The sequence below is a fragment of the Camarhynchus parvulus genome, chromosome 6, assembly GCF_901933205.1.
Source record: "Camarhynchus parvulus chromosome 6, STF_HiC, whole genome shotgun sequence".
Classification (NCBI taxonomy): domain Eukaryota; kingdom Metazoa; phylum Chordata; class Aves; order Passeriformes; family Thraupidae; genus Camarhynchus; species Camarhynchus parvulus.
The window spans coordinates 30,080,834-30,225,012 of record NC_044576.1 but is presented as its reverse complement, the minus strand read 5'-3'; the positions used below and the strand labels follow the sequence as shown (position 1 = coordinate 30,225,012).

General features: G+C 41.0%; 3 protein-coding genes across 5 annotated transcripts; 1 reads left to right on the top strand and 2 right to left on the bottom strand.

Annotated features, from left to right (window-relative positions):
• Positions 1 to 66,005: 66,005 nt before the first annotated feature.
• On the bottom strand, positions 66,006 to 87,671 carry SEC23IP (SEC23 interacting protein). Its single transcript, XM_030951099.1, has 19 exons — positions 87,483 to 87,671; positions 83,408 to 83,931; positions 81,809 to 82,004; positions 80,812 to 81,005; positions 80,418 to 80,507; positions 79,131 to 79,251; positions 78,722 to 78,811; positions 77,937 to 78,078; positions 76,457 to 76,665; positions 75,771 to 75,889; positions 75,032 to 75,202; positions 74,576 to 74,671; positions 74,191 to 74,397; positions 73,881 to 74,036; positions 73,224 to 73,326; positions 72,045 to 72,230; positions 71,436 to 71,598; positions 69,365 to 69,465; positions 66,006 to 67,173 (listed from the first exon to the last, which is right to left on the bottom strand). Exons 1-18 carry the CDS (start codon positions 87,628 to 87,630, stop codon positions 69,384 to 69,386), a joined length of 2,997 nt encoding a protein of 998 aa, XP_030806959.1. The 5' UTR covers positions 87,631 to 87,671; the 3' UTR covers positions 66,006 to 67,173; positions 69,365 to 69,383.
• MCMBP (minichromosome maintenance complex binding protein) lies at positions 87,262 to 102,432 on the top strand. 3 transcript variants are annotated; one of them, XM_030951102.1, is made up of 16 exons: positions 87,262 to 87,585; positions 88,531 to 88,616; positions 90,188 to 90,328; positions 90,635 to 90,676; positions 91,134 to 91,235; positions 91,701 to 91,830; positions 92,456 to 92,607; positions 93,365 to 93,465; positions 95,247 to 95,416; positions 96,238 to 96,361; positions 97,454 to 97,571; positions 98,548 to 98,713; positions 100,493 to 100,626; positions 101,130 to 101,294; positions 101,680 to 101,768; positions 102,055 to 102,432. In XM_030951102.1, exons 3-16 carry the CDS (start codon positions 90,254 to 90,256, stop codon positions 102,179 to 102,181), a joined length of 1,695 nt encoding a protein of 564 aa, XP_030806962.1. In that variant the 5' UTR covers positions 87,262 to 87,585; positions 88,531 to 88,616; positions 90,188 to 90,253; the 3' UTR covers positions 102,182 to 102,432. The 3 variants fall into 3 exon arrangements, with proteins under 3 accessions (XP_030806962.1, XP_030806961.1, XP_030806960.1); XM_030951101.1 differs by lacking the exon at positions 87,262 to 87,585 and adding an exon at positions 87,757 to 87,928 and having other exon boundaries at positions 91,707 to 91,830; XM_030951100.1 differs by lacking the exon at positions 87,262 to 87,585 and adding an exon at positions 87,757 to 87,928.
• Positions 102,433 to 103,680: 1,248 nt separating this feature from the next.
• On the bottom strand, positions 103,681 to 142,038 carry INPP5F (inositol polyphosphate-5-phosphatase F). The gene is made up of 20 exons (XM_030951564.1): positions 141,845 to 142,038; positions 129,330 to 129,410; positions 122,754 to 122,890; positions 121,940 to 122,068; positions 121,191 to 121,358; positions 120,821 to 120,877; positions 119,370 to 119,568; positions 118,606 to 118,785; positions 118,167 to 118,234; positions 117,598 to 117,722; positions 116,207 to 116,284; positions 115,353 to 115,473; positions 112,935 to 113,063; positions 110,617 to 110,734; positions 109,909 to 110,107; positions 108,961 to 109,032; positions 108,795 to 108,868; positions 107,467 to 107,595; positions 106,674 to 106,761; positions 103,681 to 106,213 (listed from the first exon to the last, which is right to left on the bottom strand). The coding sequence occupies exons 1-20, from the start codon at positions 141,939 to 141,941 to the stop codon at positions 105,106 to 105,108; spliced, it is 3,357 nt and encodes a 1,118-aa protein (XP_030807424.1). The 5' UTR covers positions 141,942 to 142,038; the 3' UTR covers positions 103,681 to 105,105.
• Positions 142,039 to 144,179: the final 2,141 nt, after the last annotated feature.

Below are 144,179 nucleotides of genomic sequence, written 5' to 3'. Positions count from 1 at the left end.
GGTTTGAAGAGACCTGTAAAGTCTTCTGGTCCAACCCCTGACGTGGGCAGGAACATCTTCAACCACACCAGGTTTCTCCAAGCCCCATCCAACCATGGACATTCCCAGGAATCTCACAAGGTGGATTATTTCCTGCATTTTTAGGGTTTTCCCCACTCAGCTGGGTCTGCTGTACTGACCCTATACTGCTCCCAAGAAAATGGAAATAGAAAAGAATTAGCTTGTGAGTTCCCACTAAATGCTTCATGTGTTTTGAAAATCTCTTCTATCTCTTTTTTCCAAAACAAGAAAGACAAAAAAAAAACAAAGCCACAAGCAACCAAACAAACAAAGGAAAATAAATAAAAATACAAAAGAAAAACATTAATCCTTAAACAAAATGAAGTAACTGCACTGAAAGTGTCCTGCTGACTTCACCTTGTGCCCTGCCCATGCTCTGCAGGTGCACAAACCAGACATATGGCACAGGTAGAAATCTTTGCTTATTAATTACCCTGCAGTAATTAATTAAAATTTTCATCTCAAGCTGCTGACTTGCATTTCTCTGCTTAAGGGAGGTCAAAAGAGACTGGGGAAGTGCTTCTGTCCCAGACCAGCTGCTCTGCTGGACATACACAGTCCCACAGCCTTTAGGTCGCAGCTGCTCCTCTCCAAAGCTTGGAAAGAGAAACCTCTGAAAATCTGCTGCTGGACAGCTCAATATTTTTTATGTCTGCTGCTAAGTGCAAAAATTCAATGTGAATTTTATGGAATATAAATTCTATCAACCTTCCTGTCAGTACTCTGCTTTCTCAAATAAAATCCCATCCAAAGCTTGGGTCCTCCATGCTGCATTGAAACCACCTCAGCTTTTCTTCCAGCTTCAAAACAAAATTCTTATGTGCTGCATCACAAAATAATTCAGGCAAAGTAGACAACTAAATCTTTTGGAAAAGGGGATGTTTGGGATCCTCCTTAGTACAAACACTAAATTAATTGTAGGAGTTGCTAGAAAACATGGAACAGTGAATACAGAAATTGATAGCAACCTGAAAACTTTAAAGGGCAGAGGAGTAAAGGGAAAAAAAAGCAGTAATATTTTTGATATTTTTGCCTGGGAGAAAGCAACAAGCAATCACATTTCATACTGGGGGGTCTGGGGACCAGACAGTGCCAGGTGCTCCTGCATAAAATGGAAAACAGAGGATGGAGAAAAGCACACAAAAATGGCTTTTGCTGGGGAAAATGTGAAAACTCAGACATGTTTGGGCTAAGCATTGCCATAGAATTGAACAGAGGAGCTGAAACAGAGCTTTTTGTGGATAAAACGTATTTCACATTGGGGTCTGTGTTCGTTTGTTGTGCCCGTTGTCCCCATTGCAGCTGGGAAGGAATTGATGCCCTGTGAAAGTTGACCTACAACAGAGACTGGACAGAGCTAAAGAATAAAGCAGGGATTTATTAAAAGGCCTCAATGAATCCACCTTGGGCAGCACAAGAGCCCAGCCAGGGCTGCACCCAAGATGAACCAAAATGGCCCCAAAATGCACGGCCGGGCACGGGGTCTGTCACTGGGATCAGTTCTGCTCCATTTGCACCTTGCAGTTCATTGTCCCATTCCAGCTTTAGCCCCTGCAGTCCCACCCTGCTTGTTTTTCTCTCTCCAGCCCACGGGGTTTGTGCTCCTGGGCTGAGATTTGGGTCATTTGTCCTTGGTGCCCAGCTGGAGCAGGAATTGTTTTGTCTCCCTGCTCTGTGCACAGAGCTCACCATGCCCTGATGTGAGCCCAGCCCCACACACTAAAGCAGCACAGAGTGTGAAACATAGAAAAGCCAAACCTGAAGCATCAGAATCACAACCCAGGCTGGGACAGTCTGGCTGGAAGTGGCTCTGCAGGGAAGGGCCTGGGCAGTCCTGATGGAGGCACCACTTAAAAAACCTATTGATCCAGCATGTAATAATAATAAAAAGTAGTTCATTTAACACCTGATGCTCTAGGAGCCTAAAACCAAGCCTAGAAAATTGAATTATTTATTTTGGTTTTGTAAGGAATAAATACTGAATAACTCTGCTAGAGCAATGAGCCTGTGCACACCTTGCATGTTAAACTTGATGTCTGTCACTATCAATGAGCACCCTCATTTCTCCCCAACATGCCATCAAATTTCAGCTGATCAAACAAAGCCCTGAAGATAAATGGCTCAATAACTCCTTAATCATAATTAAGAAAGCCTTAAAATCTCTAGAAGCAAGTCTCAGGGGATTTAAGAGAATGGCAGAGTGATGATGAACATCACAAGCTGCACCATAGCAGCTTACAGACACATTCATGTCTTCCAAGATTGTACTGCATATCTAGATTGAGTGATAAACTGATATTAAATGATCAAAAACTTTAACTCCCAAAACTTCAAGAATGCTTCACAGGGAATAAGCTTGAAAGATCTGGTCCCCATTTACAATCCTCATTTAAGAGAATTAATTAGAGATACTAAAACTGGTGGAAACAAAGAAGATTCAGGAGGTTTAATTCTGCTCCAGCACTGTACCACAGTCCCTTCAGGGGACAAAGTACCCCTGAGGGCAGAAGGACACAAATAATACAATTTACAGCATGTATTTATATAGGAATCTCAGTGGCTATGGGATCGAAACCTCTTTTTGGGGTTGTAGTGCTGAAATGAAGAGCAGAGCTAAAAGTCTCCCCTGGTGAATTTGTTCCACAGTCTGTGAGAATTAACCACGTTCTCTGGATTCCAGCAAATCTCAAGGGCATCCTGCTGCCTGTGAGTTCAGAGTGGGCAGCACTCAGCCCTGACAGTGCCTCGGGCTTGGACAGGACTCAGAGGCACATCAGGACCAGGTGGATTTAGGGACATCTTGGGACTGCTCTGGCTGCTTTCCAGGTCAGAGCATCTGTGGAGGTGTGAAAAAGTCATCTTTGGAACAACCACACGAACAGGAAACTGACCCCCTGGTGCATAAAAATGGGCAGTAGTAAGGGTTTCATGTTGAAATAAAGGAAAAGAACTTTATTTCTCCCTATAACCAATTTCAGAGGAAAAAAAATTTGTATCTAAACTTCTTCACTCACTCATTTAATTTTATTTTTTTTAGAAGGAACAGTGATCCTGTCTCTAAAGTCCTCCAGGAATTAAAAACAAACACAAAACTTCAGCTATACATCCTCTTTTCCCTGGGTTGCTGCTTGTGGCATTCTGAAGAAATCTTTAGAAAAATTCCAAACTTTTTATGATATTTCTTGCTGGCTTTAACAGCAACAGTAATGGTTTTTTTCCTTCAGCACTACATATATGTTGTGTATGAAGAAGTAAAAGAGATGTTCATTTATTTCCAGTTAATTATAAGGTATTAAAATGTCATTTTTACTTTATTGTTACTTTACTTCTTTTCAGAATTTTTCAGATAATAATGTATAAGGAAGTAGGCAAAAGTTTCTGGACTGTGAGGAAACTAAAGCTGCTGCAGAAAATAAGATATTCACTAAGAAATATTTGGGCTTTTTTATTACTGTTATTATTAGTGTTCTTGTTCTTATTGCTACCATTACAAAACTCAACCATAGTTACAACAAAATACAATTTTTTTCACATGGCTTTTTGTAGTAGAAGTAACATTTAGTAATACTAACCCATCAGGCAATACAACCAGCCATAGTCAATGTCAGATTATTAAAGTTTAACTTGTGGCACCTTCTAATTTTTGTTCATTCTGCATCACAGCAGCAAGTCAGAACTTGTCAAATCAACATTATGGGTATTTAGAGTGCAAAATCAAAGAAAGAAAAACAAACCTCTTGCACAGCACATCTCAGGTGAAAGGAAACAACCACTACAATAAATAAAACAGGAAAAGTTGTGATATGGAGATCCTGTCTGTACAATATTCAATGATGCTGAGAAAAGCCAGTCCCAGTGGAAGTAAAATTAATGAATTTACAAAAATTTTCTTTGGTCTAAAGTCTGAGCTCAAGCAGGCGGCTCAGATCCACAGAAATCATTAATCTGACAGTCTGTGCTTGAATTCTCTGCCTTGGTGACCTTCCACAGAATTCACTTGGGCTGACAAAGGAATGACCCATGTCACACAGAATGGTTTTCCTGCTGGAACGTGGGCTCTGGATGGGCAGCTCTTCCCAATTTCCATATAAAGCCTTGGCTCTGACAGGCTCCCACTTCCTCATTCACAGTAATAAATCCTCTTACATTTCTCTCCCACACTTCAAAAAAAAAGCTTAGCAATGAAAGTGCAATTATGTAATTCCACATAACTACATCCTGTTCTTCCGAGTGCATTTAGGAGCTTGCCTTTCTACCCTAAGTACCCAATCAGTCTAATTCAAGGCCTCCATTACTCTAATCCCAGCTCTAAGAAGATTTCCATGAACAATTTGCTTGTTCCCAGCCATTATTACAAGCCTGCCAATACTCTAATTATGAATTTCATTTCTTTTGGTCATGTTACCCAAGCTGTTCTGTGCTATTTAATAGGTACTTTCATTGATTTAGGTTTTTGGGCTTAGAATGAGGTTTTTTTCCAAACAGATTTTCTATAAAAGCCACAATTCATAACTGCTCCCTGAGCCAGATGTATAATTTGTTTGAATTTTGAGAGAAATGAGAAACTTTATTTCTGTTCCTGAATTCTTGTCTTTCCAGATCATAAGAGCCAGAGAATCTGCTTTCCCACCCTAATTGATTCCCCATAAAATTCCTATTAGTTATGCTGAGTAGTAGACACTTATAAGCTAATGGAATTGGGCAACTTAATTACAAAAACATTTTAAATAATCGTCTACATCTGTCTATTGCAGCATTCCACACTGCTGTGGCTTGCAGCCCCATAATGCTGAACATAAAGTCATCCACGTGCAATGCTGCACTGGGCTCTAAAGTTTCCACTTTTGGAAACAGGAAAATTGAAATCTCTCAAGTTTTCCCAGAGTTTTGAAGGACACAGCCCAACCTCCTTCACCCCACACCCACCCTGCCCAGGCAAGTGCGCTCAGAGGGGGAAAACCTCGAGTCCCACTCTTTAAAATGTCATGGTTTGTGCCAAGGGTTTGAGGATCCTGCTGGTTTCAGCTGGCAGAAATCTCTCACAGAGCTTGGGTGGTTTTGTTGGAAGCTACCGAAGCTGCACATCAGCAGATAATGTTTGGCAGAAGCCAAAAATCAGCACTGCACATCACAGGATCCTCCCAGGTGAGGACCAGGAGAAGGAGCCCATCCCAAACCATGGCATCAAGTGAACAAATTAATCTATTACATATTTCAAAATCTAAATTTGAAAAACTTTATCCCAGGAAGTCCTTCAGGAAAACAATCTGATGAGTAAACTTGTACCCCAAAGGCTAAGTCTGCACAAACTGGCCAAAATTTCAGATGATCCAACCAGTCACAGAAGAACATGGAATGACATCAACAAATACCAGATAAGGATGCAAGTCTTCCTATGCAAAAAATGCCAATGCTGATGAAAAAATTCAATATTTATGACTAACTTGGTGTTGCCAGCACTGCCATTAGAGTTATATTTTCTATATGTTATTTTCAGATTCAATTGCTCTGTGTGTACCAAATTAATTTACAGATGAATATAAGATTTCACCTACTAACTGTATGGCACCTGATATTCCTCTTGACAAGTGATAGTCTAATTCTATTTTCTGTATTAACAGCTTTTATATGCACACACACTGGAACCATACTTCACCATGCTCCAGATATATCTGCAAAGAACAGTTGCAGCCTAAATTAGAGAACAAATTGAGGGCAACTTGAGCACTCCTCCTCCCTGTTCTTTTTCTAACAAAGAAATACAGATTAATTGTAAGCATGGAATTTCTCACATTTCAACTGTCTCCTTGAAAATCTAATTGTAATCTATTAAACACTATTTCTCAGAGATTATAATAACCTAATCACATCCTTCTATGTACAGCCTTATACACCAAATGTAACACTTTTGAATAGGAGAGATTTCTCAAATTTAGACTATTTACTTATGTCTAACTCTATACTTAAAATGGATTCAAGCCCCACTCACTTTTTTTTCTGTGGAAAGAATTCTAAAGGTGCTGCATGAAACAGATACAAATTAATTTGTGTTTAAGTTCACATTCTCAACTTGATTAATGTGAGTATTTTGCTCATTTACAGATTCATTCCCCATAATTACACTTTTTCCATCAATAAGGTGAAACTGTTTCTTAGTCCAATTCTTTAGCATTCCAAATATTTTTACAATCTTAGCTGTGTAAAACCTGCTGACCTTTAAGAAGTCAAGTATTTAATTTTATTTAATCAAAGATGTTCCTTGAGAATACATAAATCCTAAATCCATTGAAACTGGAATTTCAGGAGAAAAAAATTGGGCAGTGTGTTGTGTTGTCAGACCCATTTATCAATGGTTATATTTTAAGATAACCTTTTCCTATAAAAAGCAAATTTGGTGAAAATTACCTTTCAAGAAATATCCAACACAAAAATAATTGCTTTGAATGCTATAAAATTTAAAATACCATGTCAGCGCCATAACCAGCAAAGGAATTTGAATCCATGGCATGTTAAGTAAATTTCCATCAATAATTAAAATTCCAATCCTTTCAAATCTTTGCACTGATTTGGCATTAGGGAAGTATTGCACCAATCTTCATATCCACATATCAGGAGTGCAGCTTTTTATGGTGCTTCCCTGTCATCTGTGAGGATCAATAGTTCAGTTTCTACTTCAAAACAGTCCTTAATAGCAACAGAAATCCCCAATGTCAAATTTTTAACTTTTTTGGTTTTAAATGATGGCCATGAGAGTAAAGGAGGTGGTGGAAATGAAAAAAAAACTAATCCCCCACTCTGTAGTGGGGTTTAAAACTATATTTCCCTCAAACCTTTTGGTAATAGAAATGATTAAGATAAATAATACACCAAAGTCAGATATCCTGGGTCAAAACAGCTTTGTCCATGAGGTCAGCTGGGATGAGAAACTGAGAAGTCCATGACCTGAGTACTGAAGAGCTTGAGCTGAACTGTGCTTGCTCCACCTGCATCTCCTACTTGATCAGAAAATAAATATGCAAAGGGCTCTGAATCACCCAAAAATCATCACAAATCGTTCACTTTCACCTACAACTATATAGTTTGTTAACTTATTTCAATTTCTCTTCCGGTAACAGACAAAGCTACTGCGATTTCTACATCACCTTTGGAGCAAGAATCAGGATTGCCAGAACCAGGATTGTTGGCAAGGAATTGAGGCAAGTATTTCTCTGAGCCCTCAGGAAGAGTCAGGAGAAAAGCTTCAGTTTGAATTCCTATGGGTGTTCACCTCCTAGAGCAGTGCCTTTCACATCTGCCACGAGGTTTGTAGAAAAAGACAGAAAATGTCACTCGTTCAAGAATTCCATTTTGACCTTCCTGAGGCAGGAGAGCAGCTTGGCTCAGGGGCACAGCCAAAGGCTTCTCCCAGGTCTCCAGTGCCTAAAACTTGAGCTGCAAGTTGAACCTTCACATCCCCACCGTGCAGGCTCCCAAAGGAGATGAAAATTCAGAACATTTGCCAACAATTCACCTGCAGGAAACCAGACACTGTGGGAGAGGGGTGGGGAAAGTGAGGTTAAATCTACATGGATATAAGTAAACAAGTGCATCTTTGGTGCCATGTGGCTTCCAGATCAGAGCCAGATATTCTACCCAAGCTGCAGAGGCAAAACCAGAGCAGGGAAATCTGCTTCAGCCATATTAACATCCCACCCATACACCACACACACACTGAATTTAAGGGTGCCCATCAGAGCTGCTCCCTCACGCCCCAGTGCAGTGATAACTGCAAATTGCAAAGCTCCAGCAGCCAGAGCTGCCTGCAACACAACCTGGTTGCCCCTGCAACAAGCTGATTTTAGACATCTGCAATGCACTAAACATAATTATCTGGTAATTTTCCTAAATGAAAAAATGAATTTAAATTACTGAAGCACAAAATGCCTTCTGCACACCCGTTTGCAAAGGCCAAGCCTGCCACATCTAGAAAACAGCAGTGCTTTATTCTAATTATGCCTAAAGTAGATGATACAATTTCAGGAATAAGGTTTTATACTGGTAAGACAGAAGAAATGGCTTCATAATGTTTGTGGAACTTATTTTCTCCAATTTCAATCTCAGCAAAGACAGAATTTAAACAAATAAGAATTCCCTTTGAGAATGTGAAGGGCAGACATCAATTCCACACATGTTATACTCTGGTTTTTTATTCATATGGATAATTCTATCAAAGGCCATGAAAGTGCTCCCATGAGCACACCACAGATAAATCCTAATCTGAGTTGACAAGGTGGGGATCAGTTGAAGGTTGGACTCAGTGTTCTTAGAGGTCTTTTCCAACCTAAATAATTTTGTGATTTTTACTCATTAATAACATATAAAGATATATAAATAACAATTAAATGGAAGCCATATCCTGACTACAAGCAGCAAATGCAGTTAATGCTTAAAAGGACTAAAATGCCTCACATTTGCTGCAAATGTTCCATATATTCTGATCCCACACAGGACAGAGAGGGAAGTGAAGAGGCTGATTTTCTGCCAGTGTCATCACCCTGTCCTGAGGACACCTCAAGTAGCAGCAGAACCATGAGAGAAATATTCAGAGTTAATCAGGATCGATTCACTATTGACCCATTCAACACACAGCTCAGCTCCTACACAGCAGAGAGCAATGTCACAGATAAATCAGGTGTAATAAGGCTGCCACTGACAGATTGAGAACAGCAAATGCAGCATGAACAAAGAATTGAGTCCACTAATCTATATAAAAAGCCACTTTCGGTTTGTAGAAATAGTAATTTAATTTACTTTATGTAAACTCTGCAAAGAAACAAGGATGATGGGTTTAACATACGTATTTTCTTTTATGATTTGTATGATTTAACAGAACATTTATGCATTTGTAAGGTTAGTTTTAAAAACTGGAAATTTAACATACTCATGCCTTGTAGCTATTTTTCAATCCTTTTGGTTTTTCAGTGGCTTCTTTGAAGCATGCAGACTTTACATGAGTATGTAATTGCTTTACAAATTAATGAACAGAATTAAAATCTACTCTGAAAATGGGATGAGTTACTCAGCATTCAGACTTTGAGAGTGTGTCAGGGGAATTTACTTCTTGGGGGCTCTGCCGACATCACAGCTATAAATGGATGGGTTATCCTTTCCTCTTTTGGAATGGTTATCCTTTCCTCTTTTGGAATGTGAATCTTTAGGAGAGGTTCCCAGGAACCAGGGGGTCTCTGGGGCAGAATGTCTGGGTCAAACCAGACATCTGAAGGAAGGGAAGCAAAATGATCCTGCTGTGTGGCTGAACTTTGGAATCAGCAGATCCAGCACTGCAATATTGACCCTCCGGCCCTTTGCCCCTCAAGCCAGCACACAGATGAGCCCAAAGGATGAGGAGAATCAAATTTAGACTATCCCATTGAAATTTCAGGTGGAAAATGGTGCTAAATGCCACCTTAGGAGTGAATCTTGAGGAGATCATCCACACAATCCTGCTCTAATACAGTGTGGAAAGCAAGAGGTTTTCATCTTTAACACAACAGATATAGGAAGTCTTGTGTACACCCTAGAAAACTAAACTGGGGACCTAAAATAGAATTAACTGTTAAAATAAACAAAAAAAAAATACATAATGTAAAGATTAGGAGAATTTTACCGCCTTCATAACAGTATAAAACACTAACCTGCTTTAGGACAGCACAAAGTCAGCAGATCTGTCTCTACACCTGATTATATTTGTAAGCTTCTCTTTCCTCCTTAGAAAACTGGAAATACAATTTTTCTTTCAGAAGCTCGGCCTGGCTGTCATGTCCATGCACAGGAGTGCACGGGCAGTGTCACCACAGTGTCACCACCCTGCCCTGCACATTGTCCCAGCCAGCTGCTGGGGAGGGCTGCAAAGCCTGGCTTCCCCCACAGCAGATGTGACTTCTCTTTTCCTAAAGATAAACACGAGACAAAACAAGGCTGAAAGGCTTCGCATGAAAAGATTCAGCTTCAAAGACGACTCCAAGCAAAGGAAACCTTGATGGAAACGCTCCTGAGGGCAGAGGGGCTGCAGGAAGTTCATGTTTTGATTTTGCTCTGGGTTAAATACCTGTATGTTTAATGACTTCCACTGATTTCTGAGGGGCACAAACACAGCAGAGACAGCTGGGGGGGCTGTTGTGGGTTTAGGTTTCCTCCTTTGCCTCTTCTCAGCATCATACACGAGCAATTCCAGATTTATGGGTCTCTGCATCAGCCTCAAGATAGGACTTTGCTCCATTTCTTTCCATTTTAAAGCCTTTATGTTTCTGCTCCGGTTTCAGGTTTATTTTGCTTTGGTTTTGCTAATAATTCACATTCTTCATTCCTCAAACATTCAATGAAACTCTTTCAGCACTTTTCACTGTGATTAATCTCACCCTCTAGGTCTTCCTTTTTAACATAATCCATTAGGCTTGCATAATTTTTTGTTCTGGACCTGGATTTATTCAGAAAGTTGCATTTTTAAGTGAATTCTCAATTACCATTTTGTTTTCTGGTTAACAAAGTGATTGCTGCTGGCAGCCTCAAGAGATGCAGCAAAAAAAAGCAGTTAGACAGAAATGTGAGGTTTCTTGATTAGCTAATGACACTGGCTTTCCCAAAACAGCATCTTTTATGCTGATCTACATCTGTTTGAATCTGAATTATCTACTACTTCTAGTTCCAAAATTTAAAGCCAAAACAGCCTGCCTGCTGCTTCCGCTGATGTGTCCAATGAAAATGTCACATAAAAAAAAATTAAAAATAAAAAGAAATGTCATTTTGCCTTTTTTCTTTTTGTATTTTACTACGGAGGCTTCTTATAAGGGAATCTACTGCTTCTTGACTAATAACCAACAAATCTGTGGTGCTGGCACAGAAAGGGCAAGGAAGAAAATTAAGAAATCATAAGAAAAAGTAAATTAGGAAATCTCTAAATTCACACAAGCTGCCTAAGAGACAATGAGAACTGTATGATTGGGTGGACTGTGCCAAACTCACTTTTCCCTGGACACAGAGAGCCTTGGAGGGATCAAGATGGGCTGAGCACCCACCAGACTGAGCCAACTGGTGGCAGTTTGGTCTTCAAAATTCTGATTTTTATTACTTTAGCTACAAAAGCTTTATAATGATTGGTTAAATTGGTAATCCCAAGCTCAGGAAAACTAAGAAAAAGTAGTAGAGAACTTCCACAAAAGAATAAAACTGCTCACACAACTTTCAACAGGGAAACATGTGAAAGGAAGTGTGTTTGTCAAGCAATTATTTTTAAAGATCTGTCTCAAAGCATGAGTATTCTGAATGAGGTCCTAATGAGCACTGTTCTTATTCTGATTAAGCAACCCTAATGACAGTCCAGCCCTTTTTTATTTGCACAGTTGGACCACAAGCCTGATGTAGAATTTTTCATAAGCTTGGAGTTTGCCAATGTATCATTTCTTAGAGCCAACCTTTTACTTTCTTCAGGCCAACTTTTTATCTTCTTCAGAACAGTAGAAAATTAGAGTGATCCCAATATTCTAAAGGGCCAGGCCCACTTCTTGAGCAAGGGGCTAACCCTGCTGTGAATACTAGAAGCAAAAATAAACCTTGAGAAATTGTCAGCTGTTGTCTCAAACTCCTCAGGGAGCTGCAAATTACCATTACACACAGTTGATAGATGCCTCTGCAGGAGTTACCTATCATGAAGTCCACATTAAAGACTTATTTATGTCCTTAACAGGAGATGTCTTGCTGATCTGAATGTCTTTAAATGAAGGATTAATTGCCTCTCCCTTGAACATCTGATTTTGTTCCATCAATCTGATTACATCACATTCCCTTGTCTACAGCACAAAACTTCATTACAGCCCAACCCCTGCAAGCAGCTCCATTACCCTAAGAGCAAAGCCAGCTGTGATTGCAGTGGAGCACCATTATTCAAGGTGATTTTAGCTCTCTCACTTCATCCCTCATGCTTGCTCTCCTTTGGTATTTACAGCCCTGCAAACAGAGTTTAAATATCCCAGGACAGGGAGTGTGAGCAGCAGACAACCCACATAACATCAGGCAGTGTGTCTCAAGAAAGGGGGATCAGTCCTTTGCTTGTGCCTGGTACCTGGTCACTCATTTATTAAATGGGGGAACTGGGCTCTTACCCAGATCCCAACAGAAAAAGCAGAGTTTTGTGTGAAGGAAGTGCTCCAAAAGCCCAGCACCTGCCTGCTCACTGCACAATCCACTAAATTATTCAGCAGAAAAGGGGTTAAATGCATCCTGAGCTGGAAACAGCCTGGCAGCAAGCCTGTTCCATGAAATTCTGTTTCTTCCTCCAATCTCTGATGAATATTTTGTGGAAATATGTTTAAAATATGTTCTGTCCCATCCCTGGAAGCATTCAAGGCCAGGTTGGACAGGCCTTGGAGGAGCCTGGGATAGCAGAAAGTGTCCCTGACCATGGCAGGGGGCTGGAAGGAGATGATCCAACCCAAACCAGTCCATGATTCTATTATATTATCAAGTTTCTGCTTCTCATAGCTCCAACTCCCTTCAAAATTAACCTATTCGAGTTCAGCAGAAGATACAAGAAACTGAGGAGATCCTCCCTTTGCTTTACTAGTAAATAAAAATACATTTATTGCTGTGGACATGCCCAAAATCTGATCATTCTAGACCAGGGATACCTTTATCCAAAGTTTAGCTAAAAGTAACACATTTCCATAAAAACTTTTCGGAGTGAAGAATCAGTGGTCCTAATTAGTTAATTTTGAATTGAACACCTCAAAATGAGTAGCTTCAGTGCCAGAATCTTACTTTTAAAAGAGTGGTCAGGTTAAGGCAAGTCCTAAAGGACATAAAGATGAAAAGGAGACAAAAAAAGCACATTTACGCACTTCAGAAGCACAAATTGTACAATTCGACCTGCAGTGCCCTGCCTGGCATTTCAAAGTCGGGGACAGTGAAAGGGGCTGATTGTTGGCAGAGCCAGTGGCTAAAATCCAGAATCTGCCCCACAGCAGGTCCCCAGGACACCCCACTGCTCCAGCATCCCCTGGGCTCCCTGTGAGCATGATCAGGAATAAAGCAGGAACAATTGCTGGGAGCCACATGAAAAGAGTGCCAGAAATCACACTGCAGCTCCTTGGAGGGCTGGAATCAGACACAGCTCCAGTGTTCCCTCTCAGGCACGCCCTGAGCCTCCCAAAAATCACAGTGCCTGGTCAGCCTGGACATTCAAAGGATGACTGCAATAATTTTAAGTTCTGCATTAAAGGCAAACACAAGCTCATTGGAACACCTCACTGAAAAGCAGGCTGCTTTTAACAAAATCACAATAAATTCTTCAATTAAAAAAAAAAGGTTAAAAAAATTATGTGATATCAAATTTCCCCTGCTCCCTTCTCATTTTTTTTTCCCAGTAGCAAAACAGAAAAGGGTAGAATGTGACCAAAAAGAAAAAAATACACTTAAAGCAAAATCAACATATCTGTTCCAGAAATTTACAAGTAAACACCTCATTCATAAATTCCATGAAAAAATACTTTCAATTTTTCTCTTTTGTTAATGAAAATACAATTTAAAGGATTACTGTGATCCATAACCAGTAGTTTTCAGGAGCTGAGAAGACTACACCCTACACATGCACCTCCTACCCACACCTGAAATGTGATAAACACTTTGCTAAAGTACTAAAAACACTTCGCATTTTTTAAATGGCATTCTGCTTTTCCAAAGATTTTCACACACACCCTCAAGTCCTAACAATGTTTCAAATGGTTCAGTTTTATTTTTGGTAAGACAGCACTACAAAGTGCCCTACAGTGATATCTCTATCCAGATCCTAATGAAGAGTCATCCATAAAACAGAAGTGGCAACAAAGCCATTGAAATCAGACAAGAAGACTGTGGCAGTTAATATGTAGATAAGTTATTATTCAGTAATTAGCAGGGAGGTGCAAACATGAGCCTGACAAGCATCTGACAGCATAAAATGTAGCAGGAGCCTCTAAGAATGAGCAGAAGGAGAAAGATCCTCCTAGAAAAAGATGCCTATTTGTTAATTTCAGGGGAAAATCTGCATTTTCCTATTAATAAGAGAAATTTAAAAGGTCAAAGAGGAGAGAAATAAGAAGGATCAGCTGAGGTCTAGAATGGCTTGGAATTGTCACCCTGGGGTAGAGATGCTCGGGGCAGATATAGCAAAAAAGGATGCAAGAAAAGGAGGCAAAACCAGGAATTCCAAAGAAAATGGGGCTGTTTGTGCACAGTCTCTTCAGGATGAAAACTGAGGACATCAAATTAAGGTTCACAACAAGAGGCAGTTTGTCATTAAACCCTGTGTTCATATTAAAAATTGCACATCAAGAAATAGATGGACAGAACCGGCTGAGGGCTGCTAAACACACAGACAAATATCTGCTGGAAGGGTTTGAGTGCTGCCAACTCCTTTTTAAGCATTCAGATATATCTGGATATTCAGCTTTTATCCTAATTTGCACCGAAATAGAGCAGAACAAGGAGGCTGACTACTTTTGAAAACTTCATCCCAAGTTCTGACAGGAACAACAATCCTAATGACTGTTGTCATGCCTTTATCACAGCATTTGATGTACAGAGCTCCTTAGAGTATAAACACCTGCAATTTTTTACTTAGAGCTCCCACTGGAAACTATGATCTAGATAATGGTAAGAAAAGGATATTTTTCTCTTGAAGTATTTACCTCTCCCCAAAGAAATTGCTCTTCTTCTTCTGGGGAACCTAAAGCAGCTTGAGATGGTTCTTTATGTTTATAAATACAGAGAACAAGATGTTATGCAAGAGCAGACCTATCATTTATCTTGGCTGGCTAACCAGGGTGTTTATTTATCCTCTTTTTCCACTTACACAAGAGTTCTCTGAAGCCCAGAAAATCGCTGCCCTAAGGCAGGCTAGATCTGCACAGCCATGAAAAGTGATACAGAGAGCCACAGCTCCAACAAAATAAAACCATCCCAAGTTTAAAGCAACAAAATAATATACAGCCACCTATGCTGTCATCTCCTTCCCTGCTGCAGGAGCACAGGACCTCTGAGATTACAGCTCTTTCCCCAGTTTGGGCAGAAAATATTCTTCTCCTAGAGATCCCTGAAAATGCTTAGTGCTAATTAATACATTGAGCTAAAAATATTCAATGCTAACATCTATACAATGATTCTACAGAATCTTTAAAGGATTGACAAAAAAGGCAATTTGGTGTAGTCAAGCCTGAACTTCTTCTGCAGCTAACAAATTATTAAATAAAAAAATAAAGAAATAATAGAAAAAATAATATTTGGGAGATTTTATATCTTTCTACAGGGTGATTTTGTTCTTTGGTTGATTCATTGATCTCCCTGCCCACTGCATGGGATTTATTGTACGTGCTGTACACCTTGTTCCACAATGACAAAATTAATGACTGCATTGAAAAATTCTTTATGTAAACAGAAAAATAAGTATGAAACCTCAACAGAAATAATTCTGGGTTATATTTATTGCTTGACTTCTGTCTTTAGAGAGAAAATGAATGACATCTCACATTTAAGCTCCTCACTATCACATCTACCCTGCGTTACAGCATTTGAGGACCTGCCTCACTGAAAAAGTAGCTCCACTAAGAACCATCAACATTTAGATTAAAATAAAATAGTTAACATCAAGATCAATTTGAGAAGGACAAAAAAATCTAAAGAGATGTGAAAATAAAACCCAAATCAATTGGTTTATGTTTTTAACATTAAAAATCAATTATAATTGTGTTTTTAACAGATACATTCTGAATCTAGTCACGTCTCTAATCAAAGTTGTGACTGGGAGAGAAACTTTAGAATTTTTACAAGCAAAAGTAGGGCAAGTCCTAGGAAAGCAGTCAACAGCTGTGTCATTTGGTCCCATTTCTATTTCACTGCCTATCAGCCTCAAAGCTAAATTCTATGAGTTTGTCCAAAAAAAATGAGACAACACAACAAAGAAGAGATTTAGAGAGAGGTTTTAAAAAGCACAATAAAGTAAGTAAAGACATTTACAAGGTCACTGAAAAATTATGAAACCATGGGGAAAATGCATAAAGATATTTGTCTGAGCTTGTAAAATGTAGATTGAGACTGAAACTACAGCCTGAGCAGAGAACCTAATGTCAAACTGAAGGAAAAGCAATTTTAAAAGGTTTTACCCAGACATGCATGGTACAAGCCAGTGGCTGTCTTTAGCCACTTTAACTGGTTAAAAAAAATGATTTTGTTATATTTCGTGCCCTTCTTTCCACAGGGGAATTCCCATCCTGTTTAGTACTACCTTGGGTGTAGTAATGTAATGAAAATTTATTTTGTTGTCTCATCACCTGTCTCTTTAGGGATTGCCTGGATTTTCTGCAGTGACTTCAAAAACTGATCAATGTCATAGCACAAAACTCCACCTCCTGTTTTTTGGGCTGTCCCTAAGATGGGGGACTTCTCACACCAGCATTGTCCCTGTGGAAAAACAATGATAGCAGGAGGAGGAGGCACATCCTGCAGGGCTTTTCCAAACTGGAGTCCCTGACTCCATGACATAGTGGAAGAGCCAAGCCAGGGGTGCTGTACTTGCCAGGAGGTGAAAATGGAGCAAACAAGAGCCATTTCATGTGGAAGGGGAGCAGAGAAGGGAGAAATTCCTTCAGGCAGAGCAAGAGGCTCACTGGTGGTACCCAGCTCTGAACACGTGCTGAGAATCCCACCAGGGGCAATAATCTTCCTCTGATTTGACACAAGAATATTTCACTTCCATTTTTTTATACAAAATATTTAGATACCCAACTAAGATACAGGTGAAGAAGCAGATGCAAATATCTCATGGTGGCTGAAGAGCGCAGGAGTGGCAAATATATTGTGTCATCCCTCTTCCACTCCTCCCTCTCTACTCAAATGTTGGGTTTTCTTTAGATTTGAGCATTGGAGATTTGGTAAAAATCTGTTTGATAAATCAGGGGAGAATAAAACCCCATCTCTTTTCAGCCCAAGGGCAGCAGGAGATGAGCAGTTGAGATGATCAATGGCTCTGTAACAGGTACTCTGTGTTTTATTATACAAAATAATTTGAAAGTTGTATTCTCTGTTCCAGAGTGATAACAACTTTCAAACTTCTTTTCCCTTAGATGTGTAATGTGATCCCTGTGGATATATAATTCCTGGAGTCCCAAAATTTTGGGTTCAAGTGAGATCCAGCACAGAGCTGGCCAATACTAAAGGAAGGGGTCATGTCTGGTTTTCATCTCTCCTGTTGGTGATTAACAGTTGAGCTGCTTCTGCTGGAAACTCTCCAGCGCTCTGCAAAGAAACTCCCACCACTCTGCATATGCTGGGTTATTATGAACTGCAGAGAGTAATTACTGAAGATATATTGTATTTCCATGGTTTGAGGCATCAGTGGCTGCAAGAAAAAAATGCCTTTTTGAACTCAATGGCTTTTGTTTCCAGAATGAGCCATATGTGGCTGGCAACATGCAAAGCTTTGTCCCCAAGATATATGATTTTAACTATGGGCAGCCTCTGGAAAACAACACCAATAAATGTGTCACAATGAAGTACTCTGTAGAAATGACCATTTATAATATTGTGGCTCACTCTGTTCTTCCTGCATCAACCATCTTGTCCTTGCATTTTCACATTTATTGAGTGCAAAAAGAAGTTGGAAGAGGTTTCTTCCTAGGAGCTGCACTACCCTGGTCTTGTGAGGAAAGCTGTTCACATGGAGCTGGTGCTGGGAACAACTGAGGAACTTCTGCACAGTCCATGGCAAGCCTTGGGGCGATTGTTGTTGCTTGATTTAATCCATGGAATGCTTTTCCTGCCACTGATTTCAGCAAAGCTCCCTTTGGAGTCTGTCCTTGCTTTGCTGAATTTTGCTGTTCTAGTATGGCCCTGCCACAGCTACAAGAGAAGCCATAAATAAATCAATTTATGCACCCATCCTGATCACCATCTCTGCATGTTCTGGGCAGAGGTGCCCTCCCCCAGGTGCTGCTGGTTTACATGAACAACCCCAGAGCTGTAAAAAACCTGATCCAACCAAGTTAACATCCTTATAAAACAGACATATCTGAGATATTAACAAATGCAGGTCTGGCACTGCAATAACAGACATCAATATTTTGGTTATGTGTAACAACAACTGAGAACATGGCACAAGGCACCTTCCCTTGGACTACATGACAGGGAGTATTTATTTCCTTAAAATATTATTATATATCTAATGGGATCAGACTCTTCATTGGCCTTTAAACCCTGGAATGCTAAGCAGAACTGATAATAAATAAAAACAGCAATATTTTTTCATGCGCATGGGCTTACAGTTGTGGAACATTTTTCTTCTTATTAATAATTAAATCTTGGTCAGACAAGGTGAGATTATTAAAATGCTTGACATTCAAGCTCCATAAACACTCTTCCATGGCTATTGCCTGGAACAAGGACCCTGAGTGCTACCACTCTCACCTTCTTCTCTTTTGCATAGTTTGAGAATATCAAGTGAAAAACCCACAAGAGGCAAAAAAAAAAAGGGAAATTTGTTAATAGCAGTGAGTCAGGGATGCTCTATCTGAGCACATCAAAGTCACAAGGAGAGCAAACAGAGCAAAGCAGCTCCTGGTCATGGCTAGAGAATCAACATTATTGCTGAGCTTCCACCACAACACTGACTCTGGAAAGAGTTGGGTTTTCACCAGGGTCTGGGAAACACCAAGTTCAAATTTCACATCTCCCTGAGCCTGCAGAGTGCTCAGACCCAGGCACGACCCCTTTGGGATCAGCAGGGACAACTGGAGACACAAGAGAGGGAAAAAAGAAGGCAAGACTGAACCCTGGGACAGAAAGAAGGTAAGTGACAGATGACCCTGGGAAATGCTTTATTTCTGTGTGAAACAGAGACAGAAATAAATTTAGGCACACTGTTAGTCACTGTCAAACCAACATACCCTACTAGAAAACCTGGAATTTTGTTGAGACCTGAAATAAATAAATAAATAACAAGCATGGCTTTAAAAAACCCTGTAAGCTATTCCCCAAATGCTTAAAATATATTTCCCAATGCAGAAATGCATAGCTGTCACTGTAATTTGAATTGAGTGATGTGTGTTGAAGTGTGGTGGTCTGAGAATTTCTCTGATTCCTCAGAATCTGAAAACTACTGTATTTGCTGTAAGGTTCCAGTAAATTAAAACACAAAGAATCCTGGTGGAATAGAAAGGAATTTCTGTATCTACTTCACATAATGATGGGATATTTAGTAGGATTGCTAAATAGCAATAACATGCTTCAATTGGTTTTGCATCGACTTTTGGAGCAAATCAAAGAGTCCAGTTAAATGAACATGAGGAAATATTGTTATGATTTCATTAGCACAGCATCAACTACTCACTGAAGTTTCTGAGTCCTAGTAAAGTAGATCAAAGAGGGGAGATGCAGATAGTTGAACTATGCTGTCTAAAGTCACAGAGATGTTTCACAAACAAACAAAAAACACCAACGTAGCCAAAACCCAAACATCAACTGGTTTCATGCTGCCCACAGCATTTGTGGAAGTCAAAAGGGCCCCTGTGGGGTTTTACAGCTTATTCAAAAGAACAGTTCAAAACTCTGTGTTGCCTTTGAGGGGAAGTAAACTCTAAAATGAAGCAAAGTGCCTTTTGTGATAACCCCATCCTTTTCTCCCCTAGGAAGGCAGCCAGAGATGCACAACTTGCTCACACATTTGTGTGCTCCAGGTGCTGCCCTCAAGCTCTGCTCCCCTGCCAGGGACACCAACACCCAGCTCATGGAATTGCCTTGTCATCTCTAACAACATTTAACATTTTCTTCTCACCCTGCTCCTTTCATTTTAATTCATTTTTTTGCATTGGAGAGTGATTTTTGGCATCCTGCTTTATCCTTCTTGATTTACAGATGTTGGAGAGATGGCAGCATTTCAAACTAGGATGTGTCTAAGGTCCAGCAAAAGCAATTAAATGGTAATTGGTAATTTTAAATACATATAGAGAGATTTGGCATTGCCCCAGGTAAGCTGTATAAAAAGCTGAAAAGTTGAAGTTTTCTGCCATTAAATTCCCATCTCATTGCATTCAAAAGGATTTGTGTTTTGACAAAATCCACAGTGTTTAGACCCAATTTTGTGTAAACTGGTAACACACAGGTTTTGGGAGAAACATTATCCTCGGAGGCCATTACACAGACTTTATCCAGTGGGAGCTGAGGAAATAATAGTTACTGCTGTGGATGTTGTAATTCCAGTTATGAGCTACAGCAGCAACACCAAAGGGTAAAGCCTGACAGAGCAATAAAGCAAAACGAGTCCATTATCCCAAGAAAAAAACTCCCTAATTCCACCCAGATTCTAAAGCAGCATTGTCACCACCAACAACCTCAGGATTTATGCAGACATTTCCATCTCCAAAGCCCCTGATGCACATTAAAGCAGTCAATGCTTGCAGAGCTCCTGTGAGCAAACTTCATTATGGCCAGCACTCCATCTCAAAGAAACAAAGACATTTTTTTCCACAGGCTCACCTGCTGGCTGACCCAATTCTGGCTCTATTTACACCAGAGTAAATGGTGTCACTACACTGGCTTGACCACACTGTCATAATACCCTTCTTCATGGCACAGCCCCTTCCCAGCCCCCAGCACACACCACAGGCTGCCCCAGAGGAAAGATTCCCTCCTCAGGTTATTCTACAGGTTCTTGTGTACTATTGCCAGGAGAAATGCCTGACACACCCCATAAATCTGCACCAACAGGAACAGCCATGCTGTGTAAGCAAGACAAGGGGAGAATTACACCTCCCTTTCTGAGAGAGCCCCTGAGGCAGAGTTTTATTGTCACTGCTCCTGGCTCGGGCTGGCAGTGAGGGAGGAGATGGAATATTTGTCTCTGAACCAAGTGCACCAAGCAGAGCTGTGAGCCACAGGCACACAGAGCCTGTCCCAAGGTGCAGCTGGGCTGCACTTCCTACCAGAGCCATCAGAATCCATGGGCATTGCCCTGCAGGTGCGTCAAATGTGCTCCGTATGCACTTGGAAAATATAAATAGCTCTGGGGTGTTTTTTATTACTTTTTCTTCAGTACCAGCATAAATACAGTCTCTAGTTTGGGATCAGAGTTCATACCACATCAACCTCCCCAGTTCATACCCCTGGCAGGCTGTAGGGTCCTGCCTCTGCTCCTTTTAAAGCAGCACATCTGCGACCGTGTTCACAGGGGTCCAGGGATGAAGGGAAGAGACGAGGACTGACTCCATGTTTCTGAAGGCTTGATTTATTATTTTATGACATATATTATATTAAAACTATACTAAAAGAATAGAAGAAAGGATTTCATCAGAAGGCTAGCTAAGAATAGAAAAAGAAAGAATGATAACAAAGGCTTGTGGCTTGGACAGAGAGTCTGAGCCAGCTGGGCTGTGATTGGCCATTAATTAGAAACAACCACATGAGACCAATCACAGATGCACCTGTTGCATTCCACAGCAGCAGATAATCATTGTTTACATTTTGTTCCTGAGGCCTGTCAGCTTCTCAGGAAGAAAAATCCTAAGGAAAGGATTTTTCATAAAAGATGTCTGTGACGCACATCCTTGATCCCTGCTCCTATTTGTAGCAGGATCATTTGTGTGTGTCCTTGGGCAAAGGTTTGGCAGTTGCTCAGTTAAACTGTGGCTCCAGAGCTGAGTGCCCATGCCCTGGCAGCTGGGGCAGCACAGCCTCCTCTGCTCTGTGGTCTCATGGCATTGGTACTCGGAGAGCAGAGCACTGATGATGTAGGCTTTAAGGTGACAAGGTCAGGCAGGAGGAGCAGGCTCGCCTCTAATTTGAGGTCTCAAGGGGGTTAAAGCCTCATTACAACAAGTTAAAATGGTCATTTTCCCACCCCCCCCCCTTTCTTTTCAGCTCTTCTGTGTGGTGGGTTCACCTTGCCTGGCTGCTGGTGCCCATCAAGCTGCTCTATCATTTCCCTCCTCAGCAAGACAGAGAAAATAAGATGGGAAAAAAAGATAAAACCCTCATGAGTCAAGACAAAGGCAGCTTAATAAAGCAAAACCAGTGCAGAGGAGCAAAGGAAAACAAAAGATTTATTCTCCACTCCCCAGCAGCAGGCAATGTCTAGCCAGTTCCCAGGAAGGAGGGCTGCAGTGCCCATAGCAATCACTCCAGAAGACAAATGATGCAATAATGAACACACACACACTCCCTTTCTCCCAGTGCCATTGCTGAGCAGATATCCTGTGAGAAGGCAGATCCTTTGGTCACTTTGGGTCAGCTGTCCTGTCTGTGTCCCCTCCCAGGGTTTTGTCCACCCCTAAGTGAGGAATGCTGACTCTGTGCTCCCAAACCCTGGTGTGTTCTCAGCACCTCCCCAGCTCCCAGCACAGCACTCTGAGGGCTGCAGAGGGGAAAATTAACTCCTCTCGGGCAGATCCAATGGGTTCTGTTCAGCCAAAACCCCATCCAGATCCCCAGGACGAGATAATGAGAGGAGCACCAAGCCTCTCCCAAAGTTTGTCAAGACTTTTGTCTGGGAAGCAGAGTCCTGCCCTGGGTTTGAAGCTTTATTTGAGATGACAGTGCCTCAAAACAAAAACACTTCAAATTCAAACAGGCATTTGGGGCTGAAATTTGGCTTTGTCAGAAGAATTCTGAGCAGGTTCCCTCAGGACACAGTCAGTGCTCCCTCATTTCTCCTTTCCTCCTGATTCACTTTCATTCCTTCACAGCCTTTAATTCTTCAATTTTTTCCGCTCTGGGGACAGCAGGGAAAGAGCATCTCAGGGCTGATTCTTTCCCTCCCTTCTTTTACACTGTGCAACCACACCAACAGCAGCTTCAGGACCTTTTAAGACTGAAAAATAATTAACAAGACTGAAACCATAATTAACAGAAAGAACTAAACACCAAAGTAAGAGGCAGCAAGGATGAATGTTTAACACTACCTGTTTTCTAGCCCAAAGACAAACAGATTGATTTTTAGGATTCATCCTCATAGTATTTCAAACAGAAGCTTCATTAGTATGAGACATTGATCTAGCAGCCCAAGATGTCTCTATTGTTTGAGTTCTGCTGGCTGAGCCACCTGGGTGCAAAAGCTTATTTCAAAGCTCTGTACTCAGAGGAAAGTCAATATATTGCTTTGCTTCTATAATTTCATATGAGCTTGTGCACCGAAGACAGGGGAAAAAAAAATTAAGCCTAAAATATTCACAGTGGGCTGCAAAGGATTAACCCCTTCCAAATTCAGGGCAGGAGGGTTAAAACTTTAAGGATTTTTAAGGTTCCTTCAAACTCAAACCATTCTCTGGTCTATGATTGATCTCAGGTGTTCCCATGGAGAACATTGATGTTTTCTGTCTAACTATAGTTAAAAAAAATCTATGTATTAATTAGCTGCAAACTCAGCTGACTTCCTACACAAACCCCAATATTTGCAATTCTAGTAGGCATCCTATAGCTGTTTTTTATAAGGATTATCTGACTAAGAAGTTACATTCCAGAAAGAAAACTGCTAAGTCTGGTTTGAGTTGTAACACCTGCCATGATTGATGTCCTGCTGTGATTATTCAGAAAGTCCTCTGCCATAAAACAGATAAAACAATACATAATTACAATTCCTGTCCTGTCTGAAATAAAGCTCCCCTCCAATCCCTCTCATGTAATCCAATTTGTTTCCCTTGCAGCTTTTGTTTTCTGCCCAAATATCCAAATCAATCATCTTCCTTCAAACTTAAAAAAACATTATGAAAATCACCAAAAAGCAGAACCTGAGAAATTTTCCTGCTGACATTTCATTCTCAAGATAAATTTAGCAAGTCACAAAGTGAAAACCAAATCCATTCTGCTAAGCTTTGTGAAATGGGCTGCACAAATATGCAGCAACAAACCAGAATCACTGCAAATATTTATATATGTATTCTTCAGGAAAATGCTGTGTAGCTCTCAACTTCACCCACATTCCTTAAACTTTTTCAACTAATGACAACTGGAGAACAAATTAAACTAAACTATGGCTTAAGCTGAAATCAGCCAGCACCCTGACCCTGTACAGACCACAAAAAACTCTCTAGTTAAGAATATTGTGGTTTGGAAAGTTTTTACTAACCCAAGAGGAAATTTCACTCCTAAATTGATACAGACTTTTGTTTTCCCACTGCACCAGGCTACAACAGCATAAGTTTATGAAATTAATCTCTTTACTTACAAACAGCAATATGAAACAAGAAAAGCTATCAGCAACTCCAAGTTTTATGCATGTTGTTTTCAACCACTCAGCATTGAAAGGGAAATTAATTATGGGGCTTTTCCCTTCTGGATGTGTTTTTGTTTGGGGATTTTTTTTTTTTTTTTTAGCAGTGTAACCATTGCTGTGTCTTTTCTGGATGTTTGTCTCAAAGGATGGCTGAAGATGAGCAGCATCTAAACCTCCATGCTGAGCAGCAGCACACCAGGAAGAAATGGAGTATTCAGGACATTAATATTCACCCATCAATTATGGATGGAAGGGGTATCAAAATCAGCCTCTTACCTGCGGGTCAGGTTTGAGGCATTTGGCAGCACAACTTGGGAAACAAACTCTGCTGCTGCTTGGTGGAGACACAGAGACCTTCTGTCTCTCCCAGAGCCCATCTGGCATCTCCCACAAGCCCTGAATTCACTCACCCAACACAAACAAGTGAATAAGCCCTGTGTGTTTAATACTCCACAGAATTTCATCCTAAAGGGAGCTGGGGAAAAAAAAATAGGAAGGAAGGAATCAGTCTATTTGTACAACAGACTACACACTGTTTCCTCTTGGTCAGGGCTAATTCCATGCACTGATATTATTTGCATGCTTTGCTGATTGGCATTGGAAGAGAGACATGATCTCATAGAAATTGAAAACAAGCAAATGAATATGGGTATTTTATCACCATAAAATAGAATAAATTCCAGTGGTTTATTCAGATGAATACTATTATTCTGTCAGTCCCACCTCAGTGACTAAATACTGTTATTTGGGAAGAAGTGCACACACAACTTGGTCAACAAGCCAGGATTCCTTTAAAAGAAAAAAAAACAACTAGATTTTATTTTTTTTCTTCCCTTTTCTCTGAGTGGTAAAACAAATGAGCTGTGAATTCAGCTGCAGAAATAAACCTTGCTAATGTATGAGGTCACCTAAACTTGAGGATGCATTTACTCGGAGGTGTCTGACAGTCAGATCAGTGCATCGATGCCCTCCTCACTCAATATTTAGGAGTGTTGAGACACAATGTGTCATTAAAGGCCCATTTCTAAATGCCATGATAGCTGCAGCACAAACCAAGGAATAAATTTTATTTATTAAAATCCTCAGCTGCTCAAACCAGATTGCTCTGTAAGAATCTTTTAAGGAATTAAAGTGTCAGCCTTGGGACTCTCAAGAACAGCTTTTTTGAGAAGTTGTGCTCCTTTGCAAGACTAAATCATCTCCAGAATCACAAATAAACACTCCACTAACCCTCCTGTGAGTCCTCTGGCACCTCTCAGCATCACCCAGAGGCATGGGATTTACAGACATAATACTCACTTATTTGGTTTTAAAGTTTGGTTTTAAAATTTTTTTTTACTCTATTGGCGTGAGACTGTTCCATGCAGTTTTGTACAAGATGATCTTAAAACATGAGTGCAGCAATCCTATGCCAGCTGATGGTCAACCATCATAAAGAACTGGATAAAGTCACATTGTTATGCTCATAAAAGTGTAAAGAGAAATTAAAGTAGAAGATCTGGTTAGGTAGGAAAAAAAATGGGGTTTTTTATCACAACAAAAAAAATCAATAAAAAATAATAAACAAATACAAGAAATATATACTGAATAGCATAAATAAGTAGTTTGGCTCAGGTTAGCAAAATTTTTATCACACACCATGCAAAAGGCAGCTTAGGTGAGGTACTTGGCAGGTCTGAGGCAGTTTCATAGGTAAAATAACTCGTTCCTCCAGTATTAAAACTGATCTGTGCTTGTAGCTTATTTCTTTGTACCATTATAAAACATTATAAAATTTCCCCTTGACTTATTCCCATATCACCATCATTAAGTGATTACACTTAAAACATCAGAGAAAGAACACCTAACATTATATCCAAAGCTCCTCTATGATATTTATTTATTATTTGCTATGCAACATCAACTATAATTTGAGCCATCATCATTCTTCTTCAACAAGGAGGCAATTTACTGACAGCAAATGAGCTGGGACTAACGTGTTTGTTGTGCATATTTCCAAGTCATCAATACTGTTTCCTATGGTATAGAAAGAAAAAACCAAAACAGAAATACCCCCAAAAAAGCCAACCCTTTCAAAACAAAAACAAACCAAAAATAACACCAAAAAAACAGAAAAAAAAACCCAAAAAGCCAAAAAAAACCACCCCAAAACAACCAAAAAAAGAAATAAAAAAAACCAACAAAAAAAACAAAAATAAAATAAAAAAATAACCAAAAAAATAACAAACAAAAAAAAACCACAAAAAAAATTTACAACAACAAGCACCAAAAATTAGTTATTGGACTGTTATAATTCTTAGCTCAGAACTGGGTACATGAGAGAAGTCAGAATCCAAAGTGCTGGGCACAGCCTGGCACTGACAGCACCCCTGGCTCTGCTTTGGGGTCGGTGTTTATCACAGACCAGTGTGAATTTAATGAGCCCCAGCCCTCCCACACCCCCCAGAAGAGGCCAGAGATCCTCAACAGGCTCAGATTTTTCCCATTCTGCATTGAGCCACACAACTCTTTTCACTTGGTTTCTAAAGTTTTTTTGTTCTTTTCTCTTCACTTACAACTTTCAAAGGAAAAAAAAAAACAGCTTCAAGGAGCTGAAGCTCTAAATCTCACATTTCACAGAAAGCTGGCCAAGTTTATACTTCAAATCTCCTTAGAAATCCTAGGCTATATGTTATTTTTGACTTCCTTTCCAGAACTCTGCTCTATTTTTTGTTGCTTGAGTCCATCCTCTCCTGGAATTTCTGATGCAGGTGCAGGGAACTTGAGGAAAAGCTCCTGGAGAATGGGCCAAGCTGCTGAGCCCCAGGGGCTGGGGGCTCCTGCACCAAGGGGGGCAGGCGGGACAAACAAATATGAGATCATGGTCTGTCAGACTAAGCCCCTTTCCAACCCAGAGAGGTGTTTTAAAAACTTCTATTCCATTTTCAGTCTCATGAGAAGGGTGAGATAACAGAGATGTTATAATTCACGCCATCACAATCAGAAGCTAATTATTTCTTAATTACAATACATTATAAGTGTTTCTTGGCCTATCAGCTTTCGCCACACCATGCTGTAAATGCCTTAAAGCCAATCATCTAAAATTACCCCTCATGGGTCCCACTACAATGCATCTTTCGTGGTTCTATTTCTCCAAAGTATCCAGTCTTATTTGCAAGGGCATCCTTTGAAACTTGTTTCTAGCTCCATTTCTCTCTCAGCAATGTCTGCCCTATTCCATGGCATTTCTAAGCCAGCATTGCTCATCTCAAGGTTTGCACCCAGATGCACACACTGTGTGAGCCTCCTGTCAGGCTTTGAGAACTTTCTATAAATCCATTTCCCACATTGGTCGTGTCTGATGACAGCTCAGCTCATCAGCTCCCTGTGAGCTCAGCTGGGTGGATCCTCAGCACACAGGGATGTCCCAGAGCTGCTCCAGGATCCCCATTTCCCACAAGAAAAGCCCCTGAGCTGGGAGAGGCAGAGGCTTTGGGACCCCACATGTGCTGCCTGCCTGGACCTGGGGCCACCACAAGTCACACAAAGGTTCAAGTGCCACCATTTTCTGGCTCTGTCACATCCCCTCAGACTTTTTCCTAATGCACAGCTTGCCTGGGTTGTTTATAAATCTGAAGCCCTTTGGGGCAGATATTTTTCTAATTGCCTGTTTGTACTGGCAGAGGCCTTAGCTGGATTCTCCAGAGCCTAAAATCATAATATTCCAGGGCTGCCTTTTTCTGCCTCAAGCACTGTATTTTTCTTTTAAGTCAGTGAGCATTTTAGAACATGAATATGGAAATCTACATATTGCTTTATTACAAAAGTGTTTATGTTTTTAATTCTTCCTTCTCTCTGTATAATGAAATTACAAAGCAGGAATCTTTCATAATAAAATTTGATGTAGATATGCCTGGAAAATGAAATCAGAAGGCAGCAGTGATGGGAAAAGCTGCCATCAATCACTGCAGGCAGACTGTTCCCCCTGACAGCAGTCAGACAGAGGTAGAAAATTCAGTAATTTGATAAAAGCTGCAGTAGAAAACCAGGAAAAACATTATGATGCCAGTAACTGCATATTTAGCATCAGATCTGCCCTGCACATCAGGCTCCTGAGCGATGGCTACAGCAGAAACTGCACTGAAGTTGAGCTGCAGCTGCTTATTTAGGGCTGAATTGGTCTTGCTCTTAGTCCCATTGCCTGCAGACAGTGCCCCAGAGCTTTTCTGTCACCCCCTTCCTTCCACAGCCCCCAAAAATAACCCAGAGGGAGAGGCACAACCAGATGAAGCTTCCCCACCTCATTCCTGATGAGCCGACTTCTCAAGGGTCAGGTTTGCTCCCCTGACCACAGAGATCTCTCTCATTAGAAACCAGATTTTAGAACTGGTGTTCCAGACAGAGAAGTTTCATCCAAACATTAACTTCATTGACGTCTTAAATGGATAAAATTGATGGAATTCACACTAAATAAACGTAAATAAACACCAGCATTCACCTCCTCAGCATTCATGGAGCAGGAGAGTTGGGGTGCCCTCCTCTCCCCTGTTCCATGAGGAGCATCTGAAGCAGCTCTTGCTCCAGCAGAAGTCCTGGGTCAGAACAGAAACCCTGGCTTTTTATAAATTTGCATTCACCAACTCCTGCATAACACTGCCTGCACGCTTTTGTATTTTTAGAGAGAGGGAGATGTGCAAAGCAGCAAATTGCTCTAAATGCCCAAATTTCTCTAGCTGGCTTCAAACACCAAACCAAAACCTGCCTGAAAGCTTCACAGCCTTCCCTCATTAATGGAAGAGAAACAAAAGATTATTAATTTCAGCCCCAAGATTGGGACTTACAAAAAACAAAGAAACAGTTTAAATCATGATTTAGACAGGAAAATTCTTGTTGGAGTTTCCAGTTCTGTTTGCAGGTTGCGGGGGTTCTTTCAAAAACAAAGGATAACAACTAATTTATATTTTTATAACAAGCCAAAGAAAACTCTAGAAGAAAATACAGAGAAATTAAATTATTCTAAGGCAAACTCAAGCTCTAATGTTTTTAATTCTAATTTACCCTAGTGAATAATGGCAAAGCCTACCAGAAGGCAGCCTCAGAAAAACTTCCAAGGGCCTTCATGAATAATCCTGTCAACCAGAAGTATTCAAAAATCTAAGCATCCAACCAAAAAATATTTTGCTGCCGTTTCTTGTGAATTCAGGCAGCTGAAAATCCTTTTATTGAAAGATAAAATACTCATAAAACATCTCACACATCTTCAGACAAAAAAAAGTCAGTCATAAGTTATGATTACACTTTTTTTTCCTCTCTCCAAGGATCTCTGCAACTCTTATTTTCAGACTTCTTTCTTTCAGTGAAAGGGAGAAAGATATGTTGGGAAAGCACTTGGTTCTTGGAAGAGAAAAATTGCTTTTATTGTCAGTAAAAAAAACAACTAAGGTTATAGGTAATCTCCTAGGAGAGCCCTCCTGGAGTTTTAAGTCAGCAAATGTGAAAGAAAAAATATTTTTGTGGAAAAAAAGTTATCCTGCACTGGGTCCTTGCAGTCCATGAAAGGCCATCAGTCACAACTTGCTAATTTGGGCAGCACCAACACATTGGAGCATCTTCTCTTTGCCACAGGCAGAGCTGAACCTCTAATCTAGGAATGAAAATAACCCCTCATGTAATGCTGCTGCAAGAATTGAATATTTAGCCACCCCTCGTGACAAAGGAGATTTCAAATAAAAAGAACAAATTTTTTTAATAAAAGATTATTCCTCACTAAAGGGAAAAAAATCCCACTATCTGATGTAAATAAATATGGAACTGGGAAGTTCAGTGGTGTAAACTGAGCTCTTTAAAATAAACAGAACAATAAAAAAGCCAACTTAGCCACTCCATAAATAAATCTTTCAGGCCTGATTTCAGCAGGAGCCAAGCAAAAGAAACCAACTAGAAATATATTACAGGAGATTTTGCTTCACAGAGGAAGTGAATTTGCATTTTACAGCTGTTTATGTGTATTTGTGATACATTTAATATGCTGTGACCTTCAGAAGTAATAAAATCTGGGTTTTCATGCCATCAGAAGCTATTTGGCATGCTGCAGGTTGCTGAGGCAGGCCATCACTCCAAAGTGGGAAGCAATAAACTTGTTGGACTCATTTCCCTGAAGCACCCTGACTCCTGGCTGACACTTGGAGCAGTCCTAACTAATTATAATTGCTCCATAAAAGCGAGACTTGGGCAAGAGTGACTTTTTAACAAAGTATTCTCCAAATGGCTTGGCAGAAATACATCATTTCTCCCTTAACTGCTTGGAGATATCTTTAGGTGAAATCAGGCGAGTTAGCTCTAGTTTCTCTACTATAAAGTTTGCAACAACAAGGAACAATATCTCTGCTCACCTCTGCAAATCAAAACACAGGGCAAAAGCACCATTGCTTAAATCCAGGAGCAATAATAAGACTGGGCTGACAAGTGAAAAAATAGCATTGCAAGTAGTGTTGCATGATAAATAATTTTTTTTTTAATTGTATTTGTACCTTCTTGGCCTAGAGTGGTATTGTTAAATTTCATGTGATTTAAATTACAGCCCTCTGGAATTTGTTGGATATTTATAGGTTATGAAGGTTTTCCACAGTGGGTGTAAAATGCAGTGCCTTTTACAGAAAAGTTGATCACATTTATCAGAACAAGGCAGAAGTGGTGGTTGAACACAGCAGACTTTTTGAAGGAACAAATTATTTCCTAAATTTGCTTTATTTACAAGGATTCCCTAGATAAGAAAGCTGCTTCTACTCTTTCTCCATAAGATGCCAGGTGCAGCCCATACAAAGAAACAATTGCTGAGTCTGGAACAATGTGGCTGGACCAACAGTGTAAAAAGACATTGATAAACTAGTCAGGGATAGAGCCACCAACTGTTTTGCTGGAAATTTCCCAATAAAACACGGAACTAACTCGGTCTGCTCATCCCATCAGTGGGAGCTGAAATCTCTCCCTGATAACTCAGCACCGTGCTCCAAAGTGTGGCAATTATGCTTCCCACACAGCTATTTTGTTATTTACATCTATTTGTACAAAACCACAGCAAAAACTGAGTTGTGGTTCTTGTTGTTTCAGCAGAGACTGAGTCTTTATTTTGTACCACTTTTACCGCAGCTAGATTACTTTTAAGTTCAAAATCCTTTCAATATCTTCTCTTTAAAAGAATGGGCAGTGCTCCTTACAGGAATTGTTTTTCTCCCTTGTCACACCCTTGCCAGCTCTAATTTAATCAAGGAGATAGCAGGGAACTTAACCTCTCCTTAAAGGCAGAAATATCTTTGTCTCTTTTACCCTGGTGGAATTTATCTCCAGTTTCTAACAACACACTCCCATTTTTTAAGCTGCAACCAGACACACTATAACCTGCCAGCTTCACTCAACAAACAGCAATTGATGCTTCATGCAGCAATCCTGAACAAGACAATTCACCAACAGATAAATTTCACACACACATTGCAGTAAGGTGGAAAAATTTATAAAAGAAAGGCCTCACAAAACCAGGCCTGCTCTGTGAGATCAGTGCTAGCCTTGTCAAAGCAGCACTTTGCAAGCTGCCATGTGAAAGCAACTCTGGTGCGAACAGTTTGTTAGCACAGCAATCTATTCCTGGGTGAAAAACAACTTGCACCTGCACAAACATTAAATCTATCCCATAAAACCAGTGAAGAAAATATGTAAACAATTTAAGAATACCGGGATTTGATGGACAAGTAAAATATCTTTTACTAACCAATAAAGTAATTAGCAAAAGAGCTGCTAGCCAGTTAGAGTCACGCACTAGGCCTGTAAAATGAGTTATGAGAATAAAAATTATATGTAAAAAAATTTTATGTATAAAAATGAGTCATGTGAATAAAGAATGGGCTTTTCCTGCATGAAGTGGAGTTTCACATGGTTTATTCCAATAGACACATTATGTTAAAGTAACTTCAAGGCCATAGGGCAAGGAATAAATTGCAAGATGCTCAGAAAAGAACCAGAAGGGCTCAGCAAGCCCAACTGTGGCTGCTGGTGCTGTGCTTGTTCTTCCATAGCTTCCCTGAGCAGTCCTGAGGAGCACATCTTTCTCCCCCACTTCCCAAAGATGACATTCTTTAAAGTGTATGAAAAGAGAAGGCAAGAACACCAAGCAAGAGGTCACTCTGTGGCCTCAGGGGTTCCCTCTCAGCAGCACTAAACCCTGTCCAGCTCAGTGTTTGCTCATTCAGTCCCTCAAAGGAGCCAGTTTTCCCCCTCAGGCCATCACCAGAGGCAGAAGCGAGGTAATAACTGAGATTAGGAACCTTCAGACCATCAGCATTTTGTTTCCTTCTGTAACCAGTATGTTCTTCTACAGAAAAAAAAGTTGCTTTGGGAAGGCAACTTTGATTATCATTGCAAAAGAATTTTCCTATGACTGGACCGCATCCCTAGATTTTGAAAACTTGTAAATGTAGGAGCACAGTCAATGTACATAAATATATGTGTATATATATAGCTTGCACTGATTTCTATTATAAAATTAGCTTATTTGAAAATCTTGTGTCAGATTCTATGCAATACATTGTGAAATCTTCACAAGGCTCATGTGCAATCTCTCTGGAAATCCTGTGTCATTTAATAGGGACTAAACACCCTCAGCTGAGCTGTTCCTCATAAGATGTGTTTTCTAGACCCTTCCCCAGCTTCATCACCCTTCTCTGGACAGCTCCAGCTTTCTTGAAAGTCTTTGAGAAAACATCCCCCTAAAAATAAGCATCCTCCTTTTTAAAAATAGTAAATACCTCTATCTTAAAAAATAAAAACACTCCTGAGTCACCAGCTGTACCTTTCTGGTTAGTCAGAGAGCACAGCCTGAATTTCATGCTGCTTTCCATCAAATTTATGCCCACTGACAAAGCTCCAGGCATGGCACAAAACCTTCCCATTCCAAAGTTAATCCATAAACATTCCTTTAAACAAAACTCCAACCCTCCAAGCAAGTTCCCTCTGCTCTGAGCTTTGTGCCAGGCAGGCACAGCATTTCTGATCCTCCATCCCCGATTGCAAAGCCAGCTTTATCATATCATCAAGGCACAGCTCAGCTGCTGCTAAGCCTTCCCTCCACGCAGCTGTCTGAAGTCTGGCTGCTGATGAAAACATGGTTTGAGTTCCAATTTTTACCTCTTTGATCCCCGTTTTGTCCAGAAATCAATTTTCAGCGCTAAAACGCTCCCATCTCAGACGTGAGCTGCCTGAATAAGGCAGCAGATAGATCTGTAACCATTTTCAGATCTTTTGTTTTTTCCCCCCTCGTGACCAGGCACATGAAATTTTAAAATAGGAAAGCAATAGTGATTGTTTTGTTCCAGGAGTTGCTTATACATTTGAATTTCCCAGAGGTCTGGTGGATTATAGCAGATGCCAAGAGGAGGTTGAATAGTTTTATTCCTATAATCCACACTCATTCTTTTGTCAAATTTTGTGTTGGCAGCACTCCCCTGGTACATTATCCAGCCTCTACATTAATATTGCAAAGAAATCATTTCTACAATGTCTAAACTTCTTGTTATTGCAATTTTTGCTTTATTTTACTTAGAGGAGAAGGCATAAACTGTGACTCTGTCAGGATTACTTCATGACAGGTTGCCCAGAGAGGGGGTGGATGCCCTGGGAGTGTCTGAGGTCAGGTCCTGGTCTGGTTGAAGATGCCCCTTCTCATTGCAGGGGCTTGGATGAGGTGCCTTTAAAGGTCCCTTTAAGCCAAACTATTTTGTGATTCTAACTCACTGAGCTGGAGACTCTGATATCCCTGGACACCTCATAGGCGTTGTCTACCAGCTTTGAATGCTCTCACCCTTTCACAACCCTGTTGGGCCAAAATTTATTCTCCTCTGAGCCCAGGAGTGGCTGCAGATCCCAGGAAGCTCCATTTCAAAAAATCTCCCAATTTTCTGGATTTTTTGAGGTTTTTTTTTCAATTGCATTTCATTTGATCCTATCTCCTTTCCAGAGTGTTTCTAAGCCTTTCTTTTCAGGAAATTTCATTTCCTTTCGGGAAGGGAAACGGAATCTTGCGATTTCAATGGGGACCACTAGAGGAATCTTTGCTGCATGTGCCTGCACTTGATGGCATATGGCCTGCCTTTTGATGGCTTTGATTTTGGGCAAGATTTTTTTCATGAGGTTTTTTTTTAAGTATTCATGCCATGTCCCTCATATCTTCCCCTCCAAGTTGTGTCTGCCTCCTTGACTTTTTTCCCTGCTTTTGCAAAATCTGGGAGCTTAGTTTTGGCCTCCTTTGGTCCTTTGCACTTCAGCTCATTTCCTCACAGACCATTTTTTGAAGACACTAAATACCCCAATTTTCTGGATTTTTTGGGGTTTTTTTTCAATCGCATTTCATTTGATCCTATCTCCTTTCCAGAGTGTTTCTAAGCCTTTCTTTTCAGGTTCGCAAGATTCCGTTTCCCTTCTATGTAGTAGACAGATTCTGGAAAATAAACAGCTCATGTCGCATTCCAAAGCAATCCCCGTCCTGTTCGTGTCTGTATGTACGTTGCCGGCGCAAATCCGTGCACAACCACTTCGATTTCAGACATAAAGTGTGTATTCAGTCTTTTTCCACACTGACAAGGGGATCTCAGTGTCAACCACGGCCTCCTTGGGTGCCCAAGCGAAGGCAATCAAATCAGAGGAGCACATTTCATCAGCAAAACCCAGCAGCAGGCAAAGCTAATTAATCACTGCAAACACTTTTTCTCTTTGTGACCATCTATGTGACTTTAAAAGCTCCATTTCCTCTTTGTCTGGCTGCTGAATTCTCTCACACAACCTCAATGCCCATGCACAACCCTTCCAAGACTGAAGACCTTCCAGTTTCTGTGACACATGAGGTGCCCTTCCTTCAGCAGGAACTGTCCACTGCTCCGAGACTGGCAGTGAAAAACTGATAAATGGCTTTTCACTGGGCAGGGCATAAATAACGAGGGTTCACAGGGGAAGAAATTAAAGCACAACCCCAAAAGGACCTCACAGAAGTTACAGATCCCCCTTGCTTGCTGGAGAGGCCACTGAACTGCACTACAGACTTTTCTACACCTCTAAGTGACTAACCAAGAATACATTGCTAATATTGAGTTATCAGTGAGTAATTAATCAGCACATCTCTGCTTGGGGGTGCCTTAATTAATTCTGGAAACTCTTGTATGGCATAAACCCTCATTTGTTGGAATCCAAAATGCAGGGAACTCTCAGAGCTTTGGGCCTGTAAGCCAAAGCTTAGAATTAAACACAAGATTTGATCTGAGACCTTGGAAAAGGCTTCCAAACTTAGGTGCTAAAAGTGAAAATGTGGATTTGTAGTTTAAAGCAGAGACAGATTAAGCTAAGTAAAGTTTAGAGTTTTAGAGTTTAAGATACATAAAAAATAAAGTAGTTACAGAGGTAAACAAGGAGTTTAGAATGCAGCACTGTGGGTTTGTGTGTCATAACATAATTAACTAAAAAAATTTACACTGTAGCATGAGTCCATAAGAAGAAATATTTAAGGATATGGTCAAAAACAAATATCCTTGTTGGCAGTGTTTTATTGGTCAAGAAATCCTTAAAAGGTCTTGTAACTAAGGGTCTTGTGACCTTCTAAACCATGTGGCACAGATGTGAGCCAAATTCATCCTTCCTGTCTACAAAGAAAATAAACCACATCAAAAACAACTCAGAGGTCCCATCTCTAACTCATTCAAAATTCCTTCCAAAATTCCCCAGAAGTGAATTATCACACTCCTCGTTTCAAAAATACAGGTGAGCCCTATGCAGCCAGTCGAACAACACACTCCCATTTTTAAGTCAGCTAGCAGTGGGTATTTGAAGTCTTGAAGGTCATATTGACACTCACTGCCTGCTGGATTATCCTCAACCAGAGAGGGACAAAAGGAGAAAAAATGTGAACAAATAAAAAATACTGTGAACAAATGCTACAGTGGCCACTGGAGATCAGAAACAGATGTTTGGGGGATTCCCGTCTCTCCTGCAGGTGTTTCTGGGTCAGAGTCCTGAATTACAGCTCTTTCTTTGCTCTCAGATGAGAGCAGCATCCCAGAGCATCCCCAAGGAGAAACTGGACCACTGTGTTCTCTTTCTGCCTCCTGAAAGCAGAGAAGGATGTGCTGAAGGACATCATTTCAAGCCTCTCACACGAGTTTGTTATTCAGGACCTGAGCTGCGCCATGCAGGGTCTCTCTGCAGAGCTGCATTGAAAGGGAACCTTTGGAAAAACCCCACTGCCAGCTCAACACCTGTACAGACAAAGGGAGCTTGGAGTCATTGGAGGGGAATTGTACATAAATGCCATGGAGATTGGAGCAATATGTTTCCATTTGCATGTGTGTGCTTTATTTTTTGAAACAAGAATCCACAGGGCAGAACAAATGCATCGTGCACCGAAGCCAGCTCAAAAACTGTCAGCAATTAGTTTTCTTCAATAGACACGATGTTTTTTTCTGTGACAATGAAGCCCTGGGACTATTCTGCCTCCCAGCAGATTGCAGTGCAGCTCATCTGTAAATTCCCCAAAGCACCAGGACGTCTGGCTGTGCATGGTACTGCAATCAGGATGGGGAATGCTCTGAATGCCTGAGTCTACCTTCAGCCATCTGGAGTCCCTCCTTTTATTAAATTATTTCTAGTGTTTATGCAGTCTCCTGCTAATTAATTTAAGCAATAGATTAGATTTCTCCCACGTTCAGAAAACTGGCATTCTTCAATTTAGCAGCAACTTGAAGGACTACAGACAAAATAATAATTATATTGAGTATATTGATATAAAAATGCAAGGCTGTTAACTAAAACACCAAACACACACCACCCACTGAGCAAGAGCTGCAATTTCTGATCATGGCTTTGCTGTGGAGAAAGGAGAGGATCCAGTTTTCTCCACATTAGGAAGGGGTTCTAATGCAGAGCTGGGCACAACACAAGATCCAGAGAAGAGTAAAACTGCCACCTCAACATCCCTTATCACACATGGCCTGCAGATACAGAGGATACAGAACCCTGATGGGGGCATGAACCAGCTGCTCCCATTTCCAGGAACACAATGAGATCACAAGGCTGCCTTTGAGACCACAAAGAGGCCTTGAAAACCATTTATACCTGTGGGTTTAAAGCTGCAGCCACCAGTACCCCAAATAAAACCTAGAGATATTGCATATTTGGGGCTGCTCTTTGCCCCAAAGGTCTGTAGGGCTGTAGGTGGAGCAGTTGATAAACCAGGAACAGGTGTAGGGGTTTTAGGGAGGTTTGCAATTGTCTATGATGTTTTTTTTTCTTTATTTCTTTTTAACAGAAGCTTGAATTGCATTTAATCAGAGAAAGGGTGATGCACATAATTACTCCACAGCATGGATGTGCCATTATGGGCTATTTTTTTTCCCCCTTTTAATTTCAGTCAGTGATTTGAAGCATTAATAACCTTCCTAATTTTTTCTAACTAATGTAAGCACAGATGCTAATCTTACTTACATAAGCAGCTCCTCACATCACTGTTTTCCAGGGACTAAATAAAGTTCAGCAAATTCATTACACTCTGCAAGGGAATTGATGAATCTGCCTGGGAACATTTGATCATTTCCAAGTGCACCCCACCTTCCACCACTAAGCCCTGTCTGAACCAGCATCCAAACTGCTCTGTTTGTTTCTTACTTGGATTCCTCTCAGGGAGGATGATATTCCTCTGAGGAATTCTGTTCCAAACCTCCAGGAATATATTTACAAATAACTATCCAATCCTAAAGTTCAACTAATTATGGACAATTAATTATCAAAAAGTTGCCATAAAACCTAGGATTAGACCCAGTCGAGCTCCCTGCACAGAACTGTATCACTACAAACTCCCTAAAGAATTTAGGTCATGTATTCTGCCATAAATTTCAATTTCTTCTTAATGAAACTAAACTTGCTCATTACAGCAAACATCCCAAGACCAATCCCTTATTAAATTATTTTTATATGGATACAGCTTGAGAAAAAACCAATTTTATTGGGAATTGCCTCATACTCTCCACTGGTAAGCTACAAGAATTAAGATAACATTACTAAAAGGATTTCAAAAGATTTAATAAGAAGTCATTTAAGAGTGGATAGGTGTGAGAATTAAAACAATCTCCTAATTGCACAATTTATCTTGCACTGCCTCCCATGGGGAGGAAGAACATCTGTAAGTAAAAATAATTAGATCTGGTTTTCAATAGAAGAGAGCACAGTGAAATGTTGGATACTCTCCTGGCAGAACTCCAGGCTTAATTCCCCCTAAAACCACCAGAACATCACCTTGCAAAGGCAGAAAAGCCATTTGGGTAGGAAAAAGGATGCTTGCAGGCTACTGTTTGTTTTTCCAGATTGAATTAAATGAAGAAAACTCTCGCAACCCTTTATGAGGCTGCCTGAAAAAAAAACCACCCAAACTTCTAATCTAACTTGTTTCTGCCCTCAAATCTAATTTATAGTTTGGACTGACTCATGGGTTTTTATGGGCCTTTTTGAGGAAATACACTGAGACTAAATACTAGCAAGGCTAGTTTTATTTCAAATTAACACTATGAAATATGCCTAAATACACACAGGTGATTGGAAAAATAAATAAATACATGGCTCACTACTCAGACTCCTGTACAAAACCAGAACAGCCTAAAGAGCACCCCTGAAAGCCACAATCTTGTGGCAGACTGGATCAGAGGCAATATTTCCAAGAACTCCAGAAGAACAAGATTAAACCTGTGGCAATTCTGATAAGTTACTTTCATCTTTTACTTCCTACAGATATAATCACACAACATTATAGTCACAGACTCTTAAAGACAGCAATTACAGAGCATTCATCTTCACCACCCTTTTATAAGTAGTTTAGGCTCCAGAAATCACAGCTGTACTTTTGTTTTGGGGTATTTTTTTAGGCAAAGCTAAAGAAAGGTAAGCAGAATGGAAGCAATTCTTCAGAAATAGAAAAAAATACTAGTTCAGAAGTGCTGTAAGTGTTGTTCCAGGTGTCCCAGACCAGGCAGATTTGCCTTGCAGTGCCCCATGGTGCAGAGGAGCTGCCAGTTCATGTTAAATCTGCCACTGCAGAGCACAGAACCCTTCCCTGTTCCCTCAGAGCCAACCCATTCCCACCACAAACACGGAATTAAATACTGAGCCACAGCCAAAGCACATCCCAACAATACTGCTTGCATTCTATTAGACTGATTTCACCAGCAATCCTTTTCCTCTTCAACCATTTTTTCATTCTCAATCATATTTACTCATTGTGGTAAATGCCAGACCTCATTCACTCATTGCCAGGAGTTGGAAGGTCCTCTTATGTCTGATACCTTATCCCTTATAATTACAGGTTCTGTATGTTTGAATCAAGTTTATTAAATTTACAATACCATTTCCTCTCAGAAATACTGGCTTTTACAGTGGAAATGAAACTCCTAAACTCTGATGCCACAAACTGAAGGGTGACAGCACTGAGGCAGCAGCACCACTTTTTCCCTTCATGAAATTCTAATGTTTTGCTCTATTTTGACCAATAAATAGGAAAATATTGCTTAAAATAATAACTATTCATAGAGTTGTTGCTAACACGCATCATTGCCTTCTCAAACAGCCATTTCCTGAAAAAAAAAGAAGAGAAAGAATAGCATCATTGCTGGAAAAGCAAGTTTTGAAAGAGTTACTGTATTTGGCATGGCAGACACACTGTGCCTTTAATTCAGTTTTGACAACCCCACAAACGAGTCTGTTAAAAAATGGAGCAGGCATGAAATGGATGGTGCTCTCTTGAATCAAAGCTTGTAACAAAAGTGGTGTTTAGGTTTCAATTTCTTCTGTCACACTGCGAGCCTTTCCAAGGGTCAATCAGTGGGAATTGGAATCACTGGAAACAATTTCAGTGCAAGCCCAGGGCACGCTCACCAAGGTGCAGGAGAGGGCAGAGTCTGTCCTGGAGCAAACAGCACTGGGGGGAAATTATTCCCAGTTAAAAGGGTTCATTATGGCTTTTGAAGCACTTCTGCAGTAATAGGAAAAACAATAAAAAAGCTGAAGTCTTCCAGTAGGCTCTGCCTTTTTATTCAGTGAATCAAAGTGGATCCCATTTCCTGCTCCTTGGAACAGAAAATTGCTTTTTGAGCTGAACTCTTTGGCACTAAACAGCTTTATAATTTTTGTCCTGTTTGGAAATGATTTCTTAGCAATTTTGTTGAACAGCAGAAGAAAAATAATTAAAATTACTTTACATGAAAAAATTAATTCTGTACAAAATTTATTAGAATCACACATTAAAAACATTAAAACCACAAAACCATCAGCCTTGATATCCAGAAAGTTTGTATGTGGGGGTTTTTTTGGTTTTTTTTTTTTACTTATTTGGGTTTGAAATCCAAGCTTACAAGATCATCACTGCAACCCTGTAACACTGTGACCCCATTCACATGATGTGAGTAAGGGACCTGAGGGCTTTTTCTATTAACAATTACTTAATTTCTTGTCATTATTGAAAAGAAAATTCTGGAACTTATGTGTTTGAATTGTTTGGTGATACATTTGGCACACAGACGTTTCCCTGTGTAAAATTATGACACTTTCAGACAGGGATATGTTGAGTGTTTTCTTGGCTGGGCACAGTGCCTGGCAAAATCCAATTAAGTATTAAAGACAAGTTTCCCAACTCATTTTGAATGCTTATATTTGTCGTTCAGATCCCTTTGCCTCCAGTATTGGAATAAAATATCAAAGAATGCCAGGTGCAAAGGTGTCCAAGAGTCTCCAACAACAATTTTATCCTCTGCTGTCATAAATAAATAAATGAAAATCCAATAAACATTGTGGGAAAAACATTGCTAAAAGTGTTTCATATCTCATATTGCATTTGAACAAATGGATGATGATGGAAAGCACAGCTTGCTTTGTACTTGAATACTGATGGTTATATCTGAAGGAGTTATTTTTCTGAATAAGATATTTTTGTCTATTTTAAGCGAGCAGTTCCATTTATGTTAGATATTTTTACATGATTACCTTAAAAGACCATGTAGCTTATTCCAACTTTTGCCTTGATTGCATAAACCAGCAGTTATTTTCATTTAAGTGGAAAATACTCCGACTTGAGATACAAACAGGGCAAAACTTCTGTCTGCTGAGCCATCTATGTGACTTTAAAAGCTTTATGTGTTATTGAGGCTGTCATTGCTGTTTCCCTCAGTGGGGAGAGCTGACTTTAATCCCATTAGCCCTGCTGAAGGGGCAGCCTGGAACCAGGCAGGGCCATGGGAGCAGCTCCGCTGTCTGGGGATTTCTGCTGGTCAGAGTGACCCCGAGTCTCTTTTCCCAGCCCAGCAGCCAAAGAAGGAGTCAGAATTCTTCTGTTCTCGTTCTCAAGATTGTTTATCTTCTCTTATCTAATACATTCTTTCTCTGACCTGCTGAGATCTGTCCAATAGGTTGGGTTCATGACACACTGACCGCCTTGGGGTGGTGTTGGCTTTTTATACCAAAACCTACGTGTACTTTATTTACAATAATTATCCAATAACTATCACCTATGTTAGACACTCTGTCTCTACTCTAAACCAATCCAAATGTGCCAACATCACCCAGAAGATGGAGGCTAAGAAGAAGAAGGAAGAAGGACATGGCATGCCCAGATACCTCCATCTTGGCTTCTGAACACCCCATTCTAAAAAGTCAACATTCTACTTTTCTATCTTGTAACTTTTGTCTATTATCTCAACTTTTTGTCTATTATTGTAACTTTTGTCAATTATCTTGTAATTTAATGTTAGACAGTCTCTCTCTACCCTAAACCAATCCAAAAGTGCCACCACCACCCAGAAGATGGAGGCTAAGAAGAAGAAGAAGGAAGAAGGACAAGGCACACCCAAATCTCTCCCTCTTGCCTTCTGAACCCCCATTCGAAAAGCCCGAAATTCTACTTTTCCATCTTGTAACAAAATAACTATCATTCTACTTAAACTCTCGTGGCTTGTGAATCCTCATATAAGGTTGGTAATTGCTTTTCCAAGGGCTAAAATCAAAGGCACAGCTGTTTTTGATTCCATGCAAAGGTCTCTGAGCCCTTTGCCAGGGTCTCAAGCCCTCCAGGGCAGCCAGAGGAATTTCCTGGGTTCTGACACCACTGGTGCTGCTCAGCTGGGATGTGCTGGGGTTTCATTCCTGACACACAAACACTGTCACAGCTCCCCAGGGCCTCTCTCCCAGCTGAAAACCCTGCTCTCAGGAGCAGCAGCTGAAATAAAAGTCTTTTCCCGGGATGTGGCGGCAAGCAGCACCTGAAAGCACCAGGAGTGCTCTGGATGGTGCCCTGAGGGGTCAGAAAGGATCTGGGACCAGGAGGATGCAGGTTTGGGGCAGGAGGGCCCAGCAGGGAGCTGAGGGCAGTGCTTGGTTTGGAGAAGCTGTGAGGGTATCTGAGAAAGGTCATGGAAACATGGAATGGGTTGGGAAGCACCTTCAGGCCATCTCCTTCCACCCAGCCATGGCAGGGACACCGTCCCAGGTTGCTCCAAGCCCTGTCCAACCTGGCCTTGGGCACTGCCAGGGATCCAGGGGCAGCCACAGCTGCTCTGGGCACCTGTGCCAGGGCCTGCCACCCTCACAGGGAGGAATTCCTTCCTAACACCCAATCTAAATCTGCCTCCTTCAGTTTGAACTCATCCCCCTTTGTCCCATCACTCCATCCCTTGTCCCAGGTCCCTCTCCAGCTCTCCTGGAGCCCTTTTAGGCAATGGGAGTGTCTCTAAAATCTGCCTGGAGCCTCCTCCAGGCTGGACACCCCAGCCTCTGCTCACAGGAGAGGTTCCTCAGCCACCTGAGCTTCATTTCGCATCGTTTTCCCAGATATTTCCCAGGCCACCATTTGTTAAGCTGGCTTTAAGCTCTTTGTTCTTCCTCCACAGGCTTCCAAGGTTTTCAAACGAGGTATAAAACCAATCCTCCCTGCTTTGCAAATAATTTTTCTCTTTGTTGCCTATTTTTGTCTCCTAAGCTCCAAATGAAGCTTCCAAGCTGGTGCTGGAAAAGGAGCAGGAGTGTGGAGGAAAGGCTGGTGCCATGTCCAGAGCCTGCATTTGGCTCCTCTCTGCCCAGTGCCTGAGGAACCTTCCAGAGCTGTGATGTGGATATTCACATATTAAATTCAATGCCATGACCCAACACTCTCCACTTTTTCCATTTCAATGCAGCTGGCTCATCCCATCAGGGTGATTTGGGCGTCAGTTGCTTTACATTATTTCCCCAACCAGCTGGAATTGGCCACTTAGCCACCAAAGCTGGTGTGGTATCTAGCAATATTAATTACTCTGTCTAGTGAGCCTAATAAAGAGCAAAGCTTTGTATTTCTCTATTCTATTTCCTAATTAATTCACTGTATGCACTTCACAAAGTGTTTTATGAGGAAACAGATACAGGCTGCCAAGTCTTCTTCCCCTGTAAATCCCAGGCTCTGCTGCTTGTATTGGAAATAATTTTAGCATGCTGAAAAAAACAGAGTAAGGCATTGGACAGAAATAAGAATTCGTATTGAGAGATTAAATATATTCCTGTTCAGCCACAGGATTTTGAACATTTCATTTCCACCAGGGTCTTGTTTTATGAGCATATAGGTAATTTTGCCATGGCATATGACTGAACTGATTTCATTGCTGCATTGTCTCAGAACTATCTAAATTCCCAAGTAAGGAACAGTGAGATAGGGACAGGGGGATTTCCTTTTTCCATCCACAATCCCTACTGAGTCCCTGCTTTGCTGTCAGCCACCATCATAAGCTGGAACAAGTTTTAAAGGTGGGGAAAAATATTGAAGTTGTTTGGTTTTGACACCCCTCAGGGAATGGGTGACACTCCAGTGACACTCCTTTGGGCATGGCTGGAAGGATTGATTTCAGTTTTCCACCATTTCATTTCAATTCCCTGAACTTATATATGAGATTTTTTTCCTCAGCAGATATCAACCCTAATGCTAATAAAAGTTAATGTAAATGTGATCTAGTTTTGGGAATTTATCCCTTTTTGGGTGAGAGACTAAACATTTTAGGGTGTGTTTTGTGGTTTTGGGGTTTTTTTTAAAGCTTTTATTTCAAGGAAGACATTTGATAGGAAGAGCAATACAGAGGCAAGGGAATTCTCCCTTTGCAAGCAAAGATCATGCAGGAAGGCTGTTTTTATTTGGTACAAATAGTTTTTAAAATATATATATTTATTGTTTGACTCCATCCACACCTCCTGTCCAGACTCCAGATTTTATGTCATAGCTTCAGTCAGTCTGCCTTAAATAAGCTTACACAAAGTGAGGAAAGAGTTGGGCAAAAAGTTAATTTGAAGCAATTTTGATCTACGTGATTACACATTGCTGACAGGAAAGACAATAGTGCAGAACTAATAAAAGGGGAGGGGGGGAAAGCTGGAAAATGAGAGAGGAAACAAAGGTAAAAATGGGTTTAATGCACAAAGATCTACCATGCAGAGTTGAAAAGCCAGACTGTGAAGAGCCAATTAGTGCACCAAATATGAAAAGCAGCTGAATTAAACAGAGAGAACATCATCAAAGAGAGCTCAGATAGGGATGTTCCCAGCATGCAGACATAAAGACATTTCAGATGAGTATATAAGCAAATGTTTTTTAAAAGAAATGAAATGCAGTGGGAATTCAGTAAAAACAAGCCTCTAATGGGCAAATGATAGGCTCTGAAATAAAGTAGAAAAGCCAAATCTTTATAGTGTCTAACACTGACAAAACACTTTAAGGCTGAGTTTATGAGGTTCTGTGCCATAAACATCAAAATTTAAAAAGCATATTTGTTGCTTGATGCATGTTTTTATTTACTCTCTTGGAGTGTTAATGAGCAGAAAGATGGATTCTAGTATAATACCCATGTTACCAGAAGAAAAAAAAAAGGACCAACATTAGCATTGATGTTTTAAATGATTTAAAAATGGCTTGAAAATGGTATCTCCTATTAAGCAACTTGGATGCTCCTTGTGGTCTGAACACACTGAGAACTGCTTTGATATAAAATTCAAATTTGTAAGTAATTTTTTCTGCATTTGGAGTGGTCACCTGCTGGCTTTTATTCAAAGGAGATCAAACAGAAATGTTTTTAATGGTCCTCTTCCATTTGGATAAAGAAAACTGTTTAGGCAGTGCAATAACAGATAAAAAGCAATTACTGACAAAAATGAGTTCAAAACCCCAAATACAATGAGAAAATATTTTGGCAAAGTATTTACACTGAGATATGAGGACCCTGAATTAAGGAATGTGGGTGTTTCCTGCAGGATAAATGAATCCTGTCTAGGTATCCTTGAGTATTTCATGTTTCTGGAGGCAGTCAGTACCTCAAGCTAATGTCAAGTCAACAGCCAGGATTCTCATCGAGCTCAAGCTAATATTTTAGTTCAGTCACCATGCCAAGATGATTTGCAGTGCATGTGGAAATTCTGCTGCCTGCTCTTCTTATGAGGATTTTTTCTTTCAAATAATAAATTCCCTAAAGTCAGAGGTTAGCTTTGCAATCAGGACAGTAAATACTGAATTGCTATGAAACCTGAGCACTGCCTTAATCTTTGGGATGGGGGTTTGTTTATTTATTTATTTTTTTAATATCGCCTTTGAAGATGTGACTGCCACCAGAGGTTTTGCTCAAGCTTCGAAGATAGGACTGAGCTGTGTCCCCAGCAGGGGCTTGGAATGAGATGATCTTCATGGTCCTTTCCAAGCCAAACCATTCTACAATTCTGAATTAACTGCCTCACTCTGTGAATTATGTCTCACTCTATGAATTAGCTATCCTCACTCTGACACACCAGAATCTGTTTTTTCAGTCCTGGCTCAAAGATTGCATCACGAAATACGATGAGACCCTGGCAGGCCTTGGGTTGCTGCTTTGCACAACAAACCACAGGATCATAACATGCTGGAAATTCCCCTTCCCAGTGAGAGCAGCTCCATGAAGATTCCCTGAAGAAGTTAATTCCAGCTTTGGGCTGCAAGGACACAGCTGCAGGTTGGTGGAGACCTCAACCAGTAAGTGTTGGTGAAGGAATGAACCTCCTGCAGCTCAGCCTCCAAGAAAACGCATCCAAAGCTGCAGATGAACCAACCTGGACTGTGTTAGAAATGCCAATTTTGTTACTTCACCATCTCTGAAACTTTGGATGTTTGATTTCACAGCTCTTGAAGTGTTATTCTAAAGCTGTTGACTGAAGATTGTGTGTAAGCTCCTCTCCTGCCGATGTCTTTCAATTTATTCAGCGTGTAAAATTCAAACTTTTCCTATTTTTCTGTGACTAGTTCTTTAACCCACTAGAGCCCAACATACTCCAGAGATCTCTGATACTTTCCCGAAGAATTTACATAGATATCTCTGTGTGTCCATGTAAAAATTATACATACACATATATGTATGTATTTACAGAACCTCCACACCAACAAGTGTTTTTGGCATGAGAGAAACTCTCCTCCTGTTTTGCTGACTGAATTTTCAGACAGCACAGTCTTTTTCCTAAACTGAGTATTAAATTCACTCTATTTTATTGAGGAAATAAAGCTCCTAGCAGATGGCCAGCCAAGGCCATTACAGGCTGTCATTACTTCCCACACCCCCCTGTCCCTCCAGATTAGGAAATACAACTGAAGAGTTGCTTTTCCTCGTGCACTTTTCCTATTTCCATTGCCAGAGAACAGATGATGCCTCACAGATATCTCCAGCTCTTCCCCAAGCACTCTGCTGCCATTCCAAGGGGTTGCTTTACTTTCCTATCTCAGAGAAGGAAAATGAAGTTTTAAAGAGGCACACCTGCTCCCTGCAAAGGGGAGTGCAGCATTTCACTGCACAAATAAAATCTAAAAGGAAAATGGTTGGGGCAGAACTTGAAGAAAAATCTGATTTGTGCCTAAAACAAAGGTGTTTTCCCCAGAGTCATCTACTGATGTGTTCACATCCAACAGGAAGTCTTCTGCTGCAGAGTAATCATTCACAAAAGAGACACACTGGATGTTGTGGCTCAGGAATTCCTCACAAACCAGGTCTTGGTTTCTTCATTTCCAGCTCCTTCCTTCTCCCCCCTTGCCTGGCAGGACACTGAGGCACAGCAGCACTCCCAGCAGTGCAGGGATGCCCTGAGGCTGGCTGGGAATGGATCTGCTTTGAGCACAACTGATTTCACAGCAATTCATCCATTTTTCACTCCTCAGTGTTGTTCTGCATCTGCAGGTCACAGGGAGAGCAGGTGATGGAGGAGCCAGGGAGAGCAGCAGTGGTGTCTGGTACAGCCCAGGCTCTCAGCACCTCCTGAACACCCAAAACCTCCCTGTGTCTGGCTCCAATTTCCCGTTAACAATTTTAGTTCCACCCCTTTGGTCACAGCCCCAGCCCCAACAGCACAGCAGAGGCTCTGTGTGAGCCCCTCACCCTGCACAGCCCCTGGGCCAGGCACTGCTGACTTTGGTTTCATTTCTATTGATTAAAGACCTGCAGGACACAATGAAAATACATTTTGGTGCCATGCCCTTGCTCCTGGTCACGCTTTGTGACCTTTTTGTCAGATTTTAGCAGAATCTCTGAGGCTGGAGCTCAGACAGTTCGTGAGGGTGCTTGTGCACACAGCAGCTTCTGGGCTGTGAGACACAGAAAATGTCAGAATAAAAAGAATTTTTTTAATTTATTTTTTATTTTTATTTTTATTATCTCATTTTATTATATAATTTTATTATATTATTTTTATTATTTATTTTTCTTATTTTATTTTTTCTTTTTTTAAAATTTTTATTTTTATTGTATTTTTATTTTATTTTTTCTTATTTTATTTTATTTTTTCTTCTTTTTTTTAATTTTATCTTTTCTTATCTTTTTCCTCCTCTTTTCTCTTCCTCTTTTCTCCTCCTCTCCTCTTCTCTTTTCTTATTTTTCCCCCACAGCATCAGTTCCACAGCTAAAGTTTACAGCCAGTGGAAAATGGAAAAGTTGATATAATCAGACAACATGGGGCTTCCACTTGCTGACGCTGATTTTTTATTTTCAGCATCAGAATTAAGTAGATGTATAAACACTTTCAGAATTAGCTTCCAAACACCAGATGGAAAAGTAATTGGAGTCAATGTAGAAATCTGTATTCCAAATCACTGATACGTCTTTAATTCAGGGTTACAACAGGTATCTTTCATTTGTATTTTTTATCTCAGCTCTGATCTCTCTGGGCTTTGTCATGCTCAGTGATGATGGATCATAAGCAGTGAAGGACATGGCTGAAATTCCCTTTCAAAATGTCATTTACAGGGCAAGCAACAAGGCAGAAGAAATGCCTTTTTTTGGTTATGAACTCAGCAATCTCACCTGGGGAGACCCAAGTGACAAATAAATGTGCCATTTCCCCCTGCCACTCTCAGAGTGACTTTCCAGAACAGAACCAGACTTTAACTTGAAAGCAAAAATTACCTCTGCCAAGTAATCCATAGTAAACAATGTGATTTTAATTACAGCTCATTAGTTTTTGTTTACTGTGTCAGAAAGTGCCTGGGGGCCAGCAGCCTGTCCTGATGTTCACCAAACCCTTTGGGTGGATTGCCATGCATTTTAATGAGCTAAAAATGACCCCTTGAAATCCTGTGTTTTAAACATTTTGACTTTTAACTCCTTTAGTATCAAAAAGATTTCTCACTTGCATGTTTTTGCAGGCCCAAAAGGCTTGAGGGGTCCTAAAAGGCTTGAGAACAATCCTAATGGGGCGCTGCTTGCTGAGTTTAGTGACAGGCACTACAAAACCTTGAGGTCTTGAGTAGCTGAATGAAAATTCTTCAGAGTGCAGAAGGTCACTAAAGTGAATTTGAAGCTGGTGTGATAGCAGTGGATGGCTTCTAAAAGCCTGACAGAGTTAGCAGGGTTTGACAGGGTGTGTCAAATGGTTTCTGTGGAGCTTGAAATACTCATTTCTGATTATTTTGGAAGAGAAGTGACACGAGAATATGGAAGTGCTTTTTCAGAGTTAGACAGTGAAATAAGCTTTCATAATTTAAGCTCATCCATGCCATAAATACCAAGCAACTTCCACTCAGGAATTTCTAACCCAGAATAGGAGGCCGACACTAGCTCAGCAGAAGATAAAATGAGTTGAAGAAAATGGTTTTGATCATAGTAGTGGCCTCTAAAGCTCTGAGGACGCTCAAAAAGATAACATCAGCTTTTAGGAACTGTTTGACTTCAAAGAAATTGCTGTCACAGAAAACTGAAAATTGATGATCCCATTTCTCTATCTTACCCAAGCAGGTATTTCAGAGCTGCTGTTGCTGTGAAGGGACCATCACTCCTTAAAATCCTAAACTAATATTCACAGCCTCCCAGTAAGGGTGGAAAAAAAGTGAAATATTACCATGGCAACAGAGAAAGCTGGAATCTAGAATACAAACCACTTTTACACAGGCTGCCCCTAATTCTGGGTCATCCTCAACCATGAAAGCCAGCCAGTGGCTGCAGAAGGCTGCAATGAGCAGAGTTTTTTCCTCTTTAAAAAGTTTTTCTTCTTTCCTGCTCCAGCTGACCATTCCTGGGCTCTGCCACAGTAGAAGAAGCCTTCAGGGCTTCTCATAAGTATTTTTCTCTTACCAGTCTGTGAATTTTTCCTTTCTTGCTCCTCTTAGTCCAGTAGCAGGGCAAAAGTTAGAAAGCAGTGGTATAACCCATGACAGAAGAATGCAATTAAAATTACAGTTACATGCAAATAAAAAAAAGAGTGGTTTCCATTCCAGGAAGAATTGTTGGAATTTTACTCTTTGTTATTTATGCAGGGCTGCACTGTTTCTATGATTAGTGCTATATTTAGTAGAAATTAGTTCTAACTTTTGGCCAGCTAGTGCACTAAAAAGTATTTGCGTTGCAGGCTGCCAATGCAAAGAGGTGCAACATAAATCAGTCAATGTGCAGATTGGAAGGAGCTTGATTCTTTTCTTCCCCCTCATTTAGCAGTGCTAAGCTTTATTCACTCAGAAGTATGAAAGATTATCTTACAGTTTTTGAAATAACTCCCTGGCCACTTTAATCGGTGTCTTAAAGGATGTAAGCAAACAAGAAGGGTTCAAAAACAGGAATTACAAAAGCCCAGGCTACAAAAAGGCTTTTCTAAAGGAAACAAAGCCTCTGTGAGCATCAGTCTCTTTCAGAACTTTAATTAGGTCTCTGTTTAAAGTATATCAAAGAACAGATGGTTTTCACAGTTAATAGGCAGCTTGGAACCATCCAATATCAGTCATCCAAGTCTAAGCAGGAGCCCCAAGAGGACACAGTTAAGGGCCAGACCATCTTTCCCAAAGGGACAAGTCTGTTTGCTTGTCCCCAACATGGGCAAAGGCAAGCGTCAAGAGAAGAGCTAAACCAGTGTTTTTCTGGCCATACATGTCCTCCCATCCCTGTGGTCAAACATTTAGAGAGGCCAGCATCCATGAGGACAGAATCCACTCTTGTTTTGAAAGTCAGTGCCAGATGAAGGAATTTGAAACAAACCTACCTAAAGTACAAGTCCTTAATTCCAGGATCTTTTATTGGGCTCTGAATCTCATCCTTGTGATGGAAGAAATCCCAGAAGAAACAACCAGCTTCAGAAAAAGGAGTTTCAGTTTGATTCTGCTTTTCCTTAATAAGTACAAGTTACATTGCTGAGCTCTAGTAATGATCCTCTGGGTTTAATCCCTGTATTATCTATTAACTTAGCAGGAAAGTTCTGCTTAATTTAATCACTGCCTGTGCTCCCTCAGGTGAACTTTTTTACTCCTGAATTCTTTAGTGGGCTGTGAATTAAGCGCTACATAATAAAAACTTCTCTCTTCCCTTCAAAACCTGCAGAGCTTAATGAAGTTCTTGACGCCAAACAACTTTTCAGTTTCTGGATGTGGGCAGAAACTGAAAAGGTTCAAATCAAAGAACCAAAAAGAAGGGACCCTAAATCCCATCCAGTGCCATGGCAGGGACACCTTCCACTGTCCCAGGTGCTCCAAGCCCTGTCCAGCCTGGCCTTGGGCACTGCCAGGGATCCAGGGGCAGCCACAGCTGCTCTGGGCACCCTCCCAGGTAGGAATTCCTTCCCAATATCCCATCTAAACCTACTCTAAAAGCAGATTATTTGTTCATTTTGGTTCACTGTCTAAATAGAGAAATGAGAGCAGGTTCTGGATGAAGACATTGACTTACAGAAAGATGATTGCACTGTGATCAGATCCAGACACTCACCATGATTTGGAGCCTCCCAATGACTACAATAACTCCCAGATTCCAAAATATTCATATTCTGGGCTTAAAAGAGTCTCAAATCATAGCAGTGACAGGCAGCAATAACAAAGCTGCAGTTCTTCATGTGCAATTTGAAAATAACAAAAGAAATTGGATTTTTGACTGATTTCCCTAAAAGATAAAATCTTGATTGCTTGGAAATATAAAAGTATACAGTTTTGGAACTATGCATTTATATAACTGTACAAAATAAGGCTTTTTATCCTTTTGAGGGAAACAGAAAAGAAAATACTGTATTTTTCAAGGTGAACTCATCAAAGGCACTATTTAGGACTTGAACATTTAACCTCTCTTCCTATAGTGATGCCACAGTGATGTATATCAATGCTTCAGTTTGTTGCACTTACTTTTACCTCTTTTTTCCATAAGCTACATATACTGTACCATCTTAGAGACTGAATTTTTAATATAGGGACATAGGAAAGTGACCTTATACATATTTGTATTTTTTGGTCCTTCATCATTTGTTCTAGAAAAGCAATGAGCAGGAATTCCTGTGAATGAAATGTACCTTCCATTTAAAAATAAACCCAATTGCAGTAGCTGGCTTTGGGTAATAACAATCCCTCCTTTTAACAGCTAAATACTCCAGATGGGCATTTTCCACTCTGAGAACAGAGACCATTATTCCTGGGTAACATGTAAAGCCACCTCCAGTACCCTGGTGATCGCTGATGCTTTGGTGTAGTGGATTCTCTGCTTTCCTGCAGGGAAATGCTGATGTTTGGAATGAAAAGCTGCCATCAAACAGCTGAGTGCTGCCCCATGTACCTGCTCTGCTGGGAAATGTTCACCTAAGTTGCATTTCAAGGTCACTTCTTGCCTGAATGGTTGGGGTCTGTGGTTAGGTGAGGTGCAGAGTTCCCTGGGGCTCCGGCACTCCTGGGCTCTGGTTTCACAGAACTCCTGCTTCCCTTTCCTCCTGCCCTCTGGAGCTGTGGGGATCTGCTGGTGGGAGGGTTTGAGAAATGAAACTCAACAGGTGGTGGGATTGCTGCTGGCAGCTCATTCATTGTCATTAGCTGGTACAAGGAAAACAGTGTTCAAGAAAAACATTCTAAAAAATAAATAGACAAAGTGAGTGACAGGGCTCTAACCCCTGTATTTGGCATTATTTTTAATTTCAACAAAGCCTCACAGGAACTATTCATCAAGTTCTTCTCCTGGAGGAATTTTTTTCTCTGTGTACATTCAGAAGACAGAATTTGCAAAAATTATACCGATATGGTATCTATTTAGAGCAAAAAAGGGGAGAGTGCTCCCTTTGCTTCATTCCAAAGTGCATCAAGAGGAAAGCAATCATTCCCACTGAGCTACATCAGACTGAGACCAAAGACACACAACAAACACATCAGTATTTAGCACAGTGGAGTTCTACTGATGCTAACAAAAGACACTGAACCTGGGAAATATTACACAACAGGCTGAGCCTAGATAGGAAAAAAAAGGTATTAAACCAGTCTTCTAGAACATATTTTTATCTGAATCATGCTAAGACTAATTAGACAGATTTTTGAGTTAATTTTTCTTTTTTTTAAGAAAGAGGAGCTGGTATGTGGTCACTTTGCTGCTGTGACTTCAGCAGGATAAGCTGCAGGCAGATTTCTGGTGGGACACTGGCCCTGCCTGCTTTAATCAAGCGCTGTTCCTGGAATAACCCCTGCAGCTCCAGCAAAGCAGACAGCAGAAAAACAGCAACACAACATGGATTTGGAAAGGAGCCACCCATGCACAATTCTCCAGCTGAACCCCAAGCCCTGGCTGCTGCAGTGCAAAGTGCCAAAGTCACCTGTGAGTGCAGGCTGGGGAAGCAGCAGGGCATGGATGCCACATCCCAAACCCACTGCAGCTGTGAATGCAGCACTGCAAACCTCTGCCCAGCTGCCAACCTCTGCAAATGCACTGCTGCAAACCTCTCCTTCATTGCTGTGCTGCTCTGCTGGGGATGGCAGCAGCAGGACATGCAGTGAGTGATGAGTTCAGAGAGGATTTCAGAGAGTGAGCTAAAATGAGCTCTCACAAGCGGCACGTTGCTCTGAGTGTCACAAACATTCCTCGCAGCAATCCACCAGCTCCCTAAAAGCCTCCCCCCAGGCTTTAAAGAAAGGGGGTATGTCAGCTCAGTTATCCAGGATACTGTGCTGCCACTGCTTCTTTCGAATAGTTTCTGTGATGTTGTCCGGGTTTTGGGGCAGAGTCCCACTTTCTGATGTTTTGGGGCAATACAATGTTCGCTTAGTACTTAAAATTTAACTGAAAGTCACAGCTCAGTGGGATAAGAGAGCTGCCCCAAATTGTTCCTGAATGAGGAATTCTCCTATTTCATTCACAGTAAACTCATTGTTTACACCTAAGCTGAGTTTAAATAGAATCCCTGAGCCCAGGGCTGGGGGCAGAGGTCTCAGGTGAGGCTGTTTAAGGCTTTTTAGTGCCCTCAGAATGGTGACAGAGCTGTGCCAGACCCTTGGGTGGTGCAAAGCAGCCCCAGCATTGTTTAGGAGTGATGCAGGCTCCAACATTTTTAATTCTCCTCCATTGCCTCAGTCTGCTCTTTGCAGGAGGTGAAAGGCAGAGGGAAGGGAGAAGGGGCTGAGACAGGCTCTGCATGTCCCCAGCAAAGTGTCTGCAGGTGTCAGGCAGCATCAGGAATGCCCTCACAGGCTACAGAAAGGGAAAGAGAAATCAAAAGAGAGAAGTGAAGCTGAGCTGGGTTGTATTTTTTGATCTTTCTGCTTTCACATCAGTGAGTCACAGCTGCAGCTTATAAAGGTCCCAGATAAGATGCAGTTCCCCCTGAAGCTCCATGGTAGCTTTGCTAATGGTTTAAGATATGGGAAAATAATGATAAACAGTGCCAAGAAAAAGGAAAATGGAAATCCCTTTCTTACCTCTTAAGATTGGTTAAGAAAAAAAATCTTTGTTAGCTCTAAAAATTTCATAGCAGTACAGGATTGTGCCCAGAAGGTTCTGGAACATCACCAGGGAGGGAGACTCCACACATCCTCTGGTCTCTGTTCCAGTGCTCAGTCCCTGCACAGGGAAATCCCTCCTCATCTTCAGGTGGAACTTCCTGGGCATCATTTTCTGTGGTGTTAATAGGAAATAAAATTTAAAAAAAATTAAAATAAAATAAAATAAAATAAAATAAAAATAAAATAAAATAAAATAACTCAATGGCTGCTGGTAGCAAAGTTGTAGTTAATGATTTTGCAAAGACCATCTACAGCAATTCTATTTACTGTCTTGTTTGGCTACCGAGTTTGCAGGAAAATCAATCCTATTCTGCACTGGAATAGCTCAAATTTTAGCAGAGTAATGTTGAGGAAGAGGATGGTGGTTGTTGGCACAATTCCATCCCTTTTGTACAGACACAGGCACTTGTGTAGAGAACTCCCCCAGCAGATCAGGTCACTGGGGGTGACTGGGCTCGTCCTGCCTTGGCTGCCAGTGCCACGTTCTGTTTGAAAGCAGAGCTGCTGCTCCTGCTGAACCAGTGAAACTCAAAAAGAAGATTTGGCTGAACTTCTTTTCAGGGCTTTATTTCTAAAAGATGCTGAAGGTGCTGTAAAACAACAACAAAGATTGCCTTTAACAGTTTAGATTGTCAGTCCTGACACATGTATAGATGAGTTTATAGTTCTGTGATTCAGCTGGAATGGAGAGAAAACATCATCTTATGCTGACTGTATAGTAGAAGTTGTATTTATCCCATCAGTGTAAATGTAATTTTTTTCTAAACAGTTTAAGGATTTTATTCTAATTATTTTGTTATATTATAATGGGGCATTTTGAATGAAGTCTAATTTTAATGCATGTTGAGTTTGCTCTGTTGATTAGATCACTTCCCTCTATTTTATATAAATGTTTTGGTTGTAGTTTTATACTTTCTGCAAGAACACATTGTAACCATTATTTCTTATGAGATAATAGAAATGTCATAATTCCATGTTCTGTATTAGATATAAATAGAGCTGTCATGCAATATTCCATTTCTGACAAGAAACTAATAAACCAAGAGAAAAAAGAAGGTAAAAAAACACTAAAAAAAAATCCGAACGAAGCTGTGATTGATGGGCATATAACTGAGCTAGGATCCCCATGAATAATGTTAGTTACACAACATGCCAAAAGACAGGGCTTCCAAAGGGAGTGATTTTGTGATTAGTTGTAAATTGTAATCAGGACCAGAATAGTTCCAGGAATTAAATGCTGCTAAGCACAGAAATGAAGAAAATGGAAAACCATTCTCATGTTAAACAGGGCTTTGTATTTCTTGGCATGGTATTTTGTGGCAGCTGTCCTGCCTGTAAAGTATTGATTTGGGGGATTTTTTAAATTGACAGCTGAAAAGTCTTATTAAAACCAAGCCCAACCTGTGCTGCTGATATTATTCCATATTATTAAATCTGAAAGAACTTTTGAAATCTGATTTTTCTCTTCAGTAATTTACCACTCACACATTAGATGTCTTGGGCAATAAAAACATCTGTCACTAGTTTGCTTTCTGGATTGTCACATTTTAACATGTAAAATGCTCAGAGAGGTTTGTAGGTAAAACCATTCCTTTCATTTCAACAAAATGAAAATACAAGAAAATAATTTAATCAATACTTGATCCTACAGAATGACTTTTGCCTTCTCACAAAACATAAGTTATCTGACAACAATAATAGATACAACTGAAGTGCCTGAGAGAGAAAACTTCTGAATTTCAAGACCTACATGACAGAATAATTAACACAGGCCATCCAGGTGGGTAGAATTTCAGCCTGTAATTCTTTCCTTAGTGCTTAGAGTTAAAACTAAAGGGAGAAAAAAATCATGGTTTGGTTTCATGTCTTGCACACAAATTCTCTTACACAAGGTCAACATTGCATGTATTGTTCTCCCATAGATTGTCTGCACTTGCTGATAATTCATTCATTTTCTGGCTCATCAACTCTTCCTTCCAAGAGATTAAATGGCCCTTGAGTCTCCTCAAGAAATATGAAGAGAGCTTGATTGCACAGGGATGGCAAGAAGGATGGATGGATTGAATTTCCACATGGTTCCTGCCTTTGCTTCTCTTATTTCTCTGCTTCTTGGGAAAAAACAATCTGCTGCCAGTGCAGGAAAAGCAGGATAGTTCCATTGGGAGGTTTTGCTTCCCAAAACCAGCTTGGGCCAGGTGAAATTTCCCTGCGAAGGAATCTTTCTGCCCAGGAGGGTGCTGCTGGCTGTGGGGGACTGCCACAAGCAGGAGTCTCTCACACCTATTCATTTGTCTCTGGAAAAACTCTTGCTACTGGTCTTTCCTTCCCATGCCAAAGAAGAAATTTCAATTCATTCCCATGGTTTTGTTTCCCTGTTCCTGAATAAAAATATGAATGAAGACCCCCTCTGAAACATGCACAGGAAAAGTCTGTGCGAGCATAATCAATTTATGCTGCAAACCAAATTATTGTCTCAGAGCAAGATAAAAGTATTAACATTTCATTTGACCTCCTTTACTCCTGTATCTGACAATTAAATGCAAATAAACTCTTATATCCTCCTTCATATCTTGGATCTTAAAAGGAAGGACCCATCATGTGTATATTCACATTCAAATAGGACTTTTGGTTTTGCTGCACATTTTTGTGAACTGCCTTTGCAGAGGGGTGGACTGAACTGGCCATGGAGGGAAGGGCAGGAGGTTCTCAGCAGATCTTGCCCTCCAAAACCATCCAAGCCAGACCCAAATCCCACTGAAGCACTAACAAACTCCCATTCTCTTTCAACTGGCTTTCCATTTCTGACATGATTAATCCTCATTTTATATAGTACTTCCCACATTCCATACTGGGCTTGAAAATAGCTAGTTAGGTTCTGCTCAAGCACCCTCAAAAAGATAAAATTAAAACAAGTTCTGCAGTATATACATATATATGGTCAATACTAACAGAGCTCCTAAAATCCATAATTCCCTGCAGAGGGAAATACCAGGACCTCCCTGCCACAGTGCAGGCCAGAACCTGGTCTGGTTTTGAGCAGAATACACATTTAAACCAGCTGCTATTTTTGCAGGACATGAGCACACCATGGACACACATTCTCAAGGTCTCTGGTTTGCAATACAGGTTATCTCATGGACACCATCCCTGCCTGAGTGAAGGCATTGTCATTATCTCTGAGAAGGGTACTTAGAGTCATTCTCTGGTGTATATTAATAATGATACACTAATTGAATCCTGAAGCTCGTTGCTCAGAAGCAATGGATTCAGGGCTGATAGTAGTATTTTATAGTTTTGGATAGAATGCAAGTGAGAGCGTTGCCAAGATAAACTCGAGGTTTGCTTTTATTGCTGGCAGACATTGCAGGAGCTCCTTTGTTTGAGCTGGAGTTCTGCAAAATGCATCAGCACAAAGCTCAGCCCCAAGACCTTAACTCACTTTGCTGAAGGTGAAACCCTTAATAATCTGGGCTGAAATTCCCTTACTAAAGAGCATTTGAGAAATTCCTTTCCTTCCTGAAGGAATTCTTTCTTGAAACTCAGCATGGAGAGGTAAAGATTGTGGAGTTCATTGTCATTTTAAAGTGTCCTCAAGAGAGCAAGAAATGAGACATTTATTACCTTTGCATTGCAGGTTGCCACTGGCACATCCAGTTTACCACTGGAAAATGGGCTAAGTTGGACAGGAACAGGTTTTATCAATAGCAAGCCCTTGTTAAAATATTGGCAGCATATTTTGGTGCCAGACATGGTCAGACACACCACCAAAAAACTGCAGGGGACACAAAAGGAATTGCACTACTCTTGTTTGTCCCCTGATATGCTGTGCATGACTTCTGTGGTTTGCCGGCATCTAGAACAGACTCCTTTCCCTCTATATTCCAGTGGGATTTTCTGATCACTCTGGGGTACCTAGAAAGATAATTCATCCAGAGAGCTGTGCTCTTCACACAGACCTTTTCTGTGCAGCTCTGGGGTCAAGGGATTGTGGAGCTCTGTAGCAAACCTTGGCAAGTGGCACATATTCTCTCTATTTGAAAGTTGGTACCTTCCTAAGGGAACAGCTTACAAAGATGACAAGCCATCTGTCCCTACTTCTGGTGTTTTCTCTGCTTCCACATCCATAAGTTAAGCCAGAAATAATGTTTTCAACTCAAAAGCCTAATTTGGGCTGTAAATTGCAGGTTTGTAATGATCAAATCTAGTTTAAGCCAGGCAGTGAATATTTTTTGCATTGCCCTTTCCTAGCAGGAATTTCTTCTTCTAGCACTGACGTCTTGCAGATCACTGCTCTGTTATTTGCATTTTATATGGTATATTTTCACATCACCAAGTCCACATTGTGGATTCCTGCTTGTTTCACCCACATCCAGGATTATTTACAGGTACCATTCTGCTGCACTGCCTGCTCTGTCCCAGGGGATATTCTATTATAATAAATGTGGGCAGTGTAAAAAAAACATGTTGTAGAATATTGCTTTGATTAGCAAGGGTGCATTGGAGAGTTACATACACAGACACCTGGAATGAAGAGCAATAAAAGGAAAATATTAATTCATTTATCTGCAGATAGATTGTGTGGGCAGAGCTGAGCCCTCACAGCTGACTGTGGCCAGAAGAAATGAGCTTGGACTCGATGTACCAGGCATGGAAGGGGTTTTGGAATGAGGCATTTTCCTTGGACAGGATAAGGGGATAAGAAGCCCAGCAGAATCCCAACCAGGGGCATCCCAGGTACTGTGCCAGGTAAAGACCAGGAGCTGCTCAGCCACAGGAGGGTCCAGCTGCCAGCACAGACAAGTTCTCTGCAAAAGGTTTTTCTACTTTGCTCCCAAATCCATTCTTCATTCTGTTCCTCTTAATAATTTCCAGCAATTAAAGTTGAACAAGCTTTCCCTTTCCTTCCCCGTCCTACCATCAGCTTAAATTTTAAATAAATTTGGTGAACTTCAAAATCCTGACCCCTGCTAGTGAAAGCACAGGATGCCTCAAGCTTTCCTTAGGGTTGTGGCTGATAAAGGACCAGTGTTAAACCCACTGAATTTTTATTCCTGTTTTGAAAGAGTTTGTCTTTCCTACAGACTTCCAAAGTTTCACTGCTGGCCAAGCCCAAACCCACAATGTTTTTAGCCTACAGGTTATATTAACTTCTACTGAACTAATCCCTAATTGCTTTACCCTCAGTGCTTCCAGTACAACATCTGATATGATTAGCTAGGCCATTAATTATCTTGTACTTTAACTATGAACCTCCTGCTGAAACCCAAGGAAAGGTCAATGCATATCTGGAGAAAATCATACCTAACAAGGTACATTTATCAGCAAATTAGGCACACTGTGAGTTCAGCACACACAGACTGTCCAAAGGGTTTTTACTCCTGTGCTAATGGTACATTAGATTTTTTGCTAAGGATATTTGCTGGTAGTCAACAGGAGACTGCCTGGCTAAAAACCTCCCGTGGACATTAGTGAGCAAAAATCCTTTGTACATTATAACAGTGACTCAGATTAAAGAATGCAGAAGATATTTGTTATGTAGTCCAGTCTGCACAGATACCAATGTTTTCACCTCAAAAAATTTTTTAAAAAATAATTGTTGCCACAAAAACCTCCCGAGGAACAGCTTGACAAGCATTTGCTTCCAGCAGCATTGCTCCATAGCCCCAAGCTGTCGCCTCTGCTGTGGCTGAGAAGTTATTTGGTTCACCTGAACCAGGAGCTGATCCAGAGGGAAAAGCTTTTTTTTCCCTTCTGAACTACTTTTAACCTGAGTCCAGGTCCCCAGGCAGCCTCACAGCTGCACAGACACATCCAAGCAGGCAGCTGAGTGATCAAAATAGGGAAAGAGCCTTGTAGGGTGATGTTACTACTCCAAATATGTCAAAACACCCCCTGAGTGATTGCAGAATTAATTACTAAGTTCACATTAGAGTAACAGGAGCCTGACATGAGCCCTTTGAACACAGCACAGATACATTTCCATCCCTGCCTTAAATCTGCTGTGTCAGTGGTCTGCTGCAGCTGGCATTTTGAACTTAATGCCATTTAAAAGAAAGGCACCAACATCAAGGTCATATTAAAAATAAATTGGGGACATGATAAAATCACTCAAGTGTATTTCAGTTCAATACATCTTTGAGGGTTTATAACTTGTATAATTTCTCCTGGACGAAGGGTTAGGCTTGGGATCTATTATCAAAATAAAGGACAAAAGGCTGAAGAAGCTGCCCATATTCTGCACATGTATTTGGCACCTCCTTATTTCCTCTTCCAGTTTATGAGTAATAAAACATCTGGGTGCACAGAGCAGTTTTGCACAGATGGCTGAGCTCAGGAGGACTTGGGAGCCAAAGCCAGTTTATTGCAGCTCCTGCTCAGGCAGTTCTCTGTGCCCAGCACAGAGGCTGCAGTGGTTCAGAGGTTACAGGGCAGAGGCTCTCAGCACCTTTGCAAACCAAGAACTGATGATACAGGAGAAATCCCTCTGCTGTCCTCAGGACTTTTCAAACAGGTGCCTCATTACATAAACACATAATATGTATGTCGCCATGATATTTCCTGAAAAATCCCTTTGCCAGGATTTTTATCCTGAGAAGCCTCAGAGGAAAAGAAAAACAGTAGTTATCTCCTGCTGTGGAATGCAACAGCTGCATCTTTGATTGGTCTCATGTGGTTGTTTCTAATTAATGGCCAATCACAGTCCAGCTGTCTCAGACTTTCTGGTCAGTCACAAGATTTTATTATCATTCCTTTCTGTTCCTTCCTAGCCTTCTGATGAAATCCTTTCTTCTATTCTTGTAATATAGTTTTAATATATCATTTTCTTTTAATATATATCATAAAATAATAAATCAGCCTTCTGAAACATGGAGTCAAGATTCTTGTCTCTTCCCTGGTCCTGGGACTCCTGTGAACACCACCACAATATGTACATATGCATTTATCCCTAATTGTTAATTCTATCTCAGTTTGTAGTTTCTGGTAATGGCTCTTTTGATGCTGCTGTCAGGCACCACTGTGTTCTAAGTGTTATCTCCTGAGAGGATTTCACAAATCACTCAATACAAGATGTCACCACATCTCAATCAATAAACTTGTATCATGACCCTATTAACAAAGAGGCTTCCAGTGGCTGAAACCACATATATGTGTACAAAGGATGGCCTGAAAAGCAAAACTAATCTTGTTTATTGACAGAGCTCAGCTCTGAGAAAGGACAGTCCCTTAACAAATCATTTAGCCAAGATATTTTGCAGAAATGCTGCCACCTTCATGAAGGACTTTCAGAGGTGATTTATTTCTGCTCTCCAGCTACAACTCCTGGTTTTCACTGTCAGTATTTTCTCCACATAGATCTTCCACTGAGAAGTGAAGGGAAAAACCAGAGGAAGTATTTGCCATGACAAAGCTGAGCTCCCCTTTTCCTGCCTACTTTATATGGGCAGAAATCTGGGAGCTGATTCTCCCTCAGATCCCTTCCACACCACTTGAGACCCTCCCTGGTGGCTGCTCAAGCTGATTATTTAAATATTCAGAGCCGTATTTTCTTAGTCCTCTGTGCAGACAGAAAAGTGGGGACAGAACAATCCTGCAATGCAGAGAAAACCATGAATCCCCTAAGCTACCAACAGATGAATAACCAAATGTTCCACAACACCCATAACAAATCCCAGCTTAGGGAAACTTGGCTTCTCACTGCACCCAAGTGAGCTCCTGGTTTCTGAATAAACCCTGTCCTACTCATGCACTCAGCAGTCTCAAGCATAAACATTGTTTGGTTGTATTCATGAGGCCATTTTAATAAGATTACATTAAAAGTTATTTGAACTGGTTTTTGGCAGAAAGTGAGCTATAAGGTCAACAGCTTCATTTGTTCTCCTCTCAGCTCTAACCATCTCTTACATAGATACACTTCACTTTTGATTGTCTGGGTATATATGGATCAGAAGCTGTTTATAGACATACAAAGGGTGTTTCTTTCACAGCCTCCACATGTAAAGGAAGCCTGAGAGTCCTGCATTTAAGAGCCATCGAGCTGAGAGCAGCATTCCTCCTGCACTTTGGGGAACTGCATTTTACCTTCAAGGGGGTGCATTAGGTGGGGTTCTGTGCTCTCCAAAGAGCTCAGCTGAGTGCCAGGAGCAAACCCTGTATTCATGGTCACCTCTGCTCAGGTCACTGAAAATTTCCACTGTGGAAAAAAGACAAATACTTTGGTCTTTGGGATCTGCAACAGAGGGTTTCTGGTTTTCTGTCCATAGGTGGCTTTGCAGTTAGGAATAAACCCTAAAAGGAAGTGCTGGGTGATGGTTGTGCTGTCACACAGGTCAGGGGGACCTCAGCTTGTGATGGTGTTCGCAGGACGAGGAAAGAGATAAGAATCTGACTCCATGCTTCAGAAGGCTGATTTATTATTTTATGACATGTATTATATAAAAACTATACTAAAAGAATAGAAGAAAGGATTTTATCAGAAGGGTTGATAGGAAAGGACTGGAATGATAATAAAATCTTGTGACTGACCAGGCAGTCCAAGACAGCTGGACTGTGATTGGCCATTAATTAGAAACACCCACATGAGACCAATCACAGATGCAGCTGTTGCATTCCACAGCAGCAGATAATAATTTTTACATTTCTTTTCTGAGGCCTCTCAGCTTCTCAGGATTAAAAAATCCTAAGGAAAGGATTTTTCATAAAATATGTCTGTGCCACTGAGCAGGCTGGAGAAATGGGGGCTGTCCAGCAGGAAAGCAGCTCTGCAGGGCCAGCCCTGGCTCCTGGTGACTGTGGCCAACATCTACATTCCTGCTATTCTTCCCCCTGTTTATACGGGAACACAGGGTTCCCATATTGCCAAGTTTTCTGGTCACAGCCCAAGGATGCCCCCAGGACCCTGTGTGGATGCAGCAGTCCCAGCTCGCTGCTGCAATGGCCATTTTCCCCTCAGCCTCCCTCCTGGCAGAGCCCCAGGAACTGCGTGGTACCCAGAGCCCATCTCCTGCTTCCCTTCACCCCATTCCTGCCCCCAAGGGAAATGGGAACTCTTTAGAGGACATCCCTGCTAAATCTGCACCTGAAGCAAATAACCCCCCTCAGTGGCTCTGTGCAGATGCCCTGCAGGCTGCCTGTAATCATATTTATGTTGGAGTGCTTCCATCAGCCTTTGGGATGTTAACTCTGATTTACAGTTTTGAAAATCAAGTCTAGAGCCAAGCTCAGAGTTCAAGAGTTGCTGTTAGAACAGTGTGAAAAAAGCCCCAGACTGCTCCTATTAAATCTAAGTAGCTGCCAATGATTCCACCATTTGGATTAAGCAGAGGTTTGCCAAGAGCACTGAAATGGGAACAGGCATGTGAAATAATATTTCCCATTATTAAACAGAAATTAATGGGATTTTTTATTTCAGCTCTGGGGAATACACCCTAATTCAAAGGGATGATTAAAAATAATAGTCCATTAATGCAGCTCTGCCCCAGTCCCTGCGCCTATTTGGACATCCAGTCTCCACCAGCAGCACCCTGGCACTGATCATTTTGTAGGAAATATGAAATGCTAGATTTTATTATTCATCATATCTTTAAAAAAATTAATAATCACATGCAGGGAGGAATCAGGGAGAATATTATCATGGAAATAGCATTTTAGACAGAGTTTGTAAAACATTTTTCATATTGCAGAGACAAAGTTATAAATATTAATTTACCATTCAAAGGACCAGGACAACTCCAGCACAGTTACTGGAAATTTTCTGTGCCATGCAAGGCATCTCCCAGCACAAGGAGGAATTATTTGACTGTGCTACTTTGTGAAGAGCTGTGAGAGGAGGTGTTCCCAAGGGACAGGAACATTCCTACTGGCACAAGCAGGGAGTCCTGGAACACAGGGAGGGAAGCAGTGGATAAGAAGTTTTCCAAAAGAAAAAGTTTTCAATAAAAAATTCACTCTGTCCAAATGAGAATTTTTGGGGAAGGTACTGGATTTCTCACAGAGGCTCTGATTTTTTTGCTTGGAATTAATTCATAAAAATTTCCACCTCCTTTCTCTGCCTTGATCCATAGATATTTTGATTTTTTTAAAAATCTTTTAGACAATCCTTTTTTTTTAATGCTTACTTCAGCACAGATAAAAATACAGCAGGGAAAGCTTTAAATTTTTGTATGTGGATTGACTAATTAAAGTGTAATTAGCCTTACCTGTTTAATTATGCATTATAATACACACAAAAATAAATCAAAATTTACTGGATATACTGGAAGCTGTGCTGTGTATGGTGTGTGTTGCAGCACACAAGGAGGATTTCTGCTGAGGAAGCAAAGCATTCATTTGTAGCAGATCTAAAATCACTATAAACTCTATTTATTTTATTTTTCTTTGTTTTATATAACCATAGCTTACACTCATTTTTATTTCCTTTATGTCCAAACTTCCATTTGCTTTTAAGATGTAAGAATGGCTCATTACTGAAGTTGCAGCCCATTTTTTGTTTCTACAACTAGAACTAATTTTTATACCATATTCCCCAACCAATTTCTGCACTCCAGATGCTCCTCATTCCTGCAGCATCCTCCTGTTCCCCCTTCCATTGCAAGGCAGCTCCTTGCCTGCCAGGGTCCCCCTGAAGCAATTCCTTCTCACACATACCCATAAAATCTGAATGTTCCTTGGTGCTGCTGTCCCCTCCCAAGGGGATGTGTCACAGCCCAGCACCTGCTTAAAAATGCTATTCAAGCAAACTGATCAGATTGCTCATGTGGCACAGAGTTGATAAATATAAATGTACATAAGCCTCCACTCTGATATTTAACATGGAAATGAGGGCAGTGGTCATGGTGTTTGTGCTGTATATATATATATATATATATATATATATGTATAAAAAATTTGTATTCTAACAAACAAGGGACATTGTAAAGCTTAAAAAATTCTGTCTGACAGGGTAATTCATAAAGATGCAAAGACATTTGTCTGTTTTGGATAAAATGTTTCCTTTGGCAAACTTTCTCCCCAGAGCAAGAAGGATTTTGGAAAGCCCAAGACTCACTACAGGGTCACAGCCCATGGCAGGCAAGAGATGCCAAGGGAAGTGTTGGGTTTTGAGAAGCCAAACAGGAAAATCTCCTTGTTGTCCTCTATCAAATGTGAGAGTACAAGAGAAGACAGAGATGTTATTCTTGAAGATGCAGAGAATGGATAAAAGGCCACAGATACGAGCCCCAACCAGAAAATGTCAACTGTGTATCAGAAAAAAACTGCAATCCTAGCAGTCAAACATTACATCAAGGCCAGAGAGGCAAAGGATTCCAGCCTTGAACAAGGCCCTAATCAGGGAAGTTGGACTAAGCAACCCTCCAAACTATTTTTTGTGTTTAAATACAAAACCTTGTTGAAAAGACCCACTGGAAGTAAGGTAATTTTAATTACAGCCATCAATTTGTATACACAATAATGTGTATTTTACATATATCAAGGAAAAAAACATACTGCATTTCAAAATTTGTTTACTGCAATAACAGAGGCAAATAGTCAGGAATAAGGTTAAGCCACTAATATTAAGGAAAGCCACAATGTGTGTGTAAATTGAAGCTACAGAAGCTCAGTACTCAGAGACATTAATTCCAAGGGTTTCACAATACCTAACTCACCTCAACCTCATTACATGAAAATGGAGTCTGGATTGCAGGGCTGGATCTAGATTATTATCTAGCACCCATAAACTTCAGGTTCCTATTTACAGTAACAGTTCTGAGATGTTAAACTGCAAGGTCAAGGTAAGTGTTTTACTTCTCATAACTGCAGCCTAGTTTCACTAAAATTGCCTTAATTAACTCAGAATAGTCTGTGATTCTATAATTACCAGATCAAAATGTCATTTTAAATCGTTCCTCATTTCAGGATATGTGAACACTGAACTAGCTGTAACAAACTTCTAATATTTTCAAAGTCAAAAGTTCATTTTTACTTTAAAAAAAGCCACAATAAAACTCTTAACAGAGGCTTAAAAAGGTCTTTATAAAATAATCTCCATCACACTTACAATAGTAAGAAAATTATTCTGGTTCCTAGTTTTTAGTAAATATGAACTGGTTTGTGTAATCTGTATTAAAGATGGTTATAACTTCAGTTCACATTTTATTTCTTAAAGGGGCATGAACAAATGTGTCAAGAACAGTAGATTATTGCTGCTTCTCATCAAGTCCTTTTTACTGAGGACATGCTGCCTTGGTAGGCAAAGCATGTCTGGCAGCCAGCTGAGACAGGAGAGCTGAAGGAGAGAAGGTATGATTTGCATGCCAAAAAAACCTTCTTCAATCACCTTATATTTGGCAAAGGTACAATTGAGCTGATTTAAGATCAAAACTGTGTCATTCCATCCATCTCCTGAATGACAGTCCTGATCATCTCATAACTTCAGTTTGCTTGAAGTGACACAAGAAGGTAGAATCCAAGTAAGTTCTGGAATGGCAGGAAAAAAACCTCGGATGTTTATCCTCTCATATGCAACTCTGAAAATACCAGATGTTCTTCAGAGGGGTTTTCACCAGGTCTGCTGGAGCAATGGGTATGGCTGTGCAGAGAGAACAGAACATGGACATATTGGAAATAGGAAATCCATCAGGTTTTCTATTCCTGCAGTAGTACTGATCAAATTAAATATGCCCCCTTTCAATTTCAAGAGGGCTCAAAAAGATCTAAAAATCCATATATGTTTTTAATCAAACTTTTCATACAGCAAGACTCTGAAATGTACTTTCTGTGGACACAAATTGGCAATTACAACTGCAAACAGAAAAAGCTCACAACAACTGCTAATAGGGTGTCATTCATTATACATTTTAACCAGCTGTTAGATTCTTTAGCTTTTAGTAATAAATTATCCTAGTGAGGATGGTGACAGTTTATATGTCCAAGGTTTAATCTGCTGGTGCACTTCTTTCCATGGTTTATATGAAACCTTACACTACTGTTTCACAAAGAGCAGCTTCTAGAAGAGCTAAATCAAGCCACTCACACAAAATAAAATGGATGTTGCTGTCAGAAGCACCACTGGTAATAATTACCTTCACACTGCCACCTTTCACATTTGAAGGTCTTAAAAGAACAGAAAAAAAGAGAAAAAACCCACATGACTACTAACACTGAGGGAGAATTTTCCACTTCAGTAATTCCAGATTCCTTGTGATGTGATAATATTTAACTCAGCACATGTAAAGACATTTCTTGTCATGTGGAAAAGATTCCTGGTCTTGTGGTGTGCAGCCTTCCCAAGACACCACTTCAGTGCAATCTGCTCTCCTCCCATTTAAGCCTCTGGTATCTGAATCCCAGTCTCAAACACTGTCCAGTCAAGCCAGGGCTGGGGGACATTCTGAGCAATTCCTGATGGATTTACAGACTTCCCTGACTGTGCTTTGCTGTGTGACATTCTGCTAAACTGTTCCCCAACAGTGGAGTTCTCAAAAAACCACAATTATCCCAGTGTCTGCTGCAGCTGAGCAGCAAACTCCTCTGAGCTCTTCACTGATAAATCATCACAACCCATTCCCCCCTGCAATGAGGCTGAAAGGCATTCCCTCTGCAATGAGATTCCTATGATTTCAACCAGACCCATCATAAAGAAATAGCAGAGAAAAAATTCTGCAACTGTGACTGGAGACTGTGCATAAGCCATTGTGATGACTGATACAGCACTGTCAGAGCTGTGCAGCCAGCTGGTGCCTTTTTCCTTTTTCCTCTCCATGCTTTAAAGAAATGCATTTGATCAGCCTTGACATTTTATTTAAAAAAAAAAAAGCTGCTATCAACTGACCATCAGAAGCATTCTGTTACAAAAGAGTACTAAAACTGTATGATAGCAATGAAAGATACCTAAAATATTCCTCTGAAATGTCAAGCATTTCTCTTCATGCTGGATATTTATGTACCTTGACATTATCAGCTCTTCTGAAAATGGAGAAATACATCAGAAACTATCTTGTATGATTCCAAAAAGGCAAGGTGCATATTATTTCTTCCCTGCCTCTCAAAAGAAAGTATTTTCTTTTCTGTAACAACCAGCAATGCAAAATGATACAATACAGATCCTTAGTTTGGAAACCTACATCTTAAAATAAAAATACCTGCAAGAATATTTCAGGTCTAAGATACTCAACTGTAACATGTATTTAATTTCCTTTCAAAGCAAATTTCCATGCTGTGTCATTTCACTTGTTCTACTGAAATTCTTAATCTATACAAAGACAATAAAATACTGACCTATATAAGGGTCTAATTAATTTATCAATAGCAATGTTTAACACCTGCTTAGGACACAAACAGCTTTTTGCTGACAAATGTGCACCATTGGTCAATCCAGTATTTACATTCACCAGTGAAACACTTTTGGGGTTCTTTAATCTACTGCACTGTAAATAAAGTTTCATCATATCCAATTTCACCAAATTTTCCTATTATTGAACATTCACTGAACAAGAGAACTGAGGGAGAAGCATAAGAAAGAGATCATACTTTGTTGTATTTGTAGTGGCAATTATTATCCAGTACCAAAAAGCACTAACATCAAATATCTTCTGGAAATGAAAGGAAGAAGAAAAAGACTTCCTCAGCATTCAAGTTTAGAAATTGTTTTTGCAATCAAAATGACATTTAATGGCTGTCTACTTCATAATTTAAACTTCAGAGGAGAATGGGAAAGTAAAGACATCTAAGCTGTAGCTGAATTTGATCTGAGCAGAGAAGTTACATTAGAGCAAACTTACAAATTCATGTTTTTATACATCAATGCTGTGGCTGCTCAGGATTGATATTCATGGTCCTGTATATCTCTTTGAGAAACAGCAGGGCAGTGTCTTCAGATCCCCTATGAGGAATGAAATAAATAAAACAAAAGGAAAAAAGGGAAGGAAAAAAAAAGGAAAAAGTTAGTTCAGTATGGTCCATCTTCTAATTCTCCTAAGTCATATTCCATCCTATTTCAGCTCTCCAAAGAGTTTGCACAACCTCTTGGCCCAGAATTTATTTTTCATGAACATGGCCTTACCTCTACCAGCTTCCTTCAAGCTATAATTCTACACAAGTTTTGAATTAGTTCTGCTATCAACCCCAGCCTATGCATTTACCTTTTTTCTAGTGCATTTCCTCCTCCTGTCCTCCCTAACTTCCTATGCTGCAACTCCAAACCCCCTCCTCTATCCACTTCTTTGATGTTACTTCCTCATCTTAATCTCCTCAAATAATGTTTCACTTTTTGTCCTGAATATATTCCACACTTCATTCTACTCATTTTGTCCCACTCCATTAATTAGCCCATTTCTAGCAGCAATATTCTAATTCTTCTCTAAATGGCAGGCCCTTAATTGTAAACAGACCATGTTAAACACCCCTGGTCTTCCTCTCTTGCTTACCACTAAAATGTTAGATAGCTCTCAAATAATTTGAAGATTAATATCATTCAAGTGCCATGTTTCCAAGTGGCTGTTTTCCCTCATCTTTTCAAAAATCAAAGTTTCAGGCTGTCTGAATCTAAAGTTAACATGAATAGAGTTAATTTTCTTCTTCATCTGTAAAATGCTATTTAAACACATATAAACAATACCAACATAAAAAATAAGAATGTTAAACAGGCAAATGTTAACAAAGCTCCAGAGCTGCAGGTGTTGTTACATGAGGGCAGCTTCCTGTGCTTTTTAAAATAAATCATATAAGGAGCCAGAGAAGGAGATTTAGATGGTCAGAACTGTGATCCTCCAAACGTGAGGAACATGATTTGCAGAACACCAGTACAGAATTCAACATACAAGCTAAGGGAATACATGTATATTCCACAATTCAGCACAGATATTTCTTGATGGTCTCTGCATGAAATGAGCAGCAAACAAACAAGCAGAAGGCTCAACACAGAAGCTCCAATCTCTCCAACACTCAGAGCATTTCATTTAAAGCTTTTCCCACCATTCCTCAGGAAAAAATGCTCTCCTATTCGGGTCATTAATCACTGTGCTTATCTTCCTTACTCGAATGACAAAAACAGGCACAAGTACCAAGCTTTTAAAATCCTGGCAGTGATCGGCTGCCACCCTGTGGAAGGAGCTCCGGTCCCTTCAGCCCTGCCTGTGGAACGGCACTGCCACCACCGGGTCACGCTGACAGAGCCCAGTGCTCACAGCAGCCCGGGAACCCCTCCTCTGGCGGGTGCTGAGCTTCAGCATCCAAGTGATGATGGCTCTAATGAGACCCTTCAGGTCATGCCTTCAGAGCTGTGTTTTAACCTCTGGAAAAAATGCCTGATGCTAAAATGACCTACTGAAAATCAAAACCTTCAGAAAGAACGTAGAGCACTCTTTGTCCAGCACCTGCTGAACTCAAAATGAGAGACCAGTCACTCCTCCCTCACCAACATCACTTTGCACAGCTCACAGCTGGCACCTAAGGTTGGCTATTACATACCAAGGTGTGTTGTTAAATATAGTTCACACATCCTTTGCCAGAAGAAGCAATAAAGTTTTATCACTTATTGTAGTCTAATAAAAATCCTTCATGAACAGTTTTATTTGAAAAGCTACAGTTGTGAAAATGCTTCCAGAGTTCTCCTTGTTTTGAAAATGACAGTAGCTAAAAATGTGTGTTTGGAGTGCCAAAGGTCAAGAGAAGAGTGTGCAATGTCTTTACTGCAAACAGATTTGTTCACTGAGTGCTAACACAGAATTTTACTTTGAAACAGAATTATCAAATAGTGACATCCAAGCACAGCACCCTGAGCCTGACACTCCTGGACAATCACATATATGTGTCCCTTAAGCAGAATTTCTGGAATCAGATATCTCCCCTTACCAGTAGCACAGGTGACTCTGCAAAGCAAACAGGTACTCATTGAAGCTTTCTATTGGTTTCTCTTGTAGAACATAATCAATGCGACGCCCTCCATTCAGCATCCCAACCTTCACTGAAACATCTTCATCTTTTGGAGGGTCTGCACTTTCAGTGATCTTCTCAGCTAAAATCAAAGAGTTTCACATTTAAACCATTTTCAAGCACAGCCTGCTTGACTATAATTAAGAAATATTACCCAATTTTTCTGCTGTAATTGCCAAGTGTTTGTGATAAGACAATAATAACCTGAGGTGCCCAGCATGGTTCAGAAAGGTTACTGAACTATAGGCTTACTTCTTTCCTAACAGTTTAAACAGTTTTCTAAAGAAGTAACTGCTGAGCGATCTCTCCCTGAACTCACTCCACCCCACAAAGCTTTCATTGTAATTTCTCTCCCACACCCAGCCGAGGAGGAGAGTGACAGAGCAGCTTTGGTGGGAACCTGGCATTTAGCAGAGATCTCCTTAACAGGGTGAGGGAAAATCAATAGCAAACAGTCACTGGGATACTCAAGTGTCAACTGATTTAAGACAAGTAAGATACAGAAAAACCAATAATGTGTCCATGTACCTTCCACCACTTGCTTTTCTTCCTCCTCTTTAATTTGGTTGGCTACTTTCTCCAGCTCTGCTTGCAGCTGGGTAGAAGATGTATGAGCACGTGCAAACTCATTAAGGGTCTGCCATGCACTCTTCAGAGAGCTGATAAAGCCCTGCTTCAGATCAGATCCCATACGAGACAGAGAGTCTTTCAGCTCTGAGAAAGAAAAAAAACACACCAAAAATTTAATTCAGAAGGATTTAAATTGACCAACTAAAAGCAGAATGATAAAGTTCTGTTCAATAAACATCCCAATTACCAGGGGAAACAAGCCTGCTATGTCATAAATGCATGTTTCTTGCTTCTCCATTCCATTTTCAAAGATTAGATGAAATGCAATTAATACACATAAAAATTAATGCATGTTTCTTGGTTCTCTATTGCATTTTAAAAGATTAGGTGACATGCAATTAATACACAATTGACTTCTTACTGAATGGATCAATGAATCCACCTAGATCAAAGTCAAAACAATAAGGAGCAACAGACCATATTTTGCTCCTTTACTATACACACTTTTGGAGAGTTGTAACCTGAAACAAGTATCTTGTGTAGTCTAGCAAAGCAGACTCACTCTAATGGTCAATTCCAAAGGACAGATGCTGCACAATCTCTCCAAGTGCCTGAACAGAGGCTTTCAGGAGGGCTCTGTGAACTTGCACAACAGCAAAACTGACTTTCCTTGTTAGATGTGCAAAATTTAAGTGGAGCACCTTGGTCTGATGTGCACCCATGAGCAACAAAGTCAGTCCCTGCCCTCCAATGGCCACAGAACCTCCTTTTCCCTCAGGGTTCCCAACACTGAACAGACTCTGGTTGAACACATCATAGTGGTCATTAGGGACATCAAGAAATTTAGCTTCTGTTTCACAGCTTCTTAGAAATTAAGGTGATCAAGCAATGTACAGCAATGTTTTCATAGAACTTTGGTAATGAGAAGGTTAAATCTGGAGGAAATGTGATTATTACTTTTGAATGGAATTGTGAATGCCCAGCTTATGGGGCTAGGTGGAATCACCTCTGATGTTTGGAAAAATATGGAGTCAGATATCCAGGGATATTAATTAGTCTCTTAAAATCTTAAAATATTCTGATGCATCAAATGAGAAATAATGAATAGGATCCATATGAAGTAAGTTTTCTTTTTACCCAGATGAAGTCTTTTTCTGCCTTTATGATGTGGAATGAGAACTGGTTTTAAATCCAGGTCTTCAATGATCATTGGTTCTAACCTGTAAGCTACTGGATCAAGCTGTTAAGAGACAACACATTGACATTTAGTTATCTTTAAAATGATTCTAATTATCACATCACTGAAAAAAAAGTCCCTATTTATAGACAACCATTTTTCAATTCTGCACTATTTGAATTTACAGAAATTCAGTTCATGACATTAGGCAGGTTCATTAACTACTTTGGTCTTGTTCTCCCCACAGAAGGAGATTCTAATGGGGAAACACAACAGCAAGATTTCTTTGCACTCAATCTCTATCAACATTAAACTGTTAAACAAAATGAGACAGAGGAGAACAAACACTGCAGGCAAAACCACAAATATTCCATAGAAATCTACAAGAGTGGCCTCAAATTAATTTTAAAAATCCTAACAAACCCCCCCAAAAAAAAACTTCCTTAATTCTGAAAAGAAACATGGCAAATATTATGAAAACAACCTATACCTGGAAGTGTTTTAGGAAATGTACATAGGGAACAAGAGGTGTAATGCTTAGAAGGTAGAACCTAGTATTCTGCCTTTTTTGTCATCTACATCGACTAAAATCAAATGTCAAAAGCACTGCTACTCACTGGGTGATAGATATTGAAGAACCCCTTGCAGGTAGGGAGTCTGTAGTTTTCATCAATCTTCTCCACACCCCTCACAGTAAGGAACACACCAATAGGGGAACCAAGAGCAAAGAAAATATCTGGTTCAAAGTCCAGTGCACTGTAAACCACAGAAACCTACCAGAGAGAAATCAGACACATCATCTCTCAGAACTGTCAGCTTCAAAGGAACTAGCAAAAGGTCATCAACATTAAAAAAAACTATAGTGAAAAGAGAGGATTGATCAAATCCTTTAAACAGTTCAAATCATTCAGATCTACACAGTCTCACCTGGCCAGTTCCAATTTCAAAATACTCATAGTCAATGTTCACAGAAGACACAGATGCACCAACTGGGAGCTTCCTCTTTGAGTGCATCTGCCCAGACTCTGAAGGTGAGACAGGAGAAACTGCCTCTTTTGATTTCTGGGTGTCTTCTTGAGTCTGGAGTGTGGCAGCCAGCAATGCTTTCTTTTCTGCTACTGCTTTCTTCTGTTCCTTTTGAGAAAAGTTTTAAAGTTAGGGAGAAAAAAGGTTAATTTCACAGCTGTCAAAATTCCTTTAATATATTCAGGATGTTAACAAGAGTGTTCAAGAATAGAGGCTTGTCCACAGCAAAGAAGTCAGTTACATTTGCTTAACAACTTTTAATTTCCATCCTGAAATATGTATTTACCTGCTTGGCTGCTCTGTCTTTTACAAAATTAGCTATTTTCTTTCTTGGTCCAAGAGGTATCCCCATCTCCTTCAGGTCATCAACTGTACACATGAGCTAAAGAAACAAACACCAAACACACGCATAAAAATTTATTTTTCTAGTAGAAAAAGTACTTATAACTTTTCTAGTAAAATGAATAATTATGAATGTGTTAAGTCAATTTATAAAGCTACAGAAAATAGAAAATAATTAAAAAGACATGACACAAAGTGCCTAACACAACTGGGTGGATGCATCACATCAAGGAAAAACAACAGCTGCAGAACACCGAGTCTTCAAGTCATGCATTGATTATCTTATCTTTGCAACTGCTCTCATGGCCACTGAGAGGAAAAACAAAACACCAAGAAGAAGCCCAAATATAAACCTCCATTCCCTGGGCAGCCCCTACAGGTCCAGTGAAGATTTCAGTACCAGAGACTCCATGTCGATGCGCTCCTTTTCGAAGGTGCTCACGTACTCTGACAAACTGAGCATTTCCAGAGTCTTCTGCAGAGTGGGAACATCTTCCTCTGCTTCAGCCTCACAAAGGTCATCAGCAGAAGTAGCAATGGAGGAGCCCAAGGAACTGGTATCTTCAGTCATCTCAACAAAATAGCACACAAAGTCACACCCTCTAACAGTGGAAAACCAGTAAGCAGCAAGCAAAACCAAGTTTAACTATTTTCTCTTAAAAGCATTATCAAGCAAGCTCTGTAAATATATATCCATTTTTAGTGAAGCAGGACATAGATTTTTCACTAAAATAGAACTGCAAAATAAATATTTAAAAATTACTGTGAGAGACAAAAAACTCCAAAATGCTTCCTTTTATTCCTCAAAGAACTGGTCACCATTTCTAATCTAAACATAAATTCTCTCCCTTTTATACATCTCCCCCATCACTTAGATACTGTTAGACCAAGTTACATATTCACAAGGGTCAAAGCTGATGTTCACCACCAAATCTCATTACTGCCCTACTTGAAACTTAAGACAGAGCTAATTAATTTGTCCTGAGAAATGACAATATTTACAAAATGGCATCTTTCCATTAACATGTTTAAATGTACTATCAAAACCCACAGACTTGGTTCAGCTAATGAATTCTGAAAAGAAAAAATGATTGAAAATATCAGATCTATATGCCTGGAAAGACCAGCATGCAAATTACCTGTTTATCATGAACAGCCATGTCCTTCACATTCCCATTAACACCAGAGAATGTTCCAGAATTTACTGATGAAGCCAAGTCCTTCTGGTTAGACAATATGTCAAACAGAATTAAGGAACCTGCAAACAGGAATTAGAGTTGATTTGGGGAAAATATTGGGTTTTCCTGTCCTTAAATATTGAGTAAGATTTATATGCAATAGTAATGTCACGGTATAGTTTGATCAAGAGGTGGCTGAATGAAAATACTCATATGTTAACTTGAACATAAAAAGCTAAAAGCAGCCCTTTTTTCCTTAAACACCTGAGACTGCTTGGTGAACTGGAGGAAAAGTTCCAGTCCAAACCAGTATGTCAATATTCTGCTCTAACACTTATTCTATATTCCAAGAAATGACTGTACTTTTACTAAGTGGGGGTTCTGAGACACGGACATCACCCACCTAACAAGACACCAGATAACCTGTAAACGTTTAAACACAGATTAGACACTAAGTTTTCATGAAGGGAAATACTAACTTTCTCTCAAAGCCTGATAAACTCAGCTGTTGAGAGGAGCTTGTCAGCTGTTCTCTGAAAGACAGCCATGCCCTAACAGCTAATTTGGGTTTTATGCATAACAAAGGGGTCATTTTCCTTTTAAGAGCAACTGATTTGGGATAAAAGCAGCACTCCTGAGACAATCACCTAAGCTGTGCCCAGCCACAGAGACTCCCCCTTTGAAGTCGGGGTTGCGGCTCATGAAGAGCGCGTACAGGCGGTTCATTTCCATGCCCACTTTATCCACGATGGTCTGGCAGTAGGTGGGGCTGTTGTAGAACAGGATGTCGAGCAGCGTTTCGTTGGTGAAGTGCCTCAGGCGACCAATGCTCGGCAAAGTGATTTTCTTTATGTTCCTGGTAACACAAAATCGTTAAAAGCATGAAAGGCTTTTAAGAAACGCTCGTGAGAAATTTGTTAGCTTTTGAAATTAATGCAATGTAAATGCTACAGAAAGGGTCTCTAAAGAGATTTTAAAAACCCATACAGCCTTCTGGCCTCGTTGTATATTCACTCATTAATGCTACCTGCTGATTGTAATATTTCAGAAAGCTACAGCTCTTTTTTTTTTCTCTCCAGGCTGAAGGAATGCCTGAAATGCTCTTCTCTATTCCAACACTACTCTCATAAAGTACCAGGGAAGCTTGGTGAGCAGATTGAAGTGGAAGAGAAAAAGGAACTTGCATATAAAATTAGACTCAGAGAATGGTAACGCTCTCTTTTTCAAGAAGAAGCTTGGCATCACCATCTGCCTGTCTGGAGTCAAGACAGCTGCACTGGAATCGCTATAGACTTGAGACTGCCTGGTTTGATTAACAGAATAAGGATCCCCTCCTCATGCGGTGCTCAAATGCAAATAAAACAGCAAGGCTGGAGGAAAGCAGTGTGATTTGACTGAGCTACAGCAGTCTGGAGAACATCAGCATCACTTTTTAAGTGCCACAGGTTGCCACCCTCACAATTTTTACTTCCCCAGCTTTGAGCAAGGGAAACAGCTTGAAATGTGAAGTCACAGCAAAGGGGTAGGCACAGAGAAGGGAATTTAAAACAGATTTTTAAATGCTGCAACATTCTTACCCAAATATAGATACTTTGCTTCAAAGAAAGAATCTCTTAGCTCAAGTGCCTAATCATAATTCAGGCACGTCTCTGGGACTGGACAGAGGGCTCAATGCCTTCCTCAGAAATAACTGCTAGGGTGAAACTCAATCAGACTGCAGGAAAGTAAACAATAAAAAACTCTCTGCTCTAAATTGTGCACACCTCATGGACAAAACATCTCCACACTCACCACCTCATTCATCCTTGTGATCACAATCTCTACACACGCACTCATCAAGTACCATGCACTGGCCACTCTCATGCAAATCCAGTACTGAAAAGTTGTGTGCATGAAAATAAACAAGAGAGATATTCCTCACACCCTTCCAGCTCTCCAAATACTCCTCATCAAAATGTTAATTTAAAAAAATCTGCAATTCTCTGATCTAGTCATACATTTACTCATGTAGCCTGCAGAGCATATGAACTGGTCTTTTTCCCCACTTTCCATAAACCCCACTTTCCATAACCCATTAAACAGCAGCTTTTAAGATGTTTTCAACATTAAACAACACCCTCACCTCACCTGTCTACACCTGCTGCATCTCCATGCAGAGAACTGTGCCAGTGAACTGGAAGGAATTCCACCCTGCTCACTTTGCCTTCCTCCAAATACTTCTTAAAGTGAGTCTGCAACAACTTCAGAGAAACAGTCCTAAAATCATCAACTGTGAAGAAAAAAAATAATGAAAATCTGATAGCTGCAGAACTCAAGTAACCCACAAATAGTCCCTCCTTCCCCTTGATTTCACAGATAGTCAGAATACAAATGATGGAAATTGAAAACTGGAAACATCTTTTCAAGTATTACCATTCTAACAATAAGCAAGTACTCGTTTTTGTTAGAGTGGATTTTTAGCAAGCTTCTATTTATCTCACAATGACTACCTGTTCACTCCATAACCAGACAGGGCTTTCTTAATTTATTCAGTTGTACCAGAGTATTAAAAAAATTTAAAAAGCCAATACAAAACCACACCACACACACAAGCCACACAAAGTAAACACATCCACTCACACCACAAAAAGAAAAAAAACAATCAACTAAAAAACCCCCCTCAGCACACATCCCAAAACCCAAATCACCATGCAAGTGTGATATTGAGAACTAGCAATAACAGCTAAAGCTTCAAGTTTGACAGAACACAGACTCTGCCTTTGGAAAATAATAATGAAAAAATTGAACTTCTTAACATTAGAGACTTTTCTTTAAAAAAACCTTATAAAGATGTGCTTATCTGAATATGAGCTAGAGAGAGCCACATTTAAACAGCAAGAATACAACTGCTCATTATACCACCCCAAACTTACCACATTCAACAATGCTTCTAAACCTCAAGTCACATACAGGACCTATGCCATGAACCATAAATACCAGATGGTCGATTTGGGACATTTCTCCTGTAGAAAAAAAGAAGAGGAAAACATTCAGAGTACCAATATGTACTCCGTGTGAAGTTCAGGAGTCTAGCAAGTATAACACACACTTGTTTAATAAGCCTATTACATAACATGGTTCAGGACATAACAAAGCCCACAGGATTAAAACACCCCAAAACCAGATAACCTCAGCAAACAGCTGAGATGAAAGAATAAATTTAATCTTTAGACTCCAGGCATGAACAGCACACAGCCACTCCACCCACTATTGTCCAGCTTCTGCAGAGATCCAAACTGCTCCCAGTGCAGACCCAAGTGCACCAGGAATATCATCACCTACCATCAGGAATCTCATCATGGTCATCATCAATTCCACGTTTCACTACCCTTGGCCTTGCCTGCCCATCTTGAGAGGTGCCCCATTCATCTGGTGTGGTAGAAGGCTGGAACTGAACTATGACCTGCAACAAATACAGTGTCCAATTGCAACCACAGAAAAGCCTCATGACTCACACTGTTAGTCTGAAAGCACTGCATAGTTCAACATACTTTTTGATTGCTTTATCTTTCATTTGAAAATCAAATGTTTTCTTTCACAAAATCCTCATTAGTGTGAAAGGTAAACTGATGACTCAAAGTAACCTCTAGGTGAAGAAGCTGGGCCTGTTTAGTGATTCTGAACCCTTTTAACTCCCCAGCCAAGCATTATTCAAGCTCTTCCTTCCTAGTCTCCAGTATCCACTCTTTCTTAGCAGATTACTGCTAATGTGAGGAAATTGAATGCTACCTGATTTACAATAACTATCACAAGGAGAAAATGGGAAAAAATAAGTGCAGTGCTTTTCAGGGAAGTACAACAGCATCTGAAGTAGTCCAGAAACCCTAAAAAGTGAGTAATTCAGTAGTACAGCTTTTATAGGACTTACAGTCTGAACTTGTATTTATGACAACAAGTGATTTAAATGTTCTTTCTTTAGATTTTTACTGGACAGAATTCCCTAACCAGGATTATTAAACACTTCAAGTAGGAGCAACCATGATTCTTTCCGTCCCTTGGATAGTTCTGTGTATTAATTACTGCATTTGTGATAAGTGAACAGTTAACACTATTGATCAATATGGCTGAAGTCCATGTTTTAATCACATGAGACTGTTCACAGAGTACTTAGAATAACTGTTAAAGCTTGTCTTGCTATTATTTTCTCATGGCCTGAAAATAAGAAGAAACCTTCTCAGGCCTTAAAGAAACTATTTACCTTATAACTAGATTAATGCTCTTCTCTACATGAAAGCTCTTTGTTTTAATTTCATTTGGTACAGACCGAGGTTAAACTAATTCAAATTGCTTACCATTTGCTGCCAGTTATGCTTAGCCAAAATATTTACTATGCAAACCCTTATTCTCTTTAGGTTTCAGAAAGCACTGTCTTTTAACCACATGACAGCACACTGAAGCAAGCACAAGTTCAGCGTTCTGTAAACTTGACCATCTTTAATGCACACACACCTAGAACAACCAACTGCTACGCTTCATGCAAGATTAAGAGCACATGCAATTTATGCTTCCATCCATTTGTTCACTCCCCCTTAATGAATCCTGCAAGACACAATTGCCAAAATCTATTACCTTGGGATTATGCATAACAATTGTCTCCCCATTTGGAAATTCAAGTCGCCGATGCCATTGATTTGTAGTTACAGCCCTTTTATATTCTGCCTAAAACAGAAAACAAGTTACACAAAGTCAGTGGGATTTTGTGGCCTCATGTAATGCTGCAGTTAAAATTTACATAACTTTATATAAAAATGTCACATGTAGAACTACACAAGCAGATTTTAGATCACAGCAGTGCAGGACTGATGCAGGAGCAATGTGATCTTCTAGACACTCCTTTTTTCAGGATTTACTTATGTTTCAGAAAGTGCACTCTGAAAATCGTCTTCATGAAACAGAAAGAACTGTTTCTAAGGAGATTAACACAATGAAATAATTAAAACAAGGTCTCTTGTGACTTATTAACCTCCAGCTTGTCACTGAAGTCCTCAGTGTAAGGGATGAAGCGGCTGTCCTTGTCTCCCTTGTAGAACCACAGGCAGCGCCGCACTTCCGAGGGCTCCTCGTCCCAGTACACGGCTTTCCTCAGGCGCTCGTACAGGAACACATCGTAGCGCCCGCCGTCCGTGCTCAGCACCACGCTCTCGGGGTCAGGCTGGACTGGGACAGACAGACACACCTGCTCACACACTGACACTGCTCTGTGCTCAGCACCACGCTCTGGGGTCAGGCTGGACTGGGACACACAGACACATGTGCTCACAAACAGACACTGCTCTGTGCTCAGCACCATGCTCTTGGGGTCAGGCTGGACTGGGATAGACAGACACATGTGCTCACACACTGACACTGCTCTGTCTGTGCTCAACACCACGCTCTGGGGTCAGGCTGGATTGGGACAGACAGACACACCTGCTCACACACTGACACTGCTCAGTGCTCAGCACCATGCTCTGGGGTCAGGCTGGACTGGGACACACAGACACACCTGCTCACTACACTGACATATCTGGTCTCTCAGCCCAGCCCCAACCACTCCTGTGATCAATATTAGGCCATTAGGACTGACAGTCACACCATGGCTTTGCAACACTGAGATGCTTCTAGAATGCTTCTATATGCTCACAACAAAATGCTTTGAAAAACTCCCAAGTACAAACATTTATTCCAGAAGTGACAGTTTAAAAAAAAGACAACCCAAGACACTAATAACCAGGAGTGCTGTATGAAAATCTGATATCTATTTGGGTATATATATATATATATATATATATATATATATACACACCCCCCAAATAATCTCAACACTGACAGCATCAAGCAGTGATGATGTCAGTGAAATAAATTAAGTGGCAAAAAACACCTCTTCAAAACATTACTTATTACTGCCACACACATGAGTGGCATTACCCCAATATTTTCCTTTAGTCCTTCTGCTCAGCTCTGGATAAGACAGGACTTACCAGAATTATAGACCTCCTCTAGTTTTGCAGAATCCAGAATGCTGAATGGCATCCATATTTGCTTGTCCTCCACCTCCTTACAGTAGAACCAGTGGGGCTGAACTGGCTCATATTGGTTCTGCAGCAGCACAGGAGGGGCTGGGACCAGGGGCCCTGCAGGCCTGGCAGGCTGGAGCTGGGACTGGGACGGTGGGAACTGAAAAGAGATGGGCTCAGAACCTCAGTCTCGCAGGGTTTTTACAGAACTCTTCTATATTTTGCTACAGAGAATACACTGAACCTTTTTTCCTAACATTTTCCTCCCCAAGAACATTACCTTCCATTCTAAAAATATTGTCCACTTTATCATGTGTTTGAGAACTTACACCTTCTCAAACTGAGAAAGAATGTGAATTTCATTACACAAACACTGTTAAAAACTGCCATGGTTTAGCATCATGATTATCTAAAATCAGTGAAATTTCAAATATTCTCTTAAATTTTCAAAACTTGAGGTGAACTTGTTTCTTACAACCACAAAATTTGACATGAAAATAAAACATATTTTTCTCATTGTTCATTTACATATAATTATGCTTTTGCATAAAGACTCCCCATTTTAGCAACTGGTCACTTCAGCTACAGCTCTCTTCCTGCAAAGTGACCAGAACAGGCACATTCCAAACTCAAATGTAGCATCAGTGGCACAAGAAAAGGAACTGATTTTCAAAGGGACTACGGCCTATATAAAGATGATTTCATACAAATTTCACAAAAATCCCAGTCAGTACAACTAAAAGCATCTGATGTCAGCAGTAGCAACTGCTTTGGTTGATGATATATTTAAAGGGAGGAAAAAGGGCACCAAAATATTGTACAATATATAAAATCCAATAGACAGAAGTTCTGAAATTATACAGTCTAAAACTTCAGACTGTCTAGGTTCTACTGCCTTTGCTATGTTTTGTCATTATATAACCTTCACATTCTTTATTAATGATAACAGAAATATAACAAAAGCTCAGGCAAAAATAAAAACAGTTTTTGCTATTTTCAAGGCAAATGTGCCAGGTTTTATTAACCCATTGGCATTACTTTAATAGTGCTTTTGTGCAGGTAGAAAATAATGAAGATTATTTCTTTATATCACACAAAATCCTCAACCAATTTGTTTCAAAGGATTTGCTGATAATTTTATGTGACTTAGTTTAAAAAAATTCTGGCTTCACCAAAAAAAACAGCTTAGAAAGAGATTTTAGCCCATATCTTTGAAGTGGCTGAATGACCTGATTTAAAGCTGAGGCACAAAAAATGCAGCAACACAGCTGAAACTCAACAAACTCAGAAATCCACAGAAAAAAGCAACAGAACTTCACAACCTGATTTTGTTTCTGATGCCCAGAGGCTCACTGAGCTACAGCCTCAGGCTACACACACTTCAAAGATCAGGAAGACTTCCTGGAACACGAGTTCCAAGCTACTTCCAGTGAAAAGCTTTTGCTGTTATAAACAGTTCAAGACTTCTTCTTTGCAGAGAAGAAAAATCTCAAAAAGATAAAACACACAGCTGAAAGAGGAAAGTGACTTGTTCTGCTGTGGCAGCCAGGAGGAGTCACATACCTGTGTCAGTGGCCCCGGGGGTGTCTGGTACATCTGCACGGGTGGCACAGGGGACGCTGTGGCAGGGGGGTGGCTCTGCTGCAGCTGGGGTGGGGTGAGGTAGGGGTTGGCCCTGCTGCTCAGGGTGGTGTGCCTGTAGGGGTTGTAGCCCTGCTGCTGAGGGGTCCCCACGGGCAGGGCAGTGCTGGCAGGAGGGGGACAGCTCTGCTGAGGGGGCTGGTATGGGGCCATTCCCACCTGAGAAGTGGGTGGGGCACTGTAAGCCTGGGATTTGGGAATATGTGGTGAAAAGGCATTTTGCCCATCCTGGGAGCCAGACACGAGTGGAAGTGAAGTGGGAGGTCTGGGGAAGGCTGGTGCTCCGACAGGGGTTGAAACAGTTGTTAAGGGTGGCTGCCCAATATTCCCAAAGGGATCACTGCTGCTGGGAACTTGAGAGAAGTAGCTGAAAGTCTGTGGTGGGTTGGGGCTGGCTGATGTCTGACCCAAGAAGCTGTCCTCTTCCCCAACGTCCCCAGAATCATCTGCAAAAACAAAAGGATCACCAGAAATCTTGTGAGAGCTTCAAATCACTGCATGGGGTCACAATGTTCTGTAACACCATCAGCTATGGCCAAAACTGTTGGTCCCCATAAAGCTTACACATCCTTGATTCAGCACATCATAAAATGAAACAAAAGACACCAAGTGTTCAAGAACATTTAAAATGGACCATGAAAGTCACTCAGTGTACACAAAAAAAGCAACATATATTAAATAAGAAACCAAAATATAACTGGAGCCAGGACCTTCCCAGGGCAATGTGGCAGACACTAAAATCCCTTCTAATTTCACTCATCCCTCAAAAGCAAGAGCAACCTTGGTTCATATCCTTTCACCATGAAAACATCTACTAAGCATAGGACTTTATGCACCTATTTTTAGGATAGAGCTTAAAAACATTCCTAAGTAGGACAAACTTACAGGTTAAACCATCCATTCTTGCCTGCTCCTTCAGCAGAGCCCTCTCAAGGTTTCTCATCTAACTTGCAAGGTGGCTACAACTCATGATCCCAAGCCACTTAATGAGCAGGACTTAGCCCAGTTCCCTGTAAAAATCCTACTCTAGACTTGCATAAAAGCTCCATCTCTGACGCAGAAAAATCGTTCTGCATAATTGCAGGAGAGGATTTAAAAAGATGCAAGGCCATGAATGCTCTTCCACATGGAGAAAATAAATAAAAGAAGTCCTGATCAACCACGGTTTTCTACTTTTTGGTGATCTAGGAACAAATGGGAACAAAGAGGTTTGTCATGATTCGAGGTCTCACAGCAAGCTCACGTCAGGCTGTGATGGCCTGAGCAGCACTGCCTCCTGAGGGAACAGGAGTCAGTGCCATCTGCAGAAATCAGCAGATATTTTCAGTGTTTCACCTGCCTGGCAATCACATGAGCCCAAGCTGTGGGGAGCATCTCTGCTGCTCAGTCCCCAGGCAGAGAGACCAAGAGTCTGCAGCTGTGAGCAGCCAACAACAAATGCCTTTATCCACAGCCAACACAACTGTAATAGGGAGCACCAAGGGAGTACAGGGGAATCCACTGAGAAGTCTCCCTAGGAAGCTGCTGTTCTAATTAATTAATCATAAAAGAGGCAGCTGCCAAGATTAAAAAGAACTATTTTAACCATCTTTCATTTAGTCTGTGCAGAGTTAATTTGAGGCATCACCTGCCTCAAATTCCTCTTGCTTTCCCTTACAGCACTTGATCCCACTTTGAGGAACAGAACCAAAATCTCTCTGTGAAGAATGCTGAAATCACTTAGACCCAGTGACCACTCTAAAGTCAGGCCTGGGGATTATCTCCCAGCTGAAAGCAGTAGCCATTTATACTAAATAAAAGGTCTCAGCCTCTAAACAATAAAATCCACCTTCCTTTCACATCTCAAAAACAGTGTGGGACAGAGTTTGCACACTGCAAACCACACTGTTGACTCTCAGCTTCCCCAAACAACTGGCAGCAGAGCAGGCCCTTCACCTCACCATGTCAGGCCACCACAAAGATGCAGCAGTGTGCCCAAGAGCTCTCAGGGCCTTTAGCAAATGAATGTTCACAAAGCACCTACTATTCTCCAGTTTCAAATAGGTTTTGGAGATTCAGCCAAAGTGCAGCTTTCCTTGCAAAATGAGGGTGACAAAAGTTCTGCCTAAAAAATCCCTATAGGTATAAATGTACACATATGCAGTTTTCCAACACCAAACATTACTGTTTATCTTGACTTTTCCTAATTTTGCACTAATTATGTCGTACAAACAAGCACGTCATACAAATGTAAATAAATGAGTGCACAGCTTTGATATGTGTTCTCCCCATGCACAGAACAATCTTTCTTCACCTGTGACTGTGTCAAGCTCCTGTGCATCCCTCCCCACAGGAGGCAGAGCTTTGTCATTCACAGACTGTCACCAGAGAACCACCAGTGACATCAGCCCATGTCCTCACTGGGAATACTCCTCCCATCTTAGAGTAAATATATTGATTACATCATCCACACCTGAGCCAGAGAATGCATCTCACTGTCAAACTGCACAGCTCAAACCACTAACTAACCACTCTTGGAGACAGATAAACAAATGAATGACTGCACACAGCTCCCTAATGGTGGCTGTCAGGTGTCAAACAAATCCCTGCATTGATTCTTATTACATTTTACACAATTTAAAATTATGGTTACAAATGCAAAATATTCCACTCAGCAAGAAGATCCCAGCAATACCTGGCTGGAGAGATGATGAGTACACTTCACTGTGGAAACAGAACATTCAATAGGACATGGGCCTTACTTGGACTGACATACAATGGGGCACAACCTCTAACACTGACATTCACTCCAGCTGCAAAACCATGGATCCTCATCTGATCAAATTTTAAGTCACATGGAGAGAAAAAGATTCACCACATTAAGCAAATCCCATCAGATTTTGTCTCCAGCTTCAAAATGTTCTGGAAATTGCCAGGACAGCCATTTGTGTAAAGCTACTAGCCAGACCAGCATTTAAAAATTGTTTTATTTTCTTAATGAAAAATTAATGTCTATTTGCATGAAAGAAAAACTATGAGGATTGCACAAAGGAATCAGTGAATGTATCAACTACCTAGATAGCTCAAGTAAATAGAAATAATATTTTAATGCTTTTATCCCTCCTATCCAAAAAATGTAGTTGATCTAAAAAACTATTCCAAAGCCATACTTGGCAAACATTTTATTAAATCTACAGAGAAGTACTGCACTGATTTCCAGCTATATTAATACTTATTTTAGCTAAGAGACAACAGTACTGAAATGAAGTCTTGAAGACTCAGCATAAAACAGTTTGGGTTAAAAGGGACCTTCAAAGGTCATTAGTCCAATCCCAACATGCACAACACAGTAAAATTTGAAATATCTGGTTTCTAGATACATTTCTAATGCTTCGAGCTTTAATCTCTGACTGAACACATTCCCAAAAAAATTCGTTCCTTTATCTGAAACTGCCTGAACACCAGATTTTAAGTTACACGCGCATGTGTTGGGAACACCATTAAAGAAAAGGATATTAGAACCAGGATTAAATTAGCAAGGATATTTAAGGTGGCTGCTTAACGTGCTATTTTCAAACCGGGGAAAGAGCAGATAACATAAGAGAGGGGTTTAAAAACCACAAAAACATTCAGTACGCACTGAATGGAAGCACTGACGCGTCGCTGAGCTGCAAGCGGATGATCAGTGCCCGTCCTTAGACACAGCGCTAAACCCCCCACACACAGGCATTAAGCAGGGGGAAGTAGAAGAAATTAAGTGCCGGAAAGCGGAAAATGTAATCCCGAGCAGTGTCTCTCGTGAGGCACCACCAGGGACACCCGGCTCGGGCATCCCAGCGCCGGCTCCAGCCCACACGGACCAGCCCCCCCGGCCCGCAGCCCCCCCTGGAGCCCCGGTTCGGCTCTGGGGACTCCGCCGTCCCCACCGCCCCTTCCCGAGGGTGGCGGGACCCGGCGGGACCCCGCACATCCCCAGCGCTCCCGGCTGCCCTCCCTCCCGCTCTCCCTCTCTCCGTACCGGCGGGCAGCAGCGCGGGGCCGGGCGGCGCGGCCGGCGCTTGGCTGACGGGGATGAAGGGCACGTTGAAGCTGAACTCGGTGGCGGAGGAGGAGAAGAGCAGGTTGGTGCTGCTGCCGGTGCTTCCCCCGGGCTTCGCCGCCGCCATAGCCGCGCCCCGGCCACGTCCCTGCCCCGGCCCCTTCCGCCCTCACCCAAGATGGCGGCGGCGGCCGCGCGCAGCCGTGAGGGGCGGGAGGCGGGCCCGGCCGCCATTCCCGCAGGAAGAGGAGGAGGAGGGCAAAGAGGAGGAGGAGGAGGAAGCGGCGGTGATCCCCGCGCTGGGCTGGCGAGCGGGAGTTGGCGGCCGCAGGGTGCCGGCAGCCCCGCGGCGTGGCGCGACCCCGCCATGCCGTGCGTGGGCGACTGGCTGAACAGCCCGCTGAGCATCGTGCAAGGCATCTTCGGTGAGGCGGGGCCCGCGTCCCTGGGCGGCTGCGGGAGCGCCCCGCGGGCGCCCGGAACCGGACGGCGCTTTCCCTCGTGGGGTGGTGGCGGGGCCGGCTCTGTGTCTTATGTATCTGTTTTATATCTTATATATCTCGTATACAGCGTGTGTTTCGTGTATCTCGTGTATCTCTGGATTTCGGCAGGAACGCGTGCTGGCTGCCCGCGCTGCCGAGCGGTGCTGGTGGTACCAGCGCTATCAGCCGCAGCTTAATTTTTTTTTTTTTAAGATTATTTACTGTTATTTTAGACACTGAAAATTAAATCAGGGTTTAATCTTCCCTAAAAGAATACCGACATTAAAATTTGCGGTGCCTCGGCTCCTGCCCGTCCCCGCTGCGGTGTTGCGGAGCTTTCCCTCGCTCCCAGGAATGGCTCTGTGCTTCTTGAGGGGTTTGAAATGGGAAGTGAGTGAATTGCAAGGGGAATAAATTAGTCTGAGATGCACTCACCTTCCCTAAGATAGAAGTGAAAGTTGGGTTTGTTTGATGTGCTGGGAGAATGCTGGGTAAAAGTCTCTTACGTGGTGATAACGAGCTCGTTGATATGTTGTTTTTTGTAGCCCAAAATGCTCCAAACTCTGACTGGCAGAAGAAGGTAACTGAATACTTCAAGGAGAAATTAAAAGAAAATAATGCTACTAACTGGGTAAGAGTGTTTTTTTTTTCTTTCCGAGTTATACTTTTTCTTAAGTTTTGTTGTTTTTTACACTTTATTGCAGTGGCTTGCTTTTGATAAAGTCCTGCAATTTCGCGATAAGCGTGCAGCTGAATTTCAGGCCCAGGCTTTGGGATGTGGAATTTGCACCTCGGCTGCCTTAACCTGAGTGCAGAGCCGGGATGTGAAATCCCAGCCCGTCCATCTCCTGCCTTCAGCACCCTCCTTCCCCCCGGCCATCGCTGCCGGGTGCTGCCACTCCGTAGCACAGTCAGTAGGTGGCAGGAGATGACAAATATTGTCATTTTTGGGGAAGTGTGAGTCCTCACTGTGCACCACGAGCTGCTGGTCATAAACCTCTTCTCTCAGGAGCTTTTATCACAATGCAAAACTTGTGTGGATTGAACAAATTGTTGCCTGGACCTTCAGGTTTTAAGGGAAAAATGCTTTTCCTACTAAAACTGTGCTTTATTGGGCTGGGTCAGGCCTGGTTTGTGCATTTTAAAGCACAGGGAAGCTGCGCTTTAGGTTTTAAAAATGAAGTGTGCAGAGTTGAGTTCAAAAGCTGATACTTTTCTAAAAGCCTGTAGCAGAAATGACATGATAGGACTGATAAGGAGATTAGAAACTTAGATCAAATCTGCTCTACCTGTCACTAAAACCAGGTGAAAATTATGTTTCTTTCTCTGTCTGTGAAACTATTCTGTATTTAGTATAAAATGGTTGCCTAAATCAAAGCATTAATGGCAAAATTGAGTAAAATTTACAACATCAGAAGGAATTGAAATCATATTTTCTTACTCAAAAAAAACATGAGGGGATACACTTTTGCTAAAATGCCACTTCCTATAGTGCTACTTATGGTTTTTGTTGCATTTTAATGTTGGATGTGGACTTTTTCAACAAATATTTTCTCTTCAGATTTAAGAAAACCCTATTCATATTGCAAGTTCTTTGAAGTTATACCACGTGCTTAGGCATTGGTTTTTTTTCTTTCTATTTTCCCATTGTCATGTAAAACTGTGTGAAAAAGACTTCCCCAATGTGGACTTGGAAATTAACATACAGGTTTTCCAGGACCCTTTGTTATAAGAAATTGTGCATGCAAATTGCTCTAGTACTGCTGGTACATAGCACATGGTGGAAGTGCTGTTAAGTAGAAATAAGATAAGTAATAAATTCTGTTTAATCTTGCAGCTGCAGTAATTCTAAATTTAAAAGTTAGTTTCAAATATTGTACAGTTTTCATACAGTTCCAGTGACCTATAACCACTTCTTTCATAGTCCACTATTTGGGACTGGAAGAATTTGGGAACTGTTAAGAATTGTAACAATTATCTGTGGCAGCCATTGCAGGAAGGTGTTGGGATAGATACACTTTGTTACTGCTTAAATTGGGATGGGAATGCACTCAGAAAATATTAAGTGTGCTGTAAATATAGGGGTTTGATGAGGAGGATATACTGAATGGTCGGAGAATTAAGTTTTTGTGCTGGTTTTGGCTCACTTCAGGGCACTGCTCAATATATAGCAGTTGTATAGAACAGTCTCTTTTTTCACAGGTCCCATCACTGAATGATGTTCCTGTACATTACCTAAAACCCAACAGCTTAGTGAAATTTCGCTGCATGGTCCAAGATATGTTTGATCCTGAGTTTTACATGGGAGTCTATGAAACAGTTGACCCAAACACAAATGCGCGTGTAAGTGAAATACTGAGTTACTATTTTAGCAAATGTTTGTCATTTTACTCATTCTGGTCCTTGGATTTCTCTAGTTTGTGAGCTAAACCTGTGGAGTGTGGACACTGATAGTAACTGTGTTCAGCTCAAGTGGCATCAGTAAAATATAACCTGTTACATTTCTGTTGAGGAATAGAAAATGTTAAAATGGTGAAAGGTTTGGCAGGATGTCTGTGAGGGACTTTGGACTTCAGTGATTTTGGTGTGATTCTTGTTCAGGATGCTGTCAGAAACAGAATGATTGTATTGCCTTTTCCCTCTTGACAGGTTTTGCATTTTGGTAAATACAGAGACGTGGCAGAATGTGGGGTAAGTTCTATAGCTTATATGACCTTAGAGAAGAAATACTGGAATGGAAAGTTGTGGTTTTATGTGTGACAGAGCTTCTTTGGTCCTTGGCAATGGATTCCTGAAGATACTGCTCTAAATGCAAAGTCAATCTTTGGTTTGGAAAGCAGAGTATTCATAACTGCTCACTGGCATTCTAATTTCAGCAGGCTTCCAGCTGTTTCTGTTGTATTTAAAATTTGTTTTGGTTGAGTGGAGGGGGGCGTGCCCATGACCTTGAAACTGTCTGCTATGGAAAATAGTTGCTTTTGGTAGTGCAGTGCAATTTGAATCAAAACATTACATATTCACTTTTTCCTGAGTTATGTAGTCTTACATGTTAATTGTAACTTCTGGCTGAGTGAATCTGTGGGGTTAGTTTAAAAAAAGAAAACAAACTGTAATCAGATTTTGAACAAAATTTCTCTTGGGATTCCAGCCTCAGCAGGAAATTGATTTGAACTCCCCACAAACAGTCACCTCAGAGAGACAGACTTTCTACTGTGTTCCAGTGCCTGGTGAATCAGCATGGGTGAAGGAAATATCTTTTTTGAATGAGCCAGTGTTTTGTTATACAATCAGTGGTCACCAACTAATGAATTAGATTTAAGGAATAAGTTCATTTAAAATTTCTTTTTTTTAAGTGAATCTGGAGAGGTGATAGGTGTAGAAAGAGAAAAAAGATAAGGTTGATGGTGTGTAATATGTATGAAGAGGATGCAAATGAATTTAGGAGCATTTGTTTTGATTTAGTAGATGTTTTTGCTTGGGAGATTCTTGCAAATTTCTCTTAATTTCTAGTTGCAAAGACTTAGGAAAAGAGAAACTTCAGTTGAGCCATTGGCATTTTCTACAGCGGGACACTTACACAGTGAGAGTCTCCTACAAAACACCTGTAGCTGAGCATATTAAGATTAGGATTTTGTTTAAAAAAAGCCAACAACTAAACCTTAGTGTGGGTGAGTTTCCCTGCTCAGTCTAAGGCTTCCTTAACCCTTGGCCGCATGCCTACATCAGTGCCAGCCAGGCCCGAGTGAGCCCCTCCACCTCCTACACCCCCAGCCGCCACAAGAGGAGCTACGAGGAGGATGAGGACATGGACCTGCATCCCTCCAAACAGAAGGAGCAGCACATGGGTAAGAGTTGCTGAATGGTTGTTCTGATATCTTTCCAGGATTTGGCAAAAATTCATTGCTAAAAACTGAAATATTGGCAACCTTTTTAATTATTATTGTTATTATTTAATCATTGTTGTCGCCACCTTTATGATTTGGAGGCTTTGTTGAAGTCAGTGGTTTGATTTGAAGGAGTGTGGGAGAGCCTATAGTGTTATATGTGTGTTGTATGACTTGCTGACAATCTATAGAAATTTTTTATATAAACTGGGGTTTATGCATATTCTGGTTTTTTATCCATCAAGTGCAGAAAAATATTACTTTTGAAGTCCTATGGACTGTAGGAAAAAAAAAAACATTCCCCTGGTTTAAACATTGCATTTTGAAAATCAGATTTCTGACCATGTTTGAATTTCCAAGACACACAGATCTTTGCCAGAACTCTCTATCACGCTTAACTTGATTACATGTAACATGCACTTGTGAGAATTCTCATATTAAGAGTATATTCTGTCAAGTATATTGCATTATTAAATATTCTTGTCTCAGATGTCTTGTTAAATTAGTTTTATTCTGTGTTGCTCACTGAAGAAAGTTCTTCAGCTCTGCATTTCTGTTTGAAAAGCCTGCAAATCCTGTTTTTCAGGCAGTGGAGGTGATATCCATGGATGTGTGGAGCCAAAGAGATTAGAAACAGAAGCCTCTGCAGGTCATCATGTCATTTCTCCCAACTGCTCCCCTCCACTTGACCTAAATTTTCCCTTGCCAGGAGAGAAGGGACCAGCATGTCTTGTAAAGGTGAGAGATGGAGAGCTGATGAGCAGGGCTGTGCTCTCTGTGAGCCAGACACAATCAGCCTTGCAGTGGTTTGTAGGCACAGAAATGCATCTCAAATCCAGAATTTTGTTTTCAGGGATAATTACATTCTTTCTCTTCACTAGCATAGTGTTTCCCTTCCTGAGTGCTGCGTTTGAATTGCTGGAATCCTTCAGCAGCATTTATTAGAGCTTGCACCTTCTCACCCCATTTAGTTAAAAAAAGATTCCAGTATTAGATGCTTGAGGGTGCTTCTGGTATTGAGCCCTGGTATTTTTCTTTTAGGATATTTCCTCTAATTAAAAAACAGCTGTGAAAAACCAAGCTGAAAATCCAATAAACTACACATTTGTGTGTTGAATTTGAAATAGTCCTTGATTCACTGCTTTGTTACATTACTGTGAAACTGTACACAAAATGTCTCTGCTGTTGCTGTATTGACTTCTCTCTTATTTAGCAAATCTTGATGAATCAGATTAGAATACAGTTGTTTACACTTGTTTGGCCAAGAATGCCTATAGAAAAAGCATGGAATCATAAAACTCCTGTGAACTCCCTGCCAGCTCCCTTTCCCAGTGTAAGCTTACTGACACTGAGGGCAAGGGGAGACCTCTTCACTCAGACTGTTCTCAGGCCACAGCTGAGTCTCCTGAGTTTCCCTTGTCTGACAGTTTTTCTGCTGGCCTGCATCTGGCCCATCTGCCTCAGCATTTTATTTTTTATTTTCTGTTTGGGACAGATCTATGAGAGCTGGGAGAGCTTCAAAGTCAATGATGTGCTGGAGGTGTTTGGTGTTCTGTCTGTGGACCCAGTGCTGAGCATAGTGAACAGTGAAGAGAGGTAAGGCTGCCCTGAAATGCAGGTTTTTATTGCAGTGAGCAGACAGGGAAATGTGTAAGTACATGATAATTATGCTTGAGAAGTGAATTTTGTTGCTTTAAAATAGCTTGATGAGGAAAGTGTTATATCCAGCATCCTGGAAACTGAAGTCCAATGTGCTCTGGTACATCCATATCCTTGGATACCCAGTGCATCTTTTTTTAGGTTGCTGTACAGTCTGTAAAGCAGAAAATGCTTCTATAGCTAAATGTTTTTGTACTTTTATGTGTACTAAACTTTCAATGAATGAGTGAGTAGTGAACAAAGCTTTCAAGGAAGTTTTAAAATTATAAATGTCCTTTTGAAGTAATTTCTAAGTCTATGGAAGTTGTTACCAGAAATGTAAACATTTCTGAAGAATATAAAAAAAAGTTTGCATGTCTGCATGTAGAGTGATAGTGACCAAAATGAGTAACAAATGGGTTGATTTTTCATTAATTAAGGTATCTCATCTTCTTAGTCCACTGATAGAAACTTCCCATTTCACCTGCTGTTCTGCAATTCCTTGCCTGACAAAATGCAAATTACGTAGGATGCAAGAAGTCAATTTTCAAAATAAAACTCTTGACCAAAATCTAACATAAATACTGCTGATGTCTTGAACCATTGCACTCTGACTCATTTCTGTTTGTGAGTTTGTTCATCTGTCTGGCAAATAGGACACCCAGAGTGCAGTGTGAATCCTTTATAGTGCCAACTTCTTAAAAATTACCTCAGCCTGGTCAGCTGCTTTTTGTTATCATCTGTGTGACAGCTAATCCCAGACTGACAGCTCAGTTGCTCTGTCACAGGTGCTTGTGGGTTTTTTCCTGTGTCATTCTGTAACAAGAAGACAAAATGGTGGCATTTAGCAACATTTTGAATACAAACAAAAGCAATCTCTTTTAATGGAAAGAGAGTGGATAGTGTGTGGATGAACTGCTGAAGTGGCTTTGAAGTAATAAATCCTGACAGTTTTTAAAACCAGTACAAGAAGATGAAATTTGTTCTAAACTTCACTGTCATCTGATAGAGTCACTTTAGGGATTTTACTTTCTGAAAATGAAAATGACAAATGAAAACGACCTGGAAGAAATTTTGTAAGACATTTTTAGGGAGAGCAAAGCTTATGTATCTGAACTCTGAAATTAAGAGGTAATACCTCCAGGTTCCAGCAGAGGTACATTAGGGTTTATTTATTCACAGTTCTTTTACTCAGCCAGTGATAGAGATGTGATGTGACTGTCTAGAAGATTTTGTCATGCTCCAGAACCTGGTGGGATGTGAAAATCCCACATGTGCTTACAGAGACAAATGTAATAAATGGTCTTATTTTTTTAAAAGCTTCTGTTTAGACTTCAGTACAGGCTGGACAGAACAGTGTCGTACATATTTTACTTGAAGCTACAGCCTATATGCAGCAAATAATAAATGTGATTTTGTTTGAGGGTTTTTTGTTGGGTTGTTTGGTTTTTTCTTCAGAAAAATATGGCTTGATTATTTTCTGAAAATAATAGAATCCAGATATTTTGGGTCAAGCCTGCTTTGCTGTTAATATGTCATTATGTAATTGTAATTCAGTATTTGTGATGTTTATAAAGATGCTGAAGAAGGTGGTTTGAATGTGGGAGGAGTTAGCAGGAGCTGGGAGCCGATGTTGTTTGTTCCTCTGTTCCTGGCCTGGTTCCAGCTGCTGTGGCTCAGAGGGACAGAAATTCCCGTGGGATGTTTCTGAGTCCAGCTGTGCTGTGCCCTCTCCACAGGGACAGCTCCAGCCTGGATCCTATGGAGTGCATGGACACCATGGAGGAGCAGAGGGTGCACAGCCCCCCGGCCTCCTTAGTGCCCAGGATCCACGTCATTTTGGCACAGAAGTTGCAACACATTAACCCCTTGCTGCCTGCCTGCCTTAACGAAGAGGAGAGCAAAACCTGTGAGTGTCTGGGTGCTTTCCAGGACATCTGAACAAATACTGCTTTGCTCAGAGGCAAAATGCCTCAACAGCAGGGTTTGAATTTAAATCTTGGGAAATGGAAGAGCCATGCAGTGCTGCACAGGATGCAGATGTTTGTGTTTATGTGATGTTTACATTTTATTTGGCTGAAATAAAAGTGATTTATGTGGAGTTTGGTTTTGCATTCTACGTGCCCAAGGATTTTACCAAGTTGTTCAGCCATAAGATTTGATTTGTTTTCAAACTGAGTTGTGAATTGCTGGAAAATTAGATTGCCATTTTAGTGTGATACTGGAAATAAGAAACATTCTGATAATATAGAGACTCTTAATACAGTGCACAAAATAAGGCAATTCTGCTTTTAAGCAACTGTGCTATTTCTTGTTTGGCTGTTATTTTTTTCATTGAATTACTGCGTTCAGACCTCTGGTATTTATGACTTTCTTCTTTGAGTGCCTTATATTGCTTATTCTGAGTAATATGTAAGAAGTTTTTTCTGCCTTTAATATAAAACAGAGCAGCTATGGATTTTATAAATCTGGCTCTGAACTTTATACTCTGCTGAAAATGCATTACACAATATCTAATCTTTTTAAAAAATAATTTCTAAGAAGTGTTGAATGATTCAGGTTGTCCAAAGCCAGTTGAAAAAACCAATGAGCATTTGGGTTTTTTTCCTTGACTGCTTTGGAATAAACATTTTTCTTCATCAAACTATGACAGAAAGTCAAATTTATTTAGAGGGAAGAGGGTGAGAAACAATGACATTTTCTGACACTTGTCCTCTGCTCTTTTGCCAGTTGTTTCTAATTTCATGTCTGAGCTGTCACCAGTGAGAGCAGAGTTGCTGGGGTTCCTCACCCATGCCCTCTTGGGAGATAGTTTGGCTGCTGAATACCTGATACTGCATCTCATTTCTACAGTGTAAGTATTTACATGTGTGCTGAGAATTTATGTATTGATCATTTAAAAGAATTCTCCTTCTATGGGGTTTTTCACCAGTCTGTAAATAAATGGCAGAAATAGCTTAAATAATATTTATTTCCGTGGTACTTTGTGCAGGTAGAGTTGTCCTGCCACAATACACACAAAGGCAGATTTCAGTGTCTGAAATAAAAGTAAATATTAATAAAAGACCAGCTTTATGGCAGTGTGTACTTTCAGTGCTGCTTTGAGAGCTGACAAAATCACCAAGTCACTTTTAAACAGAGGTATGAAAACATCTTTCTGCCTCTGGCTTCCCAAAGACAGCGTTTCCTGACAGCAGGAATTATTCCTTAGGTACTACAAGGTACATTGTGGGAATTTGTTTAATTTAATGTAAACCTGTTTAATGTTAAGTTCAAGTGACCTATTTAGCATGTGATAGAAATTTATTCTTATGTTGATTTAAACTGTGGGTGAAAGAGCAGCATCCTTTGACTGATTAAAATCTTAAGTGTGATACTTCAGAAATTATCCCTGTCAGGCCCAAATTTAATGTTAGTCATTCAAAATCATTAGTCTTCAAAATCAAAATGAGTTGTTTTCATTCTTTTAGTTCCAACACTCAGAATAGCATGTATTTTTTCTCTTAGCTGGTATCACAAAAAGGTTGACAGTTGTCAAGAATGGGGAGACGATACACAGTGAGAAGAGGGAGAGGAAAGCTGAGGGCAGGTAAAGGAGATGAACAAGTGTGATAAGGAGAGAAGTTGAGATTGGGCAGCAGAAAGGAAAAGAATGGAGTGTGTTCACTGCGTAACAGCAGACTACAGGGAGAACAGAATGTCTGGAAGGCCATTGCAGGTGCCAAGCACTGTAAATTATTGCCTTTGTGTGGTGCTGTGAGGAGCAGCTTCAGCCTGGCCCAGCTCCTTGGGCACTGCAGAAGGAAGCCAGAGGAGCTGGCTGATTTTGGTGTGTGTGTTCTGAAATCCTGCTGGCTGTCAGAGACACCACACAATGCTCCAGCTGATAACATCTGTACCCAGTGTTAGCCAGGTGTTTGCCTAACCTGTGCTGCTTTTGGTGCAGCTATGGCAGACGGGATGTGCTTCCTCTGGGAAAATTCACCGTCAACCTGAGCGGCTGTCCCCGGAGCAGCGCCTTCACCGAGCACCTGTACCGCCTCATCCAGCAGCTGGTGCCAGCAGTAAGCATTGCCTGGGCAGGGCTGGGGGACCTGTTCTCACTGGTACAGCCTGGTCAGGGCAGGCTGGATGCTCTCCTGCTCCCCATGCAGAGAGCAGGTAACAATAGAGATGGGGCTGGCCTGTGTGTTGAAGTCTGTATGCCTCATCGTCTAGGATGATATGCAATGAAATCCTCTCCTCAGAGGTATTGAACTGATAGGCAGATGCTGCATGCTTTATTTGGTCTTTCTGGATTGATATGTCTAGACATTAAATTATGGTGTGTGATGGTCTTTGCAGGGGTCTTAGGATGAGGGAAGAGATGAGAAGGTTGACTCCATGTTTCAGAAGGCTGATTTATTATTTTATGATATATATTATATTAAAACTATACTAAAAGAATAGAAGAAAGGATTTCATCAGAAGGCTAGCAAAGAATAGAAAAAGAATGAATAACAAAGGCTTGTGACTGACCAGAAAGTCTGAGACAGCTGGACTGTGATTGGCCATTAATTAGAAACAACCATGAGACCAATCACAGATCCACCTGTTGCAGATAATCAACAATTCCACAGCAGCAGATAATCACTGTTTACATTTTGTTCCTGAGGCCTCTCAGCTTCTCAGGAGAAAAAATCCTAAGGAAAGGATTTTTCAGAAAATACCATGGCTACAATTAGGGTTTATTCAAGTTTGTGGATACTGCTCTGCAGAAAAGCCATAGTAATTCAATTTGGGGTCACACTAACAGTATTGCTGCAATAAATCATTTTTTATTGAGCTCATGTGCAGAACAGGTGATAGGAATTCCTAACAGCAATATTTTCCTTTGGGAAATTTTGAAATACACAGCATTTGGATATTTGGGATAAAACGTTGCAGTGCCAAGTTTTGCTTTGCTGTGCAGGCTCCCAGGCCAGCTGTAGCTGCAGAAAGCAGCATTCCCTGGGGAGATGGAGGACAGCCCAGGTGCTGATGGTTTGTTTCTCATTGCAGTCCTACCACCTGCGGATGAGCATCGAGAGCATGAACCACTCGCGCTTCATCCCTCACAAGGACTACACGGCCAACCGCCTGGTCAGCGGGCTGCTGCAGCTGGCCAGCAACACCTCCCTGGTCATAGATGAGACCCAGCTGGAGCAGGGACAGCTGGACACTGCAGGTACGCAGCTTTGGTGTCTGCAGTCTCATTTGGGAGGTTAAAAGCTGCTGTGTTGTAAGGCAGTGGTGATAATCGTGTCCCGCTGATAAGGGGTCTAGTGCAAAACTGTTTGTGGTTTCTACATCCTATTTCACTGCTTTAAAGCAGCTTCCTGCAGCTAACTTAATAAAAAATTCTCCCAATTTGTCTTACCAAAATAACTCTGATTCATTGGAGTGGCCTTTCAGTTTCCTGTGATGGTGCATGAAGTGGGCAAAGCATATGCTGATGCCTTATGTCTACATTTTTACTGTATATCTGGAAACCATCCCTGAGAACTGGAGAAAAAAGATTGCTATTACTGTGTTAAAAATAGTGGGGATTCTATCTTACAAGCTGATGTAGCACTGTGTAGCATGCTTTCAGCAGAGCTTTAGAAATTAATTTAATTATAACTCCCTTAAAAGAGCTGAGTTGCATTAAAAGCTCAGTACCTGGAGAATGCACAGTACAGGTGTCTTTGAGTCCTGGGGTTGTTCTGTGCAGAGCCAGCAACTGGAGCCCAATGATCCTTATGGGTTTCTTCCAACTCAGGAGATCCTATGAAACAACAGGAAATCACTGCAAGTAACTTAATTTTAAAATAAAACTGCTATCTGGAGAAAGCTGCTTTGGTTTTTTACTTACTGCTTTTAAAAGTTGCTAATTGAAATTACCCAATTGCTTTTGAGTTTTCAGTACTTTTTGCTACTCAGCTTTAGTAAAGCTACAAAATTTTGCTAAAGAAAATAGTAAAATGAGTAACAAGCTCTGTATTGTCTGTTTCCAAAACAATAGTTAAAATATGATAAACTCCCATGTAGAGAGAACTCTTGCTGTGCTGGTTTATAGGTTTTCTAAGAAGTTTGTCTGTAATGTCTAAAAATACTCAGCATTTAGTGAAAAAATAATATTTTAGGTATTAAAAGTTGCAGATAAAAGAGGCTTGGTAATTTTATTTCTTTTTTGCTGATGTGTTATTGTTTTCTACTGAATTTAGAGTAAAGAAGTACAAATTATTCATTTCTTACAGCAACGTTGGGAACAAAATTTAATCCTAGAGTGTCTTCAGATGTAGTAGTTGGTTTGGAACTCTTGGAAGGTACAGCTTAGAAATTTCAAATGGAAAAATGTCCCAGAAGTCAACCCCAATATTAAATTTGTCTTTATTTCTTAACTTTGCCTTTATTTACAGTGTACTAAATTATTACTAAGTATTTAAAGGCAAAACCATAACAGTAGTTTTGTCATTTGATGCAGTAACTGCTGAAGAGAAATTCAGTTTGTCAGGTACATGTTGGTATTTCAAAGAGAGAATTCCAAGAGTCAACCAGTTAATTTGTCAATTTTAACATTTTATATTTTAAATAACGTCATTCCAGTTAAGGCAAGTGAGTACTATTAAAAAAATCGGCAAAATTAAATTTGTGATGTTTTTCTGCTTTTGAGGAGAGATTTCTTTTCTGTTTTTTCTCTCTAAATAGATACCTGGCTTTGTAGGGCCAATGAAGACATGAGCTATAAACTCATGTACAAATGTACTAAGCCAGACAAAGTTTAGGCCTGAAATCAAGAATTCTTAATTTTGATTCTCATTAAGAAGTGGTTGTCTCTGTCTGGAAGACACCTCAGACACAAGAAGGAACAGGATGATTGCAGAATCCTTCTGCTTGTTGCTCCTTAAAAACAGATGGGAAACAACAATCAGGGCTGACATTTGTTTTGCTCCAGTGCTCAGGGAGTTTGTTCTTGCTCTTGCAGGTGTCCATAATGTGACAGCCCTGGGTAACCTGATCACTTGGCAGAAGGTGGATTATGACTTCAATTACCACCGGATGGAATTCCCATGCAACATTAATGTGCTGATCACTTCCGAGGGCCGCTCGCTCCTGCCGGTATGGGAGGGGCTTCCAGCTTCTGCCAGGGACAAGTGGGGACAGGAAACGTGTCTTGTGACCAGGGAGAGTGTGCCACTGGCAGTAGCTGCTGCCTGCTCCCTCATGGCCAGAAAACACAGAGCTGGAGCTTCCCTCCTCCTTTCTGAACAGGGATGGTGAGGTGGTGAAGGACCATGGGGTGGGTAAAGCTGCAGAGATGTGCTGCACTCCAAGCCTCCCTCAGGCATGGTGGGTTCTGAGGTGATGGGCATGGATGTGGCACTGCCCCTGCAGTAGCCTGAGCTTGCAAACATCTGCTCTCTGACATGCCAGCTTTGTCCACTGAGCCTTGGCTCTCCTGCTTGGATCAGGAGCTGTTCAAAACGTGAGCTGGAGAGTGTTTCAAGAATTATCTTGCCTTGGTTCTGGGAAATAGTGACTTCTGCTTCTGAGAGTAAATTAGTCTTGGAATAGAAAATAGTGGGATGTAGAAAGAGATGAAATGTGATTTTCTCTTTCAGTCAGATTGCCAAGTCCACTTACAGCCACAGATAATTCCTCCAAACATGGAAGAGTACATGAGCAGCCTCCTCACTGCAGTGCTGCCCTCCGTGCTGAACAAATTCCGAATTTACCTGAGTTTGTTGAGGCTGCTGGACTACAGTATATCTGATGAGGTGACCAAGGTAGGGACACTTCCCTCATTTGTTTTCAATGGTCTATTTGGGTGGAAAGCACCTTAGTAGGCAGTTACTGTACTTGCCCTGCCAGTGATTCTCCTTTAAGTTTTACAAAACCTAAATAGAAGCATTTTCACATCCTGACTGTGCCTTCAAGGGTTTGTAAAGTATATACTGAATTTATTAGCTAAGGAACAGTGCATGTAACCTGCTTTCTAACACTCATTTTGAAAATGGGTTCTTTTCGAAGATGGGAAGTAGCCTGGTTTTTCTCAGCAGCAATGAGTTGAAACATTGAAATCTAGAAGTTGTTACAGTGTTCATCTCCTCAAAAGCTTATCTCTTCCTGGAGACCTGGTTTGCTCCATAATTCCACGCTGTGTTGTTCCAGGCAGTGGAAGAAGACTTTGTGGAAATGCGCAAGAACAACCCCGAGAGCGTCACGGCCGATGACCTGCACAAAATGCTGCTGGTGGCCAGGTGGGTGTGGTGCTCCTGTCACCACTCAGGGCTTCCCAGCAAGCTGCAGCTTGAGCCAGCACTTGGTCTGCAGCTGAATTGTGTCAGACCAGCCAGACAGAGGAACAAGGCAGAGGAGATTCTTAGTTAGGCAAAGTATTCCCTCCCTGCTTTCATCCCTTGCTTTCTTACTCCTATAGGCCAGCTGGGTTTGAGCTGGGCTGGGTCTGAGCTGGGACAGGTGTGAGCTGTGTGGGTTGCAGCAGCTGCAGGAGCTGTTCCTGACCAGCTCTTTGTGCTCCCCCAGGTTCCTGTCGCTCAGCGCGGGGCAGACGACGCTGTCCAGGGAGAGGTGGCTGAGAGCGAAGCAGCTGGAGGCACTGCGCAAGGCCAGGCTGCAGCAGCAGCAATGTGTCAATGGCAATGAACTTTAACACCTGCTGGATGTCACCCTGAAAATGTCTCTAATCCTAGGTGGAACCCATACTAAGATTGGAATATTGTTTATACCAGTTTTTGTAGATAATTTATACCAAAAAGTTATGGATATTTACCCTCGCGGTCTGAACGCACTTGACTCTGTTCAGCCACCTAAACATATTTTATGGAATTTTTTTGGACCCTGTTTTGTAATTGAAAATTGGTAACATTGAGCAAATTGTTTGATATTAAACTTTAATACTGAGGTTGTATAAACTTACTCCATTTAATAAGAGAATTTAAGCCAGAGCCCTTCAAGCATAGCAGTGGTATGCTCTGTTCTGGAGGACATTTGTGCTCTAATTTCTGCTTGGCTGAATTGTGAGGATCAGACCTCTCAGCTGGCCTGCAGCTGCAGCTGGAGGAGGTGCTGACTTCACTCTCTGTGCTGTTCTGTGAGCTGGGGCAGGTCACACTCAGAGCAGCAGCAGCATCAGTGTGATGATATCACAATGTGGTACCAAGCAGTGATTTGACCAGCTCAGGTATGAAAAATATTTGCCTTGTGCTTAGAGCAGACCATGACTTCTCTAATTTCTCCAATGAGCTTTGTTCTGGTACAGTTTCTTAAAAAACCCCACATTGACTGGACAATGGGTGATACTCCTGTGCTCACACAAAACACATCTTTACTTTCTGCCTTGGCAGTACTGCAGGGTGTTTAAATGGTTTACTTAGTGCTTTCTGCTGATTGAAATCACAGGGACAGGAACCTCCTTTTTTATGGCATTTTCCTGTTCTAAACATGAGAGCTTTTGCTGTACAGCCAATCTGGATATTTTGTCTCTTCACACTAATAATGAGTACTTATTATGAGAAACATTTTTGTGTATCCTAAACTTGAGCCAAGCTTGGTGCTGTTTCAAATCACTTAGAGCTTATTTCTTTTCTTTTTTTTTTTTTTTTGAACACTAAAAATGAATATTCATGGTTTTGTCTTACTTGTGCTGCATTACTGTGAAGTGAAGCAACTGAACAAATGAGGAAGGAAATGAACACTTTTCAAAAGGCAGCTGGGCTGGAATGCAGGGCTGGGTTCTAAGATTGCCTCAGGGGCTGGTTTTGTGTCCATTGCCATCTCCAATATTTCATAGCCAGGGATGGAACAGTTCCCAAGCTGGAAGGACATTGAACTGGAGAGGGACAGGACAAGGGGTGATGACTTCAAACTAACAGAGGATAGATTTAGATAAAATATGAAGAAGTTCTTCCCTGTGAGGGTGGTGAGGTCCTGGCACAAGTTGCCCAGAAAAGCAGCACCATTCAAAGAGGATAAAGAACTGAAGTCATGGCTGTGTCCCTTGACTACCAGGAGAATTGTGTCGGTAAGTTTGAAAGAAACCCCCAGAGCCCTGAAGTCCCACATCACATACCAAACCCTGCTTTTGATTCCACTTTTTTTATTAAAATATCTCATGTATATTGCTCACATTAAAATACAGCAGTAGTTTAATTTTAAATATAGTCACAAGTATAGACACTCAAAAAAAGAACAAAAACCCAAACCCACATCACTTTAATAAAATAAATAAACCGAATTTGTTTATCAAAGTTTCAGGTGATAAATGATTTCAGACACAGTACAAGTCCTAAGACACGGAGCTACCCTAGGCCAGGACACGACGTTGTGGGGACACCACGTGCAGCCTATCTACAGTACAGGGATGAGGACAGAGGCACTGGGTCTGTCAGGGTGCTTACAGTCACAAACCACAGCACAGGAAGGTCCTGCTTCACAGCAGCTTCTGGACAAGGTCCTAGACTGGAATGGCATGGCAAGGCATTCCTGGGAAGGAGGATTTAATAGGTGGAATCCTTGGACACACAGAGCAAAGGGGATTTTTTTATCCAGTTCCCAGCAGGAGCAGATGCTCCACCCTGCGAGGTGCAAAGCTGGAGCTGGTCAGGAATTTGGTCTTGAATAGATGCTGACAGCTATGCTCTAATGCAACCCTGATCTTACAAAGCAGTGCACTGGCCTTCTGCTTCAGATGTTAGTTGGGATTTTGCATCGTTCTTCATACTTAGAGAGAATCCTAGCACAGAGGGACACAGTGCCTGATGGGCAGGTATCTGGCTCGTCCTGCTTTACAGAGACAAAAAATTAGAGCAAATGGGCAGAGTTTGGAATTATAAAAAAAAATTAACTGCTTTAACATGGGCAAGACAATTCAAAGACATTTGCTTCATTCACCTCACCTCAAAACAAGTGAGGAAAAAAACCAATCTACAGCAGAAATTTGCACTGCAGGATTGTAGGTATTTCAGATTGGGTCTCTAAGCTTTATCTATACTGAAAGTGTCCCAGGATGTCTGGAAAGAAAAGGATAGCAAAGAAATCTTACTTTCTGGTTAACATACTTAAATTCAACAAAAACACATCGGTTCCCATTGTAGAGGCACAATTCAGAGAGCTGCATCTAGAACTTCATTGAAAAAAAGTAAAAATACTAGTCCAAAAATAAATAAAATGTAATTTACCGGTACTTTATTTTGCTGGTGTAGTGCAAGGTAAGTAAGGTCAGAGAAGTGCAGTATCATCCTTTGAGTATAAATACTTTCTACATAATTCAGAAGAGCTACAAAATTAGTCTCAAAAAAATAACTGTGCAACACATCTAAGATAGCCAGCATGCTTACTGAATCCCAGTGTCTAAGCTACCTGTTTAAATATGGTTTATACAGGTTCTGTCTCACCTGCCTGAGGGAATTCTGAAGCTTGGTCAGAACCAAATTCATTTGCATCTCTCACTGCTTGTAAACAAATTACCTATTATCAATCCCAGTATCCAGTAGCAGTTCATGCCACAATAGTCCTGATGTCATTGGGTTATTTTATTAGAAGCCACAGCTAGAAGAACACTTCCCAAATGAGCAACTAGATCTGAATTATTCGCGTCTGGCATTGCGTAAACATTTCTCTCAGTTCTTTTTGTTTGATTTCGTTTAAAGCTTCTGGTTCCGCAGGGCTCTTTTGGACCTTTGCCACAGCAAAATTAATCCCTTGAGTCAATCCTGCCTGGGTGATGTTGGCAACCTGGACCATGGAGCTCCGGATTTTAGCGAAGGGAGACACGGCCCTGCTGCCGCTGCCGTCAGCGGGGGAAGGAGTGCCGTGGAGTCCTGCCTCGTGGTTCCCAGACACAGAGCCCGGGCTCCTGTGGGATTTACTCCAGTCAGGCCCACCCACAGCCAAGAGCTGAGGGTTTGGCTCAGAAGAGTGAACATCCAGCTTTGATGGCCTGGAAGGAACGTCTGCAACAGCTTCAGCCTTGGGCTCTGCCTTCTTGGCGGCGCTCCTGCTGGTTTGGGTTGGTGCGTGGTGGGGCTCTCGAGGACCAGCCTCAGAGGGCTCCAGCACATCGCAGCCCTTGCTCTGGGCATCCTGCACGAACCTCTGGCAGTACACATCCACGGGCTTGGCCAGCTCCAGCTCTGTGCTGTCAGAGGCAGGCAGGGCAGTGTCCTGGCCCTCAGCTGGCACGGCGATGCTGAGGCTGACGTCGGTGCTGCTCAGGGACTGCGAGCGGCTGCCCAGGCGCGGCGCCGAGGCGATGATGCCGCAGCTGGGCAGCACGTAGTCCGTGGGGCCCATGTTCTCCAGGGACCCCCCCAGCTGCGCCTCCTCGTCCGACTTGGAGTTGCTCAGGAAGTCATCCGAGTGGAAGGAGTCATTGTCTGAGGCTTCTGTGTCAGATTCACTGGGGGCTTTCGGATCCACCCCTGGGTTTTCCAGAGTTTCGAGGCTGCTGTCAGACTTCCAAAGATTCACTTTCAAATTTGGCTTTAAAAAATTGACTTTCACTTCAGGTTTGGCAAAGCTGCCCAGCTTCCGAAGGTTGCTGATGTTTACGTTGGATTTGGTTTGTTTCACCTTTTGATTGAGGGAGGAGAACTTGCTCAGTAAATAATTCTTGCCTTGGGCCAGGGACCCTCTGTTCTGAGACCGAATGCCAATGATGTCTTCATGAGGTTTGCTGCTCCTCCTAGGAGAGGAAGAAGATCTTTAATGTACAATCAAAGCACCAAGTGTACACTGTCTCCAGTCTATTTCTGTAACAGAAATGGACATTTCAGTTCCTAAGTTACCCTTTCCTTACATAAATAATAAATTCAATCCTTTTTTTACCTAATAATATTGTACCCATATAAGCGAATCAAGCTCAAACCAATGAAAACAAAGGAAGGTTGATACAGAACAGTAGCCAAACAAAGGGAACGGGCAATTTCTGCAGGCACTTTAGTTTTTGATGAAAAAGGATTCGAATTCTCCGTTTTTTCAACCCTAACTTTGTGTATGCCCAGTAGCCAGATTTAGCAAATATTCAGTCTGCAATACCTGTAAAAAGAACAATTTTTTTGCTACACTTTCTACTCAGCTGGGAGAAGCAGCTGAGTTGAGAGCAAAGGTGGGATACAGAAGGATCACATCACTGAGGTACTCACCTCTCCAGCTTCTTCTCAATAATGGGCACATCCATTCCCATTGCTTGCTTTGTGATTCTCAGCATTTCTGCAATGCACTGAAGAGTGTCTGAAATCCAAGCAGCAGCCTGTCAGACCCTTAAACACACCCTAAGAAACCCATATTCCACAATCTACAAAGAATCAGATCTAATTTTAACATAATTTTGTTTGGTTTTATTGCTTTTTTTCCTTTCATCCAGCAGAGCAGTTGTGCCCTTGCAATTCTAATTTAAAGCTTACAAAACAAACCTCAAGAATAAACTCTCCTTCAGCCCTAAATACTCAGCATTAAGCAAATCACTGCCACACTGCCTCATTTGGGGAAGGAAGAGAAGCAATTTTATTTATTCTAATCCTTGCTGACAAAACTCAGTGCTCCAGGTATGAAGTGATATTTTTTCCCTTGTTAGTGTTTGTTTAATCTAGTTAAACAACAAGCAAGAACATATCCAGACACTGATTTCACTAAAGAAATCGATTTCTTTACCTCTTTAGGAGTTAATTTTAACTTCATTTATTAAGTTTTTGAAGCAGTAAAGACCTGGATAGGGAAATAACTCAAGTTCTAGAGAGAAACTTATTTTTCTTTCTGTTAAAAAGTAACATCTGAGTGGTTTTTTTTAATTGCTTTCCCATGTCACACAGCGGGATTTTATTGGAGTGATTTCTGAAGAAGGATAAATTTTAAGAGTAATGGAACAAGTGTTTTTTAGAGAAACACCAATACACTGGATACACTTCTATGTCTAAAACTTCTACACAGGACACAAACCTTTTCCATCTTCTTCTGGGCTGCGAGCCACAGCCCTGAGAGTGTGAAAATATCCACTCATTTCTTTGTATTTGTAGTGCAGCCTCATGCAAGAGAACTTGGGTTTGCCAAAGAGAGTAGGCTCAGGCCCTGAGAGAGAAACCAGGAGAAATCTTTAGAAATCTTTAACCAAACACTGAAGGAGATACTGCAGAGCCTGCACCTAAGGCTGTGTAAGTGCTGACAGTCTTTTTCAGCCTAAAATTCTTCATGTTTTCATAAGAGCAGGACTGACACTTTAAATGAAAGATTTTCACATTAACTAAACAATCAATAACTTACAAAAAGCAATTAGACTCTCTGTATGTCTGTTACAATCCAGCTTGATTGTTTATTGCAGATCACCCTTTCAAATAGAAGGGAAAAAAAAAGTTCTACACTTTTTACATCCTGTGAATTTTTTAGGGAAAGCTCCTGCAAGGATTAAAGGGAAAGCTAGTTTTTTTATCAGGGGGATGTAATTGAAATTAAAAGGTTTAGACCAGTACTTCAACTCTTCAGTGCCCTGCATAATCTACAGCATTAAACGAGGTGTGGATGTAGATGTTGGACTCTGTTCTGTGCCTCAGGATACAAATCACAATACACAAGTGAGGGAGACCTTTCCCCTGAATGCTCAGAAATTGCACAGACACAGTGAAAGTTAGTCAGGAGATGATGAAATCACTGTGTGTTGTGTAATGGAGGATTAAACTCCATCAGGAGGCCAAACACTCCCTTCTCCCCAGCTGGATCACCTTTTTCATGATTTAAAGACATCACATCTTTAATGCTTCCAGCAGAAAATGCTGGATTTAACCTGCAGATGTTACATTCTATAGCAAATAAATTAAATCAGCATAACGAGGTGCTTTTGTAACAGCATGTTTGTTATCAGCCCTTGAGAAAGAAGTTTTACAAAGCTGTGAAGCAAATCTGAAGTACAATTCTGAGCCAGTGGCTGTGTTTGGATCAAAGGAAGAGAGCCCTGAATGCACAAACCCATGACTCATTACAGAAGTTGGCAAAATTGTTGCTGCCATTTGATAAATAATGAAATCTGTTTGGATGACTCTGTGGCTCTTTTAGGAGTTTGAAAGAGGGAAAATTTTAGAACCTTCCAATGATCAAAGCTTCCGTTTCCAGCAGCAGCAAGAGCCTGGCAGCTGTTACCAGCCAGAGGGGCCATTTCTGGGTATGTGCCCCACTTCAAGGACTGCTGCTTCAATACATTTGTAGGATGCTTTGGTAAGTGCTTAAGCCATTGTTAAGAGCATGCAAAAAAAGACACAGAGTGACTGTTTTCTTACCTATTTCTATTTTTTCCAGAGCTTCCAGACTTAACCTTTGGTACTGATTCACTTTGTCGATTTCATCATCGTAACTAGAAAAAAAAACAGAATTTAGTTCTTCCTACTAATCTAAAGCAGAGCTACTAAAATAAACTACACATAGTAAGGGAAAGTGGTCACTTACTAGGCCACATAATAGGCAGAATTTGAAAGCAAAAGCAGCACATCCACATCCTTATGAGTGGCATCGATGAGACTGAAGGGAAGGAAAATAAATACAGGGTAGAAGGTTTCATTTGCAGAGCTGCAACCTGTGCCCAGTGTGTTCTGGGGACACTCTTTAGGAGCTGAACACAAGTTACAAGAAGTTTCAATCATGGTGTGTTATCAAATCCATGCAAGCAACAGTCTCTCTCAAACCTGAAGTTATCTAACAGCTCAAAAACATCCACAGAAGGTCCAAAAATAAATAGAAAGCCCACAAGCTATTAAAAATGCTACCAGAGAAATGGAAAAATACCTCAGACTCAGTGAGGGTGATGAGCCTGTGCCCTGAATTGAATAGCTGTCATAACAACCTGCTCTGCTATTTTTAGATGCTGCAGTTTAACCTGCAGGAGATCTAACCACTATTTTTCTCTTGCAAGCTCCTGAACTGTGAACTTGATAAGGAGTGAAGTTCAGAGTTTATGCCCATTACTTTCCATGAACAGAAATCCCGACTGTCCAACTGCTGACTCATTCCCCAAGCATTCAATCTGATCACTTCAGTTACACTTTCCCTATAAAGCAACAAGGAGCAGCTCCTCAAGCACCCCCTTTTAACCACTCTTAGTTCCACAAGTTCTCTTTATGGTACCTGCCACATTTTGGCAATATTAACCACATCCATCCACTTCCAGATGATCTCTCAAAGGTCATTCCAGCACGCACCATTTTTATGGCACTCTGGGGAAAGCACACGTTTAGAGGATTTTTCCCTTTACAACTACAACTAGTCAAACCCTTCAAGCACTCTTGTCCTTTTCTACAGAACTGTCCACACATCAGCCATCGAAACCTCTTAACATCTGTAGTAATTAACAGAGGTGTCAGAGTAGCAGCTGATCAATTTTGACTTAGTTCAACAAACCTTGGGTCACAGTCAATGAGTGCCCAACCTCCATGGAATTTTTCATCATCTGGCAAGAGCAGTTTCATGTAGCTCTGCAGCAGCTGGCTGATCAGTTCCTGGTGGCTCCTCAGGTTCTCCTTGTGCAGGGCTTCGTGCTCCTTCTCTTTTGTAAATATGGAGTACAGGTCCTCTGTCACAGGGATGCCCTGCATCAAATCTAAACAAACCCCAGGAAATATCAAGCAAGACACAGTTAAAAGTGATACATGGCAAGAGTTTGTAAATTCCTTCCAAATCCTGCATTTTAATGATGCTCTTGGTAGTCTTTCTGAAGAGAATGTTTCCTTAACTGAAAACTCAGAAGGTGTAACTCTACTTTCAATGAAAAACAAGAGCTCCTCACAATTTCAAGAGATACTTGCTACATTAATTTAACTTTGTCTTTAAAAAAGAAGAGATGCTACAAGACATTTAATGCTAAAATGAAGCTGGGGCAAAGTCTCCAATGAGTCACACTGCATGCAATCCCTCTGCATTGAGTGGGATTCCAAATTAAATTCCAAAGTGAGTGAGACTGTTCCTTGTAGAGTCCAGTACAGACATGTACCCCCTTCACAATGCTTTTAAGCAACAGGAGAAAAAAAATCAGTCAGAATGATGAAACCAAAATGATTTCATAATCTTTTCTAAATACCACACTCAGCTGGGTTGAAATTGTGCTCTTACCTATGACTGCTTGCCTGTAAGCATCCCTGAAACGATTCAGGTAGTATCTGTTTGCAGAGTTCACTCCATCCTTCATCACCCCTGCCAGCTTCCTTTCACCAGTCCTTGTGAAGTCACCCTGTCACACACAACATGCAAATCTTTACACCAAAATTTGGAGCAGCAGGCTCAGCTCAAAGGATTTGGCACTCTGCAACTCAGAACTGAATAGATTGAAACTCAGGAATTATCTTCAAGTAACTATTTCATATAGAAGTTGAAATATTGATTTCTTTCACAGAGCATCTTCTGGCATTGACTCTGCAGAGAATCCTGTGTTTTTGATAGAATTACAATTTCAGTAGGAAATTCCAATAGGAGACAAAGCTGGATTTATAAGCCAGCTAACATGGAAGCAGGACTTTCAATACATCAATCACTGTGATGCTTCAATACCTCCAAAAGAAAAAATCCCTTTTCTGGCCTTTACATTAAAGGCCTTTATTTTTTGGCCTTTAATCTAAAAGGAACACTACTGGAACAGCAGAGAAGACTGAAGCTTACTAAAAAATGGTTTTTTCATCTCACTGCTTTTGCTACTAAAACAAGACAAACATAACATACTGGGGGAAAGCAGCACATATCCTCACAACCTCAGAAACAAAAGAAAGTTTCTAGGCCACGGAAGGCTTAGAATTTGAATAAAAAGTTTTTTTGTAGTTACACTTCATTAGAGGATTCTATTTTCAGAGACACACTTGCACAGAGCATTTCTAAAAGCAACATCAACTCCTATGAAGAATATTTCAAGTGTGTTTCACTTTCAAATTAAAAGGAGTACCAAAATTAAAATTAATTAATTTAATCCATGAACCTCAACAGTGAGTGAAGAAATCTTCCAGCAGAAGGCCTGAATATTTAGATCTATAAATTGAGGTCTGCACCTCAGATTTAAAGTTTAATATACTCAATGAAAACAAGCATGTTAGGCTTTTTTTTTTAATATTAGTGCAATCAACTAATCAAAGCTCAGTAGAGATATTTAAAGAGAGATTTAAGTGTTAAGCATTTCCACCATAATGATTTTTCTTATGCCAAATGCAAATACTACTAATATTTGTTCCACCAGTTACACACAGCAAATACCTCAAATTCTATGACTTTTCAAAGCAGTGGCAGTACAGAGCAAGGAGTTCCATGCTTGATCTTGGTACAAAGTGCATTACAGCTAATGAAGAAGAGTCTTTAGAAAATACAGCTAATTAATATCACCCTATTACCTACACAGCCTGATCTCCAGAACTTTAGAGTGTTCTTTAAGTATTGTAAATGCTTAGAAGTACTATAACCATGATAAAATATAAATGGATGTAATTAATATCTCTCTCAAACTCTTATCCCTGCTTTGATTTTTGCTGAAGAGGAACAGAGTGCAGGGAGCACTCAGCTCTCCTTGACTCACACCAAGCCCAACACAAAACATTCTTCCATTGCAGAGCCTCATCTCTCCAGAATAAAACCCCACAGAGAACTTGGTGAACTTTTAAATATCTGTCTTAGGCTGGAAATGCAAGATGTGGCTGGGGGTGTGTATTCTACGGCCATTGTCAGAGGTGGGGCAGTTATCTGCTGCTCACTGGGCAGTTTTCTTTATCTCTGCCACATCCAATTCTCCCTCCAGGAGATCTCTTCTGTCAATGGGCCATTAATTACTAATTATTTTCTTTTCATGGCCACTGAGTGTCCCTGCATGGCTGATAAAATTCCAGCATCCCATGGGGAGATGCTCAGCCCAGAGGAGGAGCCAAGCATTCCTACCTGGATCCAATCTGAGGTTTGGGGCACCACAGCAGCCTTTGCCCACTGCATTCCCAGAGGAGCAGCTTTCTGCTGCCCTGCATTGCCAGAGGGAGCCCAGGCCCATCTGCAGCAGCCCTGGAGGTGCAGAGGAAAACTCCCCCCTTGTGCAGGATCCCTGCTCCAGCAGCAGCACAGCTGGCACTGCAGGAGGGCTGAGCCCCCACCCTGACACACAGGGGGGCAGCTCCTGTTCTGACTCTGTCAGTGGTTTTTTTGTACTATTGCATTTGTATTTTTAATTTTCCTAGTAAAGAACTGTTATTCTGTTATTTCTATTCCTGTATCTTTGCCTGAGAGTCCCTTAATTTCAAAATTATAACAATTCCGAGGGAGGCGCTTTACATTCTCCATTTCAAGGGAGGCTCCTGCCTTCCTTAGCAGGAAACCCTTTCAAAGCCAGACAATACCCCAGGGTTTTGCAGTGCACAGGAGCCCTGTAACCCCAGGCACCGCAGGGGGCAGTGAGGCTCCCCCCTTACCTTCAGGGCTGCCGTGCCCGCGTACTGCCGGCTGATGGCATCGCCGTTGTTGGCCCACATGATCTGGTAGATCCTGTTGCACTTCACTGGCAGAGGCTGCTCTGGCGGCATCACACCCAGTTTTTTGAGCTGGAATTTGACATATGGATTAATCCAGTGCCCAAAGTAAAAGTCAATCTCAGTATCACAGCTCGGTGAAGTAAATGGAAGCGTTTGCCAAGTGTTTAATTGTTAGATTTTGTACGATGGGGGAGGAAGCCATTGTGCTGATCTGTCAGATTAAATTAATGAATTGGTGGTTTATTGCTAAACATCACATCACTGGAGGCAGCAGTAACATTAATTATGGATGTTAAGTCAATCATCAAAAAAATTAGCTGAAGAAAAACAAGTTACTGTAGATTCTCAAGATACAGGATAATTTTCAATAGAGAATCATCAAAAAACAGGCATCACAATTTAAAAATAAATGTCTTCTATTGCAAAGGCATTCATGACCTCAAGGGTCTGAAAACAAATAAAACTAACTTCTTATGTTGGTTTATTATGAGTGCTTGCACATTTTGGACAGTTAGTGTCTGTCACTGATACTAGAGTAAGATCTCTCCCTCTTAGAACACCCAGTCCTTCAGTTTTTCCTAGATAAGCCTTGGGTACAACACCAACATCAGTCTTTGTACACACACTGAGTGGGTAGAGCAGCACATACAACTGCAATGGAGTCAATAAATGATAGGGACAACTTGGAATAAATCATAAGAAAACTTCCATTTACAGCTGCTCAAAAACTCTTTGCAAGTTAGATGAAAATTAACACAGAGCTGCTCATTAACTCTGATAGCCCTCTCAAGTTCCCCAGATGAGAGAAAGCAGTGGTTCCAAGGAAGAAAAGTGTGAGGTACATGAACCCTCAGTCCTCCACTCCATGCCACTGACCCTGCAATGCTCAGGCCATTTCTCAGTCATCAATGATTCCCAAGCACTTCAGCTCCAGGATGAGAATGATGCAGAACATCACAAGCCCACACTTCAGTAATGATTTAGCCTCTTAACAACAATCTGTAACACTCTTGTTTTTACAAGAATTGCCTTGGAACTCAAGAGTTACCCTGAATAGAAATCCTATTTTAAAATCATGACTGTGAGATTGCCGATCCCTCCCCTGCCCTCAGCACTCCTATGTCAGGAGCTCACAACAGCAGATCACAAAGAGGAACTGCCAGGTACAAAGGCCAGATCCATTCACTTTTCACTCTAATGAAGGGCCCACTTCATCTCTTCTCCTTCACTTTAACCATAATCAGGTTTGCTCATTCTGGGCTGTGACTGGGGCTTTGATGCTCCAGTTACAGGACATTAAACCTGCATTAGGTCTGTAGCAGTACTGTGTCAGGGAAGTCTTCACAAGGGAACAGAGCCACCACTGAGCTTCTAGAAAACAACTGAGGGCCAGAGCAAAGGGGAAAACTAAAGGAAAGTACTCTCAGTCTGCTTGGAAATCCCTCCTCTATACAGGGAGAACTATTCCACAGCACAACAGTCACAGCCAACAGGGCTATTTACATCATGAATTAATTATTCCTCTACAAACAGAAGGGACAACTTATCTCCCTACTCGCTGCATCACAGTATTTCACTTCAAAGCTCCTAGAATAGCACCCAGCTTGTTAGATTTTAATCCTTTAATATCATCTCAGTGAGGGACTTGGGGACAAGGTGTCATGTTTCTAAACTCTGTATTCCTAGACAACTTAAACTGAAATTATTAAATCCAAACAAGACAATCCTCTCCAATCTGTGGACAGTCAGTCCTTTTTGAAGGAGGACAGAAGGAGGCATCACTGTTCTGTAATTATTGCAAGTTTTGCATTTGTATATATCATTCCTCTCAGCTTCATGGCTTGTAGCCATGATATTTTCTGAAAAAATCTTTTCCTTAGGATTTTTTCTCCTGAGAAGCTGAGAGGCCTCAGGAACAAAATGTAAACAATGGTTATCTGCTGCTGTGGAATGCAACAGGTGCATCTTTGATTGGTCTCATGTGGTTGTTTTTAATTAATGGCCAAACACAGTCCAGCTGTCTCGGACTCTCTGAGAGTCATAAGCTTTTGTTATCATTTCTTTCCTTTCCTTGCTAGCCTTCTGATGAAATCCTTTCTTCTATTATTTTAGTATAGTTTTAATATAATATATATATATCATAAAATAATAAATCAGCCTTCTGAAACATGGGGTCAGATCCTCATCTCTTCCCATGTTGGGACTGCCTCCAAACTTCCACAATGGCTCTTCAAGTATTTTGCACAGATTTTTTCATAGAGGTCAGTTTGGCATTTTTCAAGCCTACAGATTTCTCTGTGAACAGCAAAGAAGGTGTGAGGCACTCAGCACTTGGCAGAGCCCCTCAGGTGTACGTGCCTGCTGCTCCATGACCACTCTGGCAATGGCAGCCTGCACCACGTTGGTGCGATCCAGGCAGTCCATGCAGTTCACCCGGAAAATCCCCTCCTGCTTACAGATCACCCCAGCCTGGTCAACCCTGCCAACAGGGAGAGAACAAAAGCACACTGAGACACTGAAAATCCAGCGTAATTCATCAGCTGCTACAAACAGTAGAACATTTTACACATGGAGCACTATTTATGGCTGCACTCACAGCCCAGCCACACCCCACACTGAATTCACTCCTCTTGTTCCAACAAATCCTCCTCTTTAATCTAGGCTGGATATCAGACATAAATCCTGAGGCCACAAACTTGAGGTGCAATCAGATGCTGAATTCAACTTATACATACATAATACAAACTTTCAAGAGCATTAATTTCAAGAACAGAGGAACCAATAATAATGACAGCAACACAGAACAATACAGAGCAATGACTGAGGCTGCAGCCACACTTGTTACCCAAATGTATTAACTTTCATCAGTTCAAACTAATCTCTGCTTGCTGTCAGCAGTAAGGCTGCCATCCTAGGGCTTCTGGGTCAAATACAGAGTGTTTCACATTAAATGTGAGTGACCCTAAAAGTGTGAAATGCAGAAATGCAGTAAACCTCAGGCAGGAAACAGCACCTGAGAATTTCTGCTGTCACACGGGTAGAACACCAACACTTCAGAAGACAAAAACTCTTGACAAACAAGCTGGACACCAAAAGAGAAATATATAAAACATATTGGTTTGGAGAAAATTTAGGCCTCTGAATATCTACTCTTTGTTGGTGTTTTCCTCTACAGATGTTCCCTACTCGTCTAAAAACAGTTAAGTACCTACCAGCACCACTTCATGTCAAGAATAATATCATGAATGGCATCAGTCAGTGTTTGAACATTTTCAAACTTCATTCCTCGGCTGAAACACAGAAATCCACAAAAGTTAGTTTGAACTAGAGCAGTGACTTTACTTAACAACTTTATCTTATTTGTATTGTTAGCAAATATGGTGTTTTGGCTAAATGAGAGAGACAAACATTCCCTCCTGCAATGAGCTTTAAACAGGAGCCAAGATTCATAACTATTTTGCAGTACAGTTCAACGTCCAAATCCAAGGCAAGAGGTTAAAAGATCATTAAATTCTCAGGACTTGGCATTTTTTAATGCTGCTTCCATTAGGAAGAGCAAGTGTGCAGCTATTCAGGCATGTGCAACATTCTGTTCTCATTTTAGTCTCAAGATAAGTAACTACAGTAGATTTGGAACTGGGATGGTGAGTCCTGCTATGCCAGCGATTTTACAGAGAAAACCACCTAGAGACACATGCCCCCTCATCCCCCTACCCCATCTGGTTATTGTTCAGGATTGTTCTCAATTCACTCCTGCTCACAGTGCAGAAACAGTCCTGGTCACTACAGCTGTTTATAGGAAAAAAGTGAATGAAGGAAAATGAAAATTCCTCCAAACAAAAGACTAATTATCAAATCAATCCAGGGCACCAACAGTCCCACAGAACTCTCAAAGGCCAATACTGTTCTGAAAGGGGTTTCCCTTGCCACCACCCTCTCCGACAGTATCTACTAATGCCATACTCAGTCAGCCAGTAATGCTCTCCCAGGCCAGCTGCAATCCCTAGATTAGGTTTAGAAGTGAAGATTAAACCAGTTTAGACCCCACACAAATGCAGCCTGCTCGAGGGGAGCAGGAGAAATACATGCCTGTGACAGATGACATGCTTGGGCATGTGAGCATGGCAGCATCAGAGAGCAGTCATGAAAACAGCAACTACTCACACTGGATTAAGATAAAATCCCTGTATTATATTGAAATAACAGCATCAGGGTCCTGAAAGAACCCATCATGTTTTTATGGAAACAAATAAGAGAAACAGAAATAGAGAATTAAAAGCAAAATGCTACATAGCTTGAAAAAGCAGGTCAGCCACAGCTTTATACTCATGGCATGTTTAAGGAAACTCTTCAAATGTGAGACAATTAAGCTTTGCCCAATAAGTAACTACATATTTAACAGGTCAGGGACACAAGATCACAAACAGCAGTGCTTGGTTACCCAAGCTTTAAGTTTTATAGTGCTTTACTTTAAAAATTGTATTCTTGTCTAAAAAACCAGTGTTACATGCAGAAGTAGAAATAATGAGTCTTCTCCTCATTTATACTTGCCTTTCATGGCAATAAAAAAGATGCAAAGTGATATTTCTAAAAGGTTTCTTACCAGTGCTCATGGAAGTCAAATGAAACATAAGTCAGATTTGCATTGTTGTAGAGAAGAACTTGTTTAAGGTAAGCATCTCCAATAATCTTCTCTCTGCCTGTCTGGTCCACCAAGTTAATAATAACCTGTTCAAAAGTTTAATTATTTAACACTCATCATCTGCTACATAACTTGCTTAGATTTACACCATGCAATAACATATAGCTCCAGAGTTAAAGATTCATAGCAATCTTGCTGAAGTTACAAGCTTTGATAGATTGTACCTAAGACAAATGAGCTCCAACTATTCCCTGCCTGTACAAATTTAAATACAGAGAAGCTCTGAATGCATAGGACAGGTTCACAGAAATACAGTTTACACATTGCCGTAACTTATTCCTGGGTTTTACTGGTTATTTACGAGGATATTTGAAAAACCTAAAGTAAAATTCTATTTATGTATCAACCTTCCAATTGTCAACAAGCTTCTAAAAAAACCCACAACACATCACCAAGAAAAACAACCTAAAAACATTGACTTTCAGCTCCTGCATTTTCATGAGATTACTCTTCTGTCATATAGCACTCACCTGCTTTTTGTAATTTTTCAGCTGCTCTTCAAAGTGTGCACGAAAACAGGACACGGTTTCATTTTCACCTACAAGGCAGAGCAGTGTTAGACAGAAGCAGCCTGTTCAGCAATAAATCCTGTTTGATGTATTAAATCATGCCCAAATTTGTACTCTAAAAAACCAAGATACCGTAGCTTAAAGATAATAACACACAGCACAGAGTTACTTTTAAAGGTCTTTCATTAATTTGCTCAGCTTCAACATTGCTGTTATAAGCAAACACATTCTTGAATTTTGCTGCATTTTGCTTTTTGTGCAGAGGAGATGGGACAAAAAAATTAACTCTTAATAAAGCTGCTTCATCCTTCTACATATGCACAACACCCACATAAACACCTCTTCCAAAAGAAGAGTTCCAGGGGACCCTGATTTTTAGGTTTTTCACCCAAACACTTACTCTTGTCCAGCCGGGGCCGTGGGTTGTATCTGTATCCAACCTGGCTCCAGAAAACAGGCACAGAGCCTCGTGTTTGGATGTAGGAAAGGGTGTGATTGTGGACATGGATCAGTTGCTCTGTCTCAACATAATTTGCCACATTTCCATTTTTATCAACACCTCTCCGCTTATACCGCATTCCTGGGGGAATGATGAGAATGGTCAAGTCACATTAAAGCATTTGCCTTAAACATTAATAATTTATGTTGCTGGTTTTGACAGTGCTAACCCAAGAGAACAGTTTAGCCCAATATAATATGATCAATGGTAGAAGTCACTCCAATCCTAGTTTATTCTTCAAAAGTTATTTTGACTGTATGGATACAGTTTATTTACTGATACACTACGAGCAGCAGAATGTAAACTGACAGGACAGGGCACATTAAAGTCACAAATACTTCTGGTCCATCTTAAAAGACACATTTCCTCCTGTTCTGTCACACTTAGCACAAAGTTTTCCTTTAGTGCCCAGTATTTTCCATGAACCTAAAGGTCACTTCTACTGGCAGAGGTTCCACTTCTCACAGAGGTCCCACAAGCAGCCCAAGAGACCAGAGCTAACAAACATCTGAGTCTGAACAAGAAATACCGTCTCACACATTTAATCCTGAGCCCGGCAGAAAAAAGCAGCAAAGACTGAACAGCTCAGCACTGTCCCTTTTCCCCAGCTGCATGCCCCTGCAGTGCTCAGGAACATGCCAGCAGCCCGGGGTGTGTTTGCCTACCAGCCCTGTGCCGACTCCGGCGGGAGATGAGCGCCACCAGGAACGTGGGGTGGATGTCATCCACACAAGAGGATTCCTGAGGAGGAGTTTCAGGGCTGCTCTTATCATCATCAGAAGATTCACTGTAGTTTACTACGAGTTCTTCAATTTGCACAAATCCTTGAATGATGGGGATGATCCAGAAGTCCACTTCAGCATTCTGAAGGGTACAAAAAACATTTATGTTCCTGTTGGTCCAACATTAGCTACAATTGTTTCTGCCATTTCTCATGTTAATAAAGCAGTTGCTCCACATGCTTTTCATGCTTTAATTTTTGCCATATCCTTATTTCTGTAAGAGATAGCAGCATTTTCCCTCCATCACTCACTGGGCTTTTAAATCAGGAAGAAAGAAGAAAGCAATTTTTTTACCTAGTTTCTGCTTTAAGGCTTTTAAAACTTCTGTGTGGACACATACTGTATCACATTTATACAGGAAGGTAGATGTTAGACTGTTTTCAGCAACACATAACAGTACAAAGCTTCATATGGGCTAATTTAGTCCTCAAGACAACTGGTTCATGGTTCTGCACCCTAAAACATTGATTTCTTAAACAGAATTGAGATCCAAATTCCCCAAAACTCAAGGTTATATACCTTATAATATGAAAAATACAACTCACTAAACTCCTGCATTATACACTACTTTTCACAGAGGACATAGGTTTATCCTGCTGTGACTCCATAACCATTTGTTTATGGAACATGAAAGAGGAGCAAGGCATAAGGCAAGATGTCTGTTGTCACCGCTAAGGAAAATTAGACTTGACCTAAACTGGCAAAAAAATGTTACCAACTTAGTCCTTGGTCTAGGAGGTTAACTGAAAATGATGGAAGGTCACATATTCAAGAAAAAGTGGTGGTTTCCTTCCTCTTTATGTGCTCATTTGCCAGGAAAATGTTTTATTTACTCTGGACAGATGTTCAGAACAACTTGTTCTACACTGTTTTTACACTGATCAGCTACTGTGCTCAAGGAGACAAAACACTATCCCCCACTATGGAGGACCAAAATCTTATCTCAGGGAAACTCTGGAATTCAGAGGTTATTTCTTTCCTGGCTCCTCCTCATTATCAAATTCAGCTCTGTTCAGGGATAATCCATTTCACATAAAAACACAACTCAACTTCACCTTCAGAAATCAGCACAGACATATCACACCAAGTTATTCTACACAGCTTTACTGTATTTCATGTTTTATTTCAGCTGAAGTTCACTCCTTAGCAATGACCACAGGCTGGCTGGGGGCAGAAGGCAGTGCCAGCTGCTCAGCTGCAGAAGGCACAGCCCTGATCCTGACCTATCTGCCAAGCAGGTTTGTAACTAAACCCCTACGAGGCCTTAAGCAAATATCTCAACTAAAAAGAACTAAAGAATGGTTCTCATAATACACCTTAAAAATATTACTCACATCAATGCTGATGAGATCTTCAATCATGTGCTTGTTCCAAAAGAATCTGTCATCCACCTGTTGAGAAGACAAAAGGGCAGTTTTTGCAGCATTACAAGTTAGGTTTGGCAGTATCTGTGGGCACCAGTGTCCATCAGTTTGTTCACCACACCTGTACAGACAATTCAGGGCTTTAAATGAAACACTTCAGGTCATGCTGCTGCAGACTTTTGTTTCCTTGCACCTGAGCTCGTTACAGAACATGGTGTTCAGCTGCTGTAAAATGTGACCAGCCAGGTTTGGACCATGACCATTACTGGACAGCTCATCCCCCAGGTGGAAGAAAGAAACGCAGACAGACAAACACAAACAGACAAACACAAGCACTCACTTTCCGCCACAGGGGTAGGTTGGTTTTCTCACAGGCGCTCTGCCTCTGCACGGAATTTGTCAGGTCATAGCTCAGGCTGTAGTAAAAGGAGTCTGAATCCATGAACATTTTGAACAACTCCTCCAATAATCTCTTCTCCAGTCTCTCTTTCTCTTTGCTTTCTCTAATCTGAAAGGAAGAAAATGGCTCTCGTGTCTTTCTCTGTGAGTGAAAAAGACTCCAGTCATATTTTCCATTTCTGACCTTGGAGGACAAACACTTTCCCAGTGATGAGCAGGACCTTAAAACTCCCAGCAAAGAAAAAGACAAGGGACAGCAGCCTGAGGAACATAAGTCTAATTTTAATAACAATTGTTTTGACTTCCTAATCCAAGTCATTATTGGTTTAAAGCAGTTAGATGAGATTGTTTGGTGTTCTGAGGAACCAGGCACCAAATTCTGCATCCAATTCTCTATTATAAGAGATACTTATGCAAAGAAATTTCTAGAAGTTTAGAACCTCACTAGAAGCTAATCCTAGTAAAAAATAACTCTATTAGCAATTCTGCCAAAATTATTAATTACAAAATGAAAAAAATTGCAGAAGAGCCACAGCTAAGTAATCAAAAAAAATAAACTGGGCATCAAGACAGTAGTTCCACATTCTGCAATTTTTAAAGGTCTTTGTATTCCATTTGATCATCCATCAAAACTTTTGAATTATAAGCTCAATATTTTGGAACAAAGGAGGAAACAGTAGAAAACTTTACCTTCTTTTTATTTGGAGCAGACACATTAGATTTAATTTGAGTAAGAGTCTTCAGCAGGAATTTTGTATCATCTGGGGACTGTGTTATCTTCTCTGGCTTGTTTATCCCAAAATGGTGCTTTTTGCAAAGCTAAAATAATGACATTGAATTAAAGCCAACATTTAAATACTCTTTAGAAAGGTCAAAGAAAATTAAAAGTCTACAAAAGCAAGATTTTGATGTCCACAGATCTAGGGAAGACACTGAAATAGAGGGGGAACATGCAGGTTTCCATCTATAACCTAATTTTCCCTCATCTATGAAAGGCATTTTCTCCTGTGATTGTGAGACTCTGCCTCAATTTGACATTACTTGAGTAAGCAGACCCACCCCAACTTCCCACTCAAATTAAATTATCACTACTCATTTTTAAGTTTTCTTCCTTTATCCATTCTCTTTTGGGGGGAAAAAAATTGCAACATTTTAAGTAAGGGTTTCCCTTCAAGCCAAGTTATAGAATTAAGATTCCAAAATGGGATGAAAGCAAGAGAATCCATTAAAAAAATATACTTGCTCTTGGTTCGGTAAATCTTTTTCTTGTGTGGTACTCCCAATGATCTTTAGGAAATGTAGGTATTATTTTGTTGCAATTTCCCCATCCCAAAAGAACTTGTGCTTTCTGTTTAAAAAAATATCTTTAATAAAAAAATAGTATTTAAAAAAGCACAAAATATTTAAGATGCTTGCTAATACCAGGAGAAAGAGACAAGAGGCATTTGACTTTAATTTCACTGAAGCAGGAGGGGGACAGTCAGTTCCTTGAGGGTGCCCATACCTCCAGTTCCAGATCCTGAGGTTCTGTCTCAGAAAGTGGAATCACTGCAATCTTGGTTATTTTGCACACCTCGTGATCTCCTGGAAGTTTGCCAATCAGTGCTTTCTGACGAATTAAAAGCAGCCACCATGGTAAATCTGGGAAAAAAGAGATCAGTAGATGCTTTTATTTGTCTTGTCAGGAATTTATTTTGATTACTGTGCCAGAAACCATTTGACTAGAAGAATCCAGTGAATGATGATTTTTTATTGTTGTGTTTTGTTATTATGCATTGCAATAAAATTTTTAAAATACTTTAAAATATTTATTCAGTCTCTAAGATAATAAGGAGATTAACTATTTCACAGATTTCTATTAAAGTAATCCATGCTTCACCTATAGCAATTAACAATCTCTAGGCTGATGCACATTCCCACTGATGGCAGCACAATTTGAGGACAGCTGGAAGCCAAACAGCAAGTTAAGAATTTCCCTTTGTACCTCCTGTCATGTACCAAACAAGACAGACACAGGTAACACCTGATTGCAAGATTCATGAGTGAAGAAATCTGATGAGCAAATGTGGACTGCACCACACAAAGCAGCTTACACATATTTAAAGGCTCATTCCTCAAGAGCATAAAGTGGTCGAGAAATTAATGAGATAAAAAATTAATGAAGATATTGGTGGCAGGTGCATTCCATGCACACATCCAGCCTCCAGCACTTGCAGCTATAGCACCCACACTTTAGTGAGACTGGGAAACACAGCAAATATTCCCACTGACTGCTGAGGAGTGCTTGGAGATTCCCAGATTTCAGTCCCTTGGCTAGAGCAGGAGTTGTGTGCTGGGCTTTTAGCTGCCAAAAGCAAAAGTTCTGTTAAGAGAGATGGAAAAGGCAGAGAAAGTCCTAGAGACAAACATAGACACTCACTACTTCTCCCAGCTGAGAAGCAGCCAACTGAGTTCAGCTGAAAAGGTGACATAAAGACATAAAAAGCCTGCTGTGATAGACTTAAATATGCTCCCACACTTGTGATGGCAGAATGTGTCATGTATTGTGCCTCTGAATACCACACACAGCCTTTGAAAAATCTATTTAGCAGCTCTATAGCAAATACAAACCCTGTTCTCCTTGCTCAGTAAATTTTAAACAGTATTTTATCCTCTGAATGCTTAAGAAAAACACAGAAAACCCCAGCAGTTCCTTTTATCTAAAGAACAGGAATAGTCATTGCAAACTGTGTGCTGTGACACTGCACTCCTCCCTTGGATTCTGCATTACTGCCTTTAAAAAAGAGATATGTTTGTGCTAGCTATTAAGAAGCCTTCAAAAATTTCATAACAGACAGGTTGTGAGAGCCACAGGGTGCCTCCCAAAAGGGCAGGAGGGGAAGGGGAATGAAGACATGCACCACTTCTTTAATATGCATGGTCCTGTAAAGGGAGCCCTGTGCTGCTCCTGAGCCCTGCAGCAGAATCCAAATCTCTGCAGGATCAGAGACACCTCAGGCCAGGAGGGAGCTCAGGGTGTCACCCTGATGGAGCAGGGCTGCCTCAGGAACAATCTGTCCCACAAGCACAATCTCCTAAAACTGGCCAAAGGACCCCAGACCAGGAGAGGAGAATGACAGCAAATGCCACTCAGTGATCCTCACTGGCCAGCAGGTGCTGGAGCAGCTCCTCTGGACATTTGTAGGAACATGCCTTGGAGAACTCCTGCCTTTGCCCCCAGCAGCCATGGGGAAAAGGAAGCTGAGGAAAATGACAGATTTTATGTAACAGCAAGAAGACCAATGAACAGGTTAAAAAAATCCTTTTGGAAAGGAGAAATTGAAATGCTGCCAAACCCACCAGCAGCACATAAAGATGCCTATCAGTTCTGAAAAGATCTACCCTTTCTATGCTGATTTCAAGGAGGCAAACCCAGCAGCGTCTGAAAGCCAGGGCAATCCAAGCTTTCACAAGGCATCCAGGCAGGTATTCCTGCTGGACATCCTGTAATCTCATCTATTCCCACCTGCAGAAGGCTGGCCACACTATTTACTCCTAGGAGATCACCAATGTATGTCAACAAACAAAACAGACACTCTTCTAACAAAGGCAACCATCTAGAGCTCCAGTGAATTAATCAGTAGGGTTCTACTGGAGATTAGTGTAAGGTAAAGGCAGTTCTGAGCAGATAAACCACAGTAAAAAAGTGGAAAAGGAAAAATCTCTGCCTAATCTTCCCCCTACCTATATTAACAAATCCTTTTAGCTGTAAACAAGAACTTCAGAGCTTTATACAGACAAGTGAGTTGAATACCCTCTTGTCATTTTTAAAAAGGCACTGAAATGTCATCTTGGTGTACACTGGAAAACTCTTTGTATTATAGCCAGAGCCACAGAACATTGAAAGAAAACAGGAATTCCCCAGGAGATCAAAAGTAAACAGTCAGGAAGTAATTATGCAGATAAAGTATGCCCTGAAGTAAAAGGTTCAACAATAACCATAAAAGCAGCACATTATAATGGCCAGCAACACCTAAATAACTGAATCCCTAAATACAGAGAATGTGCTTCTGCAGTCAGGAGGAAGAAAGCAGTTCCACAGATCAGTGACTGCCTGCTCAATGTGTGAGGTATGGTGTGCACTGCAGAACAGGACAGCTGCATGCTACCCCAGAAAAGTGCACTTTTCAAGTCATCTCTCAGGATATAATGTTCATTTTCAGTGTTTTATGAACTAAGGCAGAGCAGATGGTGACAACTAGTTTGAAGTACTGCATCCAAAGGAAGCTATTACCTCTCATTCCTCACTAAAATGGAAATTTACTCCTCTGTTGTTCCAACACTGTCAGCACAACACTGCTGTTTTTCTCTAACGCTTCCCTAACAATCTAGCATTTACTTTCCCCTAAATGCTTGTGCAGTAACTTTTCATAAACTCTACATGAGTTTATTACAAATGCTGCTTTCTACAAGAATTTTGATTTTAGCCAAGAAATTCTACGCTACCAATTTCATACTTTTTGTTACGTGAACAACTTCAAAACTGGCTGCATGCAAAAAGAATGCTTTGGGTTGTTGCCTGTATGAAATTCAGTCGTATCTCAGTGAGATTTCAGAGCAGCCTGTAGTTTCTATCAAGATTCAGAGGCATGCAAACAAAAAAAGGCTGGGGATAAGGAAGGAAGAACTCCCTGTTTACAGAGCCTGTGGACTCTTGCCAGCAGCATTTAACTTGGGTCTTAATTAACCAGCACTGGAACACTCCAAATGAATCCAAGCACAGACACTGCACTGCACAGGGGTGTGCTTTGACCAAGAAACAAGAACCTGTGGCAGAAATGATTGTGTTAAGTGGCAGTTGCTGGAACTGGTTAAGAAATCCAGCTTTGGTTACAGTCAGATATAGTGGACAAGAAAATTAAATTCTATAAAAGAGATATTTAATGCAAGAGATGTGTTTGCCTCTATATGGGAAGATTATATAAACACAATTTTAACTGTGCATCTTACCAAGAAAATGTGCAATGATCTGTGGCAGTAACATCTCCACAATACATCCTAAAACCCTTTTCCATTTATTCCCATTGATACTCTGCATTTTCTTGTAAGTTCTTTTGGGATAGGCCAGAAAATGGTAAGCAATTCTATTCTTACATTCTGATATTCAACCAACATTTTATTGTTTGGGTTTGAGTTCTCTCCCCCCCACAAAAAAATAAAGTATCTGAATGTTTAAGAAAATTCACTTTGGGGAAGATGAAAATATTGCTTTAAATAGATCTGAATCTCAAATATAAGTATACAATTATGTTCAGAGGTACAACTGGCCCCCTCATGTCAAAAATTCTTTGAAGAATTGAAAAATAAACCATGTAATATTGGCTAGCTGGTTTCTATGAGACAGCTTCCCTGTCACAGCAGCTTTCCTACAAATTCTCCTGTATGATGCAAGCAATAAAACCAGCAAGATTAAGAGTAAATTAAAACTCATCCCTAGTTACAGCTCATTGGCAAGGGTATTCCAATGCTAAATTACAGACAGCCCATGACTGATTACAGGGACATTTCAAGGTCATCTTAGACAATTCCAGCAATGAACAAATCTTTCAAGAACACGTGAGGATCTATGTCCAAGACATTCAAGTGCATACAGGCTTTGTCACAGCTCTAGAGTGCACTGGTAGCAACTCCAATACTTTAAAAGGCATTTGAGGTTCTCAGCATTTGTGTCTGCCAAGGATTTTGAAAACCTCTTTTCAACAATAGCTGGTAACAAGACTCTGAGCAGGACAAGCCCAAATTCACCAAATGAGCTTCAAATTAATTTTTCTGATCCTGATAACCTGGGGGCAAGGGAGAAGAAATCAGAGCAGCAAGTCCTCCTGTTGCAGGTCAGGCATTTCACCCAGCTCCTGCAGCACAGTTCTCCTGCTGAGCCTGGACAGAACCATCCAGCAAAGTTAAATATTTATACAACTTCTGCTGATAAAGTTTCCAGGTGACAAAGATTGATACAAGAATAAGTAATGAAGACAGGTTTCTGTTACAGACTGCTAGATGATTCAGCCTGAGGATAACATCAAGCTACACTGGAATATGACCAAGTTCATTGAAAATAGCAGGTTTGAGGAGAGCTGTGTGAGACACCTCAGTCAGTCCTCTCCTTGTCACTGCAGCCTGATGGATGACACTCATCAGGAAATGGCAGCAAATCCCAGGAGCTCTCAAAAGAAAAGTAAGGATAAATAGCTGGAAGCTATCTTTCTTCAGATATTTAATAGTAGAAAACAAGACACCATTTATAGGAGAGTTGCATCACTAAATACCAGAATATCTACAATAAAAAGGATGAACACTTTGTGATGGTGGCTGAACAAGGCAGAGACAAAAGGAAACACTTCCACTGACCTAGGCAGCAGCTGAGTGGAATACCTGGATGAGCTTAATTGATTCAGGAGCTCTATAGGACACATGGAAAGAAGAGATATCAGGCTTATTACCTGATAATCTTAATTTACCTGACAACAGCAAGATGACACCTGTTGAAATATCACACTCTGGGGAAAGTTTCAACTCAGATTTCATAAGCAGAGGAAGCAGCTCACAATAAACACACATGCAAAGACCTTCAGTTGCCACAACACACTAAAAAACCTTCCAGAAAGCATTTGAAGTCTCCCTTTTCAAAGGCTTTCATAACTAGACTCCCTAGAGAGAAGGGGGGAAGGCTTTCGTGTACCCAAGGGCCTGGTTTTAAAACACCACACCCCACACAAACACAAAAACATGTGTCAAAACCAACCACTGAGCACTTTCCCACAGCAGAAAAAGGTCATTACTGGAGTTTAGCCATCATTCATCATGGACAGCACATGCTGACCGGCACAGACAACCTGGATGAAGAGAAGAGAAAGTGAGATGGCAGAGTCTGAACCACTTCACAGCAGCAGATCTGAAAAAGGGTGGCTGAATAAATCTGGAGAATGAGCACAGACAGAAATATCAGGCGAACTCAAAGATGAAGTGATGTGACTAGAAGGAGGACACAATCCTGGAACTTCATGGAGAGGTGGGCTCTGAACTATTACTCCCAGAAACAGGACCAGGGGTCACAGTACCTGTGGAGCCACAATAATTCCTAGGATTTATGTGCCCTACACTCATGCCAGGGTGTCCCAGTCCCTGCTCTCCATCCCATCAGTGCCACCCTGAGCAATCTGTTTCTATTCAAGGCACCACAAACATCTGATCCATTTCAGCACTTAATCCATCCTGCCCTCCTGGAACACACTTGAAACTTTACCTGTATTGATCATATTGCCAGGCACTACTTTAAATGCAGGGTGTAGGCACTCACAAAAACAATGCACACAGCAAGGGTTTATGGCCACCTTTCCTACCTCCAGAGCTCTACTGCAGAGCTATCTTCCTGGACAAAGCTGGTATATATCAAAATTAATACTTATTATGGCTACAGAAATTTGCAGCTGATAAAGCAAAAGGAGTAGGGAGTTTATTTTACAGGAAAACATTACTACTATCGGTTAGAGACAAGCTTATCATTAAAATAACAATGAATTCTACACCTGCTTGAGTTTTATAGCTCTGTCATTTAACTGCAAACAAGTTTAAGTGTTCCTCTTGCTTTCAAAAATTCTTCTACCAAGGCAGCAATTATTCTTTAGATTTTCATACAGCATTGAGAATTCAGGCCTTACACTTTTGTGAAAGCTTCATTTATTAGTTTTTGCACTGTACCACAGGAGAACTACAGGAACCTCCTTGAAAGGATTATTCCAAAAGATTTGAGAATTTTATAAATCTCACATGGAGATTCGGACAGAACTTCAAACACAAGTTTCTACTATTTGTGAATGCAGGTCTCTATTTTTACAAGACAGTGCCAAATCACAATTCATTCACCGGAGAGCAGAGTGAATTTGCATGTGCAGCTATGCAATCATTTTGACAAGTCCATTTGGGGAATACTCCTCCACAGCAAAGAACACCACACTGCTCCATTGGAGCTACACAGTATCATCTGTAATATCCCAGAGCTTCAGCAGTAAACAAATAAAAACCTCATCAGAAGAGAACATACCTGTATGAAGCTGGACTTTCCCAATGACTCCCTCCACCAGGCCCAGACAAATGGGATTCCAAGCCAAAAGAAGATCAGTGGCTGCAAAAAAAAAGAACAAAGCTCCTGTTTTTAAACAGTAAACCAAACCGGACAATTAAATTGAACAGTCACCCTCTCCACTTTCCCCACCTTAGAGGGTAGAAAACATAAAATAATTCCAGCAATAATAAGATGATGTACCTGTCCATTTTTACTTGCTACCAAGTAGCTATGAAAAAATGACTAAGTTTCCAACATAAAGCCCTACCACAGATATCTTCCACATTTTTGAGGGGGAAAAGTAGCTTTAGGCAGCAGTAATTAAATTTAATGGAGGCTTAATTCTTCTCATATCCACCAGAATTTTTAACGTAAGCAAAATTTTACATGGCTGTAGTGAAACTGAATAGAGGTCACTGAGTTACCAGCACAGCTTCAAAACTCAGCAGATGCTGACTTCCACCCCCAGCTCCCTCCCATTTGTATCCAATTCCTATGACTTTCACATCCTCTTTCTATAAACACACACACAGACACTTCCCCTTCTGTTAAAGCACCCTCCACAAGCACATGGAATATCAAAGCACACAAAGTCAAGGCTTGGGTTTCTAGTTCTCCTACTCTTAACAAATTCCAGAGAACCACATAGGAAGTAGAAGAGAAAGCAGGAAGAAAATGAGTTTCTAACTGTGGTGCAGTACCTGTTCAAGGATTTGAGACTGGGGGAAAAGGAAATTCCTAATTCAAATCTTTAAAGTGAAAACAAATACTTCAAAGCAAATATCTGTGTAGGAGAGAAAAATCTCAAAGGAGAAGTAGTTTTTCTATACCATGAAGGACAAGCTTGTTATTATTTAGCAAAACACACTTGTTCCAAGGTAAAAGAACTTGTCCACTTTTAACATCCAGACAAACTGACTATCTTAGCTACTGGTGTAAGTAGATGAATATTTGAAAGAACAAACTAACAAAAGAGTAAAAATCATCTACATTAACACCTTACCTACAATACCTTAATTTCTTCTTGTAAATCTGAGATTTGCAGGTGACAACTGACAGTATGATTTTCTTTTTACACAGTTGTTTTAGAACACTGAATCCATTTGTAATTGAGGCCTTGATATTCCAAGAACACACATTGTTTTCCCAGCTTCCAGCATAACATTCAATAGTACAAGATTCAGCTAATTTCCTCATTAAATACAACCATTTCCATGAGCTGCAGCAGAAATGGCTGCAGCCAGGGTAGATCTGGAATAAACTCATTAAATGGGATGGATCACACGTGCCTGGACACAGACAAGCAAGAACTAAAAGCCCACAGCAGCAGAATTTAAAGCAATGTTTGCAGCAGCATGCAGGGCTGCAGTGAATGTCTGTAACCACACTGGAGCAAATTCCTGCTTCTTCCTTTCTCTGGAGACTTGAGCTGCACAGAACCTCGTGTGGATCATGGCAAAATAAAATGAACTTCCTAGGGAGACTAACACAGCTGAGCAGCAGGAAATCAGGGACAGTGGGTGTGACAGGTTTGATGTGCCCTCAATCCCTGCTGGAGCACCTGAACACATCTTGTATCCTCCTGGCAGATTTGTGCTCGTACAAAACAAGTCTAGAAACAGCCTGAGCTCAGTCTCACTCTAAACAACACACAGGAGGATCTCTGTGCCCAGTGGGAAACCTGCACAGGCAGCAAGGAGGAATGCAGGCAGCTTTCCTCACTCCCAAACCTTCCACCATCTTTCCCAGTTTTGTCTAAACCCTGGGACTCTTCTACAGCTCACATTTCATCTACTTATTGCTCTCTTTGCAATTAGCCTTAAATTCATACTTCCACCTGCCAGTGGTATCAAGCAGCAAACAAAGCCAGACACAGGAGGAATTTAAAGAACCAAATCAGTGAAGGTTTGCCATGGCTACCATAAGCTTGGTAACCTAGAAGACATTCTGTGTCTTTCAAAACTCTGATTTCCTGCTGTGATGAAGTATTAGCAAGAAAACCCCTCACTTGCTATCCAGAGCCTTCCTCTAGGAGTTTACAAGAGATGAAAAAAATGAGGAAACAAGATTTTGTTTTAATTAGAGGAATAAGGAAACAAAATTTTAGACCTGCCTGAAAAAGGACCTAAGAAAATAGAACATCTTACACAGATGTTCTATTACTCCTGTGGGTTCCTCTGACAGAGGCAGCACCAAAAAATCCAAGCCTTCTACAGGAATCCTCCTACCCCAGCAGCAGAGACACAATGAGAAATGGCTATAAACTTTACATACAGACAGCTCTGGAAAAGAAGAGAATGCATTTGGAATAAAACATTCCACTTTGGAATATCTGGAATGCAAACATTCCCCTTTCAGAGTTTAAAGGCAGCAAACACAGATCCACCAGCTGGGCAGCACTGGCTCTCAGGTCAGTGTCATTATCAAGCTACCCATGGTAACAGCTGACTGCCTGAAGAAAATTTCCATGGGGAAGGCAGGGCATAGAGGAAAAAGAAAAAGACATATTTAGCAATATATAAGGGGATTACCTTGTTTTTTCAGTGTCCAAGAAAACCTAGATGCAAAGAAGCCTTGCAGGAAAAACTGCTTACAGGCTGTGAAAAAACACCAATTGTGGAATAACACTGACTTCCTTTTGGTGACAGCATCACTAAATTTGGTTTTCTTACACTATTTCTAGATAATATTTTATAGGAAAGTATGTGTGACAGCACAGAGGCAAGGCAGCTGTTTTGGTTATTTTTTTTTAACTAAACAAAGCATATCTGGTTCCAATCTGATTAGAACTTTGTTACTGGTTAGAATTCAGTTTCCTGTGTGACAGCCATATCTCAGCTCAGAGCCAACACCCAACCATGCTGAATAAATATCACTACAGAAAATACCAATATGAACTTCTAGCTCCTAATGAGTGCACTCTGGAAATAAGAGATGGATGAACCAAACAAAATAAAGGTTTAAATGTAATTTCCCCACTCATCCCCAAAGATGGGCTTTCAGGCTGCGTGCACTCCTATTCACCCTGTATAGGAAGAAGTTGCCTCCAACTTTTGTCTAACAATGAAATTTCTCAAGACTGTTTCCTTGCAGCCATTTGGTAAAACTGGCAGCAGCAATCTCCAGTCACTATCTTGTATCTTTGAAATTATAACCACTCTATATTTAAAATCATTACATAAGCAAAGATTCAGAGATCCAAAAATGTTAACTGCAAGCCTGCAGGATAGAAGTATTGAACTGTATTATAATTTACAGAATTTAAGAGGCAGCCTAAGATGGTAGACAGTGATACAGGCTACAGAAGGTATCCACATCCTTTTAAAGTAATAAAAATAACCATACAATACAAAACTGAAAATGTTCAGTTCAAACTTTTCAGACAGTATACACGAGACCTGGCCACATTTGACGGCTGAATGCTGAAAGAACTCAGGATAAGTTTGATTCTTTTTTCTTTTTTAAAGAAATGCCTATCAGTAAGAATTAACCACCACAAGGCTCTGCCAAAGGAAACTCTGAACTTTCCTTAGAGACAAAACAGACAATGTTTTGAGATATAATGCGAAATACAACTTATCAATAGTCACTCTTGTTTCCCCACATACCAGTCCTCCTTTAAACCTCACAGAGCCAGGAATAAAGACTTATCAACTTTAAACTGCAACACAGTGATGTTGAAACAGACTTCTTACAGTATTGTGCTGATGATAAAAGAGCAGTGCCAAAACAGTCACTGTCAATGAAAGCAGAAAGTCCAGAAAGAATCACTGTGAGCAGTGAGATGAGTCCCAGGGAAGATCTTCCCTGACTTGAAGAATTCTCTGCTGCCCTCAATGTGTTTAAATTTGTGAGAACTGCCAGTGTTTGACAGGTCTTAACACTGATGGATACACTTGCTCACCAAGCTTCCATCCTGAAGGACAAAATTGCTCATTCTTTCTTTCCCTCATCCTACTAAATAACTTCAAGCTCCTGAAACAAATGTTGGGGTTTTTTGCCGATTCCTGTCAGAGATAAATGACCACTGCAATGCATTTACCATTCACAGTGATTGTATCAGCATTCAGCTGCAGCACAACAGAAGTTCTGTCACAAATTCAGAACAAAACCAGCTTTGATGTGATTGACTTCCATCACCACCACCCCCTCAGAGCTCACCAGCAGCACTCAGAGCCGTGCAGCACCAGATAAAATCTCTTTAATTCTTGGTGTGTACACACACATAACCCTGATAAAGGTGATACAAAAGCAACTTGGAAGAGCATCAAAACCCAAAACTGCTTTCTGGCTCTTTCTGCAGTCTACCACCAGCTGAGTTGACCCAAGGTCAGGTACAAACTCTGATTAGAAAACAAACCACTGCTTTGGGATAAACCACTTGCTCAACACAGAATGGCTGGAGGCAAGGCTGGCAGCTTCCTCTGGAGAAGGCAGAAGAAAAGAAGTTAAATAGTTATCATTTGAATCCAGCCCATACTGCCTGGTTCAATCCATTGAGTGGCTGTAATTATTTCTTTTCCAACCCTGCTGTAGTTCAGAGGGCACACACACCTCTCATCCCCCTTGTTGTTGGCATTTGGGAGTGAACCTCAGCTAGGAAGTGTTTCCTGAGTGTGTTCAATATAAAACATACACATCATCACTGGATTTCCTTCAGGTAACACCTAAGTGAATGAGCATGGACATTCATGGGGCAATTCTCAAAAAGTCTTCCTGGAGTCTGACAGAGCACTGATTCTTCATCATTTTCACCATTCAACACAAGCCAGAGATATTCATATAGAAAAAATAAAAGCAGAATGACTCACTATGTACAGCCAAAATAAATCACGCAGCTCTGCTAATGTAAATTTTAACACCAGAAGTGTTAATTTTCAGGAAGAAGCTTCAAAATTTTAAAATACATTTCAGGGTTGTTTTTTTTTTTCTTTAAATTGTGTCTGCCTTAGATCAAAAAACAACTGCAAGACTTTATTATTAGCATTATTTGACCTTTATGACCTCCTGTGGCTTCTCAAAAGAAAGTCTGCTTCCAAGTTTCAGTTCATCTTTGAATAGTGTTCTGGAATTTTAGCCAGTATTAAGAGGTTATAAATTAACTGGGAAGACTTAAGAATATAAAGTTGAACTTCTTTCTCTTGGAGGAAATAAAGTACTACTTATGCAAATAAAACTTAGGCTAATTGAGTTTTCCTTTCAACACAGATTTCTAAAACTGTCTTTAAGCAACTTGCAGAAAGATGAAGCATTAAGACATTGAGTATTACAAGCTCTTAATTGTTATGAGGTGTTAACTTTATTTACTTGCATGTTCTCCTCCACACTTGAAACAAGTTATCCCTTCAGCTAATCACCTGCTTTATTGGGACACTTCCCTTCAATATCTCAGCCTTAAAAGATGAACACAAACAGGTCAAGTACAATTTAGTGACAGTGACAGCGACAGCAGTGGGGATGGCAGCACACAATAACAGACATTCATAGTGCTGCTGCCAAAGCAGCAAAAAGCAACTAACAAAAATGAATCCCTACTACTCATCTTGATAAAGAAATACTTCTTTGTATTCTGGTGCAGCCAGAAAATCCCTTGAGTCACCAGGCATTGCTTGGGAAACTGGAAAACATACTGAAAATGTTCAGTTGTCTGGAGAGTGTCCAGTGCTACATGGAACTGCACAAGGAACCCCTGTGCTAGAAATGCAAACAAACTGCTGCCACCAGTGTTTGCTCCAAACACAGTCTGACCCTGTGCATCAGTGGCTTCCAAACTTTTTTATCAAATGCCACACCAAGAAAAACAAAATTAGCACGTATCCCAATTATGTATGTTTATTTGTCCAGTAGAACATGTAAATAATTTTTATTGCATGTATTATAAAACATACAAAAGATAAGAGGTTTTTAATGTGTGAAATAACCATTATTTTAAAACAGTGTTTATTTTTATTAATGGTACAAAGTATTTTCTTCCCACACCCCCAGTGGACTGCCTTGAGCACCCCCCTTCAGAGACCACTGATGGCTAAATACATTCAACAAGCTTTGATGTGCACCTCAACCCTTTGAGATAACAATCAGCTCCTCACATCCCTTCCACAAACCTGTAAATACCACTCAGAAAAGCACCCAGCAGGGACTCTTAAAATGCAAATAAGTGCCAAGCCACTGGAGCTCAGAGGGTTGGTTTTTTGCTTGGTTGGTTTGGTTTTTTTTTTTTTTTTTTCTTTTTAACTTTAGAGCTTCCTTTTATTCTTCACATTGCTGAACTCTGTTAGCAAACACATTTTCTCAGAAGTAAAATAGAAATGGAAAACAATCTTTTATCCTTCCAAAAGCAACAACTCTGCACTAATTAATATTATTCCACACCAACACACATCCATTCCCATTTTTAGCTGGTAATTCAACAAAGCTCAAGTTGTTTGAGGATATACCCTTAAAGCTAAGAAAGCAGTAGGTTGTCTACATTTTTTAAAATCATATTTACTCTGCAAGAAGGAAACTATCAATCAGGCAGGAGAAAGATTTTATTCAAACCTACTTACAAACCTGACAGCTTAAACACCATGTTCACTCATTCTGAAGACTGTCTATTAAAAGTTTGCTCAGCTACAGCCATACTCAAAGAACAACACAAGAAAGCTATCCTATGCTCAAAAATTTAAAATATAAACATTTATTGAGCAGAAGGATTTCACAATTATGGAAATTAGTTTGTTTTACTAATCACTGAGCTGACTTATGCTAATGCTCCTTAAGAGCCATGGGAGAATTACAGAGTGAGCCAAGCTGAAGCAAGGTAAAGTTTTCCCTCACTGTCACCTGTTCTTCTGATGCCATAATTAAATTTCCTCTCTGATTGTCCAACTCATCAGTCTCAAAGCACAAGAAGAGTTATGGATTGGAAACAATCGTTTTTAACACTAAATATGGGAGTTATACTCAAAATTTTTGCATGTGTTTCAGGAACAAACAGGATTTCAACCCTTCATATTCCTCTCTTTATTTCTGTTTTCTTTTAATTGTTGGGGACAATTTGACTACTCAGATAACAAGCAGCAACATATTATTTAAGTGTTACTGGAAGGCATGCAAATATAGGGAAAAACTTGACCATCACCCCATGTGCAAAAGTTGCTGGTTTTCCTTAACTGAGATACAGAAAAGGAAAAAACTGAAAGATAACAATTAATGACAGACCAGCATATTTGCCATTTACATCTTGCAACCAGCTCTTGGGCAAGGTTATTTACTTTTAAATTTGGCTCAGAATTCTGTTTTCCAGTTCAAAGGATGTTCAAGGGCCTTGTTTTCAGTGTTTCAGAGACTCAGCAAACACTGCTCCAGGGCTCCATTCAAGTAAGGTTTCTGCCTTAAAAGGACAACCTCAGTGTTCAAGTGCTATTTCATTCATTTGGGTTCAGCTTTTCAGGAAAAAAGTCCTCTCTCAGTTTTTATTGGGGAAGATGTTTGGAGCAAGAAAATACAACTGATGATTAAGTATTAATATTCCTGTTTACTAAAGCCAAGCTTTAATAAAAAACAGTTTCTGCACTATTTCTAAATTCTTCCTCTAGATACACAACCAATAATTTCTCCTCTTCTTGATACTCCACTCCCATTACTTTATTTTCTATCCCATTCCAATCTGCAACAGTTGTTTTGAAAGAACACAAGCAGCATATCAAACACGTGGCTGCCTTGCACTGCAGTTCAGAGTTTAAAACTTAAAATCACAAAATTTGTCACGTTTCCTTACACATACAGATGAAATATCACCCACACCATTAAACTGTGAAACAACCTAACAAGAAGAGCAGTGTTCTCATGAAAAACCACAAGCCCTTGGTACAGATGCAGACCTTTCTTAATTGAAATCAGTTTCCTCTGTTCTAAATATTTTTAGCTGCAGTTAGTCTGCAATTTCCTACTCAATATTTAGTTAATACTAACTGATGAGATCAAAGATGAGTCACTTCTGCCAGCAAAATACCAAAGCCAAAGAAATCCACTTGAATTAGATTCATTTTAACTCTGAGAGAAGGAAAAAAAAAACAGCAACACCAGAATATCAAGATATGAAGCATTAGGAGTTTTTCCTGTATTTAAAACCTCATGTCATTTCAGCATGGACAAGTATTCCAAGAAATCTACACATCTGAGTTAGGACAAGTTTGGCATTTTCAGAACTCTTCATAGAAGGAAAAGGAGAAAAAAGAGAGGGGAACACCCTTGTCATATTCAACTCATCACCTGCTAAGACTCTACAGGAAAGTAAAGAAACACCTCACCTCAAGGTGTATTTAATTCTCACCAGGCTAGGCTTTAACACACTATCAACCCACTTAAGTCTCAGTTTTAGGTTTACTATGTTCTATAAAAAGAACTGCAGGTGGAATTACAAAGTAGATTTTATTTATAAAAGGTATAAAATAATTTCCCTGTTATAAATATATAGGAAGATTTCACCTCAGAGCCAGCAGCTACCACAGTGACTAATGTATGCAATATTTAACCAGAGGAAGGAGACAGAGCAGCCCAGCCCACTCCCCTGCTCCCCTCTGTTCTCTTTCACAGGGAGGCAAAAGCAGCACCAGGGACCCGAGTGCTGCAGATTTTTTCAGCCTACATTCTCCAGCGAATGCAGATCAGCTCTGACATCTGGTTTGTCACAGACGCCACAAGGACGTGGTGCTGACAACCAAGAGAGGGGAGGGAACAGAGGAACAGAATGAGCAAGCAAGGGTGAGAAACAGTGCAGTACCCACTGCAGCTAAAAAGGTGTCAAAAAACAGCTTGAGGTTCCTTCTGAAGTGACTTGAAATACTAAAGCTCCAGCCTCCTGTGGAATTCATTGCCCAGAATAGATAGGCAGTTTCCAAGACATACTACTGAAATTCAGGAAGGCACTTTTGTATGAAATAATTCAGCAGCATGACTTCACACTCAGGCTGTCACCCCTCAGAGCCATGTCTAGGACTGCTCTGCAGAATAAAACTTAGCAATTCACATTTTGGTGGCAGAGCCATCACTCCTTACACCATCCATTAGCTCAAGGCCTTCAGTGAGCACCCCCAGGCTTGCACAAAGGAACTGCTCTTGCTCCTCCAGTCTGGAGCTATGAAGAGCAGCTCAGGAATTCTGACAAGTCACTTCTACATGACTCCTGCAATGCCTTGGAGGAGGAAGGCAAGCACACAGCTGGAATATTAGATGGCCTTATGATTTGTGATTCAGAGATGACTTCACACTATCAGACTAAGACACCTAACCCGAAATGTGTCCCCTGCTACCCTGAAAATACTGCTTGGTAACACATCCCTCACTGAAAGTATTTAAAGTGCATTGCTTCAGTTGCTGACTCACAACCATTTCCAACAGATGGAAATGAATTCTGTAACAATAAATTCCTAAAGTGTTTGTTTGAAACAAACAAATGTTCATCTGCCTCTAGTTTACAGTTCCAGAGGTAAAACACAGCTTAACCCATCTTACTCTTTCAGGCAGAGGGAATGAAGTCTTTCAGCATGACATTCCCAAAAGCTGAGTTAAATTCCAATCTGTGTATCCCTCAAAATACTTGGTAGGTTTTTCTCCAGAGCAATGGGAATCATCACAGTTAGAAGAAACAGTTTTAGTAGAACTTATCTGACATTACTGCCTGGAGTATTATCGAGGCCAGCACAATGATAATAGAAGCTTTACACCATAACAGTCTCACTCCTTCTACTGCTGTTAAAAATGGTGAGAAGGATTCAGTGTCCAACACTTTTTAGCCTTTACACACACATATATGTACACACATGCAAATATAAACACAATTTATACAAGCATCATCAATAAAAAATATTTCTAATCTGTGCAGAACTATCAATCAAGAGCAGCCACACAGAGCATAAACAGAGTAATCCAAGAGTGAAATCCTGACCAAGACCTGATGTAAGGCATTTAAGGCATGGTTGAACAGCACATGTTTTTTCACTGCACTGAAAAATGTACACTCTCAACAGCCAAATTATTAAAAAAAAAAAAGTCTATGATGCCAAAGTGATTCATGGATTTCCTGCAGGTGACTCATTAGTGCTTTCACTTTAGAGAATAAAAAAAAAAAACCAGAAACATCTTGTAAACACAGGCTGACATCCTTCAAACGAGGGCCAACCTCAGACTTTGCTTATGGCAAATATTTGCCAACATTATTTGCCTTTTTTTTTTAATTCAAGCTGTTATCTCCATGATTCAAAGAGGTCAGAAATACAGCTCTCAATATTGGCAAATTTCTGAACATGCCTTTATAGCTGAGGGAGGAGAGTACTTTCAAGCTTAGCATCAGCTCTTTAGATTCAGACCTACTCTCTCAAGTAATGATTTGCAAGGTTTACCAGTATTATCTATTTCAACCCATGAATGTGCAAAGATTAATTCAGAGCACCCTCTGTGACAGAGAATTTTTAAAACCAAGGCCTCTGAAACCAAGCAGAGACACAGAGCTAGATCACAGCCTTTTGACAGATTATTAAACATGTCAATGAACACAAGTTATGACTTTGTTGGTTTTTTTTTAACACGGCAGTGACTCATCACACAGAAATCCATTTACTCATTTCCGGGCATGAAATTGGCCTCAATAATAAATGGTCAAATGGAATAAAATGGCAAACTTGAGGATATGAAGTTTTGTCTTAATACAAGAAAGAGCTATTGATCCAAGAAACACTTCCTGTGAGAGAACTGTTTCTTTCTTGGGCTTACTTACAACCTGCTAAGGTATTTCATTTCAGTCCACTGTCAAGGAGATGATCCACAGAGAGGGCTGGGAAAACAAAGCTGCAAACACATGGAAAGGGGAAAGCACTGCTAACAACTGAGAGTTTCAAGCAGGCCAGGGGACTTCAATATCACGTTACCTTTAGTTAATCTGCAGGTCACAGACAATAGGGAGCACATGGAAACTGCCTGAAAATGCAGAGGCAGGCACAGGACAAAATGCTGCTGGAACAGCAGGCTGACAAACTGCTGGGCACTGGCAAAGCCTCCAGGAGGTTAAAGGACACCAAGAAAAAATAAAACACAGCAATGGCTGCATGAAAGCAAGGCAATGATGCTTTTAAAAGTTGAAGTTATCAAACATTAATCTCCAGAACTATAGCTCATTAGTTGTTTTAATTACTGTGGGTCAAGGAAGAGCTTTCAGCCCATGCAGATGATTGTTACCATCACAAACCTCAACCTGAGGGGTTTTCCCCCCTGTGAAAGCACACATTTCACTGACTAGCAGTACTGTCTGCTAGCTTAACACCAATTATTTTGTAAGGTCACTTGCAAATCAAAGATTGCTGGATTAGTGAAGTTGATGGACAGGAATTAGTCATACTAACTTGACACAGATTGCAATTTTATCTAAGAGACATAAACAAACTGCACTGAGAAGACACAACTCAAGGATGAAAACAGTTCTTTGAAAAAACACAGATAACAACGATATTGGATGTTTATGTTTAAAGTTTGTCCAGCCTTTCACAGAAGCTCATAAAGTCTGCTGTACTCAGATAGCCAGCCTGGTCATACACATGTTTAGCTACCTTTTTTGGTATAACACAGATCCCAGTTTTAGAAAGCTGTAGGTAACATCTGCGCAGCCCGCCACATGTTTGGTAAAACACACAGCTATTTAGAGTTTCTTTCTCAGACAAGCAGGGTCAGCATGCTCCTCTACATCAAAGCCACATATTAGAATCACAGAGGATGACAAAAACTCATAGAATGGTTTGGCTTGGAAGGGACCTTAAAGACCACATGGCTCCAACCTCCTGCCATGGGCAGGGAACTCACATGACACAAAGCAAGGGTGGCATTTTATTTTGGAGACACCTTTACTCCTAGGTAGGACAGGATAATCACCATGGTTTCAAAATTCCCTTTTACACAACTCCAGCTCAATTTTTGTTCGCGCTGCCTTCCCTTCCGTCTTGTACTAATACACAGTGGAGCCCTGAGCAATTGTCACACAGCCTGTAATCACTGAAAAATTCAGAAGCACTTCAGAAGCCACAGAATCACAGAACGTCAAAGGGTTGGAATGGACCTTACAGATGACCCAGTCCATCCCCGGTGCATCCACCTGTCCAATTTCTGGAAGAGGCCACCACGGGACCCATCTGCCCACAGACGCAATGCCCGGGAGCATCCCTTATGTAAGGCGGACACCGGCCCCTCGCCCCAGCGACGCTGCCCGGGGATGAGCGGCTGCCTTGGGCCACCGGCACCGCTCCGGTCACACCGGGCGCGGAGCGGGGGCAGCGCTGCTTTATTAGCGGGGAAACAACCGCACGGAGAGGCGCGGCAGCCGGGACACCGGGACATCGGGACCTGCCGCGGCCCGATGGACAGCGCTACCGACCCGCCGGGGACCGGCCCCGCCCGCCCCCGGCCGGCTCCCAGCCCGCCCTTCCCCGCGCAGGCGGCGGGCGCGGCCGCGGGGGTCTCCTCACCGGCTCGCAGCTGCAGGCTGCCGTCCCTCCGGCTGCACCAGAGCGCCCGCTCCCCGCTCTGCAGGATGTAGTGGTCCTTGGCTTGGAACAGCTCCATGCTGGCGCGCCGGGAGCCGCCGGCGGAGAGGGACGGAGGGCGGCACGGGAGGAACGGGCGCTCCCGCCGCTCCCGCCGCCACCGCCGCGCGCGGCCCCGGGGCGGAAGGGGGAATGGCCGGCGCGGGGGCGCGCGCTCCCGAGCAGCCGCGCGCACGCGGGCGCTGCCCCGGAGCCGGGGCGCGAGCGGGCGGAGCGGGCGCGAGCTCGGGTTCCGCTCCCGCCGCCGCACGTGACAGCGCCCGGCCCCGCCCCGCGCGCGCTTAAAGGGGCAGAGCAAGGGGCGGGGCTAGAGGGGGCGGGGCCTGTGCTGGAGGCGGGGCCCCGGAGGCCGTTCGGTGTTTTTCCCTCAGCCGCTTCCCGTCTAATGGGCTCCTTTCGGCTCCTTTCCCTCAGCCCAGCTCCCCTCAGATCAGCTCCTTCCCCTCAGCCCGGCTCTCCTCAGATCAGCTCCCCTCAGCTCCTTCCCCTCAGCCCGGCTCCCCTTCCCGATCAGCCCCCGCTCCCCCCAGCCCCTTCCCTTTATTCCCTCTATCCTAGTATTTCATCCCGCTCCCCTCAGCCCCCTTCCCTTCATCCCCTCTCCCCTCAGTCCCGCTCCCCTCAGCCGTCAGAAGGTGATACACGGTATAACTCGTGGTGAAAGGAAATCTCAGGACCACCGCCCAGGGCTCAGCGTTATGTTAAGTATTTATCCAGAAGGCGGCAGCTGATGAAAGGGCAAATCATTCCATCTCTTCAGCAGGCAACACTGGAAAATGTACATGCAAACTTGTCACTGCTGCAGACCCTTCCCAGCCTTACTGAGGGCTTGTCCACAAGCTTCCAGAGCTTTTGTTTGATCACAGAAGCTGAAGTCCCACTCGCTGTGAAATTGAGGAAGAGATGGGCACACTGAAAGCAGCCTGTCCTGCATACAGCCAGGGCTGTGACGGAGCAGCTCTGGCATCCCAGTGAAGGGCTTCTGGCTGCTTCAATTCACAGATTAAAACATTTACCAATTATTGTTAAACCACCTACAGTAGGAGAAAAACACTACTTTCAAACCACTATTTGAAAAGATCCATTTCTCTCATACTACATTTCTCCATTGATATACATTAGTGATGCTACAAAACACTAAGTGAGTAAAGGACATTAAGAAATGAGAAATCTCATTATTAAATGTGAACATTCAAGAGCCAGGGAAGAGCTTGATTTTGGGGGGTACTGAGCAGCCAGTCTAAAACAGCATTTAAGTGCAGGCATGGCTTTAGATGTATAATTTAAATAGCTTTAATTGAACATTACATCTTTTAAGATAAGCATGCACTTCAGAACTTTTCTGCTTTGAGATTAGGAACTGAGCTTCTCAATGGGTCCAAGCATCATTTTTGCTCCCATGTCTTTAGTCTGCACTATCATTCACTAAATATTTCTCTCTTGCAATATCATCTCTATTCCGCTTGCATTTCCCAAGCAGTTCAGTGTTGCAGCACCATGCATAGGGTCCCCATTAAAATGCTTGCAGGGATTTCAAGGACAGACTTTTGTTTTGCCCTTTTTCATGCTTTGATCAGAGTTTTTTCCCCCCCTCCCCCTGTGGGTAGTTTTCAGTTTGCATTCAGCGTGTTTTCCACAGATTCACAGCTGGGTGCTGGTTTTATGAGACTTTCTGCTTTAGTTAGCATAGGGGAAAAAACCTGAAAGATTAATTTTGCATTTTTGCAATTCATTGTCACTAGCTGATGGTAAGGAAATGCGTAGGCTGACAATTAGTCATGCACTCTCAGTATTACCTGATTGCCAGCAGCTTGAATTCGAGTTTAAATGTTGGTTAACAGAAAGGGACGTGATTTAGTAACACTCCACACTTGGAAGTACAATTGGCTGGATAGATTGGACAAATACACCGCTCTTCCTGAGGTGAAGGGTACCAGATTTGGAAATGGCACTGTAGACAGCGGGAGGAACTTTATTTCTAAATGTTGGCTATTAAAAAGTCATGCAACAATTTTTTTGTTTGTTTGGCCTCAATTTTTTTGTTTGTTTGGCTCCTGGCAGCTTCCAGAGAAACATTAGGAAAATCTTGGGTCATCTTTTTTGATGCTGTAACTACAGAAGCCTTTCTTATTACTCTTCATACTCCTTGGTAGTTTTTAATCCAACAGTGCTTTGTCCTTTCTATTTTCATCCCTGTGTGTCCAAGGCAACACCTCTATATTCCTCCCTGGCATTCCCTACCCACTTCCATGTGCTT

What these genes read in the sequence shown, in the direction of transcription:
- SEC23IP (XM_030951099.1), bottom strand. Translation starts at nt 87,630, where the DNA reads ATGGCGGCGGCGAAGCCCGGGGGAAGCACCGGCAGCAGCACCAACCTG. An exon ending in CCCCGCGCTGCTGCCCGCCG is followed by an intron (nt 83,932 to 87,482) that starts GTACGGAGAGAG and finishes TTGTTTTTGCAG; the next exon opens with ATGATTCTGGGGACGTTGGG. An exon ending in TTGAAATTGGAACTGGCCAG is followed by an intron (nt 74,037 to 74,190) that starts GTGAGACTGTGT and finishes TCTCTCTGGTAG; the next exon opens with GTTTCTGTGGTTTACAGTGC.
- MCMBP (XM_030951100.1), top strand. Translation starts at nt 87,871, where the DNA reads ATGCCGTGCGTGGGCGACTGGCTGAACAGCCCGCTGAGCATCGTGCAA. An exon ending in CGAAGAGGAGAGCAAAACCT is followed by an intron (nt 95,417 to 96,237) that starts GTGAGTGTCTGG and finishes CTCTTTTGCCAG; the next exon opens with TTGTTTCTAATTTCATGTCT. An exon ending in AGGGCCGCTCGCTCCTGCCG is followed by an intron (nt 100,627 to 101,129) that starts GTATGGGAGGGG and finishes TTTCTCTTTCAG; the next exon opens with TCAGATTGCCAAGTCCACTT.
- INPP5F (XM_030951564.1), bottom strand. Translation starts at nt 141,941, where the DNA reads ATGGAGCTGTTCCAAGCCAAGGACCACTACATCCTGCAGAGCGGGGAG. An exon ending in CAGCCTGCAGCTGCGAGCCG is followed by an intron (nt 129,411 to 141,844) that starts GTGAGGAGACCC and finishes TTTTTTTTGCAG; the next exon opens with CCACTGATCTTCTTTTGGCT. An exon ending in AAGATCTCATCAGCATTGAT is followed by an intron (nt 119,569 to 120,820) that starts GTGAGTAATATT and finishes TGTACCCTTCAG; the next exon opens with AATGCTGAAGTGGACTTCTG.